Raw genomic sequence first — 144179 nt, 5'->3', positions numbered from 1 at the left:
AATTAGCGTTCCTATAAAAGAGACCCCAGATAAATTCATCAACCTTCTGCTCCTGAGGTTACAATGAAAAGGTGACACTTACCAGAAATCAGATTTGCTAAACTGTGTGAATTAAATTCCCATTGTTTGTAAGCCACACAGCCTGTGGTATTTTGTTACAACAGTTCAAACAGACTGAGACAGTGATATAATTCAGCCTTAAAAAAGAAGGTAATCCTGTTATTTACAACAACACAGATGAACGTGGAGGACATTATGCTAAGTGAAATTAGCCAGACCCAGAACAAATACTACATGATATCACTTATTTGATGAATCTAAAATGATCAAACTCATAGAAGCAGAGAGCAGAATGGTGGTCCCCAGAGGCTGGGAGGAGGGGGAGGTTAGGAAGTATTAGTCCAGCGATACAAGGTATTCCTTGTATGAGGTGAATAAGTTCTAGACATCTACTTGAAAAAGCATAATGTCTACAGTTAACAATACTGTACTGCATACTTTTGCTAAGAAGGTAAATTTTATGTTGTGTTCTTATCACATATACAAAAAACTACTTTTGCATAATTTTGTTTACAATACTATATTGCAAAATTTTGCTAAAATGGTAAATTTTGTATTAAGTATTCTGAGCACAATAATAAAGAAGACAGGAAGAAATTTTTTCAGGTGATGGATATGTTTGCTGATAAAAAGGATGCATTTCTACTAAAATGTTTCTCAAATTTGACTGTGTATCAGAACCTCCTGGAAGTTTTGTTAAACCACAAATGACTGTTGATGTAGGATTTTTCTCAGTCACTTTCTCAGTTGGAGACCTCCAGCTGGCAACCGTGCTGCCTGGGCCTTGCTTGGGCCCAGGCTCACTGTATGAGATACCCCATCCACTCAGCCTACTTGGCTGAGTCCAGCCTGTACTCTGGCACAGATTCCACAGTTGCTGCAACTGCACACTTAGACCCTTGTGAGAGGCGGTGTGTGAGCAAGAGAGTGCAGAGTCCAGCTGGCATCTCCAAGTACTGGCACAAAAGTGGGCTCTCTGTGGTGCTTGTGGCTGGACCAGGCATGTCACAAGCCACTCCTATGGTGGACTCTGGTGTCCAGAGAAGGAACACAGTGGCTCCCAGGCAGGAGTGCCCTTGACCCTGAAGCCCCAGAGAGGGTGTAACAGCATGATAATTAGCTCTTTTAGTCCCATGATCCACAGCATGATGGATGATGGCGTGTTAACAGCTCTGTCAGCCCCTTACCCACCTCCAGCTCATGGCTCCAGGGCTGGCTAAGTCCCACCATTGTTTCCTGTCATGTAGTACAGTTGCCCCCCACTGGTGAGGGCAGAGGGCCACAGTCGTTACAGCCTTCTGTGTACCCACATTCACTGGGTCCCAATTCTTGTCCTGCATTCAAGAAGAATGAGGTCATGGTGGCAACTGAAGAGTGAGGAGGGTGGAGAAGAATTTTATTGAGCAATGAAATGGCTTTCAGCAGAGAAGGAACATGGGGGTGGTCTCTCACCCAAAATCGGGAGGTTTCTCTCTCAGTGTGACTGGGTCCAGGGCTTTTATGGGCTCAGAATGGGTAGTGCATGCTGATTAATTGGTTTGTAAGTATGTGATAAAGGTTAAAACAAAGGCACAATTCAAAGATGAGCATGACAGTGTAAAAAAACAATTATGGAAGAGCAGGCATATGTAAAATAGGTAAAGCAATCAGAGGACAGTTTACCAGATGAGAAGACAGGTTCTCAGTTTAGGCTTGGCTTTGGGCATTTGGCCACCTCCTGTCACTATCACTGTGCTCCACTCCCACAGTTTCTGACTCAGTGATCTGGGATTACAACCTGAGAAGTTGCACTCCTTTTTTTAAAATTAAATTAAATTAAATTTTAAGTTCTGGGGTACATATGCAGAACATGCAGGTTTATTACATAGGTAAGCATGTGCCATGGTGGTTTGCTGTACCTATCAACCCATCACCTAGGTATTAAGCACCATATGCATTAGCTCTTTATCCTGATCCTCTCCCTTCCCTACCACCCTCACCCCAAAAGGCCTCAGTGTGTGTTGTTTCCTCCTCATATCTATGTGTTCTCATTGTTCAGTTCCCACTTATAAGTGAGAACATGAAGTGCTTGGTTTTCTGTTCCTGCATTAGTTTGCTGAAGACAATGGCTTCCAGCTCTATCCGTGTTTCTGCAAAGAACCTGATCTCATTCCTTTTTATGGATGCATGGTATTCCATGGAGTATATGAACTACATTTTCTTTATCCAGTCTATCTTTGTTGGGCATTTGGGTTAATTCCATGTCTGCTTTTGTGAATAGTGCTGCAATGAACATACACATGTGTGTATCTTTGTAATAGAATTATTTATATTCCTTTGGGTATCTACCCAGCAATGGGCAGGGTCAAATGGTATTTCTCGTTCTAGGTCTTTGAGGAATTCTCACACTGTCTTCAACAATGGTTGAACTAATTTACATTCTCAGCAACAGTGTGAAAGCATCACAATACTATGTACTGTGGTACTGATGCTGCTGGTGTGGGAGCAGTACTTTCAGAACCACTGTCTAGATTCTAAATATAAATTCTTAAGTTTAACTGAAGAATAAATTGAAAACCAAAAATCTAAATGTAAGAGCTAAACCTATAAAACTCCTAGAAGAAAACAGGGCTAAATCTTTGTAACATGCAGACTGCCAAATAAAAATTAGCAGGTTGAGTTTTAAAAAAAAGTCCTCCAAAGATTGATCAACATTCTGTTTAAATAATTCATGACATTCATTGATCAGATAAGACAAGAGAACCATACAAACATATAATCATCCCATTAGATGTCACAAAAAATTGTTTGAAGCTTTCAAGAGAAAATGATAGGTGAGAATTCGGAAATAGCAAGTGGAAACTGTTTTGCCAACCAATTTGGCTATTCAAGAAAAAATAATCTAAGAGTTGAAGGAGAATACAGGCTCAAGGGACAAAGTGTATGTGTGTGTGTGTGTGTGTGTGTGTGTGATGAGATATCCTCGAACACATTCCTAGGTTAATTTGGAAGTGGTCAGTAGATAGAGAAAATCCGAATATACCAGAGAAGCTAATGATGGAGTAATATTCTATAAGAAATGCAAGGGTCTCAAGAATGGAGCTTTGAACAACAGATAGGCTCACTCAACAGGAAAGGGAGTAAGAAAGGTGATTTCAGGTTGAGAAAACTCAAACTTGTTCACATTCTTTTTTCCTATGAAAAATATGAAGTGGGAGGTGAAACTAGGTAAGAAAAATTTTGGAGGTTGAATTTGGCTGTTAGCAATTCAGTGGTGACCTTCAAGATGAGTTGTTATGGACTGATGATGGCGCATCAGTAAGAATTCAGTAAGCAAAGGAGTGACTGGGGAGAGGTTGGGGGAATGGTTGGGGGCCTGTGGGGCAGGGAGCAGGCGAGAATGTGGTAACAAGTGCAAATTTTTCTTTCAAAGATCAAGACTGAAATGGGGATAGGAAAATAGAGTGACAGCTAGATTTCAAAAGAAAACTACTCAGATTTTAAAATAATTTATCAGTATTCAAGAACGCCCTACATTGGGAGAGAAGATGTCATTAACTGACAAGTGATGCAATTTGTTGTTTTGTTTGTTAACGAGGCATCAGGCACTGAATTGTAAAGGCACAATAAACTACAAATTACCTGTCTCTCATCCAAAGGAAAGAAAAATTGGCACCAGGACTCCAGCAAGTATAGAAATGTAAAAGCTTAGGGTTTCTGAGCTTTCCATTCAAATCCAGATTTTTTTTAAAGACTGAATGCAGCTCTTCATTCTCCATAATAACCACCTCTGCTTAGCCCTGTTCTACAATCCATAAAATGGGCTTCTCTGAATAGACAAACTAAGGGGAAAAAACCAAAGAGAACAAAACAGACTTTTGAAAGTTACATCTTGAAATTTTGATTTAGCAAGCAATCTGGTAGCAGGCCCAAGTGCAGCATTTTTCAACTTTCCACTAAAATGCCTGTGAAGACGTAAGGGGAAAAAAAGACAACAATTTCATCAACTGGGAATGAAAATCAATCTATCACAAAGATCTTAGAGAGATATAATTGGATGACACAATCCACACAGCCTTTGTTATCAGAAATAGCACAAACCTGTTGGGTAACATTTTTTTGAAAAACAGAGAAAAATGTAGTTTTCCTCTTCCAGTGCCTGTTTCCTGTTTGGAAAGTTCAAGGACAGTATCAGAAAATCCAAGCTGCTTTATCTCTTTAGAGCTGGGGCTGATTTTTGAGCATCTTTTACACTTTGTTTCTCTTCATCCTACACCTCTAACCTTTTCCCTAAACCATATAGTTCTAAACGAATTCATTAGGTTTCATCAGTCTCTGAAAACAACAAGTTAAACATGTGACAAGAACTAATCATAGTGAAGAAATCCTGGAGGTAGGTACCTAGATGTAATTGAAGATTTTAATGTCTCCAATAAAAGGCCCATGCTAACATTGTTGAAAAACCAGCATGGAGTTACAAGATTGCCTTCTAGTCCCTCAGAGACATACTGGGTGGATTAATAATGCTAGGAGCCAGTATCTTAAAATGCTCTCTAGTTGTCTCTTTTAGAGAGGGTTCCTCCTGAATGCAAATCAAGCAGACAAGCAGTGGCAGCAGAATGTCAGGATTCTGAAATCTCACTGCCCTGCTAGTGCAGTGCCATAGAAAGAGGTGCCGTGAAAGACCTACGCATTTTGGGGGGCTTAAGAGGAAAGCTCTTCTGTGCTGTGTAGGCCATACTTAAGGGCTGCATAAGGGGGAATTATGAGAAGAGGGTGAAGGGAGAGCCTAAGATGATGCTTCTACCTATGGAAGAGGAGCCTGGCTGGGGTTAAGAGGATGAGCATCTTGAATGTAAAACTTCAGATCTGAAATGGAAAATATCTCCCTGCAGCAAAAGAGGCAGTTTTGGTAAAATCCTGGGAACTACCCACAACCCTCGGTTTGTGTCCTGCCTGTGTATCTATTGTCACTACCATTCCCAGAGGCCATGGCCAATTGTGGCAGATATCTTGGCAATATTAATTAGTCATAGTGGTGGCATTGTAGATCTTGGAAAACAGTGGTTCAGCAGACTTGGCAGCGATCCCAGTCAGGAATCAGACTGAGTAGTACCCAGAAGCCTGGGAACAGCCCATCTGCATGGGCATGTGGTGGGAGGTGCTTACTGCCTTAGTTGAGTAGGTGCAAATGTGGCTGTTGTCAGCTAGAGCAGTTCTATCTGTCCCACTGGGAGACGGCTGCTCTCTTTGCTGGGACTGCCAGTGCTGCAAGCAAAGCTGAAGCTGGCTGATTACAGTCTCAACTCTTTTCTTGAGTTAGCTTTAGATTTTAACTTCAAATGCATGGCATGCTAAATACTAAAACTAGGATGCACAGAAAGGCACAAAGAAGCTGCATTTTTAGGAGGTCCCACCATTTGTCACTTTCCATTTGCCATGCTCATACCTGCCTTTGCAACTCCCACCACATTGGCTTCCCAGTGTTATTCTGCAGTGCTAAAAGGACATTAAGTCAAGAACTCCCCACCTAACCCACAGCAAACTGCCTTCTTTTCCAGCTTGAATCCTTCCAAGTTAGGGTATCTTAATGGGACTCTTATAATAGGTTGTACTTTCTCAGGTAGGAAACCTGTGGGATGATCTGTGGTGTCTTTTATCAATTTCAGCTTGTCTGCACTGCAAATGGTAGAAACATCTTTAGTAGTTACTAATATTAAAGTAGGCTTTCTTTTTCTCTTCTAGATGCTTTACACAGAGATATATAATTTTAGGCAAAAAGAATGACACAAAAACATGGCGATGTGAAAAGCATGGAGTCCTGGGGAATGATGAGTAACTAACTTGATGTAGAGAGACTATAGGGTATACAGAGAATGGAGCAAAGAGGAAAGAAATTAGCATTAAGGGGTTCATTGAAATCGGGTAGTAAATAAACTTAAATGCTATGTCTGCTAGTTTCCTGTTGCTATTGTAACAAATCACCATATGCTGAGTGGCTTAAACAGCACAGATTTATCATCTTACAATTCTGAAGGTCAGAAATCCAAAATAGATATTACAGGCTAAAACCAAGGTATCCAAGGTATCAGCAGAGCTGCATTGCTTTTGGAGATTCTATGGGAGATCTGTTTTCTTGCCTTTTCCAGTTTCTAGAGGCCGTCTGCATTCCTTGACTTGCAGCCTCTATGTTTGTCTACAAAGCGCATAATTTCAGCCTCTGCTTCTGTCCACATCTCTCTCTAATCCTGTCCCTTCTGCCCTTGTCTTGTAAGAACCCCTGTGATTACATCAAGTCCATCCAGATAATCCAGGATAATCCCCCATCTCAAGATCCTTTACTTAATCACCCCAGCAAAGTTACTTTTGCTATATAAGGTAACATTTGCAGGTTCTAGGGATCAGGATGTTAATAAAAAGAGGCAAATTCTGTAAAATATTTGAAGAGATTTATTCTGTGCCAAATATGAGTGACCATGGCCTGTGACACAGCCCTCAGGAAGTCCTGAGAACATGTGTCCAAGGTGGTTGGGGTGCAGCTTGGTTTTATACATGTTAGGAAGACATGAGACTTCAATCAAGTACATTTAAGAAATACATTGGGCCGGACGCGGTGGCTCACGCCTGTAATCCCAGCACTTTGGGAGGCCGAGGCGGATGGATCATGAGGTCGAGAGATCGAGACCATCCTGGTCAACAAGGTGAAACCCCGTCTCTACTAAAAATACAAAAAATTAGCTGGGCATGGTGGCACGTGCCTGTAATTCCAGCTACTTGGGAGGCTGAGGCAGGAGAATTGCCTGAACCCAGGAGGTGGAGGTTGCGGTGAGCCGAGATCGCGCCATTGCACTCCAGCCTGGGTAACAAGAGCAAAAGAGAAAAACTCAGTCTCAAAAAAAAAAAAAAAAAAAAAAAAGAAAGAAAGAAATACATTGGTTCAGTTCAGAAAGGCGGGAAAAACTGAAGCTGAGGCTGGGGGGAGCTTCCAGGTTATAGGTAGATTTTATAATTTTCTGGTTGCCAATTGGTTGAGTTTATATAAAGACCTGGGATCAATAGAAAGAAAATGTCTGGGTTAAGATAAAGGATTGTGGAGACTAAAGTTCTTAGTGTGCAGAGGAAGCCTTCAGGTAGCAGGCCTCAGAGGGAATAGATATAAGTACCTCTTATCAGACTTAAGGTTTGTGTTGATGTTAATACCAGAGAGGTATAATGAGGTATGTCTGACCCCTACTTCCTGTAATGAATGGCCTGAGCCAGTCTTTCAGGTTAAATTTTAAAAGTGCTTGACTGAGGGGGCAGTCCATTCAGATGGTTGTGAGGCCATATATATATATATATATATATATATATATATTTTTTTTTTTTTTTTTTTTTTTTTACAAGGACTTAGGCATTTTGTGGGGTATAATTCAGCTTATCATATCATTCAAGAGAACTTAAACTGTATTACGTCAGCAGGGATTAAAATCTTAATGCCTACTAGGGCCAGGCAGGTAAAGAAAGTAGCTTAGTCCATTTTGTGTTGCTATTAAACAATACTTGAGGCTGGGTAATTTATAAAGAAGAAAGGTTTATTTGGCTCACAATTCTGAATGGCTGAAAAGTTTAGGATTGGGCATCTGCCTCTGGAAAAAGCCTCAGGCTGCTTTCACTCTTGGCAGAAGGCAAAGAGGAGCGAATGTGTAAAGAAGTCACCTGGTGAGAGAGGAAATAAGAGAGAGAAGGAACCTCTAGGTTATTTTAAACAATCAGCTCTCATGGGAACTCATAGCATGAGAACTCACTCATCTCACCCATCCCCAGAGAGAGGATTAATCTATTCATGAGGGATCCACCCTCAGTGACACAAATACCTCCCATTAGATTCCATCTCCAACACTGGGATCAAATTTCAATGTAAGATTTGGTGGGACAAACCAACTGTTGGAAACAGATGCTCATTGCCACAAAGAAAAATCAGTACTGAGACAAAGGATCTTTCAGCAAGCAATTTTTACATCCTGGACTGCAGGAAGGTACCCTTGCTAGCCGTCTTGCCACAAGAGTGCAATGAACAAAGGAAAAGCAGACATATTTATCCTTATGCACTTGGACTTGTCCTTACTGCTGTGTCTGATCTGTGTTGGTTGGATCCAGAGCTCACAATCTAATCTAAAACCCAATTAGCTAATAACTTAAAACTTTTCTAAACAGGTAAGGGGCATAGGCTGCAAGCTGGGACATGCCTATGAGCATGTCCAGCACAGATATCTTGGTTAAAGTACAAGGATATAGAATATACTACATGCCTGTAAGCATGGCATGTTTAACAGCTACATAGGATAGAGCTTAACAAAGTTATTAGCACACTTATGATTTATTCTTTAACAAGAAAGGAAACTTTGAAAAGGAGCCTTTACTTCCCACACCAACCATATACAAACTCTAGCAAAGGTATATAAAGCAGTCTGGTTATTAGCCAATAGGGAAAAGTGAAAACTCAGATTTTATGGCCTGTCTAAAGTGAGTACCAGTTACTCAGTTTTGAGTGTTACCAAAATAAATGCAAACTAGTGTTGCCTGATTACCTGATTCTTTCAGAGAAGCTAGGATCCAGATATTTATGTAAATTTCACCAGCTTTATAAACAATTTTACCAATCTCTACTGGAATCCTACAAGGATTTTCATGTTGGGAGTGCCTTGTACTAAAACACCTCTGAAAACAGCACTGAAGGAAAGAGGCTAGAAATTAGAACGAATCAGAAAAAAACTGAAATGGTGGATAAGAATGCAAACCATAGGGAATAAACTATTTTCAAAGCACATGCTCAACAAAGGACTAATATCAAGAATATATATTTTTTAAATTCTCCAAAATTTAATAATAAAAAAGTCAGCAATCCAATTACAAAATGGGCAAAAGGCATGAAAAGACATTTTATCAAAAAATGAATACAGAAGATCCACAAGCACATGAAAAGATGTTCTATGCTTTTAGCCATTAGGAAAATACAAATCAAAACCACAGTGAGATACTACTATAGATCTGTCAGAATGGCTAAGACAGAAAAGAATGACTCCAGCCAAGATGGTCAACTAGAAGCAGTAGTAATCAGAGGCTCCCATTTGAAAGAATGAAAACAGCATGTGAATCCAGCACCTACAACCAAGTTATGCAGCTCCTGTCACCAGGACCTACTAGACAGATGGCATGACCCACAAAAAGGAAGGAAGAGCAGTGTGGTGCAGTGGCTCAGCTGAGAGCCACACAGGACAGGGAGCTTCCACCCCTGCGCCAAGGGAGGTGGTGAGTGAGAGTGCTATCCAGCCCATGCTTTTCTCATGGAACTGTGTAACCCACAGATCAGAAAATCCCACTAGTAGCCCATACCACTGGGGCCTAGAAAACCACAAAGTTGTGCAGATTCTCAACAGCCACCCAGCTAGAAATCGCCTAAGCCTGCTGAGTTCCTGGGGTGGGTTGGGGGTGGCTGCCTACTGCCTAAGCCTTCTGAGATCCTTGGGGAAAGGGCAGCAGCCAACAGTGGGACTCCTAGCTGCCTAACACACTAAGCTCTCAGGGTTGGGGAAGGGTGGCAGCCATCTCTATAGCTCCAGGCTGTGCTTTTCCCTACTGGAGTCAGTGAGGCTGGAAGGCTTTGTCTTAAGAGGTATTCCCCACAGTCCAACACATGGGCTGTGGCAAGCTGCAGCCAGAGTGCCTTTTCAGGCCTGACCCTGACCCATCTCTCCTCACTGGGTGGGGCCTCCCTGCAGGAACTCCAATAACTCCATCCAGGGGCTCAGGGACAGAACTCTGATAATCCTGGGCCTGAGTCCCTAGGGGGAGGAGTAGTTATCTTCTCCACAGACCAGCAGACTTAGTCTTTCCTCCCTCTAGTTCTGAGGAATCCAGACAGCTCAGGTGAGTGAGTTTCCCCCTCCACCATGGCACACCCCCTCCACCAATGGGTCCTGCTCCCTGTGCCACCCAACTGGGTGAGACTCTGCAACAGAGGTTTTCAGACATTCTATACAGAAGCATTCCCACTGGCATCAGGTTGGTACCCCCGAGGTCAGACATCTCAGAGGAAGGAGCAGACACTCATCTTTGCTGTTCTCCAGCCTCCTCAAATGACATTGCCAAGCTCAGGAGTAAACCAGATGAATAGGGCCTGACGTGAACCCCTACAGCAGAACTACAAAATAGGGACCTGACCATTGAAAGAAAAGAAAACAGCAATGACAGTATCAACATAAAAAGTCCCCATAAAAATCTCATCCAAGGGTCAGAAGCCTTAAAGATTGAAACTAAAAAGGTCAGAGTGCCTCTTCTCCTCCAAATAATTACAACACCTCTCCAGCAAAGGCACAGAACTGGACCTAGGATAAGATGGATGAATTGACAGAAGTAGGCTTCAGAAGGTGGGTAATAAACTCTGCTGAACTAAAGAAGCATGTTGATGGAGCTGAAAAACACAGCACAAGAACTTTGTGAAGCATACACAAATATCAATAGCCAAATAGGTTAAGCAGAAGAAAGAATATTGAGTGCGAAGACCACCTTGCTGAAATAAGGCAGGCAGACAAGATTAGAGAAATAAGAATGAAAAGGAACAAACAAAAGCTCTGAGAAATATGGGACTATGTAAAAAGACCGAACCTACAATTGACTGGAGTACCTAAAAGAGGAGAATGGAACCTAGCTGGAAAAACATACTTCAGGATATTATCATGGAGAACTTCCCCAACATAGCAAGACAGGCCAACATTCAAATTCAGAAAATACAGAGAACACCACTAAGATATTCCATGAGAAGATCAACCCCAAGAGAGAATCATCAGATTCTCCAAGGTCAAAATGAAAGAAGAAATGTTAAGGGAAGCCAAGGAGAAAGGCCAGGTTACCTACAAAGGGAAGCCCATCAGACTAACAGCAGTTCTCTCAGCAGAAACCATACAAGCCAAAAGAGAGTAGGGGTCAATGGGTCAATACGCAACATTCTTAAAAAAAAAAAAAAAAAGAATTTTCAACCCAGAATTTTATATCCAGTCAAACTAAGCTTCATAAGTGAAGAAGAAATAAAATTCTTCTCAGACAAGCAAATGTTCAGGGATTTCATAACCATCAGGTCCACCTTACAAGAGCTCCTGAAGGAAGCACTAAATACAGAAGGGAAAAACTGGTACCAGCCACTGCAAAAACATACCAAAATATAAAGATTAAAGTCACTATGAAGAAACTGCTCAACTAATGTACAAAATAACCAGCTAGCATCATGATGACAGGATCAAATTCACACATAACAATGTTAACATTAAATGTAAGTGAATTAAATGCCCCAATAAAAAGACACAGATAGGCAAATTGGATAGAGTTAAGACCCATTAGTATGCTGGATTCAAGAGGCCTATATCATGTGCCAAGACATACATAGGTTCAAAATAAAGGGATGGAGGAAAATTTACCAAGCAAATGGAAAGAAAAAAAAAAAAAAAGAAAGAAAGAAAGAAGAAGAAACAGTTTGCAATCCTGGCCTCTGACAAAACAGACTTTAAATCAACAAAGATCAAAAAAGACAAAGAAGGGCATAATAGTATAGGGATCAATTCATAATAGTAAAGGGATCAATTCAAAAGGAAGAGCTAACTATCCTAAATATATAGTCACCCAACATAGGAGTGCCCAGATTTATAAAACAAATTAATTCTTAGAGACCTACAAAGAGACTTAGACTCCCACACAATAATAGTGGGAGACTTTAACACCCTACTGTCAATATTAAACAGATCAACGAGACAAAAAATTAACAAGGATATTCACAAGAAATAACTAAGATCAGAGCAGAACGAAAGGAGATAGAGTCACAAAAAAACCCTTCAAAAAATAAATTAATGAATCCAGGAGCTGTTTTTTTTTTTGAAAATATTAACAAAATAAATAGACTGCCAGCTAGATTAATAAAGAAGAAAAGAAAGAAGAATCAAATAGACACAATAAAAAATGATGTCACCACTGACCCCACAGAAATACAAACTACCATCAGAGAATACTATAAACACCTCTGTATAAAAAAACTAGAAAATCTAGAAGAAATGAATAAATTCTTGGACACATACACCCTCCCAAGACTAATCCAGGAAGAAGTCAAATCCTTGAAGAGACTAATCTCAAGTTCTGAAATTCTGGCAGTAATTAATAGCCTACCAAATAAATAAATAAATAAATAAATAAATATATATATAAATATATAAATAAATCCCAGGAACAGACACATTTACAGCCGAATTTTGCCAGAGGTACAAAGAGGAGCTAGTACCATCCCTTCTGAAACTATTCCAAACAATTGAAAAGGTGGGACTCCTGCCTAACTCATTTTATGAGGCCAGCATCATCCTGATTCCAAAATCTAACAGAGATGCCACAAAGAAAGAAAACTCAGGCTGATATCCCTGATGAACACTGAAGCAAAAATCTTCAATAAAACACTGATAAACTGAATCCAGCAGCACCTCAAAAAGCTTATCCGCCATGATCAAGTCAACTTCATCTCTGAGACAGAGGGCTGGGATGGTTCCACATATGCAAATCAATAAATGTAATCCATCACATAAACAGATCCAATGATAAAAACCACATAACTCAATAGATGCAGAAAAGGCCTTCAATAAAATTCAACATCGTTTAATGTTAAAAACTCAACAAACTAGGTACTGATGGAACATATCTCAAAAAAAAAAAAAAAAAAAAAAAACCAGCTATTTATGATAAACCCACAACCATTATCATACTGAATGGGCAAAAGCTGGAAGCATTCCCTTTGAAAACTGGCAGAAGACAAGGATACCCTTTTTCACCACTCATATTCAACATAATATTGGAAGTTTGGCCAGAGCAATCAAGCAAGTGAAAGAATAAAAGATATTCAAATAGAAAGAGAGAAAGTCAAATTGTCTCTGTTTACAGATGAAATGATTCTATATTTAGAAAACCCCATTTTTCAGCCCTAAAACTTTTTAAGCTGATAAGAAACTTTAGCAGTTTCAGGATACAAAATCAATGTGCAAAAACCAGAAGCATTTCTATACACCAACAATAGACAGGCAGAGGGCCAAACCATGAATGAACTCCCATTCACAATGCTACAAAGAGAATAAAATACCTAAAATAGAGCTAACAGTGATGTGAAGAACCTCTTCAAGGAGAACTACAAACAACTGCTCAAGGAAATAAGAGAGGACACAAACAAATGGAAAACATTCCATCCTCATGGATAGAAACAGTCAATATTGTGAAAATGGCCATACTGCCCAAAGTAATTTAATGATACAATGCTATTGCCCTCAAAATACCGCTGACATTCTTTGAAGAATTTTTGAAAACAACTTCATATGGAACTAAAAAAGAGCCCATAAATTTAAATTTCATATGGAACCATTAAAAAAAAATGCCGGGAGCCGTGGCTCATGCACGTAATCCCAGCACTTTCGTAGGCCAGGGTGGGCAGATCACAAGGTCAAGAGATCAAGACCATCGTGGTCAACATTGTGAAACACTGTCTCTATTAAAAATACAAAAAAAAAAAAAAAAAAAAGCCAGGTGTGGTGGCGTGTGCCTATAGTCCCAGCTATTTGGGAGGCTGATGCAGGGGAATTGCTTGAACCCAGGTGGCAGAGGTCACAGTGAGCCAAGATCTCACCATTGCATTCCAGCTGGGTGACAGAGCAAGACTCCATCAAAAAAAAAAAAAACATATAGTCAAGACAATCCTAACCAAAAAGAACAAAGCTGGAGGCATCATGTTGCCTGACTTCAAACTATTCTACAAAGTTACAGTAACCAAAACAGCATGGTACTGGTACCAAAACAGACATATGGACCAATGTAACAGAACAGAAACCTCAAAAATAACACCATACATCTACAACCATCTGATCGTCAACAAATCTGACAAAAACAAGCAATGGGGAAAGGATTCCCTATTTAATAAATGGTGCTGAGAAAACTGGCTAGTTGTATGCAGAAAATTTAAACTGGACCCCTTCCTTACACCTTATGACAAAAACCACATGATTATCTCAATAGATGCAGAAAAGGCTTCAATAAAATTTTAAACCCCTTCATACTAAAAACACTAATAAAACTAAGTATTGATGGAACATATCTCAAAATAATAAGAGCTGTTATTGGCAAACCCCTAGCCAATATCATACTGAATGGGCAAAAGCTGAAAGCATTCCCTTTGAAAACCGGCACAAGCCAAGGATGCACTCTCTAATCACTCCTATTCAACATTTTATTGGAAGTTCCAGCCAGGGCAATCAGGTAAGAGAAAGAAATAAATGATATTTGAATAGGAAGAGAAGAAGTCAAATTGTCTCTGTTTGCAGATGATGTGATTGTATATTTAAAGAGTCCCATTGTCTCAGCCCAAAAACTCCTTAAGCTGATAAGCAAATTCAGCAGTCTCAGGATACAAAATCAATGTGCAAAAATCACAAGCATTCCTATATACCAATAATAGACAGAAAGCCAAATCTTGAGTGAACTCTCATTCACAACTGCTACAAAGAAATTAAAATACCTAGGAGTACAACTTACAAGGGACATGAAGGACCTCTTCAAGGAGAACTACAAACCACTTCTCAAGCAAATAAGATAAGAGACAAACAAATGAAACAAACATTCCATGCTCATGGATAGGAAGAATCAATATTATGAAAATGGCCATACTGCTCAAAGTAATTTATAGATTCAGTACTATTCCCATTAAGCTACTACTGACTTTTTTCAGAGAACTAAAAATAAAAAAATTCACATGGAACCAAAAAAGAGCCTGTATAGCCAAAACAATCCGAAGCCAAAGGTACAAAGCTGGAAGCATCATGCTACCTGACTTCAAACTATACTACAAGGTCACCATAACCAAAACAGCATGGTACTGGTACCAAAACAGATATATAGACTAATGTAACAGAACAGAGGCCTCAAATATAACACCACACATCTACAACCACCTGATCTTCAACAAACCTGACAAAAACAAGCAATGGGGAAAGGATTCCCTATTTAATAAATGGTGTTGGGAAAACTGGCTAGCCATATGCAGAAAGCTGAAACTGGATCCCTTCCTTACACCCTATACAAAAATTAAGTCAAGATGGATTAAAGATTTAAACATAAGACCTAAAGCCATAAAAACCCTAGAAGAAAACCTAGGCAATACCATTCAGGATATAGACATGGGCAAAGACTTCATGACTAAAACACCAAAAGCAACAGCAACGAAGCCAAAATGGACAAATGGGATCTAATTAAGCTAAAGAACTTCTCTGCACAGCAAAAGAAACTATCATCAGAGTGAACAGGCAACCTACAGAATGAGAGAAAATTTTTGCAATCTACCCATTTAACAAAGGGCTACTAATATCCAGAATCTACAAGGGACTTAAACAAATTTATGAGAAAAAACAACCCCATCAAAAAGTGAGTGAAGGATATGAACAGACACTTCTCAAAAGAAGACATTTATGTGATCAAGAAACATGAAAAAAAGCTCATCACTGGACATTAGAGAAATGCAAATCAAAACCACAATGAGGTACCTTCTCATACCAGTTAAAGTGGCAATTATTAAAAAGTCAGAAAACAACAGATGCTGGAGACGATGTGGAGAAATAGGAATGCTTTTACACTGTTGGCAGGAGTGTATATTAGCTCAACCATTGTGGAAGACAGTATGGTGATTCCTCAAGGATCTAGAACAAGACATACCATTTGACCCAGCAATCCCTTTACTGGGTATATATCCTAAGGAATATAAATCATTCTACTATAAAGACACACGAACATGTATGTATATTGTAGAACTATTCCCAATAGCAAAGACTTGGAACAAGCCCAACTGTTCATCAATGATAGACTGGATAAAGGAAACATGGCACATATACACCAGGGAAAACTATTCAGTCATAAAAAAGGATGAGTTTGTGTCCTTTGGAGAGACATGGATGAAGCTGGAAACCATCATTTTCAGCAAACTAACACAGGAACAGAATATGTTCTCACTCATAAGTAAAAGTTGAAGAATGAGAACACATGGACATAGGGAGAGGAACATCACATGCCGGGGCCTGTTGGGGGTGGAGGGCAAGGGGAGGGAGAGCATTAGAACAAATACCTAATGCATACGGGGCTTAAAGCCTAGATGATGGGTAGATAGGTGCTGCAAACCACCATGGCACATGTATAACTATATAATACATGCACATGTTCTGTGCATGTATCCTGGAACTTAAAGTAAAATTGAACAGTAAATTTTTTTTTTACATTTAAAAAGAAATTTTAATAAACTCTGATGAAAATATAATCCTGGAATATATTTCTAGGCACATTATGCAGATTGTGCAAATATTTGTTAAACTGAATTAAAGTCTCCAAATCCAAAATTTTTTACTTTTGTAAGTACAATTTCAAAGTTTTTCTAAGTCTATAAGAACTCAGTCATACACACAAACATACAGAAAATATTGATTTAATCAAGTACGATGTGGCCTTAGGCAGGCAAAACTCAATTTATTTCTGAAAAGTTTTCTAATTCTTTCCAATATTTCAATATTTTTTTGAATATTCTACTTTTTGTATTTTGTTTTTTGCTTCCATGTTTGCAGTATAAATGAAAAGTAACACACAACCTATTGTTGAACTCTTCCAAGAAGTTTTGGATAGAGAATCTGGAGAGTATTTTGACATTTTCTTTGAGTGTAGACATATTTGAAAAATTTCAAATTAAAGAAACATAGAAATAAAAATATACTATTAAAAAAACCTGTACAGAAATATTTATAGCTGCTTTATTCATAATAGACAAAAATTAGAAACAACCCAGATATTCTTCAATGGATACATGGTTAAACAAACTTTGGTACATCAACACTACAGAATACTACTCAGCAATTAAAAACAAATGAAGTGTAGATGCATGAAACAACCTGGATGAATCACCAGAGAATTATGATGAGTGGGGGGAAAAAGCCAAATCTCAAAAGGTCATATAATCTGTTTCTATTTATAAAATATTTTTGAAATGACAAAATTATAGAAGTAGATAACAAATTAGTGGTTGCCAAGGTTAAGGAGGTTTTTAAAGGGCAATCTAAAGATTCTTTGTGGCAAGGAGAATGGTTTGTGTCTTGACTCTAAAGATATCTTGGTTGTGATATATATCATGGTTTTCAAGATGTTACCACTAGGGAAACTGGATAAAATGTACATGGGATTTCTCAGTATTGTTTCATACAACTACATGTGAATCTACTATTATTTTCAAATGGAAACTTTAATTAAAAAAAACTAAACTAAGAAAATCAACTGGAATAGTAAAGGAGAATAATGAAAAAAGCCTCAACCATAATGGGGTCAGTATCAATGGAGGAATAATAGATTCAAAACATATTCAGAACGTATAATAATCCACAGAATTGACCTTGCATGTGAGTTCTGAAGCCTTTATAAAGGAATGAGCCCAGAAAGAGTTGACAGTCCCAAGGGAGCCTACACAGAAACAGATACCTACAGATCTGAGCACAAAACCCTGGCAACACTGATACTTCACCTGCTGAAACACAGAGAGGAAGGTCCGGAAAACAGCATTAGAGTGGTAAGAAGAAAACCAATTAAAAAAGGAAAAAACGCCACGGCAACTCAGAACCTGAAGGAAGGAGTGCTAGGAATGTAGAAATAGTTCTCCAGAGAAGAAAACCTTTCCCTAGCTGAAAAATGCTGTATTTCATTCATCTAAAATGCTGTCAATTGGAAGATGTACTTTTATATACCACAAAGGCAGAAAAACAAAACAAAAATCTGCCCATTGAACCAGAACACAGTGATTCAGCTCTTAGAATTTTTACACTTACTAAATGAGCTCTCTTAAACTTATTATTTAGACAGACTTTTTAATCACATACCACTTATGTATTTTTCTAATAAGAGTACCCTATGCTTATTGCTAAAAAACAAACATTTTTAAAATGCTGATAAAAGTATGGTGAAGAAAATTAAAACAGCTCATTCTTATGGAGTAGGGTTTCTTAATCTCAGCAGTATTGACACTTTGGGATAGTTTATTCTTTGCCATCCTGTAGGGTCTATCCTGTGCATGGCAGGATAATAAGGAATATCACTGATCTCTACCCACTTAGATGCCAGTAGCATTCCATTCCACTCCACTCATTACATCCAAAAACCGTCTTCATAAGACATTGTCAAATGTCCCCTGACAGAAAAAAAAATATTATCTCAGTTGAGAATCAATGCTTTAGAATACAGAAGGCATTGCCATTTGCACTTTGGTCATTTATTACTGGATTTTATGTTTTAATGATGTAGATTGTAAATTCTATGCTCAGTTCAGCCTCCTGTCTTTATTCCCTAACAGCACATCAGAAACATCTGTATTCTTATGGACATATCATGGCTTACTGAGCCATCCCTCAGTGTTGGGAAATTAAGGTTGTTCCCAATTTTACATCATTATAAATAATGTCATGATGACCACTGTGCATATAAATCATTTTCTGTAATTCTGATGATTTCTCTAGAACACACATCTCATAATAGAATTAACAAACCAAATAGTACTGAGAGGTCTTTAAATTACATGAGTGGGATGTGTAGGCAGAACACAGCGGCTAGGAACACAGTGTCCATTACATGAATCAATGCCTTTCCAAATATGCTCCTGAAGACAAATGACATTCCTTGAGCTAAAATTAAAAAACAGCAAATCAGCTTTGTCCAATTAATCAAAACTTAAATGGATAGAACTTCTAAATTTTAATTTTTACATCCAGTAAGTATCTCTTGATCTTAGGAAACTGTCTCTGCTTGCTGCCAATGAGACCTAGCAAACATTAAATGAGCCATTACAAAACCAGTATTCTTGGGGGCCTAGGGGATATATTTTCATTAAATAAATACACACACATTTTGTCAATCATGACCTCAAATTTACCAAATCTAAAGTATCCTCTATGCGTATCCTGACTTCTAGGAGCTTCGGTTTCAGCATTGAAACAATTTAGAAATTATCCATACAGATCTTTTGATTTGACATTTATTTTATTAAGATAATGGTATGTACTCATCCAAACGTGGCTATGTTGCACCAAAAAGAAGCCAACATGTAAAAGAGACCATGGGGAAAGTCAAATACAATGCAAGGAGCTGTTGCACTGGTTGATGGAACAATCAAATGTAAATGCTGCCATCATGTGATCATCAGCAAGTGCTGCCAATGGATGAAAATAAATCACATTTCTAATATGCATTTGATTTTGAATGCAAAAATGACATAGAATAGAATCATACATTGCATAGAGTGAAGGTAGGTATTGTTTTTGAAAACTTTTCTCAAATATATGAGATACATATTCACCTATGAGCTATATATTCACACATATATACATATACACACATATATATATATGTACCGTGAGAAGATGAAACTTTGTTTTCCTTACTGTGGGTTTCAGCTGAAAATGTTTTAAAGTCACTGTTCTAGAAGGCAAGAGATGGTTATGTCCGTCTAGGTTCTTCAAGAAACAGAAAACAAGATAGAATTAAATATGCAGAATCTTTTTTTTTAAGAAACAACTGTGAAGTAGAAACAGAGAGGAGAAGGCAGAAGGAGCCATCGAACTGCAAAGTGGGCTAACACCTGAGAGGGGAGAATAGGAAGGTAGGTTGGACAAAAAGAGCCCCAGACTTTAGTACAGCTCTAAGATAGCCTTGGCTAAGCTGATGGGAACCCCAGGTTGTTTAAAGAAGTCTGGTGTTGGGAAGAAATAGTTCAGCAAAAATTATACCCCCAGCCTGGGAGGGTGGAATGTGCCTGGACATGAAATCCAGGGAAGAGCCTGGACATGAAAGCCAGTAAGTGCCTAGGTATGAAAGCCAGGGAAGACCCTGAAGTGCAGCCTTCGAGCCTGTCTGTCACCTACACTTCTTGCAGGATGTTTTTCAGAAGGGAGATCTTTGGTTGTCACGTGAAGGCAAAGGGAAAAATTATCTCCACATCCTAATCTTTCTCTGTGATATTTGCATGTACTACAGGTAAAATAATGTATTCTGAAGAAAGACTCCTTGGGTTCAAATCCTAGCTCTAAAGCCAGAACTCGAGTGAGACAAGGGAGGCCCCTAGGGCAGCCAATTTAAAGAGGCACTTACTCCCTGAGGAGCACTTGCATAACTCTGGGAGTGACACGTCACCACAATTGCAACCCAGGCATCATTAAAAGGTGAAAAAGCAATAGATGTTGGCACAGATGCAGTGAAAAGGAAATGCATATACACTGCTGGTGGGAATGTAAATTAGTACAGCCTCTACGAAAAACGATATGGAAATTTCTCAAGGAACTTAAAGTAGGTCTACCAATCCCACTACTGGGTATCTAACCCCCCCCCAAGCGGAATTATTATATCAAAAAACCTGCACACATGTGTGTACTGAAGCACAATTCACAAGTGCAAAGTTATGAAACTGACCTAGGTGTCCACTATCCAGTGAGTGGATAAAGAAAATGTGGCATATATACACCATGGAACACTACTCAGCCATAAGAAGAATGGAATAGTGTCTTTTTCAGCAACTTGGATGTAACTGGAGGCCATTAATCTAAGTGAAGTAATTCACACATGGAAAACCAAATACCATGTATTCTCACTCACAAGGGGAGCTTTAAGCTATGGATATTCAAAGACATACAGAATAGTATAATGGACATTGGAGACTCGGAAGTAGGGTGGGAAGAAGGTAAGGGATAAAAAACTACCTATTGTGTACAATGTCTACTCTTCAGGTGACAGGTACACTAAATCACAGACTTTACCGCTATACAATTCATCCATGTAAAAAAACCATTTGTACCCCTTAAGCTATGTACTAAGAAAAATTTATTGTGGCCCAGGAATCTCACCCCGGAGCCAGTCTTGCCTAGCTGGGTCATGTGACTTTGGGTCAGTTAGTCACCTCTGTTTCCTCATCTGTAAATGGGGAATATGAGAAAAATAGAGCTTAACATAAGACCAGTGTGACATTTAGGTGAGTTAATAACTATGGGTACTCAGGACACTGTTTGCCACATAGGAATGACTACATGAGGTTGACTGCTTATGTTATCATCAGTTTTATGGTTATATTTAAAATTCAGACTTTCAGGCACCATCCCCCCTACCCAAACATTTTTGATCCAGCGGGTCTGGGAGGGGGTGGAAGAATCTGTCTTTGCAACATGCCCCCTTAGTTATTCCTGTGCATGCTCCAGTCTGAGAACCACTGTCCAGCCTCTCCTTGCTGAACACTTTGTTTTTACCACTCAGCCACTTGCTGTTTATCTATCCAAACATTTTTCCAAGTACCACAACACAGATAATGAAGCCAAATTTTGCCAGATACACTTTTAATGTGAAGAACCTTGTGTGTGTCCAGTATCATCATGACATGACCTTGACTGAACCAAAGTCACTTCATTCCTTGGTGAGACAGCCATAAGAAGTGAAAAGCTCATGGCCTAGTGTCCCATTCCAGTGGGCATGCCCAAGTTCTGCCTCACTGTGCTCCCATTTGAACTGAACTCTTCTGTCTTCTTCTCATATATTTCTTACCCTCCCCAGCTGATTCTGAGGCCTCCTTGAGAATGCAATCACTCAGCTATTCATGGTGCTCTGGATCACGTCAAAGACCAGTTTTGTGAGCTTCACATTTCTTTCACACATAGAGATCATGATGCATGGCTGTGAACACCTCCAAGCTGACTGGCACTGGGCTTCAAACATGCATTGACCTACAGCTTTGAAGTCTATCATTCTGGAAACGCAGTCTAGGAGAGGCACACAGGTGCAATTTCAATAGGGGATTATGGGGGACAATAGCTTCTGATTGGGATAAGATCCCACCCATGTCAGAAATCAGCTGCGGCATAATCAACAACTTTGTATTAAATGACAGCACCACTCAACAGTTACCTTACAATTCTGAAGGAATCAGTTTAATGTGGAAAACACGCCAGAAAGCTAAAGAAATTGAAATGTTCTGCCTGATTCTCAAAGAGGGGCTGGTCAGAATAAAAAGCCATTGTTCCAGACACAACCTGAGGAGGAAGTTGCAGGAGCAGGAAATGCATCTCAACCTGGCCATCAGGTGGAACTGCCCTCCTGCATTCAGTCCTGTCATGGAGTGCCCAGTATGACCTGGTGCTTCAACCAACTCAGCTGGGTGGCATTGGCCAGGATAGGCAGTGCTGCTGCTATCACTAGCAGTTGTTGCTATGATTTATTAAGTATTGACTAAATTCTAGGCACAACATTTTACCAACATATTATTTCATTTAACCACCATGACAACCCTATGAGATGGGTATTATTATCTACATAGATGTCGTTGCTGAGGCACCGAGAGAGGCTAACTAACATGCCCCAAATCACAAAGTTAGAAAATAGAGAGGGTCAAGGTCTATATCCAGCTCCATCTGGCTCTAGAAACACTATTCTGTTTTAAGGAGATGGCTTTGAACAGAATTGAACCAAAATAGCCATTTCTTATAAATTTCAGTATGTAGCTGGAGAAAGCATCAAACATATAAGATACAAATTGGAAGTGTGGAGTCAGTGTTGAAAAGGCCAGAGCACAAATTCTGCAGAAGTAGAGAGAGCATCAAAGTGAGTCAATAGTTTGTACAGGTAGGAGTAGGTTAGAAAGGGTGTCTTGTTGCTGATCCATCCTGTTATCTAAGCAGGACTGGGAAGAATATAAGACCCGGGACTTGAAACTAAACCCATCTCAAAGAGTGGTGCGTTCCAGGAGCCAGATTCAAGTGGGTATTAGCAGACAGTGTTTGACCTTTGAATGGATGGGTTTATACAATGTCTTTCCCAAAAAGATGCAATACAAGGAAGCAGGGTGTGCAGGTAGATAGGGCAGCCTGCGGAAGTTGATGGCAACTGGATGTTCTTGGATGGTGGACCACAGGGATGACACACCAGGGGAGTTGAGAAGCACTGTAATAATTGAGCCTTAAATATGTGCCAGGTCCTAGTCTAAGCACTACATGCTTTACCTTCTTTACATTTCACCACAACCTCTATGATGTAGGTTACTATATAACTCTATTTTACAGGTGAGAAGATTGAGGCTCAGAGACAGGAACTAACTTTCCCAAGTTCATGCAGCTAAGAAGTGGTGAAATGAGGATTCTACCAAATAGCTTGTTTGATATCAAATACCTTGTTTGAATTCTCATTTCATCACTGAGGTGAAAATGATCTAATTTTGTCCTCAGATTTCTGTTAAGTCAAATGATCTAATTATTGTCCTCAGATTTCTGTTAAGTCCTTGATTCAGGTTTATTTTGGTGACTATCCCAGCTTTTGGGAGGGTTTCTATTACCTCTAGACTCTGAACTAGACTCTCTTTAGCCCCTGACAATCATAGTTACCCAATAAAATAACATTTTGAGTGTTAAGATACATGTAATCTAATCTCACTTAAGTATCTAGATTATAATCACTTCCATATTCTATCCATCTCAATCATTACTCAGTCTCTCATTCAACCAAAACCTTTTATGCTTTTTTCCTACATTCTAGCCACTATTCCACACCTTACAGACCAAAGATGAATTAAGATAGAGAGGCAGAGAAACAGGCAAACACATAAACTCACAACATTCTAGTAAATAACTTTGGTAGAAGCATCAAAAGATTTGTGTGTATATGTGGAGGGAGAGCCAGAATGCCTCACTTAAGGATGTAACTATGGAAACATAGCATCTCAAGTTTCACTCCTAGACCCTGTCATCCTTGTCTCCAGTCTCATTCCAGCTCTGATGTGCTGTGCCCAGCCTTTCCCTTTATCCTCTAAGTCTCACATTGACTTCAGTTCCATTCCAGTTCCTAAATTCCTATGGTTGCTCCTTTGACCACATAATGTCCAAATTCACTAAATATTGGAAATGATGTCTATCTTTTTCCCAAAACTCAGGTTTTGGATAATAGCGTGGAAATGAAAGGCATATTTCTGAGGAAAGAAGAAGGCAGAGAACTATGGCAGGAAAAGTCTATATAGTTCATTCTAAGTTAAGGGGTATGTGTGTGTGTGTGTGTGTGTGTGTGTGTGTGTGTGTGTGTATTTGCACTGCTAGCTAATTTTTATGAATGGTATGCTAATCAGTGTAAAAGTCATGACTATGAAAATACTTTTTCATTGGCTCTATAAAACATGCTAATAAGTCATTTTGCCTCCTTTTCAGAGGAGTTTGTGCAAGTCACTGGCCAACAACCAAAAAATTAAAGTATCTTTCCACTGGCACTTTATCAACTTTCTTTGACTTACCTAAACCAAATCTATAAGCAACATGTGACCACAATACCTAGAAAAAAATGAGTAATCCCCCATTTATGATGAGTGTGTTAGTACAGAGAGCACAATTTTTAGTGCTTCATTTCTCAGCCATGTCTGTAAAATGTGCCTGTGCGAAGCAAGACTTTATGTCAGAGAGATGTGGAGGATTGAGGGGGTGGGAGGTCTGGCGCTTTCCTCAGCCCATGCATGCTTATTGATGCATAAACCTGATGATGCTGGCAAGCAGAATCTGAGCACCAGGTTAGCTCAATGTATTTGGTGCATGGTAAGCAGAGTTGAGTGAATAATTCTCAGTTTAAACCCACTATCCTTCTGCCTCCTCTATGAAATTATATACAGCAATGAGGTAAGTAGGATAATACACAGCCTCTTTATGCATGTCAGTTGTATTAGTTTTCTATTTTGTAGCAATTGCCCCTACAATTTAGTAGCTTACTACAGTTTCTGTAGGTGAGGATTGTGGGAGCAGCCTGGCTGGGTGGCCTGACTCAGTGTCTCGAACTGCTGACCTCAGATGATCCACCCTCCTCAGCCTGCTAAAGTACTGGGTGACAGAGAGAGACTCTGTCTCAAACAAACAAACAAGAAATTTAAGATTCTCCGTATGGTACATCAAAGAATGCCTCTATCAGGCCAGTACTTCCTCAGATATCAGCAAAATATAAACGACAACTACTGAAGGCATTGAAGAGTGAATAAAAGTAGGAATATTCCTGAAGAGAATCAAAATTCGGAAGGACAAATACTGTGTTTTCTATCTTTACAGCTTTTTTAGTCTGAAGAGGACCACAAGGAAAGGCTAACAGTTTGACAGAAAATTACAGTCCTAGTCTGAAGAACCACACCTGTAGAAAATGAGAAGAAGGCAGAAATCTCAGAAAGGAGAGAGCTAAAGTAGGGAGGACACAATCTATATCTAAAATCTGCCCAAATCTCTAAATAAACCCTGAACCATATAAGCATCAGACAAAGCACAAGAATTATAGCTAAAAATGAAAGAACTGGACTTATGTTTGAGCTATTACCAAGAGACTGAGTTTGCAGTGTGAATTCAAGCAAGTTGATAACTTGATAAAACAAGAGAAAATTAGCATTTTTGGAGACATGGAATAGAATCAACAATATAACAGTCACAATATTCATTATATAATCTAAATTTATTCAACATACGAAGAATCAAGAAAAAGTGACTTATTCTAAACATAAATGGCAATCAAGGAAGATTGCTTCAATAAAATTGATAAAAACAATGTAGTACACCTGTAATCCCAGCACTTTGGGAGGCTGAGGCAGGCAGATCACTTGAGGTCAAGAGTTCAAGACCAGCCTGGCCAACATGGTGAAACCCCTTCTTCACTAAAAATACAAAAATAAGCCAGGTGTGGTGGCATGCACCAGTAATCTCAGCTACTTGGGAGGCTGAGGCATGAGAATCACTTGAACTCAGGAGGCAGAGGTTGCAGTGAGCCAAGATCATGCCACTGTGCTCCAATCTGGATGACAGAGCAAGACCCTTTTTAAAAAACAAAACAAAACAAAAATGATAAAAACAAAACCAAATGAAAATTCTAGAACTAAAAATGTTTTACCTAAAACTTAAAAATTTACTTGGTAGGCTTTATAACCAAAAGGAAATGACAAAGGAAGGAGTCAGTGAACTTGAAGATAAGTAAGTCAAAATTATCTAATTTGGAAAACAAAGAAGAAAAAAAATTTTAAATGGGTAACATAAAATGGTTCAATTCATACGTAGTTGAATTCTCACAAGAGAAGGGAGAAATTTGGAGAGGAACATATTTGAATAAATAGTGGTAAAATGTTTCCCCAATTTGGGAAAGGTTATAAATTTACAGATTCAAAAAGCTCAGTAAAATACAGGCAGAATAAATGCCAAAAAACCTAACACATCTCACTAGCTACATTATAGTCAAAATAATAAAAATCAAAACCAGAAAAATTTGAAAGTAGCTAGAGAAAAGTGAAGCATTACATCCAAGGGAGTAATAATTTGAAATTACTAACTTGCCAGAACAAACTATGAAAGACAGATGATACTGGAACAACTTGAAAGTTCTAATATAAATTTTAAAAACAATAACAACTGTCAATTCAGAAATCTATATTCAGAAAAATATTCTTCAACAATGAGGGCAAAATAAATATAAGTCAAGATAAAAGAAAACTGAAAGAATTTGTTGCAAGCTATCCTGAACTACAAGAGGTGCCCAAGAAAATTCTTCAGGTTGAAGGAAAATTATAGAAGCTAGAAACTCGGATTATTTAAAAATAGTCAAGAACCTCAGAACTGATAAATATCCACTAGAAATGTCCAGTATGTGAACAAATGTAAGAAACTATTTTTCTGTTAAATTAAAAGCCTTCTTATATATTATACATTGTATGCATGTATTAAGACATCACTCTGTGCCCCATAAATATGTACAGTTATTATGTATCAACTAAAAATAAAATAAAAAACTCTTATCTTAAAAAATATGACTTAGCTGGCTTCCTGGGGTATCTTACCAAATATTTATGGATGAGATGGTATCAATTCTATGCAGTCTTTTTCTAGGATATTGAAGATTAGGAGATATTTTGCTACTTATTCTTTGAGGCCAGCATTACCATGATACAAAACCAAAAAGATGTACTACAAGAAAAGCAAATTTTTCACCTATATTCTTGACAGATATTCTCAAACATAATCAAAATTCCCTTCAGATGACCACATCCAGAGTGTACTATTCTTAATAGTTCTGAATTTGAGAGATGTTGAAATATTGGGGAGACCTCCCAAGAAACAGAACTGTTAGTTCCCATAAAAGTTCTGAACTAACTAAGGCCAAAAAGAATTATATAAGGGTAGGCAAAATACTTTATTCTGAAAGATTGATAGAAGGAAATGCTATTTGTATTTAAAGGCAAGTAGCTTGCCTTTAGTGATATTCCCTCAAAAATTTAGGTGAAATATTTTAAGCAAACTTTTAGGCAAATTGGATTTAAAAATATATGAAAAGAATTATTCATCATGACTGTATTAGTTCGTTTTCACACCAAGACTGGGTAATTTATAAAGAAAAGAGATTTAAGAGGCTCACAGGTAAGCACGGCTTTGGAGACCTTAGGAAACTTACAATAATGGCAGAAGGTGAAGGGGAAGCAAGGTACATCTTACTTGGTGAAAGACAAGAGAGAGCAACTGAGGGAGGAAGTGCCACATGCTTTTAAACCATCAGAGCTCATGAAAACTCACTATCATGAGAACAGCATGGAGGAAATCTGTTTCCATGATCCAATCCCAGAAATGCAACATTTGGCCAAGAGTACCACAGAGGTGATATGCTCTTCTCAGTGCATCATATCAGAGGAAATATGACATTAATAAGTCTAATGACTGGCAATGCTAACCTGCTTACTTGATTAAGGTAGTGTCTGCAGAGTTTTGATCTCGCAAAATTACTATTTTTTATGGTTTTATAATAAACATGTACGTTAAGATTGTGCAATTATTTTGTTTCTCATACTTTCAAGCAATGATTTTGACATTGGTTTGTGTATCTTGCCTATAACAATTACTATTGTTACTATTGTGATGTTTTAATAGTAGTTTTTATATTTCCCTCATTGCTTCTTCTACATATATTAATTGGAATTAAGAAAAAGCTGTTCCTTTCTTACCCACTTATTAATTTACTAAACAATATCAGTGAGGATTCATAGTTTCTTGTTCTGTGAGTTTAATAAGCCAGTATTATTATTTATTTAATTGCTCTTTTTTTTAACTATGGTCATTTGGAGCTCTTTCAGGCTGGTTTCTGCCATTTCAATGTGACTTCATTCTTTTTTAAGCACTTCTTTATTTTATGGCCCACAAGGTACTCCAAAGGAATCTTGCATTTTCACCTTCCCCAGCCTTGCAATCAACTGTTTCTCCAAGGAGCCCTTGATCCTTTTATTAGAGAATGACGTTTAGAAATCAAGCCCTGTGTGTTTGGCATGTTCATTGCTACTAGGATATCACAGTTTCTAGACCTCTCTGAGGTCAGAACTAGGAAATATATATATGTATATTATATATATGCACAATATAGATGTATATAACATACATGTATATATGTATGTATACACCCATGTGTACACACTTCTATGTTAATTTCTATGTCTAGCTCTCTGGATAAGTACTTAAAAGCCATGAGTTTCCTACCTCATGAATTCAATATATTCTATTTAAACCACCCCCCCCAGGGGTCACTTTAGCCTTCCCTCTTTCTTATGTAATATCTTAACTTTTTACTTGATATATTCATAAATATTTCAGGGTTTTTTTTAAAGTTTGTATTATATTTATAATTAAAACATCAAAATCAAAATAAAAGCAAAGGATATTAACAAGTTCAATGCTTGTCAGTTACCTACACTGGGCAAAACAATAAGATAGATACAAATAGGAATAAGACATATACTCTGTCTTTTAAAAACTTTATCGTTTTGACAACATGTGATGCAACAGCACGTCAATGTTGCCCAAGATAAGCAATTGAATAGTAATCTAATATGATATAAAGATTTGACAGATATTTATGGTGTTAATAGCTAATATTCTTACAGTGCTTTTGAGCTATTCTGATAAGGAGGTCTTAGAAGTTGCCAATACTCTCAACCTTTCTCTTGTATTGTTTCATTTTATTAGAGAAATAAATTCTATTGATCATGAAATTTAGTTGCTTTTGAACAGAAAAAAATATGAAGAACTACTGAAAGCTTTTAGTTTAAATTCTCTGAAGTGTGGCAAGAGACAACTTGCCTTCAGATGCCCTGATGTTTTTTATAACCTGATCAGCAGCAATAGTCCTTGTTCCCTCCAGAGATCAATTTAACACTTAGTGGGACTCAATATCCTGGTAACCAACACAAATGGATATGAAGAACTTCAGTGCACAGACATGAGTCTCCTAGCCAGTTCATATAACCTGAAATCAAAGTCAGGGTGGAAGCTTCCAGTAAGTTTAGGAGAGACGACTTTCTTTAGGAAAGAGCCTTATTTAGCTTTTTATACATAATCATTAGGAAATTTGCTCAGCCCTCAAACATCCCTCGAACTGATGGTAAAAATTCCTCTATTAGCATTCTTTTCTCTTTTATATACTGCCTTTTCCATTGTAAATCCAAGAATTTGAGAGATGCAGGCATGAAGTTAGAATCCATCCAGTTTGGGCCAATAAGCATGTATTGAATGCCTCTTATAGACAAACACTGTGATAGGCTTAGGATACAATGCTGAGTAAAATGCATTCCTTGATTTAAGAACCAATGTAGTCTAAGCAACAATTTCCCAAAGCCACCCAAAGGAATGCAGAAGATTGCAACTGAGGTCCTTGTTAAAAAAATAAATAAATAAAAAGATCCCCAGGCTCTGTCTAAGAGATTCTCAATCAATGGATCTGAAGTTCCAGGAAATTTACAGCACAGACATACTATTTAGACTGGCAATGATAGATGAGTGGAGTTCACTTGTTAGACAAAGGTGTGAGGAAAGAAGGCTTTCCAGGCAGAGAGAAGAGCCTGAATACAAATTCGAAAGAGGGAAGATGTTTTGCATGTTCAGCGGGCAATTCATTGCCTGCTGCAATTTGAACATAAACAAGCGGGATATGAGGACCTATGGACAAAGAGAATGAAACTATGGTAGAAGTCACAAAGAGGCCACAAACAGGAAAAAAAATGCATTAAACTATTGATTTAAATGTAGATGTATTCATTCACTCATTCATTCAACCAATACTTATTTAGCACCCACTGTGCCCATGTTGAGTGAGCAGTTTGTCAGATAAAGATCACAGGACAGGCTGAGGAGAATGGGGTCTTGCAGCACAGAAAGGAAAGGAAAGCTCAAAGATGACTCGCTCCAGCATTTCAATGCAAAGCGTTGAAATGTTGGGGTTAGATCCCCAAGAAAAGTTTCTTGAGAGGGAGCTAGTTTGGATTTGAGTAGAAACATTGGAATTAGATGGGATAATGAATGTAAAAATTAGTTGTAACTATATATTGCTATACAAATGTTCTGACTTCCACGTATTCATGCAAAAATTATGCATATGAAGCATGAGGGGAGACTGACCCCAAGACAAGTTATTTATTAAAGAATTTGTTTAGTACTGTCAGGTAGATTAAAATCATGAACTTATAGAAGCAATTAGAAAAGGAAAAGCTTAAGGTCTGACTTGGTTCCTTAACTCTTTATTGTAAAGTCTCCCACCAGGGACCAAGCCATAGATATCCGTTTTACTCTGAAAATCTCATTTGCACCCAAATGAGAGATTGAAACCAGGGAATTTATGCTATAACCTACCTCCACCTCCCTTCCCCTTTTTATCCTCTTCCCTCCCCTCCCTCCTTGCTTTTTTCTCTCTTTTCCTTTCTTTTTTGTTGGTGTTGTGCTTTGTTTTCTGGTTTGAACTGCTTGGGGGTACTCTGTTTAAGGAGTTTCTTTTTTGTTGTTTTGCTTTGGTTTTCATTGTTGTTTTAGTTCACTAACTTTTTTGTGTGAGCGTGTGAGAAGTACACAATAGACTTTTCTGATGTGATTGATGATCCATAACAAGGTAGGTCTCTCTAAGCTCCTCTGCTTCTTCAAGTGACCTGATGTGGAAATTGTGTCAAGAATGAGAGAATCTCAGTATTTTAAGAATGAAAGCTGGGCCAATATCTTAGTCATCTCAGCCTGCCATAACAAAATACCATACACCGAATGGTTTAAACACCTGATATATATATATATACAGAGAGAGAGAGAGAGAGAGAGAGAGAGAGAGATGGAGTCTCGCTCTGTTGCCAGGCTGGAGTGCAGTGGCATGATCTCAGCTCACTTCAACCTCCGCCTCCCAGGTTCAAGTGATTCTTCTGGCTCAGCCTCCCAAGTAGCTGGGACTACAGGCGCATGCCACCATTCCCAGCTAATTTTCGTATTTTCGGTAGATATGGGGTTTTACCATGTTGGTCAGGATGGTCTCAATATTTTTTACAGTTTTGGAGGCTGGGAAGTCCAAGATCAAGGTACTGACAGATTCACTGCCTAGTAAGGACCCACCTTTTGACCTGTAGAGGGCTGCCTTCTCACTTTGTTCTTACATACTGGGAAGAAAGAGCAAGATCTCTAACATCTTTTCATATATGGAAACTGATCCAATCATGAAGGCCCCAACCTCATCACCTCATCTTAATGCTGATTACTTCCTAAAGGCCACCTATCCAAATACCATTACATTGGGAGCTAGGACTTCATCTAAATTGGGGTATGAGGGAGACACAATTCAGTCGGTAGCCACCAGTGACTCCCCATATACCAAGAACCTTTCTCTTCATGTGCTATGGCTGGGCTGATGGCCCAGAGTGCTTATTCTTTATGGCCACATGGCCTATGAAGTTCACCTCATATATGCTATAGCCAAGTTTATCATTAGACCAAAAAATAAGTCTGACAAAGTAATTGTAAGGACAATGAAAGACCCTGCATCAAAGGTAGAGGGACAGATATCACTACAAAAATGCAGTGCAGCCTGGGACACCCCTGTAAGGTCTCTCTGATGCCTTCTCATCACTTTTTTGATGTTGTTACATTTTTAATCTTTCTCCAATGGTCAAGTCAGATCTCACATTTTGGGTGGGAACGTGGAAGGCCATGCCAGTGAACTTTCTGTTCAGCTCAGGGATGACCCTCCCACAGCCTTGACAGTGCCAGGGAATGCAGAGAGGATGTCCTGGGCGGAACCCCAGCCATCATGCCAATTTTCCATAGGTGCAGTCTAAAGCTTTTTGTATGGCAGTAATAGCATGGACTGTGGTCACCAATCTCTCTCCACAATACCAATGTTGTCATGGTGAGCTTGGCCAGGGTGACCACGAGTTTGCTGGTACAGGAGGCACTGCTGCCAATACTGAAGGAATGATCATATATCTTATGACTCACTGTCACCACAAACATGGCAGCAACCACAGAAACAGCAGAGATGATGATCCCCTGAGGTCTATCCTATAAGCGAGTCCCAGCCTCTTATAAGATAGTCAAGACACCAGTGTACTCTAGCATATTCAGCTCCAGCATATTACCTACCTTGTATGCTGTAAAATGGAGATGCACCTCCCATTGATCACAGGCTTCCAGTCTCAGCTTTGACAGTGTCATTTAGTTTTCTATGGAGGAATCATATAAGACACACAGTTGGTGATTAGTGTGGCTGAAGTAAATGGCATCCAGTGAAAGTGATGATATTACTCTGCAACTGTTGTTTTTTGGGCTTTTTTTGTTTTATTTTGTGTGTGTGTGTGTGTGTGTTTTTTTGTTTGTTTGTTTTTAGATAGAGTCTCAGTCTGTCGCCAGGCTGGAGTGCAATGGTGCAATCTCAGCTCAATGCAACCTCTGCCTCCCAGGTTCGAGCAATTCCCCCGCCTCAGCCTCCCAAGTAGCTGGGATTAAAGGCACATGCCACCACAACTGGCTCATTTTTGGTATTTTAGTAGAGATAAGGTTTCACCATGTTGGCCAGAATGGTCTCAATCTCCTGACCTTATGACCAACCACTTCGGCCTCCCAAAGTGCTAAGATTGCAGGCATGAGCCACCACACCCGGCCTGCTCTGCAACTATTAAAGGCAGCCCTTCCTGGCTAGCAGGCACCTGATGTGACCAAATCTGTTTATTCTAAACCATCACCACCATGTCTTAGAGATGCAGCTGGCACTGCATAAACAGCACAGCTGACCATTGAGTGGGAAACAGCTTTTCGTTAAAGAGAAAAACAGCAGCACATTTCTATGTACCTAGTTTCTCACACACTTACTGAAATAACCAAAGAGGAAATTATCTGTATTGACACTGGAACCCAGGGATGAGTATCAACACATGCTAGACACCTGGAGGAATTTCTCAGATGTGTTATAGAGAAGGAACCACTGGGAGCTGATATAGCCTCAAAGAGAACCTAGATGGTAAACACATGGCAAAAGAAGTTTCCAGGGCCAGAGCAAGCAGCCCCTGTGTCTGGTAGAAAGGGTGATTTACTTGTCCATTGGAGACATTGAGAGGTTCTAACCAGGGAAGTGATTAAGTAAACTATTTTTCACAGACTAATCTAGCTATTGGAAGGCAAATAGGCTGGCAAAGGACAAGAGTGGAAAAGGGAGACCAGTTTAGAGACTTACTAAGGTAGAGGAAGCAGAAAAGAATAAAGTGGATAAATGTTCCATACATATTGTAGGAACAATAATAGGATACAGTGTTGAATTAAAAATATTTGTCTCTGGTGGTATAATTGTAAGTTGATTTTTAGTTACCTCTATTTTATGCATTTTATAATTTTTTTCTGCAAGGAACATCAATTATTTGAGTTTTAAAAACTTAAAAATTTTAAAAAGTCTCCCTGAATACACTAAAAAGAGCTAACTTGATTACGTAGAAGGCATATCCTGGATAAATAGCTTTCAAATGAGAAAAGTTCTCAAAATAAAAACAAAACAGATGAAACAGGAGTAAGACTAACCACTGGCATGTATAAGGGGGTAAAAATTTTATATCTCTATGTTTGACCAGGGCAGTGATTGCAGGGTTTTTTTTTCTTTTCAGCATTGGAATTCTCTCTTCAAATAAAATCTCAGTGGAGGCCATGTATATAGTAGAGATCACGGGAGCACTGTCTTGGAAAGAGCTAGGAGGCTCTGAGTCCCGCCTGCTCCACTCACGCCTGACGTTGTACTCTTCCCTCATCTTCCCACTTCCCCAAGAACAAAGGCCAAGGCACCTCCAAGGATGAGATCAACAGTGGTTTTGCTTTTTGTTTTCTGTTCTGTTAGCTTTAGGGATTTCAGCAGAGGCAGCTCTGTTTGACGCATGTAAAATGTGGGTGACAGATAAAGCTGAGTAGAAGCCTGGCTTCTATCCTTAGTCAATCACAGCCATTATTGTGCAATGGCTAGAATGAATGCACTGTAAAGGCAATATATCACTGATTACAAAGGTATCTTAGATGGGAAAACAAAAAGGTGGGAAAGGAAGAAAAAGAAGCCTTTTCTCTTTCAAGGAAAGAAAAGACAAATGAGAGATCAGAACATGGCTTGCAAGCAAAATGTCTGCCCCAGATTAGGCTTGAACTACCTCTTTGATTTTTCTGTTTGAATCCAAGTCATTGCTAAGGACACCTAAGCACGTCTAAGGGAGCAGGGCCAGTTCAGCAGAGGCAAATGGACTGGCTCCCTTTCCCACAGGCAGTCATTACCCCTTGCCAGTTACCACTCAGACAAATGAAGAGGTGCAATTGCTCCTACAAAATCCAATTTGCAGCACAGCTTTAAGAGTTTATGAATTCAGGGGGGAAACCACACCTTTTAGACTGGTTGGTCTGGGAAGAGGTTTGATGATGAGCAGGTTCATGAGACAGTAGGTAAGAAATACATTGTTTTTCCATCTCAAACTCTTCTCTTTCTTCATTCTTATGGTTTCAGTAGCAGCTGCCCTATTCTCATACGACTCTGCACTCCTGGTCAGATGATGCACCTGAGTTGGGCATAGACTCACGGTGGACCAATTCTAACACCTCATCCCCGCATCCAGGGAATGAGATTTGCTTTCAGTCACAAAGGCTTGCTGTAACTTATTAAGAGTCCCATTTTAATAGAATTCTATTTTTCATTTGAAAAATGAGAAAAATAGGCTTATACATGCCTTACTGCTCCTGGAATAAATAAAAAGACAAGAACAGCAATTTGATAAACTGATAAGTAAGTATGTTTTATTTTAAAACTTGATTTTGCAAAACAGAATTTAGGATTTAAAAGGAAATATCATTACATGTATATTCATAAAATTTACTTTATAGTAGGAGTTCTTTTAAACAGCCTCAGCTAATCAGCAGCTAAGCCAATATTTTTATCCTCTCTGTAATAATCCTGACCCATGCTGCAGCTGTTTGTTTACTCTATAGAACACCCTGGCCCTTGGCACCCACCAGATGAGTTGTATATTTAATTACCAAGAATATTTGTTCCTCATTCAACTCTACTGTTATTTTATATGCACTGTACTTAAATATTCCACAATCTGAAAAAATATGATTGCAAAAAACATAGTTGAGTGCTTTAGAAAGGCTTAATAAAGACAAATTACTTTTAAAAAATGAATTAGGTTGAGTGAGACAGCTTTAAATGACCAAAAGGAAAAGTAAACATCCAGATGGAATATGTATTCAGACTTTTTTTTTGGCAAACAACTTTTGTTTCTCATTCTACTTTATAGAAATAAAAACTGGAAATCACAGATAATACATTCTAAGTATGACCTAAGCAATAAAGACCATGTAGAACTCCAGTCACAGGACCTAAATTGTAAAAAACCATATTTTTATATTAAAGATTTCATGTGAATATATTTATATTTTAACAAAATGTTCCATCACTTTACACAAAGGTATGTACTTTATGTCCTTCACGTTAGCCCACATTTTTGCTACCTGTCTACCTTGAAAGGTAATCTATAGATGAGAGAGCATCTGCTCAAATACTTCGTCTATCCACTCAGATAGCTTCAATTATCATCAGAATACTGATGTCTCCAATATCTGTATCTCTAGGACAGATTGCTCTCCTAATTTAAGATAAACTGCATATTGGATGCTTCCATTTAGAAGTACCAAAAATATCTAAACTCAACATCCAAAACCGTCTTCCACATCTCCTTATGCATTTCTTATCTCTAGGGTCCCAGTGTCGCTCACATGTAAGCTTCATACCTGATTTCCTCTTCATCCACCACTGCCACTGCAGCATCTAATCAATTCCTGAGGGCTGTGTGTAAGCAAGAGGGGACTCTTATCTCCTAAGAACGCTTCACTTCCATGTAGTTCTCTTTAGCCACACTGCCACTCTCCTATTTCCAGCCACTGTCAACTCTCTCCTGGAATACTACAACAAGCTCCTAATTGATCTCTCTGCCTCAAGCTTTTCCAATTTAAATATTCTCATTATCACAAAGCAACCTTTCTAAAATATTAAGTGTGATCCAGTGAGTCTCTTGATGAGCTTCTTGATTAAAATTCTATGGTTTCTCTTTGTTCTTATAATGAAATCCAAAGTTCTTAATGTGGTTTACAAAGCCCTGCAGGATCTATCCTCTAATTATGGCTCCATACTCAGATATTACCACTTTCCTTTTAAACGCTAAACTTCAGCGAGAATAAATGTCCTTCCCTTCTGGGAACACACTAAGCTCACTCTTGCCTCCTGGGCTTTGAGTATACTCTTCCTTCTTCTTGGTCTACTCTGCTGCCCATCCCAACTTCACCCTCCAAAAAAAGTACTTCCCTGGAATTACTACCACTCATCCTATAATTCTTACCACAGGCATTGCTTTCACAAAACACCTTCAGGGACCTCCATCTCATCAGGGTGGTTTAGATGTTCTTCTAAGAGTTCCAAGATACCCTGCATCTTCCTTTCCATGGCATCTGTCACTCTGTGTTGTTGACTATCTGCTTACAAGGGCTAGGGCAATGTCTTGATCACTGCTATATCTTCAGAGCCTAATAGGGAGTAGTTTCTTCATTAATGAATGTTAAATGGGTGATTGAAGAAAGGGTCCCTGAAAGTAGCTCTGTTCTAGCAATGGAACCTTCTTTTCTGAAGGAAAATCTCTCTTACCTTCCCTGCAAGCTTTGCCCTATTTTGTACTTTTAGTACTAAGTACTCTATTATTTAGTACTGTAATACTAAGATTCTATTCCTTGAGGGCTTGCAGAGGTATCCCAGGCTGGGAATTCTTTTCAGGATATACTCCTTCCGGTCACATAAAAACAATAGGTTTCAGTACCCTATCTTGGTATACAATCAGGTCAACCATGAGCTGACTTGTTCATATTTTATAGCCCTGTAATAAAGTCATCTGTCAACAATTTGGTAGGGCCTAGGATTTTCTTAAGAGATGATATTTTTTGTGAGAAAAAGTAAAACATTCTTGTTTATCAATAAATTAATGTTTATTAATGTTTTTCAATAAACATGTACTAAATATCTACTGTGAGTTGTCACTGGACCACAGTCAGACAAAAAAAATAAATCTGCCATCAACACTAGATTTACATCTAAGGGTTAAGCATGACATATTGAGGGAAGACTGAAAAGTCTTTTGACAGGCTACAAACTCAATCCTCTATCATTTTGAAAATTTGCTATAAAAGAAACTAATCAGGTAATCATGACTCTGGGGATAAAACAGCATAAATTAATCAGTTTTCATTGACCAAACCCCTCATCACATGTCTGTTCCAAGAGCTTACTAACAACTTGTCTCACAAGGTAGCTTAAACTGAGGGATTTAAAAATCTATTGCCAAAATTTAAAAGTGTAGATTTACTTGGGGGAAAAAAGCATATTCACACATGGCAACCGTTGGCTGAGTAAAACTGTGGTTGCCTCCTTTAAGTGGGTCAATTTCCCTTCTGTTCCCACCAGCTTCCCACTTACAGATCTACCTGTTCCTTGGAAGCTTGTAAGATTATGACCCTTTATGTCAGGATAAAGTCTAGACACAGCATAAAATGTATTCAGTGTGTACCCAGCTTACCTCTTCAGCACAGTTTCTACTGCCTCCCATTATTCCAGTTACTCTGAATAGAAAATGGTCATAACATATCCTGCTTTTTCCTATCTTTCAACCCATGAACCTTCATTTCCCCTATATGGCCGACATCTGATTAATGGATGAAAAAAACAGGAAAGGAAAGCAAGCTATAGAAAGGTAGAAAGGCTACAGAATTCCTCAGACAAAGCATTAGAATGGCAATCCTGCATTCGGAAGCCACAGAAATTAGCACCTATCTGTGTGGAACCCACGCAAAGCCTGAACTACCACTGAATTGGCTTTAGAATAAACTTCTCCATTAGCTGACCAAGTTAAGGGCACTATAGCCTTGCCTGCTGGCTTTGAACCAGTTTTTCAAATCAATGTAATGAAAAAGCTGACAATAGCCTGGTGTTGTGTTGGTTGTTAACATGATGTGTCATGAACACTTATCCAACCGACTGCTGTGTCAAAAGATGAAGGAAAACAGAGAAGAGGCAGAGACTTTGTGACAACACATTCTAGGGCAAGATAAGCTGTATTATAAAGCCACTTAAATAACTGAAGATGTAAATTACCTTTCCTCAATATGGAATGTAAAAACTAGTTTTCTTCATTCTAAGTATTGGCAGCAGTTGTGTGTCTGCCCAGTAGAGGGAGGTCTCTTACCTGCATACAAAAATAACATTCAATACACAGTCATGCTCACATGTACACACACACACACACACACACACACATACACACACACACACACACACACACACACACATTTCAAGTTCTCATCTTGAACTTGAAATATTAAAAAAAAAAAAAAAAAAGATTTCAGGGACTTCCGCCAAGACGGCCAAATAGGAGCAGCTCTGGAGCGCAGTTCCCAGTGAGAGCAGTGCAGAAGGTGAATGATCTCCACATCTCCAACTGAAGTACCAGGTTCATCTCAATGGGACTGGCTGGAGAGTGGGTATAGCCCAAAGAGGACAAACCAAGTCAGGGCTGGGTGCTGCCTCACCCAGGAAGTGTAAGGAGCCAGAGGATCCCCTTCCAACCCAACGGAGGCCACTGGGGACTTTTCCAGCCATTCCAGCACTCTGGTTCAGATACTGCACTTCTCCCAGGGTCTTTACAGCCCAGGAGATTCCCGTGGGGTGACAAGCACCATGGGTTTCCAGCACAACACTGGTGGCCGTTTCAGCCAGCACCGGGGGTTCCAGCACAAATCTGGACCCCTTCCTTACCTTAGGCAAAAATTAACTCCAGATGGATTAAAGATTTAAACATAAGACCTAACACCATAAAAACCCTGGAAGAAAGCCGGGCGCGGTGGCTCAAGCCTGTAATCCCAGCATTTTGGGAGGCTGAGGCGGGTGGATCACGAGGTCGAGAGATCGAGACCATCCTGGTCAACACGGTGAAACCCCGTCTCTACTAAAAATACAAAAAATTAGCTGGGCATGGTGGCTCGTGCCTGTAATCCCAGCTACTCAGGAGGCTGAGGCAGGAGAATTGCCTGAACCCAGGAGGCGGAGGTTGTGGTGAGCCGAGATCGCGCCATTTCACTCCAGCCTGGGTAACAAGAGTGAAACTCCGTCTCCAAAAAAAAAAAAAAAACCCTGGAAGAAAACCTAGGCAATACCATTCAGGACATAGGCATAGGCAAGGACTTCATGACTAAAACACCAAAGGCATTGGCAACAAAAGCCAAAATAGACAAATGGGATCTAATTAAACTTAAGAGCTTCTGCACAGCAAAAGAAATAATCATTAGAGTGAACTGGCAAACAACAGAATGGGAAAAAAATTTTGTAAGCTACCCATCTGACAAAGGGTTAATATTTAGAATCTACAGATAACTAAAACAAATTTACAAGCAAAAAACAAACAACCCCATCAAAAAGTGGGAGAAGGACATGAACAGATACTTTTCAAAAGAAGACATTTATGCAGCCAGCAAACACATGAAAAAATGCTTATCATCACTGGTCATTAGAGAAATGCAAATTAAAACCACATTGAGATACCATCTCATGCCAGTTAGAATGGTGATCATTAAAAATTCTGGAGATAACAGATGCTGGAAAGGATATGGAGAAATAAGAATGCTTTTACACTGTTGGTGGGAGTGTAAATCAGTTCAATCATTGTGGAAGACAATGTGGCAATTCCTCAAGGATGTGTAACTAGAAATACCACTTGAGCCAGCAATCCCATTACTGGGTATAGACTCAAAGGATTATACATCATTCTATTATAAAGACACATGCACACATGTTCATTGTGGCACTGTTTTCAATAGCAAAGACTTGGAACCAACCCAAATGGCCATCAAGGATAGACTGGAAAAAGAAAATGTGGCACATATATACCATGGAATACTATGCAGCCATAAAAAAGGGATGAGCTCATGTCCTTTACAGGGACATGGATGAATCTGAAAGCTATCATTCTTAGCAAACTGACACAAGAACAGAAAACCAAACAGCACATGTTCTCACTCATAAGTGGGTGTTGAACAACGAGGACATATCGACACAGGGAAGGGAACATGACACACTGGGGTCTGATTAAGGGTGGGGGTTGGGGGGATAGCAGAAGGTGGGGAGATTGGGAGGGGTATCATTGGGAGAAATATCTAATGTAGGTGACGGGGGCATGGAGGCAGCAAATCACCATGGCATGTGTATACCTAGGTGATAATCCTGCAAGATCTGCACGTGTGACCCAGAACTTAAAGTATAATAATAAAAAAAATTTTTCAAGAACTTGAAAATGTTTGATGTAAAATCATGCCAAAAGTTATTGATTGGCATGATAATGGGATGCAGAAAAAACTATGTGGAGAGGTAAGCTGGGTACACATTGAATGGATTGTATGCTTAGTTTAGACTTTATCCTGACATAGAGGGTCATAATCTTAAAAGTCTACAGGGAACAGGTAAATCAGTGATTGAAAGAGCTGTTAGGAAAAGAAGTTGACCCTTTCAAAGGAGGGTTATTAGTGACTTGAAATCTACCTAAGATAACAAACAGAAAAGGAAAATAGATCATAGTAAATAAACTCTTGGGGATCATTACGAAGTTCTGTTTGCTCCAGACCGCCTGGATTATAGAAAGAGATTAATATATAAAGCCCAGTCTGAGAATGTAATGTCTAGTGAAAAACTCAGGATCTCCATCTTGAGCAGTTAAGCTAATGAGATATAAAAGATTTCTACCTTCAAAGATGGAGGTGATTAATCAAATTATTTTGCTATAGAATACATCCTATGAATAAACATTTTGAGTGATAACCAGTGATCCTGTGAATAAACATTTTGACTGATAACATCTCCATGAGAACCCAGGATTCCAAACCTACACAACCTACAGAACCCCACATTCAATATAAAGAAGGGGCTGAGCAAACACAGGTTCTTTTCTGCTTCCGTTCATGTGACTTCTTTAACATGGTCTCCTGATGACTTCAGGAAGTGCCAAACTAAAGTTTTAAACAAAAACAAGATAGTGGCTTTCCTAGTCCATTTTCCCAAGTGATTTAGCTCTAATTCAACCATTAGGTGTCATACTTCTTTGATGGTGAATAAAGGTGAGCCAAACGAAGAGTAAGCCCACGGAAAACACACCTTCAGAATAGCAGAGGAATCACTGCTCCCAGACGTTGTCCAAAGCAGCACCAATGGATTTTCATGGTCTTATTTAAAGAAAGTGCTTGAGAACTAAACCAAAATTGGGTAGGGTCTAACATATGAAATGAAAACTACAAATAAAAGTAGTAATATTGGCAAATGCTTATGTCGTACTTGCTATATTCCAGGCTCTATTATGAGAGCGTCTCTTGTACTGACTCATTTGCTCTTCAGCATTCCTGTAGTACTGTTCTTCCCATCTTCACATTATAGGTGAAGAAACCGAGCCATGGAATAGTTAGCTAATTTGCTAGTAAATGATAGGGTCCAGATTGGAACCTAAGTGTCTGCTTCCTGAGTCCTTGATTCTGGATCTCTGAGAAGAGATCCAGAATTTAGAAACTTCCCTAAATAAGTATATCTTTCATTTAAATGTCTACAAAATGTAGCATTCCATCAACTAGAAAACTGCCCTTCAACTAGACTCTTACAGTTACATATAAATTACCTTTATTAGCAATGTGGTATATTTTAGTAAAGTTTGATGTAGTAAAAGTAGGAGAGGCTATGTCCTATAAAGATTTTAAAGTAGCTCTGAAGCCAGCTCCTCAGAGCCGCAAGAACTTTGTTAGAGAAACTGAGAAGGTGCCAGAGAGCCACAGAGGCAGACTCACTGCTCAGACTCAGGGCCTCCGTGCAAGCACCATCTCTTGCTCCATAGGCCAATAACATCCTTGCTGACCACCCTAGACCAAGGGTTGGCAAACTATTTCTAGAAAGGTCCAGATAATAAATATTGCAGGCTTTGCAGACCATTCAGGCTCTATGGCATTCATTCAGCTCTGTCACTGTACTGCTAAAGCATGTACAGTGGATATATAAATGAATAGGCATGGCTGTGTTCTAAGACAACTTTACGAACATTGAAATTTGAATTTCATATAATTTTTATGTATTAGAAAATAGTATTCTTCTTTTGATTTGTTTAACCATTTAATTTAATTTTTGATTTGTTACAAAACCATTGTCACCTAATGGGCTGTACAAAGGCAGGCAGGTATGATTTGGCTCTGGGGCCATGGTGCACCTACCTTTGCCCTTCATGGAAATCAGGAAGGAGGAGGTGGCAGATGGGGAGGAAGAAGCCTGAGCGCCACCTAGAGGCCAGAAAAGTCTGATGTCACCCCAGGATAACCATTTTGGAAAGCTAAATCATTTTTGTGGTTCCCAACCATAGAAATGCAACAGAATTATCCAGGGTACTTGTTAGAAATACAAACTTTTAGGCTCCACCTCCAGAAATTCTGATTCAGTAATGTGGTTAGGTGAGGAATCTATTATTTTGAAAGCAGCTCATTGATTTAGGCAAGAGGTCTTCAAAATGTGGTTTGCACTCTGAGGAAGTATAGATATAGCCACTAAAGTATGGGAAGAAAATAGTAGAACTGATTTCTATATTATTATTAGCCAATAAAAAGCAAGACAAAAATGAAGTTTTATAAACACTTATCACATAAATTGACATTGGCTCCTTCACTGGGTGTGTGTGTCAGTGATCACTGATCACAAGCAGTACATGAGGAAATCCTAATGCGGAGGAACTGGTAGAGGCACCTTCACTCCTGTTTCCCTTCAGTGTACTACATAAAAAAAGGCCAGTACCAATAATTACTGAGACAATTCTGAGAAAGAGAAAAGATGATTTATCTACCAGATCTCAAAACTCATCATGAAGCTATGTTAATAACGATTGTAGTATGGTGCCGCGATAGACAAATAGGTCAATGGAATGAAATAATAGTGTAAGAGATGATAGACTACTCAGTACATGATACTAGGGGAACTAGTTATCTCTAAATAAGAAATGAAAGTAGATTCCTAACTCACTTCATCAATAAAAATGAATTGTAGGATAAGTATGAAGAATACTTCCAGAAGAAAATCTTTTTGGTTTCAGAATCAGGTAAGATTCTTAAATAAGCCACAGACAGTATGAATTGTAAGGGGAAGGACTGATAAATCTGACTCCTCTAAAATAAAAACTTATTTATGTTAAACAGGAAACTTCACAAACATAATTAAAATTCAAGCCACGAAGCAGGAGATTTACAAGGTATATAACCAACAAAAGACTGTATCTAGAATTTGTAAAGAACTACCACAAATTCGTAGAAACAAACAAAAAATAAAACCCTTGTATCCCTTCCTTCTTTTCTATCCCTCCTTCTCTCATCAGAGAACCAATTATCATCCTGAATTATTGCTGAATTTATCACAGTAGGCGAACCATGGCCCCAGAGCCAAATCATGCCTGCCTGTCTTTGTGCAGCCCATGAGCTAAAAATGGTTTTGTAACCAATCAAAATTTTTGTAACAAATCAAAAATCAAATTTAATCATTGAAACAAATCAAAAGAAGAAGATTTTTGAATACACGAAAACTATATGAAACTCAAATTTCAATGTTCATAAAGTGGGGGAAAGGGAAGAGTGGGGGGGAAGGGAAAACAATACAAATGGGTAACTCATAGAAGAAGAACTCACAGCTAAAAAGCCAATAAATACAGGGAAAGATGTTTAATATCATTAGTAACTGAGAAATGTGATTTCAGATGACAAGGTACCAAGTCATATACCAGATTGTGACTAGATTAAAATAACTGATAATACCATGTGTTGTCAAAGATTAGGAGATAAGGAAACCCTTCTGTGTAGATGCTGAGAGTGTAAGCTGGTATAACCACTTCAGAGGGAAATTTAGCAATACTTGTTAAAGTTGAAGAGGCACAAACCTACAGCCTCAAATTCAACTTCTGGAAATACACCCTAGATAAATTTTCTTACATGTTTCCAAATAAGATATATAGAAGAATTTTCATAGCAGCACTGTTTGTAACAGGAAAAAAAAAAACAGATAAACATAAACATATGCAAATGGGAGAATGGATAAGTTAGAAAGGACTTTTTAAATGGACTGAATCAAAGTTACATGTGTTAGTATAGATACATATCTTAAAAATAGTGTTATTGAGAAGAGGCAAATTGCAGAATAACACGTGTGGTTTTAAAACAGAAATAATAATAGTTATTTATGGACGTATGCATATGTGGTCAAGTAGAAACCTGCACAAGAATGATAAATTCAGCAATAATTCAGGATGATGACTGGTTCTCTGATGAGAGAAGGAGGGATAGGAAAGAAGGAAGGGATACAAGGAGCTTATTTATATCTGTTAGATTACTAATAGGGTTGGGTACTCTTTGTAATGTAATTCTGTGTATTTTTTAGTATGAGTAAACTGCTGTAATAAAGAGGATTTAGAAGAAGAATAGAGTTAGATATAAGGTCATAACTTTTTAATTGAATGCCAGAATGTCCACAGCTTTAGTAGTGAATGGGGGTATATAAAATTTCAGACAGATTTTGTCACTAATTTATAGATTCAAGGAATAGGGGGCTATTCTGAGGTGACTGACACTTATAATGAGATCAACACATCCTAATTTGCCCCAGACAGTCCTGGTTTATATGTGTTGCTTGGTGTGATTATTAACAGTTCTCCCTTTCCCTTTTAAAGGTGCCTCCCTTTGGAAGATGAATGATACGATCTCCTGAATGATAAAGCACTGTGGCTGATGATGCAGGCTATCAGGGGTTTGTCTGATAGGACCACATTGCTCATTAGATGAATAAAGAGCTACATGGGAGAAATTAAAAATAATATGGTTAATAGCCAGTCTTCAGCTGATCTTTTATCTGAAAACTGAAGACCTCAGCAGTCTCAACTTTTCTTTAGAACCATGCCAGTTTAGAACATAGGTCTGCGATCTTCTCATCTCAAAGACACACCTGATGGACTAAAAAGAATTACATAGTTAAGATAACAGACGTGGCTGCGGACAAAAATCACCTGGGGAGACTTGAAAGAGATTCTCGGGTCCTAACACCAGATTGTTGATTTGGAATCTGTAGAGTTGTGGCTACAGAATCCATACATTTTTTTAAACTCCATAAGTTACTCTGGTGCACAGACCCATGAAATTTTGTAATAAATACCAGAGCTCTCACAGTGGTGCTATTTTAAATAACAACTTATTACTGGGAGCTAAAGCATTTTTTTATACTGAATTTAAATGCTCATATATCTGACATGACCTGTCTTAATCTTTTGCCTTAATGATTTTTTAGCCTCATTACTCACAGCTTGCAGTCAATCTTTCTCCTGGCTGGGTGAAAGTGGATGGGTGTCTGTTATTGAGATAAAGAGAAGGCTGGGGCCCAGGATCTGAACAGGCTTGTCATGATCCTTCCTAGCACCCATAAGGACATGGAGGACAATGCCAGGCCAAGGAGTGTTCAGTTATTGTGCTGATCCCACACCCTCTTGAGAAACTCTAGTCTTGGTTAGTTAGTGGATAAAACAGATGCCAGAGGGCTCCTGCTTTCTGGAGGCATGTCAAAATGAAATTCCCTTTCTGAAGCCTCATGCTGGTTCCCTTTGGGTTTCTGTCTAAGAGGGTGGGCTGAAAATTAGAGGAAGAAAATTGTCTCAAGCTGTAGTAAAAATTATTGAGAAACGCTAAAGTATAATGTTTTGCATTTCCTGCCCTTATTTTCTTTGTTTGGTTTGGTTTTTGTTGTTCTTTATTTAGTTTCATTTTTTTTCTCCTGGAAAAGCATCTTTGGATTTGGCCAAGGGTTGCTGGATTTACTTTTTCACGTATTGAAAGACATCTGTATAAACTGAGAATGTGACTGACTGGGTGTGCTGCAGCCAGCAATAAAGGGGACACACCACTGAGCACCAGCGAAGCTTGGGTAATGGCCTTGTCACTTTGAATTTTTAATTCATTGGCACTGGATTCTTGAGGACCCAGATATTGTGTCAGATACATGAGCTCCTAGAAATTGTTTGCATTGAATTGTCTGGGAAATCGTCTAAGTATAAAGTTAGACATATCTCAGTCGTAATTTTTAGATATTTCACCTAATTGGATATTCTCATTTCCTTGTTGAACTCTTTTTTTCGGGGAGAGGGTTTTGGGAATAGGGAACGTATTAAACCATAAATACCCTCATATCCTAAAGGACTCTGAGAATTGGGGTCAGGCTGGAAATCTATCAGAAATTTATCATGTCCTGAGAGACTCCTTCGCCACTGGCCTGATCAGGCTGATTAATGATGTCCTACATGTGTAATTTTAAACCTTCATTGAATATCAGAACCACTGGAGGAACATTTAGACATCAGTAATGTTTCATCCCCACCCAGCATAATTAAAAGATAATGTCTGGAGAGGGGGTCTCAACATCAGTGGTTTTCTGTTGCTTCTATAAAATTCCCAGTTGCAGGATGACTAAACATTCAGTATGCCTGAAATGGAGGGGTTTCACTTGAAAAGCTAGAAAAATCCTGCCCAAATCAGGTTGAGTTAATCACCCACAATGCAGGTGAGACTCCCATTAGAATCATTGCTTCCTGGCTCTGTCTTACTGCACCCTAAGGAAGCAAAATCTCTGGGCTCTGCACCCAGTGTATAGAACTTGCCAATCTGTCTCACTGATGGGATTCATATCTACTGGTAATGGAGAAGATAACTGTTACCTGGAACCTTCTGATGCTGTTAACTGTCACCTAACAAAAGGATGGGAGCAAGATATTAGAAGATGCCACAAACCTGGCCTAAGAAGATGGAAGGAAGAGAGTGGCTCCATGTGGCTGGCAACCAGAGCACAATGGCAAAACTTTTGAGTTCACATGAAAAGAAAGGTGGCAAGGAGGGATTTCGAAAACAAGACTTTCCTATTAGTCAATTTTTCTTATTCTATTTCTTTTCTTACTCATTATTATGAAGAGATTAGGGATATCCTTTACAGTATCAGACACTTTGTGCGCCCCGCCCAGGTGTTCCTCCTCTTTGGGAGCCAGCTTTTGTTTTTTTCCAGGTGTTATTTCCTATAGTGTCCTGTGCAGGCCACTGGTGGGAACATCAGCTTGTGTATGTGGTAGAGCCAGCACTGCTGTCATGCGCGGGCACCTAAGTCTGAGTCACTTTAGTCTTCCCTGAAGCCAAGCTGGACTGTGTGGCACTTATTGAACTTCAATGAAAAGGACATTTGGGTGTATAGGAGAGGATGCCTGATATTTGAGCGTACTGAAAGTAGGTAGATTTCTATACAATGCAAATGTACTTGGGATGAAGGTGAGCTAGCAAGGTACTCAAATCTAGAGGTGAAGTTCATGCAGTAATCAGCTCACACCCGCCTTGGAGTACAGCACTCTGCCCTTTAGAATAAAGCCTTTGTGATGGCTGTTTTGCTTATTTTACATAATCTCTTGTGAATTGACTATGTTTGCCTAATATTGGTATCTCCTGGGCATTAGGAAAGGAATCTCCTTGCCATGGAGAAGTTAGAATCTCCTAGATCCACCTGGTGGATTTCCCAGTGCTCACGAACAGATTCTTTTTGCCACAGAACGTCAAATTTAAAGGATCTAAGTTGTTAGAATGATAGAAAAAGACTGAACTGGGAGGAGATTAGGCAATGGGGTGGAAGGTTATAAACTACCTAAACTTTTATGTAAATTTCCTTTGACTTGGACTTGAAATATCACGTATCTGATCCCATGACAAGTGCAGAAATTGATAGAGCTTCCTTGTTTCAAATAAAGCTCATCTCTATCCTCTGCCTTGAGGGTTCTGTGTTTGGAAGGCCACATTCCTGGGAGAAAAGGAGTCCTGGAAGTACTGATAGAGATAAGCAATATTCTTTAGTTTGTATCACATGCTAGACTGTTTTTATTTTCCTATGCATTAACTCATCTGATTCTCATAAAAGCAGTACAAAATACATGATTTCGTGCCCACTTTACAGAAGGAAGCTGAAACAGAGAAGGGAAAAAATTCCCCACAGTTGCACAGCCAAGAAGTGGAGGGGCCAAGTTCAGACCCAGGCAGCTCCTGATTTCTGAGCTCGAAAGGCTCTTGCTAGACCACAGGGCCTTGTGTCAGCCTTAGCAGTAAAGCACAAACTCATCCACCCAGAGTGAAGGGAGGTAGGTTGACCAATCTGGAAAACACTTGAAATAATGAGAATGAAGGGGATGACTGAAGGGTGAGATGGGGAGGGTGAGAGACCTAGCCAGTAACGGTTAAAAATACTGTGGGGCAGCAGCAGTATTGGAGAGTGGGGGTTTGTAGAAGTACCAGTCTGCACATTTGGTTGGTTTTTGTTTTTAATCAGTGGTCTATATATATTGGGACAAAGGAGATAAGCAACTGGGCTTCTCCAGACCAGTACATAGCCAAATGGTGCACATCTCAACAAAAATGGGGCTTTTATACTAGGTTGGAGAGTGGTTTTAAAGCAACAATGAGGGGCTCATAGAATGCAGACCTCACCAGGTCCGTGCTTTGTGTAACGTGGGGAATGAGCAGCGTCCACCGTAGTCAGATTTCCAGTGCAACAAGATGTTGAGTAAACCCACAGGGAAGAAGTAATTGTTTCTTACCTTATAGTGGAGTGTACATAGGGCTTAGTAGAAAGCCTTGTGCCTTAGTCCATTCATGCTGCTGGAACTGAATACTCAAGACCAGGTAATTTTTGAAGAACAGAACTTGTTTTCTCATAGTTCTGTAGTCTAGGAAATCCACGATCAAGGCACAGGCAAGTTTAGTTGTCTGGGGAGGGCCAAATCCTCCAGAGATGAAGAGTGCCCTATCCTCAACTTGGTGAAAAGAGGACCAGACAGCCAGCAAAACGCTGGGTGAGCCTCTTTTATAAACGCCTTAATATCATTAATGAGGAGAGTCCTCATGGTCTAATCATCTCTTAAAGGCCCTACCACTTGATACTATCATATTGGCAACACCTGAATTTTGGAGACGCCGCATTTAAACCACAGCACCTTGGAAGTGAGAGAGGAAAAAAAGCAAAAAAATACATGGGATAGGGAGGCCAGGAGAGGAAAGGCCAACAAGAGAATTTACATCATCAGCGTTCGAGGCCGGGAGTGTGGGGTGCTCACCTATAGATCCCACAGGACTCGAGCAGGGGCACTCCCTGGCTAGTTAGGCTGAGGATGGCGGGTGTTGGAATGTGGTCTTCAGAGGTTGAGGTGGACGGGGACTGACTAGGGCCAAAATGAGCGTCTCTCCCCTGATTTTCAATGTGTGCCCTTTCCACTAGTTGCAAGCGTGGTGAGGAGGAAGTTACGTGGAATAGAAAAAGCCTGGGGGAAATGGTGCCTTCAGGCCACCCATCACATGCCTCGAACTCCAAAGAATGTGAACAACAGGAAAACAGATTTGCCGTCTCCCACTGTCATATGTGTGACAGTAGAAACCTGAAGATTTCAGTCAGAAACTGGCAAGTACACCACGGGCTCTCAATAAAGTATGGCACAGGACTTTTTCTTGGTCCTCCTTGAGCCTGCTCTGATACCCAGGGACTTAACACCAGCAGGGTGCGTGGTATGGTTCAAGTTTTGGCCTCAGTGCGGGAGTTCTGGTGGCTGCTTAAAAGAGAGAGCAGCCAGGGTCTCTTTGCTTGTAATGAATGGCAGCCTTACCTGCTTTTCTTTTCTTTTTTTATAAATCTGTTCCATAGCTTGGCGTTCCAGAGGTCACCTTTTTATTTTACCTGAATGGAAAGCCTGACCCAATCCATCACTAATTCTCTCAAGCTTCCCCCACCAGGAGCCCAGGCGGGCTTGAGTGCAGAATTTCTCCAAGTGTGGTCTGAGGACCACCCACAGGAGAGAGGCCCTGCCCAGGTGCCGCGCGTTTATCAAGTTCCCCAGCAGCTCTCAGGCACATTCCACTTTGGGAACCACTCCTGGGATGTCCTCCCCTGCCTCATTGCTTCTTAGTTAATTTCTCTTTATTTCTTTTGTGACCTTTAGTCATTTACTTACCAAAAGCCCTGAGAATGTAAGCTCAGGCTAAGTGCTGAGGATGCCATAGCAAACTAGACAGGCACGGGCCGGCCTTCTCAGGTTAGGGCTTCTGGTATTTGGGGAGGGGGAAGGGGAATAGAAGAAAGGTTTGCAGACTAAATAAGCAATCATAATAAAATGTAAAAAGCATTATAATAAACTGTGGCAAGAATAATAGTTTGCTAATGTGGCTCAGGAGGTCACCCAAGAAAGGGAAAAGTGTGACACCCTTACCTTTATGGTTCAGCTGCAGATGGCACCCCCTGGGTCCTAATACATATCTGTGGGACCCCATACAGTCTCCCAGAGAAAGGCAAAGATGACAGACAGACTGAGTTCTACCCACGGGATACGAGAGAGACGAAACAGTGTACAGAGGGGCTCTACGCCATCCATGGTATGCGGAGTTAAGGACGGAAGTCTGGAATGATTTATGTTTCAATATCAGCGGGAGATGCAAAATTTTCCCCATATCTGTGACCTCACCCACAGTAACAAGCAGTAAACGCCAGAAAGTAAAAATGAGGCTGGGCTTTTATAGAGCCTAGCAGAAAAGGGAGTGTAGAGAGGTCTGCAAATCATGCTGCAGCCAGCAGCCAGGCTGGTGGAAGGGAGAGACAGTGGGTGAAAGTTTTATGGTGAGAAATAAGGGTGCATGGAGAGCCAGCTGCAGGAGGAAAAAAAGGCCTAAAGCAGCAGACATGATGTGGTCCTAGACATATCCACGCGCAATTTTCCCCGCTGCCTTCCACATAGTCAGAGCTTCCCTTTCAACTTGGTACTCTCTTCCTATAGGCAGATTCAGTTCTTTTTATTTTGAATTTCTTTTAAAGTTTCATTTCATTATGCTGCTTTCTTTTCTTGGGCTGCCAGCTATTAAAATTTTCTTTTTCTCTTCTGCTACTAGGAAAGCCAGAGCTAAAGTCAATGCCTAGTTAAAATAACCAGATTTTCCTAGGCATTGAGTCAATTTGTTTCCTGTTCCTTCCTGTTTTAATTTTCTTTTTTCTATTTTAACAGCTGCACTACAATTTATTTCTATTCTTGAAAGCTGTCTTAACTTTTTTGGAAGTTTATGCAGATATAAATTATGATGAAATGAAACACATGTGTCCATTTTCTCCCTCCCACCAATCCTTTACCCTTCCCCCTGACTGCAGTCACATTGCCGTGGAATCGCATCTTCCTGTGATGTTATCCCAATCTCCATAATACTCTTTTGTTACTATTCACTGCAGGCACAAACACACCTGCCAGACCTCCCCATTCTCTTCATTTTTCTCCTTGATTTTCACCTACTGGCCTTACTTGTGGCTCCCACCTCTGTCCTGACCCCTAACATTTAGTGTTCATTGTTCTTCCCTAATTCTGATGCATCCCCTGTCTCCCAGAGGTTGGCTAATGTAACACCATTCCCCTAGAGAAGAATTAGTGTCGACTTTCTTTCCACGACAGATCCCCCTAGGGAAATTGAGCATTCGCTTACGGGGGACCAGAGTGGGACTTAGTTCAGAGATGCTTACACCCTGCCCCCAAACCCTGAGCAATGAAATATACGTAACCAAGGCCTTCCTTTGTGCACTTCTGTTCTGCTGCTTGGTAAATGTGTGCTCACTCATTCATAAATGAAGGCTTCTCAGCCCAGCATGGCTCATCCTGCTGTTTGACAGTTGTGCTTCCTCAACCCTTTGAATCTTAAATTCGTGTCACTGCAATGTTATGATTCATTGCTCTCACTCTTTCTCGAGATTGTGGTTGTTTCTTTTAAACCGTTCTTCCATTAAGGTGAAAGAGCCAACACAGAACACACGCATGTGTCTTTCCCATTCCCCAGCTCTGTGGGTGGTCCCAGGATTTTGTTCCAAATATAGCCTCTGAGAAAGGGAAAGCATACTTGTTTGTCTGCTCCTAAAACTTAATTTTCAGTAGGAGTCCTTACTGGTAAAATATAGTTTAAAATTTCTGAAGGAGTTACAACTGTTTGTGTTCTATACTATCTGAGTTCTACAGTGATATGGTGTGGCTCTGTGTCCCACCCAAATCCTATCTCAAATTGTAATCGTCATAATCCCCACATATCAAGGGAGGGACCTGGGGGAGGTGATTGGGTTATGGGGCCTGTTTCCCCGACGCTGTTCTTGTGATAGTGAATAAGTTATCACAATATCTGATGGTTTTATATGTGTTTGACAGTTCCTCCTTCTCTCTCTCTCTCTCTCTCTCTCTCATTAGAAGATGCTTGCTGCCCCTTCACCTTTCACCATGATTGTAAGTTTCCAGAGGCTTCCTCAGCCATACAGAACTATGAGTCAATTAAACTTCTTTCCTTTATAAATTACCCAGTCTTTATAGCAGTGTGAAAATGGACTAATACATACAGTCTTAAAGATGAACTTTAGCTTAGCCCAATTAGGCTAATACAGAGTATGAACATCATTCATTCATATAACAAATGTTTGTTGATGAGGCTATGACATGGTTTGGCTGCAAGCCTACCCAAATCTCATCTTGAATTCCTACCAAGTGGGAGGTAATTGAATCATGGGGGTGGGTCTTTCTCCTGCTGTTCCTGTGTTAGTGAATAAGTCTCATGAGATCTGACGGTTTCAAAAATGGGAGTTTCCCTGCACAAGCACTCCCTCTGCCTGTTGCCATTCATGTAAACATGACTTGCTTCTCCTTGCCGTCCGCCAGGATTGTGAGACCTCCCCAGCCACGTGGAACTGTAAGTCCATTAAATCCCTTTTCCTGTATAAATTACACAGACTCTGGTATGTCTTTATCAACAGCATGAAAACAAACGAATACAAGCTCTGTTTTAGGATCTGGGGATACATCAGTAAACTTTTGATGGAGCCTGTATTCCAGTGAAGAGAAGACAGACATCAAAGCATATGTAAGTGACGTCATATTGGATTGTGTTAAGTGTTATGAAGAAAAATAAGAAAATTTTGAGTAAAATGACCAGGAAAGGCCCCTTTGATTAGGTGTTATTTGAGCAGAAACCTGAATGAAATGAGTGATTCTTTCCACTTCCCTTGACCATGGCAGACATCGGTAATCAACCAGAGCCATCATCTCTTTTTCATGAAGCCATGCAATCCTCCACTCAGTACTCCTGGCCATCACTGCCATTTGGTTGGTATTGACATGAATGAATTGGCCTATTTTCCATTCTATTCCAAAAATGCATTTCTCTTCTAAAATAAGGAGGAAACTTTAAAACAGAGAATAAATCTAGAGACCAGCTTTTACTCATGATTATTTAAGAGTTTAATGATGCAGGGTTGATTGTTTCCTATATGAGTCCGTTTTCACACTGCTGATAAAGACATACCCAAGACTTGATAATTTATAAAGAAAAAAGGTTTCATGGACTCACAATTCCACATGGCTAGGGAGGCCTCATAACCATGGTGGAAGGCAAAAGGCACTGCTTACATGGTGGCAGCAAGAGAGAATGAGAGCCAAGTGAAAGGGAAACTCCTTATAAAATCATCAGATATCTTGATACTTGTTTACTACCATGAGAACAGCATAGGGGAAACTATACCCATGATTCAATTATCTCCCACCAGGTTCCTCCCACGATATGTGGGAATTATGGGAGCTATATTTCCAGATGAGATTTGGGTGGGTACACAGCCAAACCATATCATCTCCTCTTCTCATGTCAAAAAGAAGATGTTTTTGTCCTTTTGTGATTACTTTGTATGTCTGATTTTATAACTCACCTCTTTAGTGGTTAATGGCCCTCTCACAATCATGAGCTATGCAGCTACCCAGTATTATTAGTCCTACCTACCAGCTTTAAATTGTGCATACTGTCATGCCATAGTCGTATTTTTAGGTTTTCAACCTGAAGTGTCTTGTAAGTAGCATGTTTTCCTTAACAAAATCCATTTTCATAAATAAAAACACTCTATACATGTATCTCCCAATTTTCTTTTTATCCATTCATTTATTGGGTGCCAGAAACAGAGCATTAAAGATAAATAAGCCATAGTGTCTTAGACTTGTATAAATGCCAATGGAGAATAAAATAAAATATTATATACAGGAATAACTCATATCCTCTTATAGTTGTTTTTAAGATACCTGACTCTATAAATCACAACTTAAGTGATCACCGATGACTTCCAGTTGCCAATCCAGTGCTAATCTTTATTCTACTTGATTTTTACTTAGGCTTGGGGACCATTTCCTGCTTTGCTCCAATTGCCTTTCTCAGTTCCTGTTGTTATGTATTTTCTTGCTCTTTGTTCTCTTCCATCTCTGCATTCTTTCTCTTGTGGATCTTAGTCACTCCCAGACATTCAGTATTACTTTCATGAGTCTCAAATATGCATTCCTGCTTACAGCTTCTCTTCTGAGTTATAGTCCACTGGAATATTATTCTGGGACCTGAAATTCTGTATGTTCAAAGTCAAACACATGATCACTGTATTTACCAGCATCTTTCTGATTGCAAATAATGGAAATACAATTTAAACTGGCTTATATGGGGAAAAAGAGGAATACATTTTCCTGTACAACCAAAAGACTCCTAAGCTACAACCAGGAACTCAAACGGTATTATCAGAAATTGAGTCTCTTCTCCTTTCCTCTTCTCTCTCTCTCCCTCCCTCCACCTTCTCTCTCTCTCTCAGAGAGGGTGTGTGTGTGTGTGTGTGTGTGTGTGTGCACACGTGCGTGCATGCGTGCACTGACTTTCTAGGTCAGAGTCTCCATATTATAGCTCCCATAAGCACCAGGCTTTCCTTCACTGGCTTAGTAAATCTACAGAAAAGGGAAAACTTGTCTTTCACGACAGTTTCATCAAAAATCCTACAATTGAATTTCACTGCCTCCCAAATGGCTGGGATTACAAGCACCTGTCACCACCCCCAGCTAACTTTTTATATTTTAGGTAGAGGTGGGATTTCACTATGTTGGACAGGCTGGTCTTGAACTCTTGACCTCAGGTGATCCACTCAACTCAGCCTCCCAAAGTACTGGGATTATAGGCGTGAGCCACCATGTCCAGCCTCTACTGGTACTATTTTAATGATATTGAAATTTTAAATAATGCAGGCTTGAACTCTTGGAACCATCTTTGGCTGCACCCTCCTCTCTCATCAACATGTAGTCAGTTGTCAAAGCTTCTTGATTCTGCAACCAAACTATTTCAATATTGGTAAATCTCTTACAATCAGACTCTACCCTTTCCAATTCAGATTAACTTTTCTTGAAGCACAGTGCTGATCATATTTTGGCTCATAAACCTTCCATGCTCTCCAGTGCCTAAAGACAAACAGCCAGTCATATCAGCCAGTTAGTTCTCAAAGTCCAGGAACTAAATCCAGCTTAGCTTGCCAGATGTACTCCTCACCATTCCCCTCTGCCTGTAGCCAACGGGAACTACTCACTGTCTCTAAATTACTCCAGCTCTGAAACTTTCTCTGGCTGTTTCCTAGAGGTGAAATGCATCAATCCCCACTTTTCTGTCTGTTCTCATCAAATTTTGGGCCCAACTTTAGGATCTCTGTGGATATTTCAGAAAGGTATAGTGATATAGTAATGTAAGATGATTTTAAATGGACAGAAATCCTGGATCCGACAGACATTTTCTGTTAAACTAGGATGTTAGATTCTGGTCTTGGAAGATTCTTTTATAGATGAGAATATGTTATTTACCCACAAAGGGCTTTGGTAAATAAGAAATGATCTAGTCTGCTGGCGAGTCGAACGTACTGATAAGGCCACTCTTCCGAGAACAGAAGACAAATACGGTGAATACTCGCTGTTTGCCACCTGCTGTTTGCCAACTGACACAGGAAGTGTATGTGTTCAGATTTGAGAAAAGATGGCTAATGGATACACGTTTACTTTTAATGTGTATTTATTTGGCTTTCTTTGTGTGCTGAGTCTTCATTCTCACTAAAACTGAACACTTTAGGGAAATGGTGGCAGCTCCAGGGCTATATTCTCCAGCTGCCAGTCTCATCTTTATTGTTGGAAGTCCTAGAACTTTGTATCTTCCAGTCCCATTCTTACCACATTATGCTTTGCTAAATAGCCGTTGTGTACTTTTTTATCTTCTTTAGCAGCCTGAGGCAGGGGACATAATCCTTTTGATGTTCTGAACATAGTCATTATTCAGTAAATATTGGTTGATGTGATGCCAGTAGAAACTCCAGAATGTATGCCAAGGGGTCTTGGTGGGTAAAAAAAAAAAAAAAAAAAAAAAAAAAAAGTGTGTTTTACAAACATTCTATCTTTTCGTATATTTTTCTCATATTAAATAATAGAAATTTTCAGACATAACCAAGAGTTATTGTATTCATTTGTTCATTTTCACCCCCCCACCCAAAAGACATTTTATTCTCTTTTGGCAACTTCAAATAGCTTTGCAAAAAAGAACTCAAAATAATATAGTTAGTATTACCACCTTGCACAGCAATTGCAACACACCAACATGTCCTCTGCATTTCAGAAAAGCTTTTGGATGCTAACACTTAACATTCCATTATTCATTTAGCATGTTTTTATTGAGCACATACTAAGGTATGGTATTATGCTAGGAATATTAAGACAAAATTCATTGACCTCATAAAAGTTAGAATCTAGTAGAGAAGACAAATAGAAATTATTTGACTACGTATCTTTTAAGTGCTGGGTGCATAAGAGCATTGAAATTCAATGAATAAACTGCCTGCCTCTTTCATTTGCAGACTATCAAGATGGATTCCAGTTGATTCTCAGGGTTCTGTTTTATTTCCACCCAGGAAACACCAGCATTCTTGAAATCCTTTGAATGTTAGGCAAAGGAGCAGAAGTGGGCGTTCTGCATGTTGAGGAGGTCGTTAGCGCAGCTGCTGCCTTGCTGCTCCTTAAAGAAGCCTTGTCAGCCGTCCCATCACCTAACGGGAGCTGGTGACGAGGGTGGAAGGCATCCTGCGTAAAGCGACATCGTGGGTCATTGCACACACGTGTAAGTTGGGTCAGAAAGTTCAGAAACTACTCAGGGATTTGAGGAAAACTTCCAAAGCTAGCTTTGGATTTTCACACTTTTTTGTTCCTATTGTTCATAAATAATTTTGAATTGTAAGGCCTGTACAATTATGAACTCAAATTTCTGAGAAAGCCTCAGGAATTCTATGTACTGGTACTATTTTAAGGCTAGAAACACAAGCATAATCTCACTCCAAATTTCAATTTTAATCTGTGCTCTGCACTCAGTTTAAATGGTTTAAGGAGGTACTTCCCAATGTTTGCTCCATAGCTCCTTAGTTCCAAGGGGTGGTCACTGGTGAACATAATTTGAGAAATGTTGTCTAAAGAGATACTGGTTTGTTTAATGAATAATTTCTGGAAAAAGGACATAATTTTGAACTCTAAGTGCTGTTTCTGCCACAAATAAGTGGTTGCCAAGAATGCCACTGTATCTTAATTACAGAAATTATAATAAGCAGATGGATTCTTGGTTGGGGGTAAGAAAATTCATCTGAACTTAAGAGGTAGGTGGAGCTAATGATTCTAATTTGACAGAAAGTCACATGGTTTATATGGCTGACAGAAAAACACACCCTTATAATTTTTAGGGCTCTCTTCTTTCTCCTCTTCTGCCAATGGGGATATCATTTAGTTTCAGCTAGACACCTGGGCAGAAGCCACATAGAACCTAGCTAATGCAGCCATGTCTCATCTCCCACATCCTGCAATCATCTTCCTCCCTTTGACTTTTAGCCATATTCCACTCCGCAGTTCTCTTTACAACTGACCCTTACAACTGCACTCTTCCTCGGGTGTCTTTTCAAAGTGCCCTCTACAATTAGAATTCTGTGATTATCTGTATGTTCTCCACTCTGAACTTCCTCTTACAACTGTGCCTCTCCTCTTACCCAGCTGGCCTATGGGAATTCATTATACTTTGTGAGACTCTGTGGTCGGCCCAGTATTTTCTCTACAACCCTGGGAGTGCCAGGCTGACAAAGTTGTTTGTTTCCTGTTGCTGCTGCAATAGCATACTGTAAATTTCATGGCCTGAAACAACATCCATGCATTATCTTACAGTTCTGGAGGCCAGGATTTGAGATGAATCTTACAGGCCTTAAAGAAAGATGTCCTCAGGGCTGTGATAAGTCCGGAGACACTAAGGGACAAGCCTCTTTCTTGCCTTCTTTAGAGGTTGATTGTATTCCTTGTCTCCTGGCTGTTATTACTCCAGCCTCTGCCTCTGCCATCACTCCTTCTCTGACTGTGACCTTGACCCTCCTACTTTCCTCTTATAAGGACTCTTGTGATTACATCAGGCCTAACCAGATAACTCAGGATCATCTTCTCATCCTTTGAGTTAAATAAAGATATTTAACTCAATTATATCTTGAAAGTCCCTTTTGCCATATAATGTAACACATTTACAAGCTCCAGAGGTTAGGATGTGGACAGATGGTGGGGGATTGTTTAGCCTACTCCAGGACAGTTGGGGAGAGGGAGGTTGGGTTCTACATCGATCCTTTTCCCTATTAATATCTGCAAATCATTTCTCTACAATAGGCATCAGCAAACCTTTTCCATAAAGGGTCATATGGTAAATAAGTTTAGACTTTGTGGGCCAAGAGGCAAAATCTAGGATATAATATAGGTGCTTACATAACTATTTTGAATGTAGCTATTTAAAAACGAGAAAACCATTCTTGGCTTGCAAGTGGTACACAAATGTGGTGGTGGGATTTGGCCCATGAGCTGTAGTTTGGCAAATTCTGCTCTGCAATCTCTTGTAAAATGCTTCCTAAGAAGCTCATGCCATCCAGCTAAATCTCTTCTGTTTTATCTTGCCTTTGTCACTTATGTATATCCTGGTCACTCTTCAATACACATTGAGGATAAGTTACCCACTGGAAGAAATATCCAAGAAGGTAGAAACAGTCTCTTGAGTTCCAGATAGGCAAAAGTCTAACCCTACAGAGTAACAGTAACATCATAAAGAGAAAACATGTTTTTGTTTATGTATCACCTTTCTATAAAAAGTTCCTGATTCAGAAGTGCACTTTCTTCATTCAAGAAACTCACTTGGAAATACCCAGATATTGCCATGAGTGACCAGTTTTTCTACTCCAAAGTATCTGCCAGACTTAGTGTTGTAACAGGGTATAAGGCATCAAAAACTTTCCATAAAAAGACTAGAGACTGGCTGAAAACACAAATTTTCAGGACTATAAAGGAAAATTTTTAGTTAATCATCTCTTCTTTTTTGATGATGTGGAGCTAGTTGCATGATTCTGAATGGACTCCCTAATATGGGCCCTGGCCTCAGGCCCAGATAAAACTCTCTTCGGAGAGCCTCAGAGGTTCCCTTTGTTTTTGAAACCACAGCTGGAAGTGAAGGTTATTGTTAATTTCACTGTCACTACCAGTAGACCCATCTCTACCTACCACTGAAAGAAAGAAAACAAAAAGATAATAAATAGATTGCTCTGTTGCATACGCTGGAGTACAGTGGTGTGATTGTAACTTACTGCAGCCTCAAACTCCTGGGCTCAAGTGATCCTCCCACCTCAGCCTCTGGAGTAGCTAGGACTACAAGCATGCATCCCAACACCTGGCTAATTTTATACTTTTTTTTTTCTTTTTTTTGTAGAGACAGGGTCTTCCTATGTTTCCCAGTCTCATCTCGAACTCCTGGCCTCAAGTGAGTCTTCCAAAGTGCTGAGGTTACAAGCACCTTAGCCAAGACATTTTCATATACTAGTTCCTTATCTCAGTAACTAACTAAATGATGGCTTTTTTTCTCATAGGAGATAAATTGAGTCTGAGGGTCAAGTGTCTAGATCATTTGAGTGAGACTGAGATGGTCTTGAAAGCAGAAATAATGGAATATATGATGTGACTATTTTGCAGACACAAGAGGCATACTTCCAGTGTTTAAGTTTTAGAAGATTACCTTGATTTGTTCAGTCCTTGAGGGACTGAAAACCTGTATCCATGAAGTTAAGAACAACCATAGCAGTTCAAGAAGAAACATCCATGCCTTCAAAACCTGTAAGAATTTTGTAACATTCTGAGTGCTAAATTGAACTTGGAAAAATGTACTGTGGGCTCTATCACACAGCCACATCTAAGTTAATGTAGGAAAGATGGGAGAGACTCTAAAATTGAAAGAGACAAGGAAATGATTAATGGTAGAAGAAAGAATAAATGAAATCAGATAAAAGAGACCTTCACACACTCAAGAATCATCTTCATCACAAACAATCAAGGCTTTGGGGATTTGTGGAACAGCATGATGCAATGGGCTGTATTTCAAATTCTCTGAGACCTTCTGTATTACTTTATTAACTCAAAAAAACATTTAAGGAGATGCTACTATGAAACAGGTCCTGTGTGCACACTGAGAAATCAGAGGTGAGTAAGATACAGTAGAGTTGTCAGGGGCTCAGAGACTAGGGCACAAAAACAGCTACAGAAAAATCACAGTGTGAATGTGCAAGGAGCAGGGGGACACAAAGGAAGAATTTTACTCCATCTGGAAAAAGAAGAATATTCTTTTTTTTTTTCTTGAGATAGAGTCTCGCTTTGTCACCCAGGCTGGAGTGAAGTGGCATGATCATGGCTCACTGCAACCTCCACCTTCCAAGTTCAAGCAATTCTTCTGCCTCAGTCTCCCAGGTAGCTGAGACTACAGGCATGCACCACCACACCCGGCTAATTTTTGTATTTTTAGTAGAGATGTGGTTTCATCATATTGGCCAGGCTGGCGTTGAACTCCTGACCTTGTGATCTGCCCACCTCAGCCTTCCAAAGTGCTGGGATTACAGGCATTAGCCACCATGCCCGGCCAAGGAAGGATATTCTTATTCCAGGGTGAAAAAGCAATTCATATCTTTAAAACTTACAAAAAGTCATGAATTTTCAAATTTGCTATTTGACATGGGAAGACTCTCACTTTGAAAGCTGATAATTTTGGTGCTATTTTTAGTGTTAAATTTAATTTTCAGGACAAGGAATGTATCCTGATATATACTGATTTGGGCTGTGATATGGTATGGCTCTGTGTCCCCTCCCAAATCTTATGTTGAATTGTAATATCTACATGTCAAGGGAGGGACCTGTAATTCCCACATGTCGAGGGAGGGAAGTGATTGGATTATGGGGATAGTTCCCACATGCTGTTCTCATGATAGTGAGCTAATTCTCACAAGATCTGATGCCTTCATAAAGGGTAGTTTTTCCTGTGCTAACACGTTCTCTCTTATCTGCTGCCATGTAGATGTGCCTGCTTCCCCTTCTGCCATGACTGTAAGTTTCCCCCCGGGCCTCCCCAGCCATATAGAACTATGAGCCAATTAAACACCTTTTCTTTATAAATTACTCCATCTTGGGTATCTCTACAGCAATGTGAAAATGTACTAATACAGTAAATTGGTACAGGGAGTAGGGCACTGCTATAAAGATACTTGAAAATGTGGAAGTGACTTTGAAATGGGCAGAGGTTGGAACAGTTTGGAGGGCTCAGAAGAGTATAGGAAGATATAGGAAAGTTGGGCCCTTCCTAAAGATTTGTTGAATGGTTTTTTGACCAAATGCTGATAGTGATATGGATAATAAAGTCCAGGTTAAGGTGAGCTCACATGGAGGTGAGGAATTTATTGGGAGCTGCAGCAAAGATGACATTCTCTCTCTCACCTGCTGTCATATAAGATGTGCCTGCTTCCCCTTCCACCATGACTGTAGGTTTTCTGAGGCCCCACCAGCCATGTGGAACTGTGAGTCACTTAAACCTCTTTCCTTTATAAATTATCCGGTCTCGGGCATTTCCTTTTAGGAGTGTGAAAACAGATTAATACAGGCTGGCAAACAATTAAAAGATTGACAGTCAGTATCTGATCACAATTTTCAAGAGGAGTTCATTTTACAATTCGTACAATCTCAACATTGTTCAAGAAGATAAGGAAAGACATGGGAAATGAGGCTAATTTTGCTCTGCTCAAAGCTGATTAGAATAGTGAGTTTAGCTGCCTTTATCAGAACTGCCACTCTGATAAGCATGATATTGAAGCTTTTGTGACAGCTATGATAATAGGTGGAAGATATTGCCTGACTCACTTTACTTCAACAGAGTAGAATATATGTATATATGTAAATAAAACATTAGAATAAAAATGGAGAACTCACCATGAAAAGCATATAAATAAATTAGAAACTATTCAGCATAAGGAGAGAAAAGGCAAGAAACGCATTAACTTTGAATGTTCATTATTGTGAATTACTATAAGGGGAGATGAATGAAAATCCTTTCTGAACATAAGGTAACTCCAACTGAAGCATAAGAAGTTAGAAGTAGTTAAGGGAAATGGTTACCTAAATAAAAGGTTTACTCTGCCCTATAGAATTCCCTTTGAAGTTTTAGGATCAATTTTACTCATGAAGAATGAGTTAGAAGTAAGCCTGTCTGAAGATAGAGTTGGAAGCAGAGACTTCAAGAGCCCTCCCAGCCCTCAATTCAGGGTTGTAGTTCATCAGCTTCTCTCCTAACACAAAGTACAATGTGGATGTTTGACTGAGTGGCCCACTGTGTGGTCATTCAGAAATCCAGGCTCCTTCCATTTTGTGGCTCCACTATCCTCTAGTGTCTCAGAGTTCTTTGCTGAATCTTCTGCATCCAGCCAGCAGAGAAGGGTAGGGGATCACATGGAATCCTTTATGAGCCAATCAACATCATAATGGCAAATGTCAATTAAGTAGTCCTGCCATATTCCATTGGCAAAACTGTCACACAGCCACTCTACCCAAAATAGTGTCTTAGAAATATAGTCCATCTATGTGTCCAAAAGGCAGAGAGAACAGGGTTTGGTGAATACAACAAAGTCTTCGCCTCAGTTCAACAAATAGTTGCTGAAAGCATGTGATGTGTGCATCCTGCTGGGACCCAAAAACAAGGCAGATTTCCTGCCTTTGAGGCACAAGTGAAGAATTTCACAACAGTGTGGTAAGAACAAGGAGCACAGCAAGCACAGGATACATGGAAACTTAGAGGACAATACTTAGCCCAGCCTGGAGAAGTCTTGGAAGGCTTCCTGGTAGAGGAAACACCTGTGCTGAGTCTTGAGCATAGGTAGAAAAGAGGAAGAAAGGGAAAGTTATTTTAAGCAGAAGAAACAATTGGGATAAAGAGTGTAGAAGAGAACTATAAGAAATATGATATTATTAGAATGTAAAGGAGTGAGCAAAAAGGGGCAGGTGGTGAAGATGCGGGAGCCTTCTATGGAGAGCCTGCATGTTATCTAGAAGTATTTGGACCTTTTCAATAAGAATGAGGAAAAAATAGGAGATTTAAAAGAGAGATTGGTATATGAGCAGCCATGCATTTAATAGAGGTCACCTTGGTGGCTGTATTCAATATGGCTTTGATGGTAGCAAGACTTGGATAACAATTTAGAGGCTTTTTCAACTGTCTAGGCAGGAGATGATATGCACTTTAACAAAGCTGTAAATGAAGAATGAATGCAAGAAATATTAATACTTAAAACTGGGAAGATTGTTAATTGTTACATGTGAAACTTCAAGGAAAAGAAGGAAACTGGAATGGTTCCAGGCTTCTGACTTGGCTTACCTTGTAACTTGCCTTGTCATTAACTGTATTAGTCCATTCTCACATTGCTATAAGTACTACCTGAGACTGAGCAATTCATAAAGAAAAGATGTTTAATTAGCTCATCATTCCACAGGCTGCATAGAAAGCATGGTTGGAAGGACTCCGGAAACTTAAAATGATAACAGAAGGCAAAGAAGAAGCAGGAACATGCTACGTGGAAGGAGCAGGAGGAAGAGAGAGAAGGGGTGCCACACACCTTTAAACAGCAAGCTTCCAAGAGAATTTACTCATTATCATGAGAACAGAAAGAGGAAACCGGTCCCCATGATACAATCACCTCCCACCAGGCCCCTCCTCCAACATTAGAGATTACAATTCGATATGAGATTTGGGTGGGGACACAGATCCAAACCATATCATTAACTGACAGCAAATACAGGTAGAGTCTAAGATCTGGGGAGAAGGTGAGTGCAGTTTTGGGAAGTTGCGCAGCTATCTATTTTGTAAACGAAGGGGCATATTGCATGTAGAAATGTTTACTCCTCTATCCTTTGGGAACAGTAATACATTCAAAACATACTACATTTAAAAAGGACTCCTCAGGGTGACCAACTTTATGGTAGCGGTTGTAAGGTAATATATTTCTGCTTCATAAAAGTGGAAAAATAAACTTAGTGGCATAAAACTACCACCAATTTACTATGTTTATGGATTCTGTGGACTCAAGCTGGACGGGATGATTTACGTCTCTTCTACAATGTCTAAGGCTTTGGTTGGAAAGAGTCAGATGGCTAGGGGCTGGAATAACTTGGAGATTGCTTCACTCACTGCTGGAGCATTGGTGGAGCAGGCTGAAAGGCTGGTTTTGGCACTATAGAATGTCTAGCAGCATTCCTTGCCTCTAGCCACTAGATACAAATAGCATCCCACCCACCCAGCTGTAACAACTAAAGTGTCTCCTTGATACTGCCAAATTTATTCTGTGCAACAACTGTCTCCTGTGGTTGAGGTCGGTGGATAATATGAGTCTGAATCTTAGCCAGGACTGGAAAGAGATTTTTCAAGTCATCAGTGTGTAGGTGGTCTTTAGAGTCACTGCAGTATATGAGATGTCTCAGGATGTCGGGTGAGAGGATCAGCTCCTCAAGTTTAGAAGGATGGACCCATATTGAAGTGGTTGAGGAAAAGAAGATAAAATGTTAAGAAAAATGAAAGCTCTACTTTCTTTTTAGAGAAGCTCAGTCTCTTGCCCACAATGACTGGTGATTTCATCCATGGATCTATACAAGCCAAACCATTGAGTCCTTCCTGTAATTTTATATTTTAAGCCATAGAGCAAGGTGTTTCTTTTTCTATTCTGTGCTTATTTGAAACTATGTAAATCCAGAAGTGTCCATGGTGTGCTCCCTGCCACATGGCAAAGATTCAGCTGAGTGGGTTTGCAGATGCCATGAGTTGAAAATGACCACCTGTCCCTTGCAGCTCAGGAAGAGGCTCTTAAAGGAAGCTGGTGGGAGCGTTAATGCCCAAAGAAGATTTCTTGGGCTCCAAAGACATCTTTACTTTGTAAAGTTATCTCAGAATTTTGTCAGCTAGAGCTTCTCTGTGAAACTACCAAAGACCAGGAAACCTGCACCAAAAGCATCCCTTCCATGTTGTCTGTCTTGCTTCTGACTTCCGAGCTAAATAAGCCATGAAACTGTGCCAAATATGTACACACAATCTGTGAGCTGTGTGGGGGTTTGTTCAGAAGCAAGCGACACAACACACTATATTGTACAAGTGTGTTACAGTTTCATCTGCAGTAGACGATAATGAAACCAGCAGCAGAAGGAAGCAAATTGGAGAGCTAAGAAAGACCAACTTTTTGGTAGCATTTAAGCCCCTAGATCCAATCACCCATGAAGATTCAGATCTAGCAGCGACCTTCCAGTTATATGAACCAATAAATGCTCTTAAGTGGAATATCTTTCTGTTCCAAGTGCAAGTGTCCTAAAACAGAAACTTAAACCAGATGTGAAGTGATAAACCTAAAATGTGGAACTGGTTGAATCAAGGTAGGGAAGGTTGAAAAGCTGTAATCCTTGTTATATGAAAGTGAAGCAGCTGCTACCTAGTGTATTTTATGCCTCAGGTCATGTCCCCACCACCATAATAGCAACAACATTATGGACTTGGTCAAAAGGATATAGGATTGAGAACTGAGACAGGTATATGCCCCAGGGCCCTCCCAAACACCTCTGCTTCTGCAGTCATAAGGCTCGTAATCCCGCCCCATAATCAGCTTGATGCCTACTGGTGATGAAAAGCAGCTCCCAATGGTTCCATTTTTCTAATAGGTGGAAACAAGGATAGATGATGTTAATCTAAAGCCCAGGGGAATGGATGATTCCTGCAATTATTGCTAAAGGACTGAAACCACAAGGGCAGGGATCCAGACTGAGAGACGCCAATTCAACAAGATTTTTTGGCAATTATAACTAGACACCCAAAAATATAGTCAGGCCAGCGACTGAGTGTTTCAAGTGAACTTTATTGCCCCCTTGGCAAGTGGAGATTATGATTATGATTGTTCAATTCTTAAGACCGCCCTCCAAGAGTTCTTATAACAAAAAGTGGGTTGCTAAGCAGTAAAGACCTCACCAGAGAAAGTTTCCTAACCATCCTCTTAAGCATGGTGACAAAGTCAATGAACAGGGGAGATCCTCCCAGCAGGAAGGTCCTGGAGCATCCAGATAGACTGACTAGGAAGCTACTCCATGGCAAGAGAAGAGAGTCACCAGAGAGACAGGTCTCACTGTTCCTGTTTGCCAGCCTACAGGATATTGCTTTGTCCTCTGTAACCCATTTCTAAATGTGGCAGAGCCTGGCTCCTCTTCCTTCCCTACCAGCTTCTTCTTTCCATATAAGGGCTACCATCTTATTTCTAGCTTTAAGTAAGTCTTGTATTCCTTTATCTGCTTAACAACTCAACTATAGGAATCATACATTTAACCTACAGAAAGTGAAAAGCCCATTATCACACAGGAACCATCTCTCCTCTCTAATCCTGAGGGGCCTGGCAAAAACCCACACCCGTGTATATAAAAGAGCTGTCATTTAAGGTAAGTGTAACCACAGAGACAGACATGAAACCAAATAGATTTTATGTAATGTTTATTTTTTTTATTCCCATCCTAACTTTGGCTTTAATCCTTACCTCTCATTTCCATTCTTTTCTTTGAAATCCAAACTTTAAAAAAACAAAAAAGTGTCTTAAATCGCAATTATTGAGAGTCATAGTAAAATTTTCTTGTCTCCAAAGAGGGGGAAAACATACCACTTTTATTTTTATGCAGCATTTTCAAATGTGCATGTCAGTATATATTTTATAAACTATTTAAAATAAAAACCCTTCATCCTTTGAGGTTATTGACATTTTCTAGTTCACTGACACATCTCCCATAATATAATAGTTCTATTCATTTTCATAAATGAGGTGGGAACTATTCTAAAAAATAGGACTTTAATCCCTGAGGCGCCAGTTAAAATAGACGAGGTTGCCCTTGCAACACAGATTTTAAAAATCAGCCTTAAATAATAAGCATGGATCATGCTATTTGAATCAGAATCACCTCCATACCATGGAGTCATTTAGGAAACCGCATTTACTGGGTTAAGTTCACCCTGCTATTCCCAGCCCTCATGCTATGATGATCTTTCCTTTTGCAAAGGAATAACATAGCAAGCAAGTCTGCAGAAACTTCTGAGATCCTCAGAAATCAAGAGAAACCACAGTCGCGTTTCTCCGATCTCCATCCACAGTGTTGGAGAGGATTTTTCAGCACCATTCCAAGACCTGGAAAGGCTGATGAACTGTCTTGATTTTTCTACTTCTCCGTAGATTTGGCCAAAAAGGAGCAATCCTCCTAGCTAGAAAAGGGGCATGTCTTGCTTTTTCTCAGAAATCACAATGTTAGCAGGGCTGGGTTCAGTTCCCTGTGCCCGCTGTCCCTGCAGACCCTCTCCCTTCCAGGCGGCCTCCAGCGGTTTCTGGGTCTTGCTGCTGCCCTAATAGTAGCGGTTCAAGCTCCTGGTCCCGGGCACCTCAGGCTGGCCGTTCATCCAGATCTCCCTGATGATGCGCTCGCGCTCCTCCAGCCGCTGGGCGCGCTCCAGCTCCTCCGCGGAGGTGAACACATTCTTGTTCAAAGTCCTCTCGAAGCGGCGGTGTCTCCGCACGGAGAGATCAGATGCGGTGTCCTCGCTGCCGTCCTCGCTGTCACTGCTGTCGCTGCTGCTCTCTCTGTCCTGCAGGAACTTCTTCCCGGGATGCCTTCGGCAGTCTGTGTGGCAAGAGATCCTTATCACCAAAGCAGCCAGGGTCAGGACCAGCCCAACGCACACGCCAGAAACAAAGTACAGAGCTGCTCGCTCAGGATTTTCTGGAGGAAGAAGAGGAAGAAGCAGGCATCTGAGAGATGACAACTCCAAAGGCAGAGACCCACTATGACCCCAGCCTACACCTCTCACCAGGCCCCACAGTTTTGATGGTCACACGTATTATCCTCCCATGTGACATTTCATAATGTATTCAAAATATAATTATTGACAAACAGTGACTCTATAAAAGGTATATGAGATTCTTTCACTCTTCTTGCAACTTTAGATTATTCCCAAATGAAACAATAAAAGAAAGAAAAACAGTAACTATTTTCTGCAAGCAGCTGTGTTTAAGTGTCGTTTTGTTTAAGAGATGTATCATGTAGAACAAAACATCTTTACTTGTGAATTTGCTCATGCATCCCCACTGAATTAGCCTTTCATCACAGTGGTAGACAGCTTCTGAGATAAACCCCACCTCCCAGTATTCACCCTTGTGCAATCCTCTCCCCTTGAGGGGTGGACCTGGTGACTGACTTCTAAGAAATATAGTTGACCTTTGGACAACATGGGTTTGAACTGCACAGGACACTTATACATGGATTTTTTTCAGACAAACATGTGAATCGAAAATACCTTGTTTGCAAGATGAGAAATCCACATATTAGGAATGTCAGCCAAATATGTGGCTTCTGCAGGGTCAACTGCAGAACTTTAAGTATGCATGCACGGATTGGGGTATACATAGGGATGCTGGAACCAATCCCCTGCATATACCAAGGGACGAGTGTAGGACCTGGCAAGAGCAATGGGTGATTCTAGGATTAGATTACATAAGACTGTGATTTTGTCCTGCTGTCTCCCTCTCTCCCTCTCTCAGGCTCTTCTTACTTGCGGGCTCTGATGAAGCCAGCTGCCATGTGTGATCTTCCCTATGGAGAAGTCCAAGTGGCAAGGAAATAAGGGTGGCCTCTGGCCGACACCCTTGGAGGAACTGAATGTTGCCTACAGTCATGTGAATGAGTTTGGAAGTGAATCATCCCTCCATCTGGTCTTGAAGGACCATAGGCCTGGCCTTGCAGCAGCCTGTGAGAAACCTTGAACCATGGAACTTAGCTAAGCCACACCCAGTTTTCTCACTTGTAGAAACTGGAAGATAATATATTTGTGTTATTTGCAGCCACTAAGTTTTGGGGTAGTATTGTAAAAAGCAATAGTTGCAACTGATCACACGTTGAAAGCCAGTGTAGGTATTTAGGAGTAGCCTCAGCAGGTTAACTGAAAGGGAAGGAGAAATTTGGGTTCTTTGCTTGGTGAGAGAAGAAAAGAGTCATTCTGTTGATGATCAATATGCTTAGTGGGCCTGCTGGTGACCCCCACTCTGTAAGATGTGCTTAACAGAATAGGAGTCTTTGGGTGAGCAACTTTCGTTTCTAGGTACCTATGAGGACACAGGGAGAGGCCTGCCCTTGAGTCACAGGGCATAGCTAAGCTAACAGAACTCAAGATTGACATGAGAAAATTTACGTTCCATATTCTATATTCACTTGTAAGTACTAATCAAAATATATATTTTTTGTGGGTTTTAAATAATAAGTGGGATAATATAAGCATTGATTGTAATAATAAAGAAATTAGAAATTCTTTATATGCTATCCAAAAGGAAATGAATAAACTTTGATAGGTTTATCTAAAGTATAGAACACTACACAGCTTTCAAAATGCTATTAATCTATACAGATTTGGAAATCCCTCTAAGAAATATTATTAAATTTTAAAAGCAAAGCACAGAAGTGTAAAAAAACATGTCAGTGTGGGAAAGTATGAATGACAGAGCAAATCTAGAGAAAAATGTTAAATTCCTCTTTTCTGTGGCAGCACTTTAAATATTTGGAAATAACTATCATATAGCTAGGTTTCAAAGAATGTTGGCTTATAGTCACTCTGTAAACATCATAATATTCCAGCATAGAAAATAATAGAGCCATAACCTCCCTCATTATAGAAACTATATTTCTAGTCATATAGCCCTAAATCATGTCTTTATCACCAAATCATAATAATCTCATATAGTGAATTTATTGTCAAGTAAACCCTGTAATTCTTTATCAAAGATAATGGCAATAAGTTGTGTTTTCTATTTCTGTGTGCTACCTATTAGGATTCTTTTCAATTCAAATACAAAGACTTCACTTTGTTTTACCCTGGTCTTATATTGTTAAGATTTTTTATAATCTTGATGTTATCATCTAAATTAATCTCTCTGAGCCTACCACTTTGCCACCAAAACCAATATATACAATTCCATCCAAGACAGCAAAAAAATACTGAACAGGACAGTGACCTGGAACAAGCCACTAGACCAGCCTGCAGGTTAGTGTTGACTTGCCATATAAGGGTGGTCTTCCATAGGCTTGAATTTACCTAATCATCCTAGCGTTTGGTCCAAGTGTCTCCATCTCATCCTCATGCTCACAAAATGCCCCAGTGACTCCCTCTCTCCTAGGGCTGGTTGCCCCCACAACGTGCTTCCATCACTAACAGCCCATTGCCTTACTTTCTGTCTATTGCTTTCGTCTGTTCCCCAGTAGACAAGGTGCATTCTGAGAGCAAGAACTGAATCTCATTTAAGTTTCTGAACTTCTGGAACCTACAAAGATTGTCCAAATGTAAACAAAGGCATAAGGATGATATAATGGACTCTGGGGACTCAGGGGAAATGGTTGGGAGGGAGGTGAGGGATATTAAGTATAGTGTACACTGCTCCGGTGACAGGTACACTAAAATGTCAGAAATCACCACTGAAGAACGTATCCATGTAACCACAAACCACCTATACCCCCAAAACTACTGAAATAAAAAGAAAAGAAAAAAAATATTATCCAAATATGTTCCTAAAAATTTCATGAAATCTATTACATCATCAGCTTCAATCTTTACAATAGCCCACTTATTTCTTTTCCTTCCCCTTTCCTCCTTTTTTGGTTGTCTTTTATGAAATAAAAGGCAGAAGCAAAAAGAGGTACTGTTACAACCCTAGGCCACAGGACAAGGTAGAAAGGCCTAAGATAACAAACTCAAGTCTATCCAGTTTCAGAGCCTTGTCCCTTCTCATCATTCCTTGGTGCTTCTGTGGCATCAGTATCAATGCTGAGGTGCCATCTATTACGCAAAGCTGTTGGGACGATCAGTATAGATAATGTATGTGAAAGTGCTTGGTTAACGTTCCTTGCTGGGTAAATAATAGGTGGTCTTGTAAGACCTAGCTAGAGCAATCAGGCAAGAGAAAGAAATAGAAGGCATCTAGATAACAAGAGAGGAAACCAGACTGTCACTCTTCACAGACAACATGACTTCAAACCCAGAAAACCCTAAAGACTCTGCCAAAAGGCTCCTCAAACAGATAACTGACTTAGGTAAAGTTTCAGAATACAAAAATCAGTAGCATTTTTATGCACCAACAACGTCCAAGCTGAGAGCCAAACCAAAATGTAATTTCATTTGCAATTACCACAAAAATAATAAAATACCTAAAAATATAGCTACCCAAGGAGGTGAAGAATCTCTAAAACAAGAATTATAAAACACTACTGAAAGAAATTAGACATTTAACTAACAAATAGAAAAAGACTCCATGATCATGGACTGGAGGAATCAATATTGTTACAATGGCCATACTGCCCAAAGCAATTTACTATGCTATTCCTATCAAAATACCAACATCGTTTTTCACAGAATTAGAAAAAATGATTCTAAAATTCATATGGAACTAAGGAAGAGTTCAAATAGCCAAAGCAATCCTAAGAGGCAGGTGGGGTGGGAGCGGGGACAGACGAAAAGCCAGAAGCATCACAGTACCCAACTTTGAGCTATTATTACAAGGCTACAGTAAGCAAACAGCATGGTTGTGGTACAAAAACCAACAGAGAGACCAATGGAACAGGATAAAGAACCCAGAAATAAAGCCACATTCCTGTAACCACCTGATCTTTGACAAAGTCAACAATAGCAGCAAAGGGGAAAGGATTCTCTATTTAATAAAGGGTTGTAGGATAACTGGCTAGCCATATGCAGAAGGTTGAACCTGGACTCCTTTTTACGATATACAAAAAAAACCTCAAGATTAAAGACTTAAATGTAAGACCTAAAACTATAAAAAGCCTAGAAGAGAAGAGAGATCCAAGATGGCTGATCACTAGCAGCTCGGGATTGTAGCTCCCAGTGAAAACGCAAAGAACGAGAGGATGCCACAACTTCACATGAATTCTTGTTGCTCACGCACCAGGAGATTCCCAGCAGAGGAGCCCCACAGGTCGCCAGCGCGACTCTTGTGACCAGCGAGGCGGTTTTGCCGGCGCCTCGGAGCGTCGGTTCTTGGTGCAGAGTCAGAAAAGCACCATCAATCTTAACGCCGCTGTTTTAGTCAGAGCAGTGGGTTGCTCAGATTTCGGCGCTGAGAATCAATAAGTTGGACATCCACTCAGAAACCCAATTACAAAGATGGTAATTATAAAGACCACAGATGGATAAATCTACAACGAAGGGAAGAAAACAGCCAAAAAAGGCTGAGAATACCCAAAATCAGAATGCCTCTCCCTTAGCAGGGGATCCCAGTTCCTCATCAGCAACGAAACAAGGCTTGATGGAGAACGAGTGTGTTCCAATTACAGAAGCAGGCTTCAAAATGTGGATAATAAGAAACTTCAGTGAATTAAAAGAACTTGTTCTAACAAAATCTAAAGAAACTGAGAACTTTGAAAAAAAGTTTGTTGAAATGTCAACAAGAATACAAAATTTAGAGAGGAAAATAAGTGAATTGATGGAGCTGAAAAACACAATACGAGAACTACGTGAAGTATGCACAAGTTTTAACAGCTGAATTGATCAAGCAGAAGAAAGGATATCAGAGGTCGAAGACCAACTCAATGAAATAAAACTAGAAGACAAGATTAGAGAAAAAGGGATAAAAAGGAACGAGCAAAGTCTCCAAGAAATATGGGACTATGTGAAAAGACCTAATCTACGCTTGATAGGTGTACCTGAATGTGACGAAGAGAATGAATCCAAGCTGGAAAATACGCTTCAGGATATTATTCAGGAAAATTTTCCCAACCTAGTAAGGCAGGATAATATTCAACTCCAGGTAATACAGAGAACACCACAAAGATATTCCTCAAGAAGAGCAACTCCAAGGCACATAATCGTCAGATTCACCAGGGTTGAAATGAAGGAGAATATACTAAGGGCAGCCAGAGAGAAAGGTCAGGTTACCCACAAAGGGAAGCCTATCAGACTTACAGCAGATCTCTCAGCAGAAACCCTACAAGCCAGAAGAGAGTGGGGACCAATATTTAACATCCTTAAAGAAAAGAACTTTCAACCAAGAATTTCACATCCAGCCACACTAAGCTTCATAAGTGAAGGAAAAATAAAGGTTTTTGTGAACAAGCAAGCAGTCAGAGAATTCATCACCACCAGGCCTGCTTTACAAGAGCTTCTGAAAGAACCACTACACATAGAAAGGAATAAACAGTATCAGCCTTTCTAAAAAATAGCAAAAAGTAAAGAACATCAATATAATGAAGAATTTACATCAACTAATGGGCAAAATAGCCAGCTAATATTAAATGGCAGTATTAAACTCACATATATCATTATTAATTCTAAATTTAAATTGACTAAATTCCCCAATTCAAAGACAGACAGGCAATTTGGACAAAAAACTAAAACCCATCGGTATGCTGCATCCAGATCCATCTCATATTCAAGGATACACAAAGACTCAAAACAAGGGATGGAGAAAGATTTACCAACCAAACAGAGAGCAAAAATAAATAAATAAAAAGCAGGAGTTACAATTTTTGCCTCTGATAAAATAGTCTTTAAAGCAACAAAGATCAAAAGAAGCAAAGAAGGACATTATATAATGATAAAAGAATCAACGCAACAACAAGAAGTGTTAAAGATCCTAAATATATACGCACCCAATACAGGAATACCCAGACATATAAGACTAATAGAGAGACTTAGACTCCCACACAATAATAGTGGGAGACTTCAACATTAACATTAGACAGATCAATGAGACAGAAAATTAACAACGATATCCAGGACTTGAATTCAGATCTTGAACAAGTAAACGTAATTAACATTTATAGAACTCTCCACTTTAAATACACAAAATATACACTCTTATCAGTACCACATCATATCAACTTAGAAGTTTAAACAAAATGTTGGTTGGCTCCTTGTTTGTTACTCTCTTCCCTCATTTTCTTTCATGTCTCCATTATTAGGACAATTATAGGTATACCTATATTTAGACTGCATTCTAGCCTGGGCAATAAAGCAATACCCCCATTCTCTCTCCCTCTTCCTCTTTCTCTTTCTTCCTCTTCTTTATTCTTTTTCTTATTATTCTTTTTTTCTTTCTTAAAAAAAAAAAAAAACCCTAGAAGAAAACCTAGGAAATACCATTCCGGACACTGGCCTTGGCAAAGAAGTTATGACCAAGTCTCCAAAAGCAATTGTGACAAAAACAAAAATTGACAAGTGTGATCTAATTAAACTAAAGAGCTTCTTCACAGCAAAATAAACTATCAATAGAGTAAGCAGATAAGCTACAGAATGGGAGAAAATATTCCTAAACTATGCATTTGACAAAGGCCTGATATCTAGAATATATTTTTTTTTAAAAAAAACTTAAATAGTTGAGTAAGCAAAAAATAAACAACTCCATTAAAAATGAGCAAAGGACATGAAAAGACACTTTGCAAAAGAAGACATATATTCAGCCAACAAATATATGAAAAAATGCTCAACATCACTAATTATCAGAGAAATCACGATCAAAGTCAAAACCACAATGAGATACCATCTCATACCAGTCAGAATGGCTATTATTAAAAGTAAAAAAATACCATGTTGACAAAGTTGTGGATAAAAGGGAACACAGCTGGGCATGGTAGCTCACACCTATAATCTCAACACTTCAGGAGGCTGAGGCAGGCAGATCGCTTGAGCTCAGGGAGGTCGGGACAAGCCTGGGCAACATGGTGGAAAACCCATCATTTCAAAAAATATAAAAATTAGGCATGGTGGTACATGCCTGTAGTTACAGCTACTTCTGAGGCTGAGGCAGTGGGGGGAAACCCATCATTACAAAAAATACAAAAATTAAGCATGGTGGTACATGCCTGTAGTTACAGCTATTTCTGAGGCTGAGACAGGAGGATTGCTTGAATCAGGGAAGTGGAGGCTTCAGTGAGCCAAGACTGTACCACTGTACTCCAGTCTAGGTGACAAAGTGAGACCCTGTCTCAAAAAAAAAAAAAAAAAAAGGAATATAAATTTATATAAATTAGTTCAACCCCTGTGGAAAGCAGCATGGAGATTGCTCAAAAAAACAACACAGAACTATCAGTTGACCCACTAAAGGAAAATCTGTCTACAAAAAGATACCTGCACTTGTGTGTTTATTGCAGCACTATTCACAATAGCAAAAAAACCTAGACTCATCTTAGGTCCCCAACAACAGTGGATTGGATAAAGAAAATGTGGTACATATACACCTTGGAATACTAACCAGCCATAAAAGAAAGAAAATCATGTCCTTTGCAGCAAATTAACACAGGACTAAAAAATCAAATACTGCATGTTCTCACTTATAAGTGGGAGCTAAACGCTGGTTAAATCTGGACATAAAGAAGGGAACAATAGATATTAGGGACTATTAAAGCGGGGAGGGTAGGATGGGGGAATGGCCTGGAAAACTACCTATCAGATATTATGCTCACCACCTAAGTGACAGGATCATTTGGACACCAACCTCAGTGATATGCAGTTGACTCATGTAACAAAACTGCACAGGCATCCCCAAGCCTAAAATAAACATAAAAAAAAAAAACCTAGTGGGCAAGGGATATGAGAACCTTCTGCACTACCTCTTCAATTTTTAGGTTAATTCAAAACAGTTATACATAATGTGTATTAAATTTTTTAAATCTGGCAACACTGTTTCAGGAAAAGATCTGTTTTAGCTATTATTTAACAATTAGTTTAATGTCTCACCATTAGATTGAGATGCTATTTACTTTTAAAAGGGAACCAAATGTTGTCAATTTATCTGTACATCTCTAGTTGTAGCACTACTGAGTGACTTACACATTTAAATTTGCACCACACACACACACATTTGTTTTTTTAAAAAAGATGGTCTTCTCAGAACTCATTTGCTTACAAATAGCAATATTCCTATGCCAGGTGCTATGGGATCACATCAAAGACTCCACCTTTAGATTTATATTTTCCTGGAGGAAATAATGACCAGGACAGCCCATGAACTCCACACCAATTTGCATTAATTTGTGATTTGCTCATGTCTGCCTGATTATAATTAACATGCACAATGTGTATAAACACATGCTATCTGATGACAGGCTGGAATGGGCCTGGGTTTTATCTAGATTCTAGAGCAACTTAGAGAATTCTTAAGCTCTCAGATAGAGAGAACATGTCTTGGGGCAAATAAAAGCCCTGAACCTGGCCCCCCTTGGATTGGGTTAAATCCAATAATTTGCCTTTCTTTTGTAAAGTGGGAGGAAGGAGCTCTCATTTATCAGTTAAATGACCTTGGGCCAATCGCAACCTCACTGGACCTTCAAGCCTCATAGGAGAAACGGACATGCAATAAACATAATTGGAATTGAGCATAACCGAGTGAAATAATGGAAGTGTACATGAGGCACCACTGGGGCGGGCTCAGAGAGTGCAGAATTGGTGAAAAGTCAGTGGGCACAGGAAATGGAAAACCAAAAAGGCAAGAAAGGGTCAGTCCACAGTGGTCTTTACAAAACCTAATTCTAGTGATAATCCAAAAGTCAAAATCACTGGGATAAAGCAAAATGAAGCCCATCTGCTGGAGAAATGGATTCTGCTGTTTATCAAGATAAAACATCTTCCCAGGGTCAGGTCTTGGACCTGTCTGCTTTGTCCAGAGTTCCTTAGGAGCCCTTTTCCTCTAAAACAGTCTTGACTCTGCCTCAGAAATCTGTTTCCAATTGCTAACAGAATTGATTTTCTGCCACTAGCTGCATCAGATAGGAATAAGGTCACTCTACTCAGGGTGATGGCTGGTCAGAGGGCCCAGGGTGCTGCCTCTGCCCACAAACTCATGGTCCCATCAGTCCACTGATGATGCCTACGTCCTTGTGGGTCTAAAAGGGTCTGAGTTTTATCTCACTGCTAGGCCTTACTTGAGATAAACAGTCTTCACAGTGGGAATGTGTGCCTAAGAGGTGAACAGGCACAGCTGGTTTTAAGGACATCTGTTTCTAGACCTCACACAGTCATTTTCTTTGATCTTTCCTATACTGGATCTGCCTGAGAAGGTGCCTGTGGTGGAAGGCACAGGTTTACCTGTTCCACACCACCCACTGCTTCCCCCATGTCACTAAAGTCAGACCCTTCCCCCACCCCACATCCCATCTTACTATGGTGCACTGCCCTGAGTGCAAAAATGGCCACCAAGCAAAATAACAGTTCCAAATATTGGAATATTGATGTCAATGACAGGAGGCAAAAGCCCCTAATAACTGGTAACACATCCTTTTCCAAGTCAGTTTCCAATTCTTGGTTTTCAACAAAACAGAAGGAAGGCCTAATCAGGTTGTCATCTGATAAATCAAAATAACTTCTGATGATGGATCACTCTGATTTTTGGCATACAATGAAAAGTTAATTCAAAGACTGGGTGACTTTATTATAACAAAACTTCTTTTGTTTTGTCTACATGTTTCTGTGAAGAAAGTTTATGCTATGCAAATAAAAATCAGAAATAGAACTGTCACTGAATCATGCCTCCTTCTGGCAATAAGTGATATTTATTTGTGAATACATAAATACATAAACAAATTGAGAGGAAAAGAAGAAACTTATCCATCTCTTTAAGAGATACATTTCCTGTAAGTTTGAACTTTTGTGTTTAAAAACTCTCATGTACCTTCCAACTTCATACAGAATGTACCTCACATTGATCTCACCCTCTTTTATCTCAAACAGCAAGTTCTCTCTCTTACCTCCCTCTCTGTCCCTTTCTTTCTCTCTCTCCCTTCCTCCCTCTCTCCCTCCCTTTTTCAACCTTCCCCTTTTTGCCTGAGGCTCCCTTCAGTCATCTGTGCCCAATGCCCAGAGTCATCTTTTTGACTCACTCTTTGGCTTCTAGCCATAAACTAATTAATCTCACCATTCTCATGTCTCCTCCATCCCATTCCTACTCACTGCCATTTTGCCACACCTGCAGCTTTCTGGCTTTGGATTCCACTTTCTTCCACCTTCAATTCATTTTGCACATGGGTGTCAAAGCAACATTTTAAAATGTGACTCCGATTACTTCCCTTATTACTACTTTTACAAAAAAAAAAAAAAAGGATATTCAAGGCTGTCAAAAATCTGGTTCCAAGCTCCCTTTCAATCATATCCTCCCAAACTCTTCCACAGGAGCCTTTAATGCAGACAAGCCAAAGACTTCATTGTCCACTCTTGATCCACAAACACACACTCCTCTTCATGTTCATTCCTTATTCCTCTGGTGGAATGTGAGAGTGTGGGCCCCTTAGTGAATTTTTTCTGATAGATAATTAACCTTCAATAAAACTGGTTCTTTTTTACATTGATGTAGTGCTCAAGTGACATGCCTTGAATTTCAGATTTTATTCCTTCTTTTGGCAGTATGAAACATTCTAAAGGAGTTTTCTTAAAATTCTATTAAAGATCACTTTATTAAGAGTGTGGAATAAAAATTCTACATAAGGTTATTATGAAAATTCTCCCCTTAGGAAAAGAATAATTTAAAGTAATTCTTCATATACTTTGGTTTAGGAGATATGGCTTTGAGTATACAAATTAGAAATGAATTTATACTGCTCAGTACGCCCTGGCAACAAAAAAGGTTTTTATTTCTGGCCTTACTTTGGCTTTGCCTCCTTAATCAAGTAAAAGAAATTGAGCCAATTATAGTTATGCTACAGCTTTTCTCAGCTAGAATGGAATAAGCCAAAGAAAGGGACTGGCCCACTTCTCATATGATGCCCTTGAAGGAGCTGCACAGTGGGAAGCTGGGTCTGCTCTCATGGGTAAGGGAAGGGACCCTGTAGGCAGAGTAAGTGGCAATCAGCAGGCAAAGCGCCCGTGACTGGCACTGCACATCCATTTTCTGCAGATGAGCCTTCAGACCAAAATCTCATCCTGTCTCCACAAGAAGCCTTGAAGAGAACCTGCCGAGGTAAGTCATGATTCAGAAGGAGATACTGATACTGCCTCTTCCCTCAGTCCCCTCAATCCATAGAAGACAGTTTCCCAACCAAGAGGAAATCTTCCTGGATCCCAAGTGAGGGAAAGAGGACATGACAGAGAAAGAGTACATCAGTTACACTTGCTTTATTACCCAACTCATGTGATAACTCAACCTCTCTTCTGTTAGTATAAGTGTACAGCATTAAAAGAACTGAATTCAACCAATCAACGTTGGTAGGTTAGAAATAAATTTGGGATAGCGTCTTTTAAAACCTCTAGATAGCTCATGTATCCACTAATGCAGCAAGCACAACCCTGTCCTTCCTGGAGTATAAATCTGGAGCTTCATAAATCTATCTCCATTTCTTGGAAAGACCTAAATTCTCTACAAGGGTTTTCAGACCATGAAGGTTTCTAACACAATCACAGTGGCCACATACTCCAGTGAAATAAAAGTCAAGAGAAACCTAAAAATGCTGAACAGATAGAGCAGAGCTTGAGATATATTTCTTCTACTTCCCAATCCCTTTACAAACGGCATCTCTACATGTACCCTTTTACCTATTCTGGAATCTAAGAATGCTTTAAAATATTAGGGTATATACAGATATACATATGGCATATATGCATGTACAAAGAGACAGAGAAATGCACTCACAGGGAAGGGTGGGAGGGATGAGAACAGGAAGGAAGGCAAGAAGGAAAAGAGGGAAGAAGTCAGAAAGATACATACATACGTACATACATACATCATACATACATACATACGTACATAGCGTGAGTGAGAGAGCTATCATTCACTGAATGCTTTTCTTTGCCAGGATCTGGAATAATTCCTTTATGTTGAACATCTGTAATACCTTCAGCCATTGCCACTGTTCAGCAGGGTAAGCAGTGTTACTCTTGTTTAAAAGTTGAGGCCATGATGAGGGTGTCAAATGTAATTCTGCCTGATACTCAAAAGTCCATGCTTTAACCAAAATAGAAAGTGATACTTCATACTATAGGCAGAAAAACAAGTCATTCTAGCTTTCACATACTGCCCTCACCCCATCTATTACATAGGCCTAACTTCAAAGATAGTTTCTGAACTCCATCTTGGAAAGCACTCTTCTCCTTCTGTAGCTTAATGAATCCATCTTGTCCTGCCTCCCAGATCAGAAAACAACCCCTTTTGCCTCCAGCATCCAGATGTGGATTCCTGGACAAGCCCAGTAAGAGCAACCAGACTGGGTAAGGGAGTTTACTGGGTCCCACGCTGGTGACTCAGGCCTGATTTTCACAGCTGATATCATTTATATCATTCCTCTTCATCCTTTTCCCACAAAATTCAAGACTGGAGCTCTAAGGTGATTGTTTTTTCTCTCCTCTATTACTTTCTGCTCCAGGTCACTTCCTCTTGGCCAGTGATCCACCCTGGTCTTGACCAGATCCAGACAGCTGTTAATTACCCAGGAAGCGGAGTGGGGAGGGCTATTGTCAGTTGTTTTCCCTTAATCAATAAAAATAAATGTATTGCTGTATCTTGTTTCCTGCAGGGTCATTGTTTTCACAAGCAGGAAGAGGCCCTATGTAGAGGTCCTGAAGCTAATTTCATTTGCACCCTCAGAGGTCAGATCATGCCCAACAGACTCCTTGCAGGAGAGGGCAGCAGCAGCAAGCCCAGACCAGGCCAGCTGGTTTCCATGCAAATGTAACCTTCTCTCTGGCTGGGCTTTCTTCTTGGCTTTGAAGCTTCCAATTCCTTGCGTGAAAAGGAAAAGGCTTTTAAAATTGGTTTTGACAAATACTGCATGTTTTCACTTACATGTGAGAGTTAAAAAATTTGATTACATGCAGATAGAAAGTGGAAAGACAGCTAACAGGCTGGGAAAGGTGAGTGGAAGGTAGGAGGGAGGATGAAGAGAAGCAGGTTACAAGGTACAAACATACAATTAGATAGAAGGAATACATTCAGTGTTTGATTACAGAGCAGGGTGACTACAGTTAATACAAATGTATTGTACTTGGGTGATGGACATCCGAAATGCCCTGACGTGATCACTACACATTATATACATGTAACAAAGTTTCACATGTGCCCCGTAAATTTATACTAATAAAAAAAACAATTTTAACCCCCCAAAATAATAAAATTAGAAAGTGGGTGTTAAAGAAAGTCATGGGGTCTGTGTGCAGGCAGGGAGTGCTCAGCATAATCTCTTCTCCAAACTCTTCTGGCACTGTAAGAAATCTCTTTATGGCATTCTGCCCCATCCCACAGGAAAGGGAAGGCCTCCACTAACACTACTGCGCTCTCTAAAATGCTGGAGGAAGCTTCCTTCCTTTTCCTTCCTTCTCTGACTTGTTCTTCCCCAGGAAGAGTATTGGGAAATTTCTGTCCCTACCTGGCTGGCTCTGACATGTGCTCCTTTAAATTCACTCATTTCAGTTCATATCCTTTGCAGGGACATGGATGAAGCTAAAAGCCATCATTCTCAGCAAACTAACACAGGAACAGAAAACCAAACACCACATATTCTCAGTCATGAGTGGAAGTTGAACATGAGAACACATGGACACAGGAAGGGGAACATCACACAGTGGGGCCTGTCAGGGGGTGGAGGAACAGGGGAAAGAGAGTATTAGGACAAATACCTAATGCATGTGGGACTTAAAACCTAGATGACAGGTTGATAGATGCAGCAGACCACCATGGCACATGTATACCTATGTAACAAACATGCACGTTCTGCACATCCCTGAACTTAAAAAAAGAAGAAAAAATTCACTAATTTTATCCCCTTCCACAGGCAGTAGGTGCCCCACAAGGAAGCATCCATTGCACTACTTCTCCTCCCAATCCACTGGCTCACTTTCCTTCCCCTGCAAGGGAAAAGACCTACAATCCCATAGCTACCCTGGAACTCAATGGACCAGGTAGAAGCCCCTGACACACTTTTTTTCACCCAGCTTTACCACTGCTGAAATTGACAATGATGAGGTCAACTTCGAAATTTGAGTGTTTTTCTGGGTCCTTGAGTTTGGAAGAAGGGTGTGGTTAATTAGCCCCTCCAGTCTACGAACCACTTTATGTGGTTGCGTTATTATTAGTTATATAACCATTATCTTTCCCACATGACAGTGAGGAATCTGAAGGCAGAATGCATGTGATTGATTTCACTTTGGATTCTCTGAGCACCCAGCACAGTGTGTTTGCTTATGGTGCATATCTCACAATATTAATTGAATTAAATTATGAATACATTATTTCTAAAAGTTCAGCTAATAAATTTGTTACATGTAGATACATATGTATATGTATGTATGTGTGTAAATATGTGCAAGTATAACATTAAAAGAGTAGAATTTTTTTTTTTTTTTGAGTTGGAGTCTTGCTCTATCGCCAGGCTAGAGTGCAGTGGCGTGATCTCGGCTCACTGCAATCTCTGCCTTCCAGGCTCAAGCCATTCTCCTGCCTCAGCCTCCCGAGTAACTGGGATTACAGGTGTGTGCCACCACAGCCAGTTAATTTTTGTATTTTTAGTACAGATGGGGTTTCACCATGTTGGCTGGATGGTCTCAGTCTCCTGACCTCGTGATCCACCTGCCTTGGCCTCCCAAAGTGCTGGGATTACAGGCGTGAGCCACGGTACCTGGCTGGGAATTTTTTAAAATTGTAAAATCATCGTAATTTCACAACCTGAATATAACTATACAGTGTGTAGTATAGTGAATTTTCCTTTGTTATTTATCATATAAACATGCCCGTATTTATTCACATTTACTTGCTTATAGTCAGGGTGTATATATATACACACATATGTGTGTATTATATATGCATGTATTATACATTATATATGTATATATGTATATATATACACATATCTATGTATATATATACATATATATATACACACATACATACCTATATAATGTATAATACATACATATATATACACACATATATGTGTATATATATATACACAGATCTATGTATACAAATATAATCTATATCTTTTCTTCTGGATATACTGTACATGTACACTTCACACAGTATATAACACTGTTCAGTATTGCTCCATGGTCTCCCTCCATCATGTCTAATAATGGCTACATAGTATTCATCTGAGTGAAAGTGCCATAGTTGACAAAAACTGCTTCTTGCCTTTCGATATTTAGGTTGTTATGAGGAAATATTTTTGAAAAATAATAATAGAAGAAATATTTTTGTGCTTAATGCTGCTTCCCTTTTTGCTTGTTGTTTATTGCCTTGCAATGGATTTTCAGGAAAGGAATCTCTATGTCGAACAGGATACACATTATTATAGCTCTTGATACACATTGTCAAGTGGGTTTTGAAAAGCAGTATGCTAATTTATCTTGCTATCATCTGTGCACAAAAGTACTACTTTCACCATTAAGTCCTCTCTAGCAGAGGATATTCCAACTGTTAAAAAATGTTACAAATTGTGAGCCCCTCCCTAGGGGTTGGGACTGGAGGCCTGGGTTTCTCCATTTCTCAGCCCATGCAGGAAGCTCCCTGATGAGTGTTTGAAACCTTTTTCAGATTAACTTTAAGTACCACTCTACTGCATGCTTCTGAAACCAGAGTAGGTACAGCCTCAATTCTATGCAGGGAGGATGCACAAAAGCAGAATATCTGTGATACATCTTTCTGGAGCATGAATTTTACTGCAAGATTTGGAGGAAACAAATTTAATTGATTTCCAAGAGAACGTGTAAGAACAATCAAGTCTTAGGACACATGGCCAGGACCAGTAGGTGCCCAGTAAAGGGTTGGGGTGGGGCCCTGTCTTCCAAAGATAATCAAAGGGAGCCTCTGGAAGCCATTTACTCTCCAGCCTCCTCCCTAGTGAAAATAGACTTGGATACAAAGAGGCAACCTACTGACCTCAGACACCAGCCCAGATACCGAGCACTGAACTCCTGTACCCCTATGACAGACTTCATCTAAGCCACATCAAAGCCCAAACTGTTCCTCAACCTCCACCAACCAAACAGTCCAGAACAGCCCCTCAGAACTGTCTTGAGATGGGACAAGAGACAGTAATGCTGCAGATTCAGAATGGTTGCCTCATCCCTCTCTCCTGAAAAGTCTGTGCTGATCAGAGCCTCACACCTTAGGGGACTTAGCTTTCCCAGTAAGTGTCCCCTAAGAGGACCTTCTGGTCTTTTCCTTCTCAGAGGGGAATGCTCAGGAATGATACCCTCTATGCTACAAAATATATAACCTCTACTCTCACATGATTTGGTTGACTGAGGACCTGATGCCCTGAGGAGGAATAAGATGCAGAGGATTGCCTGTGCCATGTCTTGTGAATCCGTTTCCCTAGTTGTGATGCCTTTGCAAATGGAGGAACCCCAAATAATACTGGGTGGGGGACACATAAACACTACCTAATGAAAATAAGTAAATTTAAAGGGAACTTATCATATGTCATATAAAAATTTAAGTTGGTGAATTTTATAAGAAAATTGAGTTAAAATGTATAACGGCATTAAAATATAACTTTAATAGGAAGCCATGAAAATTATCTGCACTTATGATGTAAATGACTGAATTTGGGGTAACTATGTAAGATCATCTATGGGCTTGATAAGATATCTGCTACTTAATTTTATCAGACATTTACTTTCAAATATTTGCTGTTAACCAGTTAACCAGTACCCTCTCATGTTACTAAAATTTTTTTTTTTTTTTTGAGATGGAGTTTCGCTCTTGTTACCCAGGCTGGAGTGCAATGATGCGATCTCACCTCACCACAACCTCCGCCTCCTGGGTTCAGGCAATTCTCCTGCCTCAGCTTCCTGAGTAGCTGGGACTACAGGCACGCGCCACCATGCCCAACTAATGTTTTGTATTTTTAGTAGAGATGGGGTTTCACCATGTTGACCAGGATGGTCTTGATCTCTTGACCTCGTGATCCACCCGCCTCAGCCTCCCAAAGTACTGGGATTACAGGCTTGAGCCACTGTGCCCAGCTGGTGTTACTAAAATTTTTTATTCTGCTGGAGCACTTCTATGAAAACTGTAAGATTATTGCTAATTTTGGTTATTAAAATAATAAAATTGTTTGGTCAGCTTATGTTATTGTTAACCAAATGTTCCTATAGATAGCATATTACACAGATGTTTTAATTCATCCTTTCACCCTAGGTCAATTTTCCTTAATTTTATTCATCAAATTGTATTTACTGTACATAAAGAAACATTGCAGTTACCGTGTGCTCTGCAGATCTGTACGTTGTTAGAAATACAAATTCTCAGTCAAAACTCACACCTATTTTACAGAAATCTGGATTTTAAATAATACTTTGAGATAATTTCTATGCAAATTAATGACTGTTAAGGGGGGTAATTCAATTCTGAAAAGAGGGGAAGTTTACATGGGTATATTGATTTGTCAAAAAGGTACAATAAAGATTGTACCTTTCAATGTGTATGCATTTTATCTAAAAAATAATAAAAAACCTAATGAAGTGGGGGTGGGGAATGAATCGAAGTACAGATTAAACAAAAATGACACACGACTAGTAGATGTTAAAACTGGGTGACAGTCTATTATACTTTTTGGTATTTTGCATATGTTTTGAATGTTCTGTAATAAAACACTTATATGAAATGACAAAGTTGATCTATACTTAGTTCTTAAGATCTTGGTTACCTTTGGAAAGAGAAGGAGATCATGACTATCAGGGCATAAGCAAGTCTGATTCTATTTCTTGGTTACACAAGTGTACTTAGGTTATAATAATTCATCAAGCTTTCCATAAATGTTCTGTGCATATGTTTCTGTATGCATGTTATACATCAATAACAACTTAAATGTTTAAAAATTCACAAATTGTATATATTAATAAATGGTTACTTATATTCATTCCACAAACATTTACTGCAAGTCTCCAATGCCTTGGGCATGGCTTAAAGGGTAAGGACACAACGGCCCTTGGTCCTTACAGCATTCATAGTATAAAGAGGATTGAGAAATCCCAGAACTTCCATACCTTCTGAAACGTCCAAATTTGTGACTATCATCAAATAAGTTGTGGAGGGTCTTAAACCCACTGCTGAGACACTGCCTCCTTCATACCAATGTCATAGGAAACGGGATTCACATCCTATTCAATACTATACAGTTGGCGTAACTGTACTTGCAGGTACTCATTCAAGGAATATTGGTCAAATGGGGAAAAATAATCACCCAAAACTCCTGCTCTGAAAAATATTACTATATGAAAAGTCAAAAGCCATTGAAAAATTAGGAAAAATATCTGTAATATGTAACAGATACAAAGGGCTAATATAGGAAAAGTACCTAGAAAGAGTATTAAGAAAAAGGTCAATAAAAAATGAACAAAATATATGAAGAGTTCACAGAAAAAGAAATACAAATGGCTCTTCAACATACGAAAAATGGGGTCTGACACACTATGGCTCACAAGCCAAGTCTGCTCAGCCATATGTTTTTGTAAATAAAATTTTATTGAACACAATGACACCCATTCATTTGTGCATTGTCCATGTCTGCTTTCATGCTACAATGCAGAGTTGAGTTGTTATAGCAGAGACTGGCTCACAAAGCTGAAATTATTTACTGTCTGACCCTTCAAAGAAAAAGCTTCCTAACCCCTGATCTAGAAAAGCAGAAATTAAATAGCACTTAGACATCATTCTCCATCTATCAGACTGTCAAAGTTTGAAAGTTTGAAAACACTGTTGCAGGGGCTTCTCATATATCTTTTAAGAGTAAATTGGTAACAGTATTTAAATGACAATTTATTAATATTTTTCTCAGTTGATAATTTATACATACTTTGTTCCTACAGTTCCACTTTGGGGCACTTACTCTACCAGAGCACTTCAACATATATGTCATAATTATTTATTGCAGCTCTGTTTGTTGCTCAGTTTGGAAAGATTTGACACCATTTTTCACTAGACACCAGTAGAGAACTGGTTAAACTATGGATGCCCATTTATATAATGAAACAATATATAGTTGTCTAAAAGAATGAGGAAGGTCTTCACATGCTGATCTAAAATATCTCCTTAATATATTGTTCAGTGAAAAAAGTGAAGTGCCAAACAGTATGTATGGTACGCTACCTGTGCATAAAAAAGGAGGAGAAAACTGTATCCTTGTATTTTCTTAATATCTGTATAAAGAACTCTGGAAGGATGCATAAAGGCCTGATGACGGGTCAGGTTTGGGAACTGGATGGAGGAAGTAGCTCTTGGGTAAGACTCCTTGCTATATGTCTTTTTATAATTGGTTATTGAGCCATATTTATTCACTGATTAACAGAGCATCTGATGGGTGCCTGGCACTATTCTACATGTGCAGGATATAGCAGTCAACAAAAGAAACAAAAATCTCTCTTCTCCCAGGAGCTTATGTTCCAGTAGGGGAAATGATACTAAACAAATAAATACAATGTATAGTATGGTGGGTGATGATAAGATGATAAGGAGAAAAAAAAATGGGAAAAATAGGAAGAAGGAGATGAAGTGCTGAATGTGGGTTGTGGGGAGAAGTGGATAATGACAAAAGCAAAATTCACTGAGAAGGTTATTTATTATTTATAAATAAATAGGTACACAAAGATGACTTTTGAGAAAAAAATGCAAAGGAAGTAGAAGAGTGAAACAGTCAAATGTACTAAATATCCAAATCATTAAATTAAAACGAGTAATCATTCCATTTCCTCTAACAACCTTGTTAGGAGTTATTAATGAGATGATCTTCATTATAAACTATCATATTCTCGTCCCAACGGGTTGCTTACAAACAGTTAAAAAAGAAATGTTAACTTCTCCAATCCAAGTGCTAAGATAGAGGGAAATAAAACATGTGTGGGAGTATGTGGTGCCTAAGCCCATTGATTCCTGGGGGGGTAGGTTGAGGAGAGATGACTCTAAGAGAGTTCTACAGACCGAGAGGGAGTCAGCCAGTCCAGAACTGAAAGGAACAATTCTTGGGAAAGAAAACAACTGAGCAAAAGTAATGAGGTGAGAAAAAACCTGGCAAGTGGTTTAGAATAAACCTGGCAAGTGGAGCAGGGGTCTTGATCAGGGAGAACAGTGACTAAATAAAAGCATGGAGTAGAAAAGGTCAGACATTAAAAGCCCTGATAAACCACACAAGGACCTGCAGAGTGGGATGCCACAAACCATCACCACGTCCCTTCTTCCTTGCCTGCCTCTGCTCTAGGTATGCTTTCTCCACCTCAGCACTGTTGATGATGTCTTGGCTCCAGTAATTCTTTGTTGTAGGAGATTATCCTGTGCATTGTAGGATGCTTCTCCACCCACTAGATGCCAGTAGCAGCCTGCACTTCTAAGCTGTGACAACCAAAAATATCTCCAGACATTGTCAGAAGTCCCCTTGCAGAGCAAAATCACACCTGGTATGAACCACTGAGCTAATTGAAAAAGCTAAAATTCTCATTTTTCCAGCCTCCTTTGCAGCTAGAAATGACCATGTGACACAGTCCTGGCCAATGAAATACGAGAGGAGATCTACTGGAACCTCCTTCTATTTTCTGTATTTTTTGATCTTCAATCAGCCTGAACAGCAGCAGTCATTCTGAGCCATGAAATGACAAACATAGAAGAAAAGTTTTGAGAATCACAGAGATATTGGTCCCTACATTTTTTATTGTATATATTTAAGGTGTACAACCTGATGCTTTTATATACATACACATTGTTAAACAATTACGCCAGTCAAGTGAATAAACATGTTCATCATCTTCTTTTTTTATTTTTTGTGTGGTAAAAGCCCTAAGATCAACTCTCTTAGCAAATTTTCAGTATACAATAAAATATTTTTAACTATCATCCTCATGCTGAGGAGAGAAGCTATTACTCTCCTGCCTGTTGCTTGCTGGGGAATGGAGTAAAAGATAAAACAACAAAAAGCTGAAGTCAGCAGTCACGTGATTAGCTGATCTCACTGGCTCTGCCTCAGCGGGCCCGAAAGTTAGAAAGATAACTGCCCCTTCTGAAACTGGTGCCTATGTTATCTATAAACCTTAAGAATGTAACAAAGGAATGTTCTTCCTGTTGCCCAAGAACCTGTCCTTGGACATGTACTCCACACTTGACCAAGTCCACCCCCCTTTAGTTGCGTCTGTCACCAAATGATTAACTGCCTTTGTTCAGCTTCTCAAAGTTTGCTGTAACCCTTCCCCTTTCCCTCCTTCCCATGCACGCCAAATATGAATTAGCGAATCAATGAAAGACAAGACTGTAAGGTCAGATGTCCAGCCAATGGGTTATAACACAGTTTCACCTCTGCTCCCCCTTTAGAGTTGTGAGCCCTTAAAAGGGGAAAGGAGCTGTTCTTCAGGGAGCTCTCTTTTGGGGATGCAAGTTTGCCAATGCTCTAAGGCCAAATAAAGTCACTTCCTTCCTTACTCCAGTGTCTTAGGGGTTTTGTCTGTGGCCCGTCCCACAACAATGTTATACATTAGAACTCTGGACTTATTCATCCCACAAAACTGCAAGTTTGTATCTTCAGACATACTTCTCATATCCTCCTCCTTGCCCCTGGTAACTACTATTCTATTCTCTGTTTCTATGTATCCAACTTTTTTTTTTAGGTTTTATGTATAAGTGAGATCACATAGTATTTTTATTTCTGTCTCTGACTGGATATATAAACAAAGGAAATAAAATTAGCATCTATAGAGATAGCCACATTCCCATACTCATTGTAGCCCCAGTCACAATAGTCAAGATATGCAAAAAACCAAAGTGTCCATCAATGGCTGAATAGATTTTAAAAGCTGTGGTATATTTACAAAATGGAATATTATTCAGCCTTAACAAAGATGGAGATACTGCCACTTGTGACAACATGGGCAAAGCTGGAATACATTATACTGAGTAAAATAAGCCAGACAGAGAAAGAAAAATACAGGCCTCTACATGTTTGTGCCAATGAGTCAATGCTAGTGACCACGTACCTCCACACTTCTTAGTATGTGGGTAACATAACGTGTATGTGTTTAAGCCGCCACATTGAGGTTTTCATTTTTTGCAGTTGAAAACAATTCTGACTCTTAAACCACACAAATGGTTTGGATTTTATCTCAGAGATAATGAGAATCCTCTGAGGGATGCTAAAAAATAAAAAGAATTGCATCATCACATCTGCATTTTGGAAACATCATTTTGCTACAAAATACAGACTGTGAAACAAGATTGTGGAGACAGGAAGATCTTGGCAAATGCCATTATCATGAGGCAGGTAAAAACATGCTGGGGCTTGAAGCCAGTCAATCAAAGATGGTGGGACTAGAGTGAACGCGACACACTGAGGGACATTAACAGGCAAAATGAATTGACTCAAACCAGTTGGATATGGGCAGTGAAGAAGATGCATCAAAGTTCAAAAATCATATTTCTGGATTAGGTGATGCCCTAGATGGGTACATAGAAGAAAGAGCTTATTTAAAGAGAAGGAAAATATTCTATTCTAGGCTAGAGTGAATTTGAAACGCTTATCATGCAACCAAATAGTTATTTTCAGGACACTTAGACACAAAGCTCAGGAAGTTAGAAAAGATAGGGGAGTGAAACTGTCTAATATATGTATGGTATAATTCAAAATTTAATATTTTAATAAAATAACATCCCTCTCTCACCACTCCTATTCAACATAGTATTAGAAATTCTGGCCAGGGCAATCAGGCAAGAGAAAGAAATAAAGGTTATTCAAACAGGAAGAGAGGAAGTCAAATTGTCTCTGTTTGCAGATGACATGATTGTATATTTAGAAAACCCCATCATCTCAGCCCAAAATCTCCTTAAGCTGATAAGCAACTGCAGCAAAGTCTCAGGTTACAAAATAAATGTACAAAAAATCACATTCCTAAACACTAATAATAGAGAGTCAAATCATGAGTGAATTCCAATCCACAATTGCTACAAAGAAAATAAAATACCTAGGAATACAACTTACAAGGGATGTGAAGGACCTCTTCAAGTAGAACTGCAAACCACTACTCAAGGAAATAAGAAAAGACACAAACAAATGGAAAAACATTCCATGCTCATGGATAGGAAGAATCAATATCATGAAAATGGCCATACTGCCCCAAGTAATTTATAGATTCAATGCTATTCCCATCAAGCTACCATTTGCTTTCTTCACAGAATTAGAAAAAACTACTTTAAATTTCATGTGGAACCAAAAATGAGCCTGTATAGCCAAGACAATCTTAAGCAAAAAGAACAAAGCTGGAGGCATCATGCTACCCGACTTCAAACTATACTACAAGGCTATGGTAACCAAAACAGCATAGTACTGGTACCAAATCATTAGAAAGTCAGGAAACAACAGATGCTAAAGAGAATACGGAGAAATAGGAATGCTTTTACACTGTTGGTGGGAGTGTAAATTAGTCCAACCATTTTGAAAGACAGTGTGGCAATTCCTCAAGGATCTAGAAGCAGAAATACCATTTGACCCAGCAATCCCATTACTGTGTATATACCCAAAAGATTATAAATCATTCTACTATAAAAACACACCCACACATACTTTTACTGCAGCACTATTCACAATAGCAAAGACTTGGAACCAGCCCAAATGCCCATCAGTGATAGACTGGATAAAGAAAATGTGGCACAGGCTGGGCGTGGTGGCTCACGCTTGTAATCCAAGCACTTTGGAGGCCAAGGTGGGCGGATCACCTGAGGTCGGGAGTTCAAGACCAGCCTGACCAACATGGTAAAACCCCATCTTTAAAATATATATATAAAAAAAAAAAAGGAAAAGAAAATGTGGCACATATGCACCATGGAATACTATACAGTCACCAAAAAGGATGGGTTAATGTCCTTTGCAGGGACATGGATGAAGCTGGAAACCATCATTCTCAGCAAACTAACACAGGAACAGAAAACCAAACACACTCATAAGTGGGAGTGGAACAATGAGAACACATGCACACAGGGAGGGGAATATCACACACTGGGGCCTGTTAGGGGGTGGGAGGCTAGGGAACAGATAGCATTAGGAGAAATACCTAATGTAGGTGATGGGTTAATGGGTGCAACAAACCACTATGGCACATGTATGCCTATGTAACAAACCTGTAGGTTTGGCACATATACCCCAGAACTCAAAGTATAGTTAAATAAATAATAAAAAAATTAAAATAACATTACTTATTATGAAGTAATATCAATAAATTGTAGAATATTAAAAATACAGCCAAGCAAAATAAAATTATAAGTACATATGCCTGCACCCACACAATTCTGGCACCCAGTTATAATCTGTAGTAAAATGTGGTTACCTATGCATATGAATATACATGAATAAATGAGATTAATGTATATGATGTGTGGTAACAGGCTTTATTTACCCAGTAGCATGTCATAAATATCTTTCTATTTCAATTAATATTGACAAATGGCTGGGCATGGTGGCTCAAGCCTGTAATCCCAGCACTTTGAGAAACTGAGATGGGTGGATCATGAGGTCAGGAGATCAAGACTATCCTGGCCAACATGGTAAAACCTGGTCTCTACTAAAAATACAAAAACATAAGCCTGGTGTGGTGGCAAGCTCCTTCCAGCTGCTTAGGAGGCTGAGGCAGGAGAATCGCTTGAACCCTGGAGGCGGAGGTTGCAGTGAGCTGAGATCACACCACTGCACTCCAGCCTGGGCGACAGAGGGAGGGTCCATCTCAAAAAAACAAAAAAAAAAATCACAAATTTTTCCTAAAATTTTTATTACATGTATTATAAGTAGTTCTGAGATGAATCATCTTCACAGTAAAATTTCTGCCTGTATCCCTAATTATTTCCTTAGGAGACATTTCCAGAATTGGGATTTCTGGCTAGTGTATGTGTTTTTAAGGGATTTGATGGATATTGCCAAATCATTCTCTAGAGAGGTTGTAGCAATTCACAATTATAACAGCACAATGTGCAAGTACTCATTTCCCCATACTTTCTTCAACACTAAAATTATATACTTCACCAGTCAAGCCTTTGAGAAATGTATAAAATGAAAATGTTAATCTAATTGCAGTTTCCATTTTACATTTTTACGCCAGAATTTGAGCTGTTTCTGTTTTATTGATAATTTGTATCTTTTTTTTTGCAAACTGTTGATTCTTGTTTTTTGGCAACTTTTCCTTTCGAGACACTTTTGTTGATTTGTAAGAGCTCTTCATATGTTATAAACTTTAACTCTTCTTCATTAATGTTTCATTTTTCCCTAGTTTGACACTTGCCATTTGTTTGCAGGGCCCATTGTGGTAAGCAGATATTTACAATTATTGGAATGGTCAAAGTTTGAAAGGTCTGTTGTGAAGAATGGGCACAAGATGTGTGCAGAAATAAATACATTAAAGTACAATGTGAAAAGCTCAGCTGAGATTGGAGACTATGAATTTCTAGTGGCATCCAATTGCAGATTATACTGGTCTTTGATAACTTGTGCACAGTGAGAAAGGGTCACTTTTCTTAAGTCATCTAATACGAACCCTCGCTGGATTGGAACAGGAAAGTAAAACTAGTCCTTACCCAAAGAGAAATCCAATCAGAACTTCTGTCCCTTTCTTTTTATGCAACATCCAGAGGCCATCAGGCAAAACAAAAACAAAATATCAAATATTTTTAAACTCACGTAACCAGCAGAGAAGCAGTTTGGTTATTCAAATCATTGAGCATTTTCATGTAATTTAAAATGGCTCCTTTTATATAAACAGTATTTGTTTCCAAGAAATGATCTTGAGAAAGTCTGCTGTCTTCCTGAAGAGCACAACTTAAAACCAAAAAAGAGGTAAATATCAGACTCTCCCAGCTGACACGCCTTCTTCTGTCTCCATCTCTCCCACAGGTTACCAAACACCTTAAACATCCCCCTAACAAAGAACACACAGACACAGAAAGTGAGCAGATTCACACAGAGTTAGGGTTTCACCTACTAGTTTACTCAGAAGCTCCACGAAAGAATAAGGCAGTTATGTGCATTAGCAAGTGTGTTGCTGAAATAAGGGACCATGTGGATAGGAGACGACGCAATGGATGCACTGGGGGAAAATAGGAGGGGCCATGGACCCTGTGTGGTTGAAGACCAAATAGAGCAGAATGAGAACATGAGACAGCTACAAGATAGGACATTTTCCACAATTTTCTTCCATCATACTTTTCATCATTGCTTCCAATCCATTTATTTTATTTTCTTCACTAAAAACAGTATTTGTATCTTGTATATTCACCTTTGTATTTTAAATTTTCCTTATTAATTTCACTTACAATCAGGGGGTATCCCCCATTTCAGAATTGGTTTTCAGTCATTGAGTCAACACACTGGATCTAAATTTTATTTTAGCCACTCTGCTTTCCATTTCCTTTCATTTTCTTTTTACCTCTGCCCATACTTAAAGAAGCACTGTTTTCCTGCTTCCCAAGTAGTATTTAATTCAAGAGTGTGGGGCAGGAAGGAGGAAGTTTGGAGGATAGAGAAAAGCAGAGCCATGTATCCTTTCAGCCTTGACAAGATCACACGACACATGGTAGACATAGGACTATTCAATGAGTATCACTTTCTGTGGTCACAATTCAGGGTCATGCTGACTGAAATGGAAAATTGCCAGGTACCTCCTGGGCTGAGCATAAGAGGTCCAAAGTCCAATTGCTCCCACGCAAGACATATTTTTGCAACAGCTGATTCACAGGTGTCCTTTGGGGCTTTGGAAACTACAGACCCTCTTGGTCAGCCCCACTTCATTTGAGGGATAGCTTCACTATAGAGCTAAGAAAATTATCCTTGAATTGTTTGTGAAAACGATGCCTGAATTTTAAACCTGTTTCCCAGCTCTCGTGTCCTTTCTCTCCAATGTAGCCTTAAAGCAAGAGCAAAGGTAAGACTCCTCTAATGGGTGAGTACCTGGAGAAGGATGTCCCAGACTTCCTCAGGGGAAAGAGAAGCTGACTGATGACCTAGGCCTTCCCTGATCCAAGAAGGCAGAGCCCTGGATCTGAGGCACAAGAGACTACATGCTGCAGCTCGCCTAGCACGAAGCCCTAAGCAGTCCTTTTTTTTTTCTTTCTGAAATCAGGTTGCACACCATCCAAGATCCTCTTGCAAAGAGAAGCCATGAACTTCCTTGGCTCATGAAACCCTCCACTTGGCTCAGATTTGCCACTGTAAATCATAATATCAGGTTTGCATTTCAACTCTTAGACCACCATGTGTCAACCCTGCCTAGAGAATTAGAAAGTAAAACCAGTCCTCGCCCAAAGGAAATCTAATGGAAACCTAGTCCCTTTCTTTTTATACAATATGTCCAGAGACATCAGGCAAAACAAAACAGAACAAAAACAAAAGCAAAGTATCGAGAAATTAAAAACTCATTCAAGCAACAGAGGAACAGTGTGGTCATTCAAACCAGTGAGGATCTTTATTTGTTTTTAAATGGCTCCTTTTATATGAACATCTGTTTTCAAGAAATGATGTTGAGCAGAAAATCAGCCATCTTACGAAAGAGTGCAACTTTGACCCAAAAAAGGGACAAATAGCAGACTCTTCCATACACCACATGCCTCTGTCTTCATCTGTTCTACAGCTTCATCAAATACCTCAGAAAGCCCCCAAACTCAGAACATATACACACATACTCCCTCCCACACACACAGTCTCACACACAGGCAGCCTATGGGGGGTTAACTGCACAGAATAACCAGACTGAGGTACTCCATCAGCCCCCTCCCTGGTCAGAGTTAATGCATAGTGACAGAAGCCAACGGTAGCCCCAGGCCACTTCAATCACTCACTTGAGCTGAAAGAAACCTAAACATTTTCTTCAAGACAAAGCTCTCAGAACCCTTCATTTTTCAAATTAGAGAATGACAAGCTTAACTCCCAATGAGGAGAGCTTTCATCTCGAAACTCAGCACAGCAGAGTAGTAGCTATGATTACGTAGTGTGCCTTTCCTGAGAATAAGGACAGAGATGGCCACCCAGAAGACAGCCTTGGACCAGGCCCAGACCTCAGTCCTGGCCCAGTGGAGACCAGGCACCTACCTGAGACAAAGGAATAGGCCGCAAGGATGTTGCTGAGCAAAGCCATCTCGACGTGCTCCGGGCTGTGGCTGAGGGGCAGCCTCATGGGACATCCAGAGGGGACTTCCAGGAGGTGCTTGGCTGAATCAGCGTGGCCAGTCTACCGCTTCTCTTCTGTTTGGGAACACAAAGTGAGTGATAAGGTACATTCTGCTGTCCTAAGGCCATGTTCCAGGTAGCCTGGGCTTGAGAATAAAGAGCCAAGCTTTCTTTAGAAAGACCAACCCCAGTCAGGGGTCCACAAATATCTGAGGTCTTGTGCTGTTTGTTCAAGTGAGCTTCCTGGCTTTCAAGGAAGTAGAAACCCCTTACATCCCTGATTTTCCTGATCTTTCTCCCTTCTCTTCTCTGTATCCTCCTAATTCCAACTTAAACAATGTCCCCTTACCTCTCCTGGAACTCTTTATTTCATTCTCCCTAGTTCACCTTCAAGGCACAGCCCATCAGGTTTAAATCATCATCACATTAATCACTGCATTTTAACTCCAAGCCACAGCCCTCTCCTCTCCTGCTGTGCATTTCCAGGAGCCTGCACTAATGACACTCGTGTACCTTGATCAGTTTGCCTCATCCCTCAGGTCACTAAACGTGTGCCCTTGGCAGTGGTTCAGAGCTGGCTATCCCAGAACTGACATAGCAGTTCCTGTTCTAAAATACCTACAGGAATTTGGGAGCTCAAGCTGCTCACTCCCTCTCGCTCCGTGTCTCCACCTGTGACTGTGATGGGCCAGTCAAACACACACATGGCCCACAGACTGTCCATCCATAGAACCATCCCTCCAGGAGTCAGAACAGGGACTTGGGATCTCAGTGCTCAGCCACTAGCTGGAGGAGCATATCATCTCCGGAGCTGCTGCAGCTCTAGCCTGGCATTAGCATTACCCAGTTCACTCAGCAAAGGCTTTACAGAGAGTTCCTGAGCATGAAGTGGGAGAGAGGTGGCAAAGACCCCAGTGGCTCGTTCGATGCAGCTATGAACTGAAGGCAGGGAATTAAGTCACAGGGTGCAGAGGAATGTCAGGCTTAGGGACGGAACCTGGGCTCTCAGTGGGTCACAGAAGTGAGTAGCATGGGTCACAGTTAGAGCACCTGGAGCGTGGCAGTTCCACGAGGTAAAAGGAACGGGCTACAACAGAACACTCTCAGACTGGTAGATTTCATCAGGCTTCAGGAAAGGGCAAAACAAGAAAACACCAACCAACTCACAGGTGGGAAAAGCAACCACAAAGTTATTGGAGCAGCCAGAGGCTCAAGAATGACAAGGAATGGCAGCACCAAGAGCTTTGAAAAGAGACTGGCTGCTGTTAACAGCACCGTGAGCCTCTGAACCAGAGCCTCTGAACCAGAACACAGCGCCTCCTTCAACAGCCATTTGAGTTCCTAAAAGGTGACAAATGGATGATACTCGTGAATGGTTGGAACCATCACCCTGAGTTCAGAGGCTATTCCACAGACCTAAGGACTTCAAGATCCAGGAAAAGAGTGAAGCTACTGGAATATGACTGGGGGTGTCTATTTCAAATCCACTCCCTCCTTCTTATCTCCACTAATACTACCAGAGTGAAAGTCTTATCATTTTATTTCTAGGAGTTTTGCAGCCATCTCCTACCTGGTCTTTCTGCTGATACCTTCTTCCTGCTCAATGTAGCATCCATTCTTAACAGGGTCATTTTTCTATATTACAGATATGATCACATCATTCCACAACCCAACTCTAACGAATTCCCATTGACCTTAACATAATACCCATCCACTTTCATAATAGCTGACCCCTGCCTTACCTCTTAATGTATCTCATCCAAACTGACATTCAAATACACATATATACACAGATAATAAGAATGCTTAGTTCTTCAACAATACTACATCTTTTAGTTCCCACATGTAGAACAAGATCTTTCATCTGCTTATGCTTTTGGTCACACTCTTCCTTTTGCCTAAATGTCCCTCTTCTCTTCGTCTATCTGGCAAATGTTTCCTATAAGAAAGAATTCAGAAGTTTTATGGCAGTCTCAAAATCTCAATGACTTTTTTTTTTTTGCAGAAATAGAAAAATACATACTGAAATTCATATGGAATCTCAGGGGACCCCAAATAGTCAAAACAATCTTGAAAATTAACGAAGTTAGACATCTCACTTTTCCTGACTTCAAAACTTTTTATAAATCTATAGTAATCAAAACAGTGTAGGACTAGCATATAAAAACAGATATGTAGCATAATGGAATAGAATAGAACATCCAAAAATAAACCCTTACGTATATGTTCAAATTATTTTTGCAAGGGTGCCAAGACCACTCAATGGGGAAAGATTGCCTTTTCAGCAAACAGTGTTGGAAAAACTGAATATTCATGTGCAAAAGGATGAAGTTAGACTCTTACCTTATACTATATATAAAATTAACTCAAGATGTATCAAAGACCTAAATGTAACAGCTGAAAATTTTAGAAGAAAACATAGGGGTAAAGATTCATGAAATTGAATTTGACAACGACTTTTTGGATATGACACCAAAAGCACAGGCCACAAGAGTTAAAAAAAGAAATGTATTCTATTAAAATTAAAAACTTCTGTGCATCGCAGGGTACAACAGAGTGAAAAGGCAACCCCAAAAATGAGAGAAAATATTTGCAAATACTATATCTCATAAAGGGTTAATAACCAGGCTACTACCTCTCCTAATTCCTAATATCAGAACTCCTATAACTCAACACCTAAAAACAAAGAGCTCAATTTAAAAATGGGCAACAAACTTGAAGCAATATTTCTCTGAAGATATACAAGTTTCCAACAGGCACATGAAAAGATGCTCCACATAACAAAGTGTTAATGAAATCAAAATCAAAACCACAATAAAACATCACCTCATACCCATTAGGATGGCTATCAAAAATCAGAAAATAAGTACTGGAACCCTGTGCACTACTGATGGGAAGGTAAAACTGGGCAACCACTATGGAAAATAGTATGACTATTCCTTAGAAAATGTTTAAATATGATTATGCTATGACCCAGCAATTCCACCTCTGGGTATATACTCAAAGGATTTTAAAGCAGAGACTTGAACAGAATTTGTACACCAATATTCAGAGCTGCATTATTCACAATAGCCAAAAGGTGGAAGTAACCCAAATGTCCATCCACGGATGGATGAATAAATAAAAAGTAGTGCATACATACAAGGCAATATTACTCAGAGCCTTTAAAAGGAAGGCAAAAACATGGATGAAACTTGAGGACATTAGGCTAAGTGAAATAGGCCAGGCAAAAAGGACAGATATTATATGACTCCAAATGTTTGAATCACCTAGAGTGGTCATATTGATAGAGAGAGAAAGTAGAGTAGTGGTTGGCAGGAGCAGGGGAAGGGAAGGGAGGAAAAGAGAATTATTGAGCAGGGCACAGGGTACAAAGTTTCTGTTTTGCAAGATGAAAAGAATTCTGGGGATGGATGATGGTGATGGTTGTGCAATAATGTAAATATACTTAGTGCCACTGAACTGTACACCTAAAAATAATTTAAGATGATGGATTTTGTTATGTTTATTTTACCACAATTTAAAAATTTTATTGGTGAGGTAAAACAGTGAATTTTGAAGGTTGCTTTATTTAATGAATCTTGCAATCAGGTTTTGGTTTTAAGTTTATAAGAATGATGGCAGAGTTATCTTTTAGTGATATTAATTTGAAGTCAATAAAATCCTAATTCATATCACATTTGAATATGGCTTAATTTTAAGTAAGAGATGTTATTGTACTTATTTTTAAAAATTGGATTATAAATAAGTATAATCTATCATATTTATAGATGATAAAGATAAAGATCCTATCAGTAGATAGAATAATGTATTTGTGTAAAATTTAATAAAAATTCATGATTTAACCAAGGAAAGACTTATTACAGTGAAGCTCTCTATGAATCTTCCAAATGCCTTTCTTTGGCTATCAAAGTGTCCAAATATTCTTCTAATATTCTGCCTATGATATTGCAATTAGAACTGAGTGTTCCCTGGTATGTACACCCCCATAAAGGAGACTATCACATTACATAGTGTTCAGGGGGCAATAATCTCATTATCCCTTTAGCTATCTGGGGAGAGGTGTGCTGTCAGGATCAGAGAAGTTTCTGGTAAGAACAGTTCATCTCTGATGATGTTGGCATCAGCCAGTAGAGGTTCTAAAACTTGCTTAGCCCCAGCTGGCTTCTCAGACACTGAAAGAAAAAAGCAGCAGCACAAAAACCATCACATACCCAGGAGATCACATCATACATTAGACCTAGTGTGTGTGTGAACCCAGCAGAGAAGCTTTGGTGGGTAGTGTCTGGATCCTCAGAAGGATTAATACCATTTCCAGAGAGGATAAAGCCCACTGACAGAGTTTAATCTGGAATTTAGACTAGACAGCCAGATAAACCAACCTCCCAAGGTCATAGCAGAAAGGATACAAGAGGTAAAAGGTCAAAGAAACATGCTTCCTCTCTACTCCTGTCAGCCAAAATCCACAAAACAGCTAGTGTGGGATGTGCCAATCTGGTCCCTCATAAGTGAAGATTGCAGGCCAGCCTCTCTGTAACAGGAAGGGAGGAAAATCTGTTTCCTTCTAGCAATGCCCAGATAGGCCATGAAATGAAGTCTCACACAGCTCGTAGGCACTAGAATCCTGGAAATGCTGATATGTAGATTCCTACAGCCTGTGCCCGCCATGAACCATCAAGGCCTCTGCTCAGCCCAGCTAGGAAAGCTCTTCTCTGTGTCCAGCTTCACACAGAAGCCTGCAGAAAGAATGAAATCTGTCATGGAGCTCCAAGCACCGAGCTGTCCCCACTTCACATGTGCATATTCATTCATTCATCATCACCACACCCTGCCAACTGCTGCAGCTTCTGACTTCTGCTTATTGATGACTTTATAGAGATGCATCTCAGCTTTTTCCCCAAAAAGGATTTGTGGCACCTCCGTATGTTAGTTTTACAGGCCAAGAAAATAAGGGCAAGAAAGTAAAGGAAATTTGAAGCATGGGAACAGTAACTGTCTACAGACTTATGTACCAAAGTGCAGAAGCCTGACTTTGAGGCCCATTGACCTTCCACTCTACACTTGTGAAAACCATCAAGGACTGACCCTAGGACAGTCACACGGAATCTGAAGAGCAAAATCTCAAATGGAAAAACAGTCCTCATATCACCGGCTGGGGCAAGGATACACATGGCCCCAGAGAAATAATTGATCCGAGAGAAACCCCGATTTTCTTTGTAGGCCTGATAAGCACCTAAGTATGACACATCTAACATGCCAGCCTGCCACACTTGGCTTCCATTGCCCCACCAATTTTTGCCTTCCACTCGTCACAGCAAATCATTTCCAGAGACATATCCTGGACCTTGTCATTGCCTGGAAAGGATTTACCTCTGAATTCTGGGCTGTGAACTCCTTAATGGCAGAGACCACGCCTTAATTCTTATCTTTATTCTCAGAGTTTCCACAATAAATGCACAGAGCTAGTTCTCAGGGGCTGTTTGCTGGATGAATAGACTCACACTGAGAAATCTCACTGTCCAATCAGTGATCCTACCTCTGTGATATGGTTTGGCTGTGTCCCCACCCAAATTTCATCTTATAATTTCCATAATTGGAAAGTGTCCTGGGAGGGACTCAGCAGGGGGTAATTGAATCACGGGACAGTTACCCCCATGCTTCTGTTCTCCTGATAGTGAGTGAGTTCTCATGAGATCTGATTGTTTTATAAGGGTTGTTTCCCACTTTTGCTCAGCACTTCTCCTTGATGCTTCCCTGTGAAAAAGGACGTGTTTGCTTCCCTTTCTACCATGATTGTAAATTTCCTAAGGCTTCCCATGCCATACAGAACTGTGAGTCAATTAAACCTCTTTTCTTTATAAATTACCCAGTCACAGGCATATCTTTATTAGCAGTGTGACAAAACTGCTATACACTCTCAGTACCTGAATCAAAGTAGATGTGCTCCCCAAGCTCTCTGAGCTTCTATCTTCTCATCCCCTCCATGCTCATTCAGTTTATCACTCTTATCCTAGATACATCTTTTCTTTGCACAGCCTGGCTACTACAGCTATACCACATGCCGCTCTCACCAGGACCCTTCTGCTGCCCTCTCCCTACCCTCAAGCCTAACTTTCAAAGCACTCCAACCCTCATCTGCCTGCTCTCCTCCTTATAGGCTATGCTTCTGAAGAAGTAATAATTACATTGCAAATGTCAGGTTTACAAACTCAATCAATTGAGGCCCCCAGTGCTGCTAGGAAAACCTACATGTATATCCCTGACATCTTACTTTCTCACGTTCTCATTCCCCAGAGAAAATATACCAAATCTCTACCTCCTCTTTCAATCTCATTTCTCTATTCTCATCTCTCTCAATCTTCTCAGCTTTCCAGAGAAATAGAGGGCACCCTACATGAACTCTAACTTCCCTCCCTTCCATTTCATTCTGACCTTCCTTCCTCCTATCTCTAAGGAGTTCTCACCTGTCCTTTCAATTAAATTATTTTCTCCTTCTTCCTACAGGACACAGTTTCATTAATGAATGACTCTTCTTTCACTTTCCCTTTTCTGGCTGATCTCCATCTCTCTATATAAATAGGTAGGTAGATAGATGGATGAATAGATAGGTAAATAGATAAATAGATAATATGTATATATAGAGATTACATTATATATATAATTCTCTCTCAAAACTTCAGTCTTCCACTCTCTCCTCACCTTCTTGCCCCATATATAAATGCATATCTAAACACACATACATATATACATTCTATACTTATATACGATGTGTATATTTATGTATGCATGTATGTATATATGTATATGTACATGTACATCTATTGTTCTTTTACAAACATTTGCTCATTCTTTTCCAATCACCCTCTCAATCTCTCTATCTTTTGATCTACTGGCTTCTTTCTTTCTATCTACTATAAACTTACTTAATTTCCCCCACCCTTAAACAATCTTCCCTTTGCTCAGCCTCTGCTGTAGTTTCTTACCGGCCATTCTACTTCCCTTCACAGCCATACATCTTCATAGGAACTTATATTTCCTCTTTCCATTTCTTCCATCAGTCCATCCTTAGCCTAAAATATCTGGGTTCATATCCAACCTCTCTACCAAAACATTGTTGGTAAGGTGGCCACAGTAAAACAATCAGGTCTGTGCTTCTTACAATTGCTCCAGGATGGAGACTATGAGCTCCTGGCTATTGAGGGGGGTTTTGTGTCCCATACTTCTGCATTTGTGGTAGCTAGCACAGTTCCTGGCACATAAGTGCTTTAAAACAAATTCTGTCTCAGTGGTGGAAGTCAAGGTGTGTGGGGCTAAGATTGTCACAAGTGAGCCTTAAAACAGAATGAACAATGTCATCAATGACACCGATATAACTCCTAAGACCTCAAGAAAGATCTTCATCTTGATTTAAACGTAAGAGAACCAGGGTTAAGGAATGATATGGTCCTAGACAAGACTCACATAGTGGTGGCCACAGACTACAGGAATCCCAATGCCATTACAGCAGGGCTCTAACACAGAGCTTGAGGCCTTCACCTAGCCCTATGCAGAGGTCGGTAACAAGGATGGTTCACAAAAAGTTTCTAACTTTAACACACCATGATGCTGTTTAGTCTGAAGGCTGCCTACCATCCTATCCCAGGGCAGAACCTGCTTGTCTTAAATCAAAAAGTATTTATTAAGCCCCACTAGAACTGTTTACTTAGCAAGCAGTCTTCAGCTACTAAGGAACCGAGAATTCTCTGAAGGACGATCCACATCTTAATCACCTCTGTGCCCAATGACTAATTCATAGTGCTTCCTCTGAATGAATAAATCCAGAAATGAGCAAATGTGATCAGCGAGAAAGATTTACAATCTAGCTACCTATATTGCAAACAGAATCAAGTGTAAATGCAATGTAAATTAAGTGGAGAGTGGGAAAAGAATAATTAATTTCAATAATAAGGTAGCAATGGGGAAGACCCATAATGACTTCACAGAGAGGTAACATTCAAATTGAATGTTGAGCTACTGCATATTAACTACTGAGTATTAATTTAATAATGAATTATACTAATAGCCCGCATTTATGAAGACCTTCCTCTTCAACCAGGCAATTTGCTAAGTGCTATTTAATTTAAGTTTCATAACAATCCTACAAGGCAGATGCTATTATCCTTGTTTTTCAGTTGGGAAAACTGAGACATGGAGAGGTAAACTTGCCCCAGATCACCTAGCTAGAAAATAAGAAAGTTGGAATTTAAACGTAGGCAGTCCAACTCCAGTGCTCTTAATTTTAATCTGTACTTTGCTAGAGTAAAGAAAAGCACTGGAGACAGAAGGAAGAGCAGGAAGTAAAGTACATGGCACATCTTTAGTCCCGGGGCAAACGGATAGCCAGAGAAACTGAACAGAAGTCAAAGTTGCAAAGGCAAAGTTGGAATTGCATTTTGGTGGATCTTCAGTGCCTTTCAGAGGCTGGGCTTTATATTATGGACAGTAAGTAATATTAACAGGAGAGTGACATGGTCAGTTCTGCTTTGTAGGAAGAAAACACCGGCAGAAGTGCGGAGGATGTGTTAGAGAAGCCAGAGATGGTCTGAAAGACTTACTAGGAGTCCAACTCAGTAGTCCAGGAAAAACGTGCTGCACACCAGAAACCAAGGGGATGAAGTAGCTGAAGAAGCCAGCAACCCAGAAACCCAGCACAGCTGGTGTAGAAAAACAGACTCCCAACAAATACCTGCTCTCTCTAGCCAAAGGACCAGGAAAGAAGTGGTCTAGCAAGATGAAAAACTCTTAGATAATAGCCACTCTACTTCAGCCAAACACCATTTAAAAAAACAAAAAAAGTATAGCCTCACCCACACTCATACCAGCAAAGCCTGAGTGGATAGCCTAAACTTTCACCCTCAAGAAACTATAACAAGAAACTCTAACACCCTTGCCCAAGTGATGTCAGACAAGGTCCAAGGGTAGAGATGAAACTTTCATCTGAGACAGCTAGTAATGAGCCATCTTACCTGGCAATAACAATAGGGACTACATGAGAAGCCTGGACATCCAACCCCTCCTAGAAGTAACTAGATACCCCTCCCCCTCTCTACTGGGGTATGAGAGGCAGCCTAGTCAGGACTTTTATCACCACAAGTGGTTACAAGCCCCACATTGGTGGAGACCACATGGGATCCAGAACTCCCATCCCCATCCAGCAGTAATGAGGAGCCAATCAATTGATGCCTACACTAAGATGACAGGGATAATAGAATTATCTGGCAAAGATTTTTAGACAACCATGATTTTAAAAATACTTCAGCAAGCAATTATACCCATGTTTAAAACAAAGAAATTAAAAGCCTCAGCAAAGAAAAAGAAGTTCTCAGCAAATAAATAGAAGATATATTTAAAAAGTAGAATTTTATAATTAAAAAATACAATAACGTGTAGTGTGTGGAGACTCACATTGCGAACTTTTGCTCCAAGAACCACCACAGGAACATACTAGGGAAACTGAAAGAATTCACGGACCCTATGAAAGAAGTGGCTTGCCACTGCAAACTCCATGAAACAGCCAAAAAAACAGTCAGTGCCCAAAGTATGAGAGGAGGAAAATCTGCCGCTGAACACACATTCTCACTGGGGAACCTGGAAATCTAGATCATGGAAGGATTTAACTTTACCTAGAGCTGAAATGAATTTAGAGAGCTAAGCAAAATATAAAAGAAAAGCAGCAGCAGGAAGTACCTGTATGGACTCCTGGTGCCCAGGAAAGCCCAGGGAAGCAATTTCTGACTTTATCTCACAGGGTTCCTTGGGGAAGGCAGCCGGTGGAATTGGGGAAGGGCCACAGGGAGAAGGAGACTCCCAGTTGAACTTTGTAATAATTTTGATCAAGTACAAATTTTCCTGGGCAGAATCTGGGGGGTGGGGACAAATGGGAAGTGCAGATATGAGCTCAGAACCTGCAGCAGTCAGGGAGAGGTGAGGCCTGAAAGCCCTACTTGCTTTCTCAGCAGGGAAGCTTGCAGCCTGGGGCAAGATCTCAGCCCTGTGCATCAGAGGTCTATATATAATTTCAGCTCTGTTGGCTGTTGGCAGGACTGAGACGGGCCTTGCTGGCTGTGTGGAAGCTGGGTGTGGTATGTTACTGCTGGCTTTCCCCCACTTCCCTGGCAATCTGTATAAAGCAGTAGAAGCAGCCACAATCCCCCTTGGAACATAACTTCATTGGCCTGAGAACCACTGCCCCATCTCCTCCAGTGGTCTCAGCAAGCACCACCCAAGAAGAGTCTGAGCTCAGACATGTCTAGCCCTACTCCCACCTGATGGTCTTCTTCTACCCGCCTTGGTAGCTGAAGGCAAAAGTCAAAAACTTGTAGAAACTCTATAGCCCCACCCATTGCCTGAGAAACCCAAATACTTATCCAGGTGACCTTAGGGCAAGCTTGCATCTCCCAATACTACTGTAGCTGATGCTCTCTTGAAAGTATCACCTCCTAGCTGGAGGGCAACCAACTCAAGCCAGTACAGCAACTCATGACAGAACAACCCTGCTCCAAGAAAGGAGAAAACAACAGCTAATTTTACCACTGGTAGCGTCCTGAGTCTATGTGACAACTTCACTATAAGCATAACCAGCATTTATGAAAACCAATCCACTAAACCAAACTACAGTCAAGGACCCTCACAGAATCCACTTCGTTCTCCTGCTGCCTCCACCAAAACAGGTGCTGGTATCCTTGGCAAAGAGAACTGAAGATAGATCACATCACAGGACTCTTTGAAGACACTCCCCAATACCAGCCTGAAGCATAGTAGCTCAGCTAACCCTAACCCTAACCTTAAATGTATATGCACCTAAGAATGGAAACCCGAAATTTATAAAACAATTACCACTTGACCTACAAAATGAGATAGACAGCAACACAATAATTGTGGGGAACTTCAATACCCCACTGACAGCCCTAGACAGGTCATCAAGACAGAATGTCAACAAAGAAACAACGGGCTTAAACTATAACCTAGAACAAATGGACTTAACAGATATTTACAGAATATTCTGCCCAACAACAGCAGAATATACATTCTGTTCATCAGCACATGGAACATTCTCCAAGATAGATTATATGATAGGCCACAAAACAAGTTTCAATTAATTTAGGAAAATCAAAATTATATCAAGTACTCTCTCGACCTCAGTGGAATAAAATTGGAAATCAAAGCCAAAAGGAACCCTCAAAACCATGAAAATATATGGAAATTAAATAATCTGCTCCTGAATTATCTTTGGGTCAATGAAATCAAGGTGGAAATTTAAAAATTCTTTGAACTAAATGATAATAATGACACAATCTATCAAAACCTCTAGGATACAGCAAAAATGGTGCTAAAAGGAAAGTTCACAGCATTAAATGCCTACATCAAAAAGTCTGAAAGAGCACAAATAGACAATCTAAGGCAGGCGTCCCCAAACTACAGCCCGTGGGCCGCATGCTGCCCCCTGAGGACATTTATCCGGCCCCCCTGCCGCACTTCAGGAAGGGGCACCTCTTTCATTGGTGGTCACTGAGAGGAGAACAGTATGTGGCGGCCCTCCAACAGTCTGAAGGACAGTGAACTGGCCCCCTGTGTAAAAAGTTTGGGGATGCCTGATCTAAGGTCATACCTCAGAGAAACAAGAACAAACCGAACCCCAAACCCAGGAGATGAAAAGAAAATAACAAGGATCACAGCAGAACTAAATGAAATTGAAACAAATAAATGAAAATTGTTAGATCATTAGTGAGATTAACCAAGAAAAGAAGAGAGAAGATCCAAATAAACTCAATTGGAAAAGAAACAGGAGATATTACAACTGATACCATAGAAATACGAGGTCATTCAAGGCTACTATAAACACCTTTATGCACACGGACTAGAAAATCTAGAGGGGATGGATAAATTCCTGGAAATATGAAGCCCTCCTAGATTAAACCAGGAAGAAATAGAAATTCTGAATAAATCAGTACCAAGTAGCAAAATTGAAACAGCAATAAAAAAGTTGCCAATAAAAATAAACATCCAGGACCAGACGGTTTGCAGTTGAATTCTATCAGGAATTCAAAGAATTGGCACCAATGTTGCTCAAACTATTCCAAAAGATAGAGAAAAAGGAATCCTTTCAAAATCATTCTATGAAGCCAGCATCAGCCTAATATCAAAATCAGGAAAAGACATAACAAAAAAAGAAAACTACAGACCAATGTGCCTGGTGAACATAGATGCAAAAACCCTCAACAAAATACTAGCTAACTGAATCCAATATCATATCAAAAAAATAATCTACCATGATCAAGTGGGTTTTATACCAGGGATGTAGGGGTTTAATGTTCACAAGCCAATAAATGTGATACACCACAGAAACAGAATTAAAAACAGAAATCATATGATCACCTCAATAGATGCAGAAAAACATTTGACAAAATCTGGCATCCCTTGATGCTAGATTTTGTTAACAAAATCAGCATAGCAGGGACATACCTTAAGGTAATAAAAGCCATCTATGACAAACCTACAGTAAACATTATACTGAATGGAGAAAAGTTAAAAACGCTCCCCCTGAGAACTGAAACAAGACAAGAATGCCCACTTTCACCACTTCAGTAAAACATAGCACTGGGAGTCCTAGCCAGAGCAATTAGACAGGACAAAGAAATAAAGGTCATCCAAATTGGTAAGGAGGAAGTCAAACTGTCATTGTTTGATGATGATATGATCATATACCTGGAAAACCCTAAAGACTCATCCAAAAAGCTCTTAGAACTGATAAATGAATTCAGTAAGGTTTCAGCATACAAAATCAATGTATATAAATCAACAGCACTGTAATAGTGACCAAGCTGAGAATCAAATCAAGAACTCAACCCCCTTTACAATAGCAGCAAAAGCAAAAATTAAGTACTTACAAAGTAACTAAATAAATAAATAAACCTAAAAAAGGGATGAAAGACCTTACAAGGAAAACTACAAAACACTGCTGAAAGAAATCATAGATGACACAACAAACAGAAAGGCATCTCATGCTCATGGTTAGGTAGAAACAATATTGTGAAAATGACCATACTGCCAAAAGTAACCTACAAATTAAATGCAATTTCCATCAAAATGTAATCATCATTCTTCACAGAACTAAAAAAAAAAAAAAAAAAAAAAAAAAAAAAATTCATACTGAATGAGCAAAGAGCCCACATAGCTAAAGTAATACTAAGCAAAAAGAGCAAATTTAAAGACATCATATTATGTGATTTCAAACTATACTGCAAGGCTATCATCACCAAAACAGCATGGCACTGGTATAAAAATAGACCAATGGAACTGAATATAGAACCCAGAAATAAAGCCAAATACTGATAGTCAACTGATCTTTGACAAAGCAAACAAAAGCATAAAGCAGGGAAAGGACATCCTATTCAACAAATGGTGCTGGGATAATTGGCAACTCACAGGTCTAAATCTCATGATAAAATGTGTTCTCCAGTGTTGCGTGGGACCTGGTAGGAGGTGTTTGGATCCTGGAGTTGAATCCCTTGTGAATAGCTTGGTTGCCCTTGTGGAAATGAGTGAGTTCTCATTCTATTAGTTCATGCAAGAGCTGACTGTTTAAAAGAGCCTAGCATCTCTCTTGCTCCTTCCTGTCATATAACATGCCTGCTGTCCCCTAGTCTTCCGCTATGAATAAAGGCTTCTTGAGGCCTCACCAGAAACCAAACAGATGCTGATGCCATGCTTGTACAGTATGCAGAATGATGAGCCAAATAAATATTTCTTCTTTATATTACCAAGTCTCAGATATTCCTTTTGCAAAACAGACTAATACATCTCTTAAAACTAGCAAGTTCAGCCAGGTGCAGTGGCTCACACCTGTAATCCCAGCACTTTGGGAGACTGAGGTGGGTGGATCACCTAAGGTCAGGAGTTTGAGACAAGCCTGACCAATACAGTAAAACCCCATCTCTACCAAAAATATTAAAATTAGCCAGGCATGGTGGTTTATGCCTGTAGTCCCAGCTACCCAGGCGGCTGAGACAGGAGAATTGCTTGAACCCAGGAGGTGGAGGTTGCAGTAAGCTGAGATTGAACCACTGCACTCCAGCCTGGGCAACAGAGCAAGACTTCAACCCACCAAAAAACAATAATAACAATATAATAAAACTAGTGAGTTTAGCAAGGTTGCAAGCAACACAAACTTACAAAAATCAACTGTATTTCTATATACTAAGAGTGAACACTAAAGTTAAAAAATGCAACACCATTTAGTGTTGCTTAAAGAATGAGATACAGGCCTAAAAGCTTGGGGCAGAGGCTCACACCTGTAATCCCAGCACTTTGGGAGGCCGAGGTGGGCAGATCACAAGGTTAGGAAATGGAGACCATCCTGGACAACATGGTGAAACCCCATCTCTACTAAAAACACAAAAACATTAGCTGGGCATGGTTACGTGCTCCTATAGTCCCAGCTACTTGGGAGGCTGAGACAGGAAAATCACTTGAACCTGGGAGGCGGAAGTTTGCAGTAAGCCGAGATGGTACCACTGCACTGCCTAATGACAGAGCGAGACTGTCTCAAAAAAAAAAAAAAAGGAATAAAATACAGTCCTGCACTACATTAATGTAGTTTTGGTCAATGACAGCATGTTATATAAATGAGATCCCCTTATGCCACCTTTTGGGATTGGGTACCTGAATATTTATAGAAGCTGTATTTGCAAGAGCCCAAAACTGGAAACAATTCATATGTCCTTCAAGGAGTAAATGTTTAAACAAACTGTGGTACATCTATATCATGCAATAATACTCAGAAATAAAAAAGAACAAACTGTTGGTACACAAGACAACCTGGATGAATCCCAGAGGATTATTTTGAATTAGAAAACCCAATCCCAAAAAGGTTGCATATTGTATAATATCATTTATACAACATTCCTGAAATGACAAAATTATAGAAACAGGGAAGAAATTAGTAGTTTTCAGGGGTTAAGGAAGGATTGAGGTGGAAAAAAAGTTATTAAGCTAACAAAAAGCAACATGAGAAATCCTTGTGATGTTGCAAATGTTCTATCTTGACTGTATCGATGTCAACATCCTGATTGTAACATTGTACTACAGTTTTTCACGATGTTATCATTGGGGCAACTAGTTAAATGGAACATGGGAACTCTGCATTATTTCTTATAATAGCATATAAATTTAAAATTATCTCCAAAAAAGTCTAATTAAAACTATGTTTTAATGCATAATCTTTAGAGTCCTTCTAAATCATAATCTGCACATTAAATTTGGAGAAATACTGATCTAAAAGTTCAACCTGGATATTAGGGGAAATATCCTCTTTCTCATTAGGAACAGCTGAAGGGAACAGAAAATGTTTAACTTTGGGAAATCTTGAAGAAAACTATGAGCGTTTTCTTTTTCCAGAATATGAAGTGATTATACAAAAGAAATTAAACTTGGTACGGTGCCAGGAAACAGAACACAGGCTGATGTACAAGAAAGCTCACCAGCTTCAGGATTAACCAAGCCTGGGTTTAAACCCAAACTCCACCATGCCCTATCTCTAAGACTAGACAAGTTAGTTAACCTCCCGGAGCTCCCGTTTCCTCATCTTTAAAACAAGGCTAATGATTGTCACCTCAATCCATCAATCAGCATCTAAGTAAAGAAATAGATATGGCTTTAATATTTGCCACAGAAGGAATTCAATGTAGCGAATTGGTAGCAGTGGTGAAGATAGATATGCAGGTAACAGGTGATAGAAAGGCTGATATTTGAAGATTACTGCAGTAGATAACAAAGTCAAGAGTATAAAGATCCTCTTAAGTTCACATAACCTTGCATACTTACTAAGGACCAGGAAAAATGGGAAAACTAAAAAATTAAATAATTGAGAAAAATAAAAAAATTAAGTTTGCATGACTTTAAAAAGATAAAATTAGTTGGAATAAGGTTCCCGGATGGGGTCATAAAGTAATCAGATATTAGCAACAGTGGGCAGTGGGTAATTGAAAGCATAAAGCTAGGAGGCAGTGCTGCCAGAGCCCAGGAGCCAGAGTCACCAGGAAGAATCAGGAACCATCGAAGACCCAAATAGAGGGAGCTGGAGCCATGGAGGAGATGCAGACACTGCTGGCAGGGATGATTGAACCCGGGAGAGAGGGAAGAAATACTCTGGTTTCCTCTTTTCACTACCTTCTAACCTTCCACGGGTCCAGCAACCTTCCTCTAGCATGAAGCCACAGATATGGAGCCTGGAAAAGGCAGTCTCCCGGATCAGCCCTGCTCTCAAGGGCAGAGCAGGAATCAGAAGATAGACATACCTAGATGTGGCACCCTCACAGGGTGTTTGTGAGGATGCAGGACTTGTAAGATAGCTGGTACAGAATAATGGGTGCTCAAGAAATGGTCATTTTTATTTTTGAGTGCCAATGTTGTGTGATAACATTTAGAGCCACATTTTCTCATCATTTCATATCTAAATAGCTGGAAGCACAAGCTGGGGCTCGTGCCACTAGATTTTGCCAATAGTACTTATTTTTTCCAAATGAGCAGCACATATGAGAAATGTGCAAAGCAGCCCTGTCCTAAAGTTTCATTGTATAAAGCAAACATTGAGTTTCCACAGCTGCTGGCTTCAGCCTACCCTGAGGAATCGTTTTCATGAAATATTAATCTCGGAGAAAGTCACACTGGGGTAAGCTCACACCGTAATTCAAGCAGCATGTGCAAAATTTATTTAATGTTTGGCTGGGCATGGTTTTAATTATGTGAAGTCTTCAGAATGAGAAGAAAGTGATTGAAGATGTTTAACTAAGTCAGTCATGGAGGCTGTGGACACTCCAAGACCCTTCTCCAACTTTGGTTTATTTCTGCAGTCCCCAAACTATAAACACAAAGGAAGCTCCATAGTGAATGGGTCTCACAAGATCTGATGGTTTTAAAAATGGGAGTTTCTCTGCATAAGCCCTCTCTCTGCCGGATGCCATCCATGTAAGATGTGACTTGCTTCTTCTTGCCTTTTGCCATGACTGTGAGGCCTCCCCAGCCATGTGGAACTGTAAGTCCAATAAACCTCTTTCTTCTGTAAATTGCCCAGTCTCTAGTATGTCTTTATCAGCAGCGTGAAAGCAGAGTAATACATGGTGCCAGGCTGAGTATTTGGAAACAGTGTTTTAAAAATGCCACTCATCTGTTCCAAAAATTGCCAAAAGATCCAGAGTGAAATTCAAACATAAGCCTGTAAATCAAAACACTTCATGAATTCTTCCCAACCTACCTTTCCAACACAGCCCAACACAAGGCACATAGAACCACTCTCTTCTCCATTCATTTTTCACTTGGTTCTACTTCTGGGTTTTGCTCTGCTTGGCATGTGCTTTCCTGCATCACTGCATTTCCGAGTCTTACCCATCCTTCAAAGTTCATGTCACATCACCTCCTGCAAGAACATTCTCTGATCCTCTCCTGCGTGCATAATCACTCCCTCTTTTGGACTCCAGCAACCCTGTGTGCTGCACTTTCACACTGAGTAAAAGTATGTGCTTTTCGTATGTTTCCACTGGGCTACAAACTCTTTGAAAATAAGGGCCTTACATCAGATTCACCCATCTTGAAGGAGACATAGGGAGACCCAAAAATTTTGAATTTTGCTGGTTTGTAGGAAATGTAATGAAGTTTGGGGGAAAAACTTTGGAAAGGTACGTTCGAATCATATTGTGACTCCAGGGTAAGAGTTAAAAGTGCTTGCGAGTCATCTGCAGAAGTATGAAGCTAGATGAGGCAATCCTGAGAAAAAAATAGCAAACGTGAAGGGAAGTGCCCATCCCTGGAGCCACAGGGAACATCAGCCTGCAAGTGCCCACTGGGAAAAAAATCATGGAGACTGGCAGGAAATGGCTATACAGAACAGAAGTCAATCACAACATCCGTATCACGCTGGGAATAAAAAGAATTTCAGCCCTGTTGGTCAGCCACTACATGCGCTTGAATAATTCTGACGGAATCCTGTATGGCTTTTTTTTCTGTAGAATTGCAAATAGGGAAGGGCATGCTGACAGACTTGTGGATCCTTAATTCAGGACATTTAAAAAGACCACTATTTGTCAACATTCTATTCCTAATCAGTGGGGCCTCCCAAGCTCAGTACACCTGAGGCATCTACAAACATGGAGAACTCACAGAAGTAATGCCTGACCAATGAATATACGAATGGGAACAAGGAGCATTTCTGGTCATCTGATTTGTTTCTGTGTTGGCCTCCCAGTCCCAAAAGCGACTTCTAAGGTCATTACAATTATTAAAACCAGAGAATAAGCACAGGGACCTGAGGAAGTCAGCAGGAGGCGAGTGGGTAAAAAAAACCCTGGACCTGGAAGTCTGGAAGCCCAGAGCAGTCCCCCGGCCCCACCCTGCAAGGAGCTGATGGGAAGAAAAATTCTAGGTGGCCAGTGTGGCAGCCTTCCGGGGTGGGACCTGTGTGGCGTCTTGGGGAGATGGGCAGCTTCTACCTGAGACCTTCCTGATCATTCCTCACCAGGGGGAGCTAGTCCTACAACCACATAGGACTGCCCTGTGTCAATTCAATTTAATTCAGCACAGACAAACTGCTGAGCTCCTGGGAGGTGAAAGCCCCGAGTTGGGCAGATGCTTACCTGATCAAAACAGGGAGGCCTTCCCAAGCCAACTCTGCTAAAGGTCCCACTTGAGACCACAATTTTCTTACACCTTATTCTAATACAATGAAGGTCAACTTATTCATTTCAAGGGTTCTAGAAATGTTTCATTCAAATTACATTTTTAAAAATATTTTTTAAATGGTAAACACAGACAAGAGTGTGATACCAAATGTGAACAATCATAGACCCCGGTGGTTTACATGAGCCACAGGTTATAATATACTCATGCCCACTTCAGAATAAAGGTTCTCCTGTTAAAACCATGAATATGTTTGAACATGTAGTTGTGTCATTAATTAGGAAAGCTGTAGATGCAAAAAGGTCTTTCAACAGTTCAGATCCATGCAAGTCTTCCTGATGCTGTAAAACTGGAGCAAGTACACTACCATTACCCTGGCCCCCTAGTGCCATTCCAAGAAGTCCCTACTTCCTTGGAATGTATCCCCTTATAAAGACATAATACTAAACTATACAGTAATATGTCACCACATAACATGTTGCATCATGACAAGTACTATTGGTAATATTAGTACTTATTTTAATCTTAGACTGGTTGGCAGACATTAAAACGTCTGAACAAGACTAACAGCAATGCAGGGCCACTGTATCACCGCTTCTCTTGTGGCCAGTAGTGTCAGCGATGAAACTGACAACTGAAGTTGGGCTCAAAATGCCAGATTAAATATGTTTTGCTGTGTTAAAGGCTTTAAGTGATCACCAGAGAGAAACAAACACTGAAGTTTCTGAAAAAACATTTAATAACATAGTTAACCTCTCATGATGATACAAAATAATTTTGGGAAGTATTTTCTGCCAAAGATACATGTTGGTGAATCTAAGCGAAAGAATCTGTTCCTTTCCATTAGACCTCTGATAATTAAACAATTGTTACAGAGTGTTAGTGAGTCACCATTATAACCAATTCTTCCTCTGTTTATCTTTCATGTTTCTAGATCATTGAAATCACAATAGCTTTAATCTGTATGGTACTGTTTAAAAGTGCTATAATATCCAATACCTAGTTGTTGCAATTATCCCCATGCTGTACAGCCAATATAAAATACGGGGGTGAACTTGATAGTGAGAATGCCATGAGGCTGCAACTGTCACCCAAAACTTTCAATTTCAAATTTTCATAACACTCTTGTTTTCATTAACTGTATGATAAAAACTAAATTTATCAAACATATATATACATATAAAACAAAATGTTGGTCTGCTCTGTTATACTCATTGATATTCCACATAAGATTTCATTTGAACAGTTTTAAATCTAAAAATTTTCCGAAAATCATTGTATCATTTAATATATAGAAGAAACTAAATATGAAGCAGGAGAAGATGTAAGAAACAGATCTTTTTGGCTAGAAAGGCAGAAGTAGACAAGGGTGAGAGCAAGTCAACTACAACTCCAGATATAAACTTGAGACTCAAAAACAATGCTTTTTGAATTGATCAATGAAGCATAGAGTGTCCCTTGCTCATGAAATTGGGAGAGGGAAACCTCTGGGACTGGAGAAACAGAGAAGGCCACAGAAGCAGTTTTGTTTTCCTGACGAAAACCATCTTCCTATAGGCTAGGCGTCCCCAAACTTTTTATACAGGGGGCCAGTTCACTGTCCCTCAGACCGTTGGAGGGCCACCACATACTGTGCTCCTCTCACTGACCACCAATGAAAGAGGTGCCCCTTCCTGAAGTGCGGCGGGGGGCTGGATAAATGGCCTCAGGGGGCCACATGCGGCCCGTAGGCCATAGTTTGGGGACGCCTGCTATAGGCAAATAAGAAGGCCTTTCTCTGTGGGAAGCAGGGCAGATCAAAGAGATGAAGGTCAGTGGGTAGCCCAATGTGGCCACTGATTGTTAGGGCCAGCATAGTTGAAGTGTCAGCACAACAGAAAGAAGGCCTTCAGCAGTGAGGTTTCTGGACTTGTGGTAGAGAAAAAGTGGTGAGCAGACATGCGATTCCAGGGGAGGAGGCTAAAGGGAAGGCAGAAGCAAAGAACAGGACACAGGAATCACTCATTCACTCATTAATTGACGAAGCTCCTATTAATACAGGCATTTTATTGGCCACTGCGGTTACAAAGATAAATAAGCCTCCGTCAGTGTCTTCTAGAGGGAGGAGAGGTTGTTACTAAGGGGAAACCCAAGGAGCCACAAGGATGGCAGAGGAAGGAGTCATAGGCAGCTTCCTGGAAAAGGTACCCCCAGAGATCAGTCTCGAAGAAAAAGTAAGAGTTAATCAAGCAGATTATAGCTGAGAATGGGGGAGGAGGAGCACCTCTTAAAGAGCATGTGTGGAGGAAGACACGATTTGAGAGAGAGAATTGTATAGCTGCGGAAGAGCAAGTGAATGCAAATGAGTCAGGCACAAAATGAAAGGAAGGGACAGTGAGGGAGGAAACTGTTGAGGAGGCTGGAGCCAGGTCATGGGAGGCCTGGTGTTTTCTGCAAGGGAACTCAGGCTCTTTCCTAGCAGCAATAGGGAGCCAATGAGGATGCTAAGCTGGGAACCTGCACTTACACTTCCCTATTCAATTTCTCCATACTATGTGCTCGTGTGGCCTCTCACAACCATTCACCCTAGCCATTCATCAAGAGCAGGAATTATTTTTTTTTTCATGTTTTCACCTTTACATCTTTGGAGTATAACATAGTCCCCAGAATGCAACAGGAACTCAGCGCTTACCTTTGTATGAAATGAATGAATGAGCAAAGTGCCAAGTAGGGAAAGAAGAGGCTGGGGGTCAAATGCGGTGAGTGAAGATGAGAGAACACTGTCAAATACAAATGCTAAGGACTTAGAACAGAAATCCATCTGAAGTGTAGCAATAAAAGTCTATGTAAATAGAAACAGAATCTTCATGGCCCAAGCAGTGTATATAGGAAATGGATGGAAAAACTGACCACAGATGAAGATACCCTGGAGAAGGAACTGGATTGGGATCCACTCAGTGATCTTGGTCAGAGGAAGCTCTTGAATTCTTCTTGGGAAACGACCATGTTAGGGATGGAATTGTGTCTTTCTCCCCTAAAAACACGAGAAAATCCTAATTTCTAACACCTCAAAATGTGTCCTTATTGGAAATAAGAGTCTTTGCAGATTTAATCAAATTAAGATAAAGGCAATAGGGTGGGCCTCAATCCAATAGAACTAGTGTTCTTACAAAAAGGAAATTTGGACAAAGACACACACACACACAGCAAAGACAACATGAAAAGACAGAGAAGACAGCCATCAATAGGCCAAGAAACACCTAAGACTATCAGAAGCCATGGGAGAACCCTGGGACAGATGGTTCCCTCGAGCCTTCAGAGAGGGCATGGCACTGCTGACATCTTAATTTTGGACTTCTGGCCTCCAGAACTGTGAGACAACACATTTCTATTATTCTAAGCCACCTATTTTGTGATACTTTATTAGAGGAACCCTAGGAAATGCATACTGGCTGGCAGTTAAACAGATTAACACTTGCAGCCGACTTTGGTATTTATCTTCCCTATGTGTATTCCCTTGTCCTCCTTGTGGGATGGGTCTTAGAAGGAACAGAGGGAAAAAAGGGAGCTGCACAGGCTCACAGATAGGGCTTCGTGCCACCCACTGGAAGTGGGGGAAAGATTCTGCTTCTCAGGAATGGTACAGGCTTTGACACAGACCTGGGTTAAATCTTAGCTCCACCATTCGCCAGCTATATAGCTTTAGGCAAATGACCTGCCATTTTCAAACTTCAGTTTGAAACAGGAAATACATCTTAACATTCTAAAGAATTCTTAATGCTTAACAAGAGATAATCTATGTAATGCACCAAGCACGATGTCTAGTGACCAGCAGGTGACCTCACAGATGTGCGCATGATTCTGAGTCATACACCCAGAATGCCCAAGATTTTTTTTCCTTCTCTGGAAGAATCAGTCCACTGAGCATTAAAGAAACAACTAGACATGTTCTCATCAGACTGGTCATGAAGTCCTGTCATTTTTCCTTGGAGCGTGCCACAGACCATTTCTCCCCATCGTCCCTTCCTTAAGTTCCCTGAATGAAAGCAACAGCTCCTGACTGGCTCCCTACCTCCATTCTCTCCCCATCCTCCAATTCAGCCTTCACAGAGCCACCCACCAGAATTATCACTCTAGAGCAGGACCGGTAGACTACTGCTCAGGGGTAAATCCAGCCCACTCCCTGTTTTTGTTTATAAAGTTTTATTGTCACATAGCAACACTCATTCGTTTGCATATTATCTATGGCTGCTTTTGCACTACAGTGGCAGAGCTGAACAGCTACGACAGACTGTAGGTCCACAAAGCTTAGAATACTTACTATCTGAGCCTTTACAGAAAAAGTGTGCCAGCCCCTTGGTAACTTGCCATTCCCTTCAGTGACTTGCTTCTCATACAAAACCTACACTGAGTAGTTGGCCCCTGCCTGTCTTTCCTGGCTCGTTTCTTTTTTATTTATTTTTGAGACAGGGTCTCATTCTGTCACTCAGGCTGGAATGCAGTGGCACAATCTTGGCCCACTGCAACCTCCACTTCTTGGGCTCAAGCGATTCTTCTACCTCAGCCTCCCAAGCAGCTGTGATTACAGGTGCATAACACCATACCTGGCTAGATTATTTTGGATTTTTAGTAGAGATGTGGTTTTGCCATGTTGGCCTGGCTTGTCTTGGACTCTTGGGCTCAAGCGATCTGCCTGCCTCAACCTCCCACGGTGCTGGGATTATAGGCTTAAGCTATGCTGTCCAGCCTCCTGGCTCATTTCTAGCCACTCCCCTGTGTCACCTGGCTGATTAAGAGTCCCCCCAGAACACTACGTGTTGCCTCCACCTGGAACACCACTACTCCTATCTGCATGAAAAATTTTCACATATTCTTCAAGATTATTTTTAAATGTCCCTTCCTTCTGAATCCTTCCAGCCCTATTCAAGGGTCAGGCACTCCTTCCTTAGAGCTGCCTTAGCAACCTGTGACATGCTTTCAATAGACAGCATGTTGTAGAGAGTAAATATGGGTCTACGGATCTTTCTCCTTCTCTAGACACCACCAACCTAAACCTCTCTCATTCCCCACTAGCGCATTCTGTTCTTGTCCAGGATAGAAGTTACCAGTTTGTAATCATCTTGTATTTTATCTGTGTATTTATTTCTTGAATGCCCATCCCGTAGTAACTGTGAGCCCTGAGAAGGCAGAAACTAAGACTGTAAGAATCACCATCACTTTACTGTCACCTAGGCTGGAGCAGCCATGTAGTAGTTCAAATTATTAAATAAGCTGATGATTGGCTAAATAAAAACTTTATACACACACACACACACACACACACACACACACACACACACACAGAATCAAATACAAGTGAAAGAGAATCTAATGTATCACAGCTGTTGCTTTATGGGCACACAGGGTACTGTTCCCTGTTGCTTTATGGGCACACAGGGTACTGCTTCCCAAACCCTTTTGTACCCTCCCACAACCCAGAAGGTTGGATGGGCAGAAGCAACACCGATAGCTTAGATGTGGATATCTGATGCATGTATACAGCCCTGTGCACACATTTGTGGGCATCAGTGTGGAACATGTACATAGGCCTTTTCCATGACAGAAAATTCACACCCTGTGGAATAGGAATAAAGCCAAGTAAAAGATTACGTAACTTCACTGAACCACATTTGTGTGGAACCATCTGGCATCCCAGCCATGCCTTTCTGGAGAAGCACTTCCTCCACTCCTTGTCTACTGAGGAAAGGTGGGGTGAGACACCCGCATCTTCTTCCCTCAAAGAAAGAGGCCCCTAAGAAGAGTGCCCTGTCTGTCCATCATACCCACACCCAGCCAAGGGACTCTGTACAAGCCCACATCCAAGTGAGAGACATGGCTGGGAAGAGACTAGGGAGGGGTCTGGCAGGGATGATTCTTCCTTGCATACTACAGTGTCCTACAGAACCTTCAAGCTGTCCTCCAGGAAACCTTCAAGCTGGAAATGTGACTCGTGAATGATGTACTGTTTACTTTTCCTGATACCTGTAGGCTCAAGATCAAGCAAATAATTCAGCTGAGCTGCTGCTTTGTGTAGGAAAAGAAAAACACCCTGAGGCCATTTCCTGCGTGGCCTTTTGGATTCAGATTGGTGCCCTTTGGGAGAGCCCTTTCCATAAAGGCCCTCTGTGAAGGTGTCTGTGTTTCACTGAGATGTTTCCAAGAAGAGCAAGGATGCCATTTCAAGCAAGGCAAATCTATGCAGTTGGCAGCCGAACCCTAATTCCAGCCCTGGGCCTCAGGGATGTCAACACCATGAACATGAACCAAGGCAAAGCTGAATTTCTTGTTTAAGTCAAGCTTTTAACCCTCTACGATATCTGTCTCTGGTATGAACAAAAGAATCTTACATATGAAAACAGATTGTCTTTGCCCCTAGACAAAAACATCTTCTGGGATGGCTTCTGGGAGGCTCTGGGATGCAGCCTCTAAGCCTGGTAACAAAGCATTCACAGGAAATGCCAGTATTTTTCCATTATTAAGAACTTATATGACAGCGGTCAAATCCTGTAGGGTCATTCCAAGCAGAGGATTGTCACTCCAGCAAATCATACAATAGACCTTCCAATTCCTACAAGATCTAAACAGCTCTCTGTCTCCACTCATAGATTTGCCTTCATCCCCAACTACCTTTCCATTTGCTCAGAGAAGCACGTGTCTCTTGTCCAGCACAAAGCTAGTGTCTCCTCCCCACAACCCCATCATGCTCTAGGTCCTCTTCCTTCCTCCTAAAACGTTGGAGGAATATGGACACTCTTACCTCCAGGTATCTACACAGCAGATACCAATTCCCCATGCCTGACATGGAGCTTCAGCATGTCATGCTCTCTTGGAGAATACTTTGAAGGCAAATTCCGTGGATGATATAGTGAATGCACCCGAATTTAACATGGTCCGGACTTAACAACAAGTGATAAGTCACCATTGGGCATTGTGAAGAAAATTTTCTTTGCTCCACCTGATAAAAGGTGACTACTTGAAACACCTACCCAGAACTTTTTAAATGATGTCCAACTATCAACATGGAAGCCATCCAGAATATGGAGAGAAATACTAGAAATCTGTGTGGAAAAGAAAAGCAAACATGGAAACACCTCTCCTAGCATGCATGGTCCATTTGTGGCCACTCTATAAATATGTGCTGGTCTTTTCCATCTTTAAAACACTGCCTCTACCTAATACCTCTAGCTGCTGTCTTTTCTCTCGTTACGTTCATAGGCAAGCTTTAGTTGATCGAGTTTAGTATGTCCACTTCTTCACCTCACATTTGTTCATCAGCCCCCCTCATCTGTCAGACTCCCCTCACCAAGTCGTCAATAGCTTCAGAATTTCCAAATCCATGGACATTTCAGATCTCTCATTCTTCTGTATCATGTGAAGCTGTTGATCCCCGTCTCCTGAAAACTCTCCTTTTGTGCACCCCAGTCTTCCATTTCCTCCTGCCTCTCTGCACATTCCCTTCCCTGTTGACTTCTCTGGGTACTCTCCTTCCTTCCCTGAGGTCAGTGATGTACATTAGGACCTCTACTCCCAGAAACAGTCTGATACAGGCCTGGCATCCTGATAGCTGATTGAAAATAGTAGGTCAATGACCTATAGTTGTTTGGCCTTCGTCAAATTACTTACCATCTTAGTGCCTAGGTTTACTCAGCTATAAAGTAAGTAAAATAATTGTTGTCCTTCCTAACAATGGTTGTCAAGAGAATTAATGCACATAAAGTGTTTAGAACATACAGTGCACACTCAATAAACGTTAGCTATTATAATTCCTCTTCCCATACTCCATAACTCTCCATAATCAACTGATCCACAGCATGACTGCACTACCTTTTGTTAAAGTTTGCTTCTGGGCCAGGCACAGTAGCTCATGCCTGTAATTCTGGTGCTTTGGGGGACTGAGGCAGGAGGATCACTTGAGGCCAGGAGTTCAAAACCAGCCTGGTCAACATAGTGAGACCCTGCTCTACAAAAAGTTTTACAAATTAGCTGGACACGGTGGGATATGACTGTAGTCCCAGCTACTCAGGAAGCTGAAACAGGAGGATCACCTGAGCCCAGGGGTTTAAGTTCAAGACTGCAGTGAGCTATGACTGTACTATTGCATGCCAGCTTGGTCACAAAGTGAGATCCTGTCTCTTAACAACTAAAAAAGTTAGAATTCTTGTAAATCTTTAAGATTTCTCTCCTGAATAGCAAACCTACAGAACATCTGCCCACTAGACATCTCTCCCTAACTCTCTTAATACCTCAAACTCAGCATATCTGAAACTGGGCTCATCAGCCTTCCTATAAATGCTGCTCCCTCCTCCCTGTCCCTTCTCTCTCCTAATGAATAGCTTCACTATCCTTCCCACTGGCTTCCAGGCCAAAATGTCAGAATCATCCTAGACTCCTGCCCCTCCCTTACTCCCCCATTCAGTCAGTCACCAAATCATGTCAACTTTATTGCCAAAGGATTTCCTGAGTCTGCCCAATTATCCACCCCAATTAACAGTGTCTTATTAGGACCCCATTATTTCTCACCTAGATGATAGTAAGTCACAATAATATTAAAAATAATACTGGCCACTAGTATGACATACCAAATACAAATAACCCACTTTAGTAGACACTTCACATACTTCTTTGTACGTAACCATGATCGCCATGCACACCATCCATAAGGGAGAAGTAGAGTCCTCTGTTTTCAGGTAAGACAGAAGCTTGGAGACATTTACTAAATAGCCCATTACAAGAAGTCATTGTGTGGCTGGGAAAGAGATTGAGATGTATCTGACTCCAAACCCCAGGCTTTTTCAACCCCTAAACAGCAATGACATGCTAACTGGTCTTCTTGCCACCTATCTTATTCTTCTCCAATATTTACTCTATTGTCAGAATAGCATTAGAACAAAACTTTGACCCAGTCTCTCCTCTGTGTGAAATCCTGCAGTAGCTCCCCACTATCTTCAAAGTAAAATTCCAATTCTCTAGCAAAGTTCTTCCAGATGTGGTTACCTTGCCCCTTCACAGACTTACTTCCTTTGTCCCCAAACATGCCTATCTGCCTTCCTTTCTTGGAACAGCCCTGGCCTGCTCACCTGGACATGCCAGACTTCTCACTGACCCATCTGCCTAAGCTCTACTTCTCCTCTCATCTGAGAGGAGCTGGATGCTTTAGCTCAGCTCCTTTGATGCATGTCACCTTGGACTCACCTGCTCTCTAAGCTGAGTTTAGGTGTCCCTCTTGTGGGTGCACACAGCACCCTGTGATTGCCTCTAGTATGGCACGTTAGGGTAGTACAACATTCATTGATTGAGCATCTACCATATGCCAGAGTTTACGGTAGGCCATGGTGATTTGGGAATCAACAAGACACATGTCCTGCTTTCAGAGAACTTACTCTAACGAGAGATGGGCAGAAAAATGTTGCATTACTATCTCTGATTCCCTCATCTGGCTCTGCACTGGACTGCCAAGCTCCTTGGGTACAAAGAGTATCCTGTTCATCTCTGTTTCCAGGGTCTAGACCAGGCATCCCCAAACTTTTTACACAGGAGGCCAGTTCACTGTCCCTCAGACCATTGGAGGGCCGCCACATACTGTGTTCCTCTCACTGACCACCAATGAAAGACGTGCCCCTTCCTGAAGTGCGGCGGGGGGCCAGATAAATGGCCTCAGGGGGCCACATGCGGCCCGCGGGCTGTAGTTTGGGTACGCCTGGTCTAGACTGTGCCTGGCACACAAGGGTATCAGTGTGCGTTGGTGGCTTGAGCTGAGCAGACACATCAAGGACACCAAGCTGTCTCTTTGAGCACAAGAGCACACCCACAGGAACACTTTTACTTTCATGTGTCTTTTTCAGACTAAATGACCAAATCATTGTTTTCTGAAGTTCCACGAGATCCTACAGGGCACCCCACTTTGACATGCAGCAGAGTATAACATTGGAGAATGTCCGGGCCAACAATTCCTGCCCTGTATGACTGACCCACTAGGAGATTAAGGGACCAAGACCTCACAGCAAGTAAGTGGCATTGCTGACTCCCTTCCAGTGCTCATTCTGCGCACACTCAGGTTCATAGTCACATCTCAGCGCAAAAAAGGAGGATGCCACTGTCAGAGGTTGCTCAGCCAAGTGGCACTCAGGATGGGGGACCTCAGGAAAGAAATGCATGCTTCTTTAGTAAGAGGCCCTACCCGCCTCCTCCCATGGACTGCCACAGCCTGTCTTGTCTTGACAAGATGAGCGTGTTTGTGGAGGTGCTCGGAGAAAGACAGCTTAAGGCAGCCCTTTTGATCAAGGTCCCTTGCAGAAACAAGATCCCCTGAAGTCTGTTCCCTGCAGCTACCGCTGGCCCCATCTGAGTGACAAGGGCAGGATGGGGGAGGGCAAAAGGGGAGAGGCTTAAATTACAGCAGGTGTTGTGTAAAAAGTCCTTTTCCTTGTGAGTTTATGGTTGCTTCTCTACTAAGCAGCATTTCCCCCTCCTCTTACCATGGAGGGCAAAATGCAGGCTGCCTTGGTGATCAAAGAGGGGGTGAGAGGAAAAAGAGAGTTGCTGAATCCCAGAACAGAGAACGTCTAACTGCCCCCAGGCACAGCCTCAGACGCCAGGCTGAGGGGAAGGAAAGGGGCAAAAGCAGGGAGGAAATAAATGACCATTCCTATCCCAACCACAGGGGCCCACATTATTTCATGTGCTTTCTTGAAAACAGACTTTCTAAATGTATCTTTGATGATAACAACTCTTTGGAAACTGTCTGGGAGGAATAAAGGGCTCAGAGTCTGAGCCCTTTTAGCTGTGGGTGCGAACCTGATTCTTCCTCTACTACAGACCTCAGAGGGTGTTTGTCAGATCCATGCAATAAAGGCACCTAAAACCTTTAGCACAGTGCCTAGCACCCACCCCAGGTTACAACTGATCTCTAGGAACCACTCCTGGGACAACTTCCCTGGAAGAAAGATGGTTTCCAGAAGAGAGCATTCTTCTCTCTGTCTCCATTCCCTGATCCCTGGCTGGATGAATTCTTCCCCTGCACTGTATCTCCTCTGTCATGGCACTAATTCACCATACTGTGTGGGCTGTTTTCTTGTCTACCTCTTCCTTCAGACCATGAACATCTTGAGGGGTAGGAATACGACTTCCATGCTAGGGCATTCTTTCACTCATCTATCACTTACTAAGTGCCTCCTATGTGCCAGGGGGTCACTAAGTGGTGAATAAATGAGTAAAGCCTAAGGATGATCTATCGAAGGACCTACATCAATTGTCTAATCAATAAACATATGCACCCATCATCTGTGGGGAGCTCAATGCAACCAGAACATGAAAACAGCTTTGGGCTCAAAGAAAGACTGCAAATGAGGCTACAATTTTTAGGAAAGGTATCAATCCTAATAGCTGTTGATCTGCTGGATCACAGGCTGGATTTTATGTGAAACAGACTTTAGCAACAAAACTCTCTTTCTCTCTCTCTCTCTCTCTCTCTCTCTCTCTCTGTCTCTCTGTCTGTCTCTGTCTCTGTCTCTCTCCTCTTTCCTTCCCTCTGTTTCTCTTTCCCTTTCTAAGTCTGGAGAAATTTAGCAATTCATACGAACTTTTGAATGCTCTAAAGGTAATTGTTCAAAAACTCAGACTCTGGAGGGGCCATTCACATAGTTCATCAGCTACGGCTTTGAAAAGAAAACACAACAACCACCCACAACTTCCCAGCTCAGTTTTGTTTTTGACTTTGATTTCTTTGCTTACTAGAGACAGTGTCTGCCCCTGACCCATGGGCTCTGGTCCCACTGCCCCAGGAGGAAACAAGGCCAGCAGAGATAAGAGGCAGAGCCACTATTCAAAGAAGTCAGCACACCTGAGCTTTAAATGCCCACTCCATTGTCTAGAAACAGTACACAGACTCCTGGACTGGTGAAATGTCAAAGTCACCTCCCTAGGCCCATCTCTGCCCTCCAGCCCCCACCATATGTCTACATGTCTTCCAGGCCCTTTCTTGACTCTTACACATGCTATTTCCTATCTGTAATGCTCTTTAATCACCAGTCCCCTCAAATTCACCAAGCTCCCACTTACACATTAAGGCTGACCTCAAACATCCTCTTCTCTCTGACGCCTTTCCTGACTCTTCTAGCAGAGACAGTGCTGGTTCCTTTGAGCTTCCAGTTCTCTGCTCAGATCTTTTATTCCATTTAACACACTCTGGTGATCTATTCACATGTTCATCATATGTCATGGGCTGCAATCTTGATGCTACAGACCAGGTCTTCGTCTTTGTGTCTTTTACTGTACGTGTATTCCAAGTCCACACTAATACCTCAGGATTCTGCTACCACTCCAGTCTGAGACCAAATGCCCTTTACAGCACTAAATGGGGTTTCACACAAAGTCAAATGACAGAGTACATTTCACGGAGAATACAGCTCAAGGCATAAACGGGGCAAAGTGTATCTCCCTAGAACTAGACACACAAAACAGGGGCCAGCTTCATTAGAAGTCTGCTGCAGGTCAGTTAAAAGGTGCTACCCAAAGTGGCAGCCAACAAGATATGACACAAGAGGCCTCAAGACCTGGCACCAAGCCTGACATCCCCCTGACCTTTCCACCCTGGGCTAGTTTATCTTCTGTGGCAAGCTGTAAAAGCCTCAGTATAAATACAAGTGATGCCCAGAGATCTTGGGTCTTTTATTCCAGCTATTAATACCCTGAAGGAATTTGTTTCTCAGGTCCCCCAGCTAGTGACAGGAGAGGGAATAATGCCAGGAGACAGTAAGAGTCTGGTGTCTGAAGGGGCAGGCAGTGCTATAGGGCAGTGGTTCCTAACCTTTTTGGCTGCAGGGACCAGTTTCCTAGAAGACAATTTTTTCATTGATAGAGGGAGATGGTTTCAGGATGAAACTGTTTCACCTCAAATCATCAAACGTTAGATTCTCATAAGGAGTGCACAACCTAGATCCTTCACACGTGCAGTTCACAATAGGGTTTGCACTCCTATGAGAATCTAATGCAGCTGCTGATCTGACAGGAAGTGGAGCTCAGGCGATGGCCCTGTTCCTAACAGACCAGGGACCAGCCAAGGGGTTTGAGGATGCCGCTATGGGAATCTGAAGAGTCTTGGATGTCAATGGGCAGGAAAGTTCTCACCCTACTCCACCCTCAAAAGCAGCACTTACTAGAGTGTTTCCCTGGCCCCTAACAAAACCACAAGGCTTTACACGCGCCAGGTGACCTCATCCCACTGAAGTTTTGGAGACAACCTGCCAAAACAAGCAAACTCAGGGGGATTGCAGCTGTGCCGGACAGCTGTGGAGGAAGCCAGAGTACACAAAAGTGCAGGAATTTGTGTAAGGCAGTCTAGCCCACAAAGCAAGTGGTCCAGGGACTAGCAAGGAGTGGGTTTTCAAAGCCAAGGCTGCATTAGAAGCAATAAAATATTCCAAGTTAGTTTAGTGATCAGTTGTAACCAAGTATCCAGTGTCAAACACAACTTACCCAGAGGGTCAGTGAGTGGCTCCAAATCTGCTTCTCCAACACCCCATATGGGTCATTAAATTCCCTCAGCCAATTTTATCTTCAATAGATAAATGAGCCTTACAATATGTGGAGAGAAGTTGTACTCTGCATCTGATCATGTATAAGGTAGAAGACTCAGCTGGTGGCATTTATCCATCCATCCCTCATTCACCAATTGGTTTCACCAATATTTATATGCTAGGTGCACATTGCAAAGGGCACGTGCTTAGTAGGAACAAAGCTGGGGTCACAGAGTTTCTGACCCCAAGCCTGTACCTCTCTCTTCAGGCAGGTGTATGTTGACTCCATCCCCCCATCCCAAAAGAGTTAATACTCTTCTAGCACTGACTATGTACCCTTAGGCTCAATTTGGCATCAAGATCAGCGGTGCTGGGAACTAACCCCAATGCCCTGCCCCTCTGTAGCTGGAGGCAGGGCAAGGAGGCAAGGAAAGGAACAAGAGTTGTAAAAATAATGGCAGTCTTAAATCACAAGCATGATGCAGGTGGAAAACCCAATGGACTTAGGCTGTCATTAATGCACTTAACAAACCTTATCTCACATTAGTTGGGCCCTTACTCTATATGCCAAGCACTAGGCTAAGCCCTTCTACCTGCATAGTGTGAAGAGTATGTGTTCTAAAATCCAGATGTCTGTGTGAATCTTGGCCCTACCACTCATTAGCTATGTGACTTTGAGCACACTGCTTATCCTCTCTGTGCCTCTGTTTCTTTGTCTGGAAAATAGGCCGATACCAGTAGTAACTGTAGAGGACATTATAGGGTTTAAATGAGTAAAAACGTATAAAATGCTAAACTTGAACCATGTCCTGGAATTAGGTAGGCACTCAGTATTAAGATGAATGATTATTATTCCATTAGTCATACTCATCTGCAGAGAAGGCAGGCATTTCTTCTTACCAAGAAGGCTTTGACAGACTGAGTCAACTTGACCAAGATTAAGTAATTAACTTTTAACCGAGTTAATAAGTGGCAGAACCGGGATTTGAATGCAAGCAGCCAGACTCCAAGGCCTGAAAGCTTAGCCATCACTGTGAGCATGGAAGGCACTCAGCTAGATTCTAAGTATGTAAGACCAGGGGAGAGATAAACAAAACACTACTAGAGAGGTGTATTTTAAAAAAAGTAGGGGGCAGAGAGGCTGAGGCTGAGGCTTTTCCCCAACTGCGGAAGGGCAGGGAGCAACAAAACTGTCTGTGGGAACTGAAGAATGATGGGTAAAGACCCAAAAGGAGACTTGTCATCTAGTCTCAAAGAATGATTGTCAGCCAAGGAGGAAGAAGGGCATTCCAAAAAGTCAGGACCCAGAATACCAAAAGAATAGTGTGGGTTGGAGGGAAGTGAGGAACATTGAGGAAGTGGCATAAGGTGAGGCCAGCTGTGAAGAGCCATGTGTACAAGGTCAGGGGTTACATTTTATTCCATAAAGAGTGATTTTCAAACCTTAACATGCAGAGGAATTACCTTCAGTGCTTGTAAAACACCTGCATATTTCTGATTCCAATCCCTTCTGCTAGCAATGGGGGACCACCAAGGGTATTTAGGTGATATAGTAGTATGACCTGTTGTGGATTTAGCAAAAGAATTCTGGCACTGGAATGGAGGGAAAGACAGGAACAGAGGTGGGTGTAATCAGCCAAACTAGAGCAGATAAAAGGATGAGAGCTGGAAATAATGGCAGTCTTCATCAAGTGATATATTAAACCTGGGCTTCTCAGCCTCAGCACTATTAACAGTTTAGGCAAGATAATTCTTAATTGCTGGAAGCGAAGTGCGGCAGGGGGCAGATGTCTTGTGCAATACAGGATATTTGGCAGCATCCTTGGTCTCTACCCACCAGATGAATAAGATACTCCTCTACTTACATCATGACTCCCAAATATGTCTCCAGATATTGTTAGATGTCACTTGGGAAGCAAAATCAAAATTTCCATTGAAAACCATTGCTTTAAGTCCCAGCCTCCCTTTTTTTTTTTTTTTTTTTTTTTTTTTTTTTTTTTTTTTTGTAGGAAACGCAGCTACAGAAAGGTACAGAAAGGCCCCAGCCAGGATTCAAGCCGGGTGTCTCACTCCAGGGCCTGGACTCTTGGTCACTGGGCTTGACTGCCTTTATGGAAAGGAGATTCAAGCCAGCCTTCTGAACAGAATTACAGATTTTGTGACAGCCTGGATGACAAGAGGATGAAAGAGTAAGGTTAAAGGTGAAACCTCAGTGCTTGCCGCTGAACTCACAGGACAGTAGTACTAAATAAGCAGCTTGGGTTTGAATAGAATCAAGGTGTATTTGGTCAAAAAGGGAACGCCTGGTGTCCTGTACCACGAGCAAGGAGGTGGGGGGTGGTTCTTGCTCAGACTGAACAGAGGAATCTTCTGCAGGGCTGGACTTGAAGTGTGTGTGGTATAGACCAGCTAGGACCCAAATCCTGGCTGGGCCCTTTCCTGGCTGTGTGGCTCCAACTCATTGTGCCCGTTTGTAAAATAGGGGTAAGAGTCCCCACGCATAGGCTTGATAGGAGAACTCAAGCAGTTAGTAAGAGCAATATGGCAAGCCAACACAGCACGATGTGGCCAGCACGCCTCTCCTTCCAGGACATCTTCGTTTCCTCCATGCCCCAAACGCTCTCCGTATTGCATGCCAACACCTCCCCCTACCCCGCAATCATAGGGGTGGGGACCCCCAGGTAGCCCCCCACCAGATAGAGGGGCCTATGCGCGCGCTCTCCACCAGCAGAGAGTCCCACTGAGACTTTAGGGGGCGCCAACAGCCTTCCTCTCCCCAATCCACTCTACTTTCGGGGTCCTGGGGGTCGCTAAAGGCGCGCAGCGAGCTGGATGCCTCCGAAACGAACCAGGTAAAGTCCGCGGTGCAGCACGTACATTTCTGGCAGGTCTGCCCCCGGCAGGCTCGGGATCGAAGCCAGTCAGGCTCAGTCCAGCTCCCAGAAGCGCAGGAGGAGAGAGCGTTAGAATTGGGAGCGACCTGCTCTCCGAAGCCGGGCTGCAAAGGCAGGGAGCTGAGAGTCGTTTTATCCAGAAAGAAGTAGGGGGCGAGAGAAGCAACAGGAAAGTGGGAGGAAGAGAAAGCAAAAAGAAAGCGCTGGGAAGCAGAGTTCCCTGTGGGACCCAGTCTACAACACCTGGGCAGAGGCTTGGGAACAATGCAGCGGCTTCAGGTCAGAAGAGCTCTGGGTGTTTCCAAAAAGGGGGCGCTCCGGAGAAGCCGGAGCCCGCTGGGGATGCCAGGCACTTCGGAGCCCAGGGTGCGCTCTTGGGCGCTGCTTACCTTCGCCGGGGCCCCAGCGCGCACTTCCGGGGACTGTGCTCGGGGCGTGCGGGGCAGAGCAGGGGAACCCGGAGCCGATCACCGAGAAGCGGACGCGACAAAGCGCTGCCCGGGGCTTGGGCCGGCACCAGCGCCTCGGAAAGAAATCCCGGCGAAGGGGCCGCCGGGGCCAGGGCTGGCCTGGGGACGTAGGATCCCGGCCTGGGTGTTCACGGGCGGCCGCGCCAAGCCCCGCAGAAGCTGGAGAAGCACGAGTCAGTGGGAGGAAAAGGTTGTCTCATTTCCTTCGATCTCCCCCCTCCTCCACCCGCTTGGCTCCGGGCCTGCCCTCCCTCTCCCCCGCCCACTTCTGCAAGCCAGCGGCCCATGTGGGCGCCCGCAAGACGCGAAACCTGAACGGCTGCAGCGTGCGGCACCTCCCTCCGCGCCAAGTTAGTTCACGCTCCGAACTCCTGCCTGCCTCCCTGCGCTGCCTCTGCTGGGCCATGGAGGTTCCCCGTCGGCCGTCCACACCCTATCCCGGTCCTCCAGCCGTTCCTGCGAGGGCGACCCCAGATTTGAAAGCAGACCTCCAAGCCCCTGCCAGCATCCATCCTCTCATTCCTGTCCCGTAGCCTGCTCTGAGCCTGTATTAAACCACTCAACTCAGACAGGAAATAACCACTTACTTTGTTAAATTTGATCACCCTTTTTTTTTTTTTTTTTTTTTTTTGAGTGGGACGTTAAAGCCTGATGCATAATCTCGAAGGAATGTTCATTTTTATCGGAAGAAATGCAGCTGAGGCCTCTGTTTGGCCTTTCTCTTTCAGGGTTGGGGTTTCGTTTGTTAAAATCAATAAGCATGTATTGAGTGACAGGCGCTGAGCTGGGCGCTGAAAACACAGACACAAGCAGAGGGGCACCCTGTTCCTAGAAAACTGTCTTAGGGGAGAATGCAGGGAGAGAGCAGGTTCCGGGAAGCAGTGATCTATTAAGAGATGGGTCACAGAGTGAAAGAGCCTTCTACACAGTCAAAATAAAAGCATGGACAGAGGGAAGACGGGATAAGAAAGCCCTCAGGAGACGGTCTAGCAAGGAACACAGCCAGGCCAGCCAGTAGCGGTGGGGAACAGGGAGAAAAATGTTGTGCCATTCTGTTGGGAAAGGAGAGGAGCTGCTAGAAGCAGCAGGGTGGAACTGACAAGATCTGAAGACCAAGGGCCGGATAGGGAGAAGATGAGGAGAGAATGAAGGAGAGCGTTAACTCCCAGGCCTCTGTCTGGAGTAGTCAGTGACCAAGTGGATGAACAGAATCCCAGAGTACCTTCTGGAGCTGCTACTCCAAGTGTGGTCCAGAGACTGGCAATATTAACACCACATGGAAGCTTTTTGGAAATGAAGACACTCGGGCCACACTTGAACCACTGGATTAGCCTCTTCAGTTTAGCAAGATCCCTAGATGATTCAAATGTGCATTAGAATTTGAAAGCACTACCCGATGACTGTATATTAGACAATGGAGCCCTGGCTATATATTAAAAACACCTGGGGAGCTTTAAAAACCAATAGGAGGCCCCAGCTCCACCCTCACAAATACTTTAATTGCTGGGGGTGGGGCTCCCGCATCAATATTTTTCAAATGCTCTCAAGATGATCTCATACAGCCAGAGATAAGAACCACTGTTTTAGATGTATTCAAGAGGTACTTTATTTTACCTTGAAATGCTGCTCTTCAGAAAGGAACGCAACACCTATCTGTAGATGAAGATGTAAAGACAAGTTATCCCACTCTCACACAGAGGCAGCTGGTCTGGTAGAAAGGGCCCTTGTTTCCTCAACTAATCAGGGAACAAGGTTCTAGCCTCAGTCAGTACTAAATTACACTCTGAACTTGAGTAAATACTCCCCTCTCCCACCTCTGTTCCCTTATCTGTAAAAAGAATACACAATTGCCTGACTCCAAATTCCATACTCTGGCATGCAAGGTGCCATCATCAGAGCTCCCCCTAACTCTCCAGCTTTCCAGCAGGCAGATGGAGAGGCAGTGTTGAGAAGTGGGGTTTCCTGATGTAATACTACGTGTGTCAGCCCAGGGCACAGCCATGTATGAATATCAGAGATCAGAGGTTTGTGTGCCGAGCACAGAAGCATCCCTACATGAAGGCCAACACTGAGATAAATGACTATTTAAAGATCCTACAGAGGTAGAGTCTCCCAGGAGCTATGTCAGGGAACCTATGGGTTATCGCTGCACCTTGGAAAGGAACCCCTCTAAGCTACTAACTTCATGCTTGCATGCACTTGTGTGTTCATGTGTGTGTGTGTGTGTGCTTTTAATGAGAGCCTCTTAGATACCAAACTCTATGCCAATCCTTTTCATGTACATTTCTTTTAATCGACATAGCATCTTGATTGGTTAAGCATTCTTGTTCTCTTATTTTATAAATAAGAAAACTGGAACAACATGAAGATCTGTTCATCTCTGTAGCCCAAGTTTCTTAAGTGTGTATTCTATTGCATCATTTTTCATGTCCACTACCCCACCCACCCCCATTCTATGGAGGGGAGAATCCTCATTTCAAGTCTCATTCACTTGTTATGGTTACAAGTCATCAAAACTCTCTATGTCTCATTTTCCTACCTGCAAAATAAGTTGCCTTTGGTTGCTCTTTTCTGAAGGTATGGTGTGTGGCTTGACACTCTAGGCTGAGAGGACAGGAAGGGAGATAACCCATAGACGGTTAAGAGAAACTGAAAACACTGGGGTGATTTATTCTAAGATGAGAGGGCCCACTGGTTCATTAATGGCACAACTATTCTAAAAGAGGGAAATCGCTACTTTCCGTTTTTAGGGAGCCATATTTACAGAACAGTGCTAAATATCAATTAAGACTTTAGGTCAGATGTCAGAAAGGGGCATTATGCCTCTGCTAGACTAGGGCAGTTGCTCAATGGCTACCTTCTGAAGCTGCCCAACCTGGTCTCATAGGGTCTGCTGGATGAGCGTTCAGGGTGGAGGTGGTCAGGAAACACAGGAGAGGTTGGAATGCACAGGTTGATACAGGAAGAGTAGAAGAATAGGGAGTCCCAGGCACAGTATACAGCTCCAGTTCTAACCAGAGATGAAGAATTAGAGGAAGAGAAGGGTTCCCAGGAAACCAGGATCTGCAGCTCAGAATCTCAAGTAACAACTTCATGCCTGATTCCATGCCCAGGGCGGAGAGCTGGTGCTCTCAGTGTGAGCATCTTTGCAGATGTGGGCAGGTAATGCCAGCAGAGTGTGCAGGGCTCCCATGGCACTGGTGATCAGAGCAGGGAACCATCCCCCACCCACCCCCACACACACTGATGTTGTGGCCAAAAGAACATCCAGTTCATGGAAAAGGTTTAGAAGCCAGGGCCCCTTCAGTTAATACAAAGAAGATGTGAGAGTTTTAATGCTCAGTGAGTGGAGGCTGTGGCATTCCCTCAGTGCACAAACGTCGTGATGACAAGATTTGATAGGAGGACTGTGTTCCATCCATGTCATAGCTGAGCCCCATTAATCAGCTACTGTTTGACAAGACTCCAGGCACATTCCTGCTGCTTCTGCTTCCAAAACTCCATCTGTATTTGCATGGCAGTAATTTGATGATTTTGCACAAAGCTCATTGTGGCAAATATTTACCAGTTTTTGCCTCAAACAGGGCAGAAATACAATCTCAGACTTTGATTACCCCCATTTTACTGATGAGCAAACTAAGGCACAACACCCAAAGGCAGCCAAAAACAAAAACATCAGAGTCACCAGCTAAGGTGAAACCCTTAGACTCCTATGGTTTACCCAAAACTGATGAGCTGCTAAAGGCACCACAAGATGCTTGCAGTAAGAATATGTCCAGATCTGTCCTCACCCAAAATCATCTGGCACTGTGTGTAACTCGCGTGTTACACGGTTCAGCTTAACTGTCACTTCCTGGAGACTGCCTGCCCTTCACAGAGAACTGTCCTAGATACCACTGGCAACCTTGCTGCACAATGTACTCGGCTCTCACCTGGGGCATGTTCTGAAATCACAAGCTGGGCTCCAGACCAAGCCAATTGAATCAGAATCTCTAGGAGTAGGGCTTTTTATTTAAACTTTTGCAGGTGATTACAATATGCCGTTAGGATTGAAAGCTACTCCTGTAGGAAATGCAGAGACAAAATCCAGGTCCTCAAAGATAAGAAGTTTATAAAACAGTAAGGAACTCAATCTAGTAGTGAATGACCTTCAAAAGTCACCTGGAAAAGGAGAACGTCAAAATTGCTCTCCTATGTGCAGAGTATTAAGGCAATGCCAAACGGACAAAAATCCCTGGACTTTTCTCTGCCATAAGTGAGTGAAATCATCCCCATGTGGTCAGATGTGGGGATTTTCCTACCCCACAAGGTAGGAAATCTGGTTTTGTCCCAAGAAAGTACAAATGATTGAAACCAGAATCCTTGCCTGCTTCTACTATGGCACTGCTATTTACAAGAAGACTTCAAACTTCCAGCTCTTATTAATTCCAGAAGTAGTAAATGATCTCCAGGAGTGATGGAGCAAGGCAAGCATGTAAACTGAATAATAAAAGACAAAGGAAATTGCCTCATGGCCTGATGAGAGGCTAATGGATGTGCAGACAGAGACACCAATGTGTCACCATTAATGATGTCACTTTAGGAAAATCAGGAGGCCGAAAATTTTTTTTCATGCTTTGCCCTACAGTCATTTCCTATCTATTCATCTTAACAAAAGTGAACTTGAAAAGAAAATGTATACTTGTTTAGAATGTTAGTTTGGGAAAATGAGGACAAACTGTCTCTCTCTCTCTCTTTCTCTCTCTCTCTCTCTCTCTCTCTCTCTCTTTCTCTTTCTCTGTCTCTCCTGTTGTCTCACTTTTGCTATTACATTCCCTGGCAAAGTAATAGGACTTCTGTTAAGATCCATGGATAGTCATTAACCAAGTGGCATTTACATTCATTCATTCCATGACAGCCTGCTGAAATGAAACTAGTCATTTGATAGTATTAGCTACTAACATCGCCTAGACACCAAAGGTCAAAGAATGCAGTATGCCTTATTTATAGTCCAACCTTTCGCCAACTTTTTATAAGGTCTAATGGATGTGTTTAATTGCCAAATAAATCAATGTTGACAGTTATACCCCCTCTACAATCCTAGATTCCAGATGTAGACAACCAAATTATAAAAACCAATGTTCTCCAGGCCTTGTCTTTTTTTTTTTTTCCAGAAAGAAAGTTTTACCTGTACAAAGGAATATGAGATGATGCTAGGAGCTCAAGTAAGTTATTTAAAAGAATTTTTCAGGCAACTAAAACCTCCAGGGAATATAAGTCATGCAACTAAATTTCCACATGTTCTATCTAATCACTTCTCTCACCTTTTAAAATGTGTTATGTGCCCTAAAACGCTAAACAGTGAACAAAAAGCATCAATTAAGTATCCTCTTTATCTGTTCTATTGTGGAGTGGGGCTTTATCTCATTGAATTATTTCCTCACAGCCCCTAGTCAGAAGAATAGAGAATACCCTTGGATCAAACACTTTATCTTGCTTGGGGTAACAGAGTAGAAATCAAAATATTTCTCTAGCCAGTTGCTGCTGCCCAATACAACATGTCTTCTGATTAATTATTGGTTTTTAATCAAATGTATTCTCCATTTAAACCATAAATATAGCTTAGTATAAATTTTGGTTCTTTTTTTTCCCCGTTTTTTATAGGAAATTCTCATGCCCAGGCTGACACTTCCTCAACTTTTTTCATCTTGACTTATTTAACAAGGTTAAATAAGCATAAGCAGAACTTAAACAAATCATCCATATACAGCACAGTCTTTCTAGCCAACAGGAAGCCTCTATAAAAATGAGAGATTTCAATTATAAAAAATTACACAATGGAACTATGAAACATGCCTAGAGAAAAGGCTAATTAGTTGTTCTTTAAGAAAATTCAAGTTAGGTCCTAAGATACAGTATACATGGGCCTCAAAAAGTTGTCAATAAGATAAATATTTTAAAATCTGTTTACTTTTATATTGAAAATACCATTGATTCTCATTATAAAATTGAGATATCCCACTACATTTTAATCTCATGATCTGTTTGAAAATTACCCTGCATGTCTAGAAAACTCTACATTTTTAGAGAAAAAGGATACAGGAGAGTTTGGAATAAAGGTTAAATGTTGAATTAAATTAGCTCAACCTCACAGCATACCTGAACTGGACACTATGGAGCCCTGTTTCAGGGTTCCATTATGAGACTACCTGCAACTCTTCCAAATGCCTCAAAGACTTATTTTCTGTAACTCTATGAAAGATGTGAACCCAAGAAATTGAGAATGATTTGGTCTGAAAGATAAAAAAACACAGGACAGACAGCACATATTACCAAGCTCTTAATCTCCTTGAAGAGTGTACACTAACCAGAACAGATTATTGAGGGGGCTCCAAACTTGTGAAACTTCCATGGTGCATGCATTTAATCCATTTTTCCATTCTAGATTTCATGGTTGCGGGGAACACGGTATCCTCATGCACAGCTATGCTAGATCTAATCAAACCAACTGGATGGCAATGTGTTCATGTCCCCAGGGCCCAAATTGGAGTGATTTCCATTTCTAAACTAGTGTCTGCAACCAGCAACCTGTCAGCCTCCTGTGTCTGGACACAACTGATGGAGTTTGGGATCTACTGTAGATGTAAATGAGGAATCTAAGATTGTTATCCTAACAGAAGAAGAGCTAATAAATGAAAGGCTAATTCACTTGCTTCATTTTTAGTCCACATTGGGAATCTGTTAAATTAGCAGGTTTGATTAATATATTAACAATACGATACTCTTGATTATTTTAAATGGCTTGCTATACTTACCAGAAACATAAGCTTTACTTGTCATGAGATATGCAGGGCAATGGAGCTTCCTGTGACTTCAAACTCCATGGGTACATGGGAAGTTTGGTCTTGGCGGTGGGGGCTCTTCTCTGTGCCAAAGTCCCTGCTTGCCAGACCTTTCCTTGTCCTTATTTCCTCTCTCCTTGTCTTTAATCTTCCCACTGCCTCCTTCTCCTGCCTTGAACATACCTGAACCTCCCCCATGTTTATGTTAATAATATATTATTATGAGAGAATTAAAACAAATAATTATTACTGGTCAATAATTATTATCAAATAATTTTAATAATAAATGATATTTAATGTTAATATTAAATAATAATTATTAGATTATAATAAATATTAAACCTTCAAGATTCTGGACCCATTTCTAGATATTTTTCTTTTTTAATTTTAATTTTATTATTTTTGGGGTACAGGTGATTTTTGGTTACATGGATAAATTCTTTACTGGTGATTTCTGAGATGTGAGTGCACTTGTCACCTGGGTGGTACACACTGTACCCAATACATAGTCTTTTATCCCTCACCTCCCTCCCAACCTTCCCCCTCAAGTCTCCAAAGTTTATTATATCATTCTTATGCCTTTGCATCCTCATAGCTTAGCTCTCATTCATAATGAGAGCATACAGTATTTGGTTTTCTATTCCTGAATTACTTCACTTAGAATAGGCCAGGTGCAGTGGCTCATGCCTGTAATCCCAGCACTTTGAAAGTCCGAGGCGGGCAGATCACTGGAGGTCAGGAGTTTGAGACTAGGCTAGCCAACATGGTGAAACCTTGTCTCTACTAAAAATACAAAAATTAGCTGGGCATGGTGGCAGGCTCCTGTAATTCCAGCTACTTGGGAGGCTGAGGCAGGAGAATTGCTTGAACCTGGCAGGCAGAGGCTGCAGTGAGTGGAGATCGTCCCATTGCACTCTAGCCTGGGAGACAAGAGCAAAACTCCGTCTCAAAAAAAAAAAAAAGAAGAAGAAGAAAGAAAGAAAGAAAAATGGCCTTCAGCTCCATCCAAGTTGCTGCAAAAGACATTATTCTGCATTATTCTGTCCCTTTTTATGGCTGAGTAGTATTCCATGGTGTATATACACCACATTTTCTTCATTCACTGGTTGGTTGATGGGCACTTAAATATGCAAGATATGGAGCTATGGTTCCATATCTTTACAATTGCAAATTCTGCTGCTATAAACATGTGTTGCATGTGTCTTTTTCACATAATGACTTCTTTTCCTTTGAGCAGATACCCAGTCGTGGGATTGCTGGATCAAATGGTATTTCTACTTTTAGAACTTCAAGGAATCTCCATGCTGTTTTCCATAGTAGTTGTACGAATTTACATTCCCACCAGTAGTGTAAAAGTGTTCCCTTTTCATCACATCCATGCCAACATATATTGGTTTTGACTTCTTAATTATTTAATGTTAATTTAATATTTTAATACTTTTTAATTATTTCTAGATATTTTTCTTTACATTTAATTCTTTTCATAACCAAATTTCTCAAACAAATGGTATTCACTCACCTCACTTTCTTAATCCCCTTCAATCCTCAGCTCACGGTGGTCTGGATTTTGTCCCCAACACGCCACTGAACCTGCCCTCATTAAAGTCCCCCCTTGGCTGCCTCCTGTTAATGTTCTTCATCTCCCTGCAGTACTTGCCACTGTAGCCCGTCCCTCTTCACACCTCCTCCTCCTTTCACTTCCACGCTTCTCCATTTCCTAGATCCCCACCTACCTTTGTGATCATTTCTCCTCTGCGACCTTCTTTAACTGCCTTTGCTCAGCAAACAGACACATCTGGTTCACGTTGCTAAAATGCTTCAGGGGTTGCCCATCTCTTAAAAGATAAAATCAGGTCTCCTTAGCATGGGATGCAATGTCCTCAGGGTCAGCTCCTGCATATCTCTCCCAACCATTCAGTACCAGCCCATCTTATGCTTCAGCTATGTCAACCTTTTTGCAGTTTCACAAACATGTTATGCTATTTCACGCTTCTGTACCTTTGTACAGAATGTTCTTGACTCCACCCCCATCCTCCACTAAGGAATTCCAGCTCATCTTTTAAGACTGAGGACAAGGGTGAGCAATTCTGGGGAGCTTTGTCTCCCCGCAAACAGAGGCAGCAACCCCACCTGGGTCCCAGGCATCTGTGACACATTTTCACTGTAGAGCTCTGCACCCTGTTACCTCTCATGGATTGAGTCTTATGAGAGCAATAGATTTTTGTTCTCTCTCTGTCTCAGGTTTGCACACCACACCTACCACATGATTAGGGCACAAGAAATGCACCCTTCTTTTATTTCTCCTATTTAGGATAATTTGTCCTGAGCTTTCTATTGAATTCATAGAAAATTTTCATTTCAGTTTCCATTGGGAAATGTCCCTTCCCAGAGTCAGGTGGAAGTCCAGGGTCAGATGGAGGTGGATGATGCAGAACGTGCAAAGAGTTTCTGTCTACCTGGTCACCACATCCAGGCCTGTTGTCCAAAACAGCATGGAGCCCTGAGACAAGTTCTTTTAAGGCTTGGGCCTGGGGCTTCTTTTCACAGAGATTCTCAAGGTCACAGCCCTTAATGTTTAAATATTTCTACCCCACCCCTCAGCTGCCCTCATTGTTGGTGCTGTTGAAAACCAAGGTCCAGATGAGCATACGTCAAGGGCACCCCAAGTGACTGTTCTTTCTCTCATATCCAGGGACTCCCTTAGTCTCCAGTCAGGATGCGTACCTTCAGAAAGACAAAGCTCCCACTCCTGCCCATTACGAAGCAGCACGATTCTCCTCCAGGTGCAAAGAGAGCTGAAACAAAAACAGAAATAGGGATGTCTCCTTCTGGAAAGTCTGTTTTCAGCCCTGCAACAACCAGCTCTCAAAGACAAGGGCATGACAGGGTCTTGCTACCTTTTTGAGGCAAAGAGTACCCTCAGTGAAGAAACTAAGACACAAGTAAATATCTCAACAAATTACTCTGTCATATAACCACCCATGAATTTCTTTAATTACTTAATTAAAAGCAGAAATGGCCATGAAAGACACAAATGGAATTGCTCTCCCAAAGAAAGACACCTCTACCTGGCAGCCCTTATCTCTCAGCCTAATCCTTCTCCTTCCTTCACCAAGGAGCAAGCCCTAAAGCATCTGGGATTCCCTGTCTGTGGCCAGTGAACACTACTCACATGGCCGAGTTTATTTGAGCCGCTGACTTGGGCTGCTGACGCAGGGTATTTGCAGCAGCTGCACTAACCCACTTTTTCTCATGGATGATTTTAATCTCTTTAATTTTTGCCCAGCCTGTGAGAAAACTGAAAGCGTGGTTGGGAGGGGGCGGGAGATAGAAGTTACAGGTCATGAGCTGAGTGGCAGCTAAATCCTGTGGGAGGAAACGAATGCGAGTGTAATCCTTTCAGGAAAACAAGTATTACTGGAGAGGAGAAAGCTGCCAATGAAACTTTGTTCCAAGAATAAATAGCACATTTTCCCTCAGTGTTTGCTTTTCTCTCTTTGATCCCCTTGAAGCCCTCTGGAAATGCCTGGCCAGCAATTTTTCTCCCCTCTGAGGCTGGGGAGAAGGAGCCACAAGCACTCACTTGAGATTCCTCAAATGAAGGCATTCGGAGGGGCTCCCAGGCAATGCTGGAGTCATGAGGCCTGTGGAAGCCCCGGATCCAGACACCAGCGTGAAGTTTAATTACCACAAATAAGCCACGGTGTTTCCAAACATGCTGTCATCATGCCCAGAAGCCGTTTAAAAGGGAATAATAATAGATAGGGTATATCTGACTAAAGCCACTGGGAGCCATGGGAGTCTGAACATGGAAATGGAAAGGCAAAGCTTGAGTGGGTTAATGTTTAGCTTTGGTCCCAAGCAAAATAAATGCCTGCACACAGTGAGGCTGACAACAGCATGCCCTCACCATGGGGAGTTTATGACTCAAGCGCTCTAGAAACCACAGTCCTTAGTTACTCACATAGTTTCCCCTTCTTTTCCCAGAGAGTTTCATTCCAAGGGAGTTGCAGGCAGGGCAATGCCAGTGAAGGATGAAAGCCACGGCATCAGATAGACTTGCCTTCAGTTTTGGTTCTCCCACTTATTACTTGTACTAAGTATGACAAGTTAAGTACTTGGTGTCCTCGTCTGTCACATGGGAATAATAATACTTCTCTTACAGGACGGTCATGAAGAATATATGAGATGATGTATGTAAACACTTAGCATCATACTTGACTCTGAGTGTTCAAATGTCAATTCCCTTCCACCACTGCCTCCCCATAGCATCATTCAAATCAGAAAACACTTACTAAGCACTGATTCATGGAAAGACTTACAGCAGGCTTATGCAGGAAGCCAAGTATAAAACCCACTCAATAAGAAATGACATTTGAAATGAGGAGTCAAGCCTGAAAAGTGTCGAATACAGGCAAATGTTATGTCATAAAACTGCACATGAGGCACTGATCAATGGCCAGTCCTGACAGTCTGTCTTAGGAGTCCCCTAGAGAGTTGAGATAGCTAAGAAAAGCTTTGTGGCAAGGGCTGGGCTTGCTCTGGACAGAGCAGCAAGGAACAACTAGGAAAAAGCCAATAGACTTATTTGACTTAACCAAGTACACCTTAAGGGATTTGGGGAAGATATCTGGAAAGGAAATTGGAAATTTTCGTGAGTTAAAGATGATGAAAAATTCTCCATCACTCTCCCCTTTGAGAGATAGAGTCTATGTCTCTTCTTGAATCTGGGCAGATTCAGCAGCTGCTTAACAAATAGGATGTGGCAGGAATGATGC

The 144179-nt window shown here is 40.7% G+C and overlaps 1 protein-coding gene and 1 non-coding gene across 7 annotated transcripts; one reads left to right on the top strand and one right to left on the bottom strand.

Annotated features, from left to right (window-relative positions):
- Positions 1–64707: 64707 nt before the first annotated feature.
- LOC120362308 (small nucleolar RNA U109) lies at positions 64708–64842 on the top strand. The gene has a single exon (XR_005578258.1). It is a non-coding gene; the product is annotated as a small nucleolar RNA U109 (small nucleolar RNA).
- Positions 64843–67326: 2484 nt separating this feature from the next.
- Positions 67327–142196, bottom strand: EVA1A (eva-1 homolog A, regulator of programmed cell death). 6 transcript variants are annotated; one of them, XM_010333409.2, is made up of 4 exons: positions 142126–142196; positions 141135–141236; positions 96899–97051; positions 67327–68611 (listed from the first exon to the last, which is right to left on the bottom strand). In XM_010333409.2, exons 3-4 carry the CDS (start codon positions 96981–96983, stop codon positions 68238–68240), a joined length of 459 nt encoding a protein of 152 aa, XP_010331711.1. In that variant the 5' UTR covers positions 96984–97051; positions 141135–141236; positions 142126–142196; the 3' UTR covers positions 67327–68237. The 6 variants fall into 6 exon arrangements, with proteins under 6 accessions (XP_010331711.1, XP_003922611.1, XP_074253922.1 ...); XM_003922562.4 differs by lacking the exons at positions 141135–141236; positions 142126–142196 and adding an exon at positions 133069–133112; XM_074397821.1 differs by lacking the exons at positions 141135–141236; positions 142126–142196 and adding an exon at positions 132892–133039.
- Positions 142197–144179: the final 1983 nt, after the last annotated feature.

The sequence above is a fragment of the Saimiri boliviensis genome, chromosome 1 (assembly GCF_048565385.1).
Source record: "Saimiri boliviensis isolate mSaiBol1 chromosome 1, mSaiBol1.pri, whole genome shotgun sequence".
NCBI lineage: Eukaryota > Metazoa > Chordata > Mammalia > Primates > Cebidae > Saimiri > Saimiri boliviensis.
This window is presented reverse-complemented; position numbering and strand designations above follow the sequence as displayed.

Bases quoted from the DNA above. Each gene is read 5' to 3' on its own strand.
- EVA1A (XM_010333409.2), bottom strand. From the start codon at position 96,983: ATGAGGCTGCCCCTCAGCCACAGCCCGGAGCACGTCGAGATGGCTTTG. The intron at 68,612-96,898 runs GTAGGTGCCTGG...TTCTTCCTCCAG, and splicing joins GGCCTATTCCTTTGTCTCAG to AAAATCCTGAGCGAGCAGCT.